The sequence below is a fragment of the Marmota monax genome, unplaced genomic scaffold (assembly GCF_021218885.2).
Source record: "Marmota monax isolate L192 unplaced genomic scaffold, Marmota_monax_Labrador192_F-V1.1 WCK01_AAM20220418_F8-fsc00003, whole genome shotgun sequence".
In the NCBI taxonomy this organism is placed as follows: domain Eukaryota; kingdom Metazoa; phylum Chordata; class Mammalia; order Rodentia; family Sciuridae; genus Marmota; species Marmota monax.
The window spans coordinates 25,538,545-25,660,440 of NW_026694084.1; the positions used below are offsets into that span (position 1 = coordinate 25,538,545).

The window sequence follows — 121,896 nt, forward strand, 5'->3', positions numbered from 1 at the left end:
TGTCTTTTTATTTTAGAGTTGTAGGAGTTCTTTATATGTTCTAGATACAATTCCTTTTGCAAAAAAAAAAAAAAATCTTTCTGATTTTGTAGTTGTTTTTTTCATTTTCCTGATGTCCTTTGAGGTGCAGTTTTTAATTTTGTTCAAGTCTAATGTATCTACTTTTTTTTTTAACCTCATGATTTTATCATATAAGTGTCAAATGAAGGTCACAAAGATTTAGATTTGTTTTAAGAGTTTTATTACTGTAACTCTTACATTAAGTCTTTGATCCAATTTGAATTAACTTTTTGCATGTGGTTGGAGACAGGGATCCAACTTCATTACTTTGCATATGGTTACTGTGGCTCCCCAGTTGTTCTAGCACCTTTTATTAAAAGACTGTGTTCTTTTCTCATTGAATTATCTTGCCACCTTTGTTGAAAATCAATTTCCTGTGAATGTAAGGGTTTGTTTCTGGATTCTTGATTTTTATGCTTATGCTTGTACCCTATTGCCCTGATTGCTATACTTTGTAGTATACTTTGAAATTGAAAAGTGAGGATCCTCCAATTTTGTTCTTATTTTTCAAGATTATCTTTGTAGACTTTGGTCCCTTCCATTTTATATGAGTTTTGGGGTCAGCTTGTTAATTTCTACAAAGAAATCAGCTGGAATTTTGAAAAGGATTATATTATTATCTGTATGTAGATCAAGTTGGAGGATATTGCCATCTCAACAACATTAATCTTTCAACATTATTTTGTAAGTTTTCAGCATGTGCATTTTATACTTTTGTTTAAAATATTTAGAAATATTTTGCTTGTTTTTACGTTATAAATGGAATTTCTTAGTGTCATCTTCAAATTATTCACTGCAAGCATATACAAAAATCTTTTTAAGTCTTTTATGTGATCTTATATACTTCAATACTGTTTATTAATTAGAATATTATTTAATGAATTACTTTGAGTTTCCTATATATAAGATTATGTATTCTGCAAATAGAAGTAGTTTTTTGGTTTTTTTTTTTTTTTTTTTCAATCTAGATATCTTTTATTTCATTTTCCTGCCTATTGATTCTGGCTGGCAGTAGTATCATAATGTTGAACAAGAGTGGACAGAGTACAAACCTTTTTCTTTTTCCTGGATATTGGAAGATTTAGTCTTTAACCATTAAATATGATATTAGCTATTGGGGTTTTTTTGTTAATTGTTTATTTTTTTAGCTATTTTTTAACTTTGTATTTTATCAGTTCTAATCAGTTATATATGACAGCAGAAGCTTTTCGATTGATTGTACACAAATGGAGCATAACTTTTCATTTCTCTGGTTGTACATGATGTAGAGTCATACCACATGTGTAGTCATACATGTACCTAGGGTATTGAGGTTTGTCTCATTCCACCACCTTTCCTACCCACCTGGTCCCTTCCCCTTGGCCCAAAGTTCCTCCATTCCCCACCCCACCCCCCATTATGGATCAGCATCCATTTATCAGAGAGAACATTCGGCCTTTGATTTTTGGGAATTGGCTTACTTTGCTTAGCATGGTATTCTCCAACTCCATCCATTTACCTGCAAATGCCATAATTTTATTCTCTCTTAATGCTGAGTAATATTCCATTGTGTGTGTGTATGTGTGTGTGTGTATGTATGTATGTGTATATATATCACATTTTCTTTATCCATTCATCTATTAAAGGGCATCTAGGTTGGTTCCACAATTTAGCTATTGTGAATTGTGCAGTTATGAACATTGATGTGGCTGTGGCTCTGTAGTATGCTGTTTTTAAGTCCTCTGGGTATAGACCAAGGAGTGGGATAGCTGGGTCAAATGGTGGTTCCATTCCAAGTTTTCCAAGGAATCTCCATACTGCTTTGCAGATTAGTTGCACCGATTTGTAGTCCCACCAGCAATGTATGAGTGTACCTTTTCCCCCACATCCTCGACAACACTTATTGCTGTGTGTATTCTTGATAGCTGCCATTCTGACTGGAGTGAGATGAAATCTTAGAGTAGTTTGGATTTCTCTAAATCTTAGAATAGTTTGCATTTCTCTAATTGCTAGAGATATTGAACATTTTTCATATGTTTTAGGATTAAAAATTAGCTACTCTCAGAATGGAAAATAAAAATCAAAACCTAGAAGCACATTGTTAAGTATTAACATGGAGTGGTGATTATGGGGGAAGCCTTAACATTTCAATATAAACACATCCCATATACCAGGTGCCAAAACTAATGCCAGAGAGCTTTATTTAAGAAACTTCACTTCATCTTTCAAGTACCACAAGGAGGGTGATTTAGAGCTGAGTCTGAAGTCAGCCTTGTGGGATCAGAAATCCAATTCTGTCACTAACTAGCTGATTAAATTGAAATATTTAACATCTCTGGGCTTCAGTTTCTACATCTGGAGATTGGAGATAATAATGGTACTTATTAATGTAGGAGTTAAGAATGGGCTCACCTGCAAGTAAAGGAACACCAGACAAAAGTAGGTTAAGCAAGTAAGGGTATTTTTACATAATCAAACTTCTAGCAGTGAGTGCACTTCAACAATGTCAGGGATGGTATCTGTGATTCATTTGGCCTTTTCTTCAGGAGCACAAGATGGCTGCTGCAAACCACACATCATGTCAACAAGGCAAGCAGCAAGAGGGGCCAATTGGAACTAGCTACGGGGTCCCCACTTGGGCAGCAAAGCCAAGGCAAAACCCCACAGATTTTTGTTTATGTCTTCATGGCCACACTATATTATATACATCCATTTGAGATAGATATATGTAGGAGACATTCTTCACCCACTCAAAATCTATAAGCAAGTGAGAAGAATTACTGTTAGATAAGCACCTAAATAGTGTCTGCCATGTTATTCTATGAGGCTAGGGGAACTGAGGGAATTCATGCTCTTAACACAGTCCAGGTCCTCATCTACTGCAGTAGAGGTTACCTGGGTTATTTTAATGTTTGTTTTTTGGCAGACAAAGAGTTTGAACAATTTGTCTCAAACACACGGTTTCTATACAAAAGAGCAAGATTCAAGAGCAGCCCTGTGGCCTCCAAAACCTAAGCATTAATAATGTAAAAAGTCATTAGAATACCCAGATAGGAGCTTTTTAAAACATTCCTTTGTTCCTGCATTCCTCTGTATACTCTAAGACTCACACACTTTTTTTTCTTTCATAGATATATTAAAGTATACCTCTGCTGGAGCCCCTGCAGGATTAATGGAACAAGAAGTGAAGAACAAATCTAGTGTTTAGTCTTCTGAATCACCAAGCAACCACCTATAATGCAGCAAAAAGACATGTGCATTTAACAGAAAACTTTGTATTTAACCAAAAAAATTGCCATGAAGCTCAATTGTTCGATTAAGTATAGAAACCAAATACTAACCTTTTAGGATAATAATTGGCTTCTCTCAGAATGGAAAATGACTATGAGAATCAAAACCTGCTGTGTGAACTATCCCCTCAAAGCAAGATATTCAAAAGATGTTAGAAGCTTTTGCCAAGAAAACAGACATCTTTATTTTTCACTTGAAATTTACCATCACTAATTAAAACCACAACATTTAAAGACTGATGTCTCCTTGCCCCACACCCCAGCCACTGCATGAAAGGAATTAGGTTCATATTTGTAAGGTGTAAGGAACATGTAAGGCCTGGTGACTTCATACAGAACAACTCGATGAATATAATTACTGTGTACAGAGGTGTCTGGACAGCAGATTTTCATCAATGCCAGGACAAGCCTGTATTACATTATTAAAAATGGAGAACACATGGTTCCAAATCTGTTTTTCAACCATAAAACGAGCAGAGTATTTGTAGCTTTATTTCCTTGCAGAGGATAAAGAGAAGCTCCATGAAGACACAAGCTTCAACTCTAAAGCATTGATCGCAGTGGTTACCAGACCTGGGAAATTCAAAACTGTCAACTTTTACCTTGCCAAATAAAACCAATTGTAACAACCAACAACCAACCAGCAAACTAACCACCTTCTTCCACCTCCTCCTGCTCCTCCTCCTTCTTCATCATCATCATTTCATAGAAGGACTTTTTAATACCAAGCAAGAACAATGGACATGCTTATTCTCAAAGTAACAGGCAATATTTAAGCGCAATGAGTTTCATCAAAGTCTATTTTTTTAAAATTATTGGATACGAACAGATTAGCATTCGGGAATCACAGGGTCAGTCTCTGCATTGTTCTCTCTGTCCTAGATCCATTTTCCAGGGACTGGATTTTAAGGATAAGAGAGCTCTCTAGTATAAGATTATAAGCAGGACCCAGAATTTCCAAGATGAATGCAATGAAAAATTGTCATTAGAAGATTTTAGAGTATATTTTTTAATTGGAGCAAAGAACTTGACAAGACTTCTCATACTCCCCACACGGTATATGCCCTAAAGTATCTTATTAGTTTTAAGACTGAGCTTATTCATACTAAAGATTCAAGTTCCTGTTATTGGTATTTTTTGCAAACACCTTCACCATACAACATAGCCTCCCTGAAGGCAGAGGCCTTCTATTCTTCACAGGATCTCCCACCCAGCAGGAATCTAATGGTGCTTACCTACTCCAAGTGACTCAGCATGATCGTGAAGCCTGTAAAAGATCTAAAAGGCAATCAGCAGCTGGTGAACATCACTGTGAGCTAGTTTTTTTGGGGAAAAAAATAAATCTGTCCAGAGTTAAAACAGTTTACAGAAAATTAAAAACTTTCATGCTCATTCACATATTTTAACTATAGTATTTTGTCCATATGTACAAAGTATATGCAGATGGTGTGAGGCTGAAATATTAGTCTTCAATAAAGATTTTCTCTATGCATTTTACTATATAGTAGGAACAGAATAATCACAGATGCCTTGTGACAATCTTATAATTTTCATTCTTCAGGGACACTAGCCTCAGTAAGATTGGGTGACTTTTTTTTATTGGTGCATTATAATTATACAAAGTAATGAATCCACATAATAGTGAGATTCATTATGGTATATTTATGCACATAACATAATCTGATTGATTTCATTCCCTGGGTCCTTCCCTTTCCCTCCCTTCCACCCTGCCTCACTTGCTCTATACTACTGATCTCCCTTCTATTATTACCGCTATTTTAATTAGTGTTGTAAGTATATAGATGCATGTAATTATACACTCATATGCACGTGTGTGTGTGTATGGTTTGTTGTGGTATATTCATACATGGACACAGCATAATTTGGTAGATTTCATTCTTTGGGTGACTTTTTTCAGGTCACAACACAAAGCTCTCAGAGTTGTGACACAGAACCCAATTCTGTTTTCCAGAGCCATGATCTCTCAACATTGATCTCTCTGCTTTCTGATTGATATTTGACAAAACCAGAGTTCATGTTAAGTGCAAAAAGTGACTTGCAGTGGTACTCAATGATTAAGAGAGGATAAGCATCTTAAACAGGATAAGGACATGACTTGTGCACTCAGTGACTCAAAGTCAAATGGAAAGGATCCTCAGATACCCAAGTAACATCTTTTAGGGTAATTTAGCATCATAAAAATTTTCAATTTTTAATTCATCTAATTTGCTGAGCCTTTCCACTTTCTCTACCACATTCATAATATCTAACATGTATATTATACAGAATACCTTCTATAGTCAATTAGGTATCCCTATTGGAGAGTGAAATAAAAGCCCTCTCTAGAAGCTGCATCTCAATGCTTGTGAGTAGGAAAATGAAATAATATATTTTATATTAAATATATTTATATTTCGTGCTCCTTTGCACAAAACCCTGCACATTTAACCTACACACTGACATGCAATTGTCACATTAAGAATTCCATTTAATGTACATCAGTGTTCATCTAATCAATGTTCCAAACAACTATCATTGTAACTCAAGAACACAATTCCTAACAACTATAATGAAAAAGAAGTGAGTGAAAGATTAGTTCTGATTGGCATTATCCTTGAGGATAGGGGCTATCTGTCTTCCTGACTGTTCTAGAACAAAGAAAATAGTGGGTATTCAAAATACTGCATGTGTGAGTGTAAGGAACAAAGGAAGGAAGAGGAGGGAAGAAGAGAGAATAAAAGGAGGAAGAAAAGAAACAATGGTTGTGTAGTTGGAACCTGAAAATCTCATGTCAGAGGAGGCCTGAGTGGGGTCTCTGAGCAAGGCAAGATGTTGAGAAGGGGAAAGTAGTGGGCAAGTCATCCAAGCCATGCAGGCTGTGCACTGTCATACTCCCGAGGGCTGTTTACATAAGACCCTGATACTCTGGTTTCTCTTCAGATCATATAAATCTTTTGCCTTTTACATAAGACCCTGGCACCCCTAAGGAAATGAAATCTATCCATAATGGTGGATATTCCCTAAATGTATTTATAGTTCATCAATCGTGATTGATTTGGCTTTTTCTTCCAGAATATAATTTAGGTGAAGGTAGTGGTAGAAACTGAGATGAAGTGCTGTTCTAGAAATGATATCTAGGTTAAAAACTTGACCCTTCTTCTCATTTAACTGTGCAACAAGCTTCTTGAGAACAAAAGTGGCATCTGTCTTGTTCATGAATTTACCCCAATGCCTAGCACACAGACTATAGCTAACAAATGCTGGATGATAAATTTTAATCACAAATCACATAGTTGTTATGTCATCTATAAAGCAAGGACATTGACACTTATTTTACATGGTACACTGAATATGAAACACAACAATGCACATGAAGCAGGTACCAGGCACAGCGCAGACGGTTAATTATTGGAAACAATATGAATTTGTTTATTTTAAATAATGAAACCAAGCAATTTTCTGTTTTGTAAGCTGACAGACACTAATGAGAATCTGGAGAGAATTCTGTTAGCCAAAGAGTTTCAAACGTGAGCAATACTTTCACGTTTAATATAAAGACAGGTAAGGAGTTCATGATTGTTCCAGTGACTGGGCATGCTCTTGGCATGCAGTGGACAAGAACCAGAGATGCTAAATGTCCAATAAAGCATAGAGCAATGCTACATAAAACACCCAACACATACAATCATGCTGTCATGAAAAGCATCACATTCTTTGAGATAATGATGTCTACTGGTTTCCTACCATCTTTTACTTTAAAATACTATATCCACAACAGGAAGTATGTCTTAAAAGTACTTGCAAATCAAATTTCCACATTGTTCTCATACATAGAAAAATAAATAGCAGGTCCCATCATATTATAAAATAAATTCAATTAAAATGTCACAATTGCCAGGAGTGGTGGCACACACCTGTAATCCCAGAGGCTTTGGAGGCTGAGGCAGGAGGATTGAAAGTTCAAATCCAGCCTCGTCAGCTTAATTTTGTGAGGCTCTAAGCAACTTAGTGAGACCCTGTTTCAAAATAAAAAACTACAAAGGGCTAGGGATGTGGTTCAGTGGTTAAATGCCCCTGGGTTCAATCCCCAGTATCAAATCAAATAAAAAGGGCTGGGGTGTATATCAGTTATAGAGCACTTACCTGGTATGTGCAAGGCCTTGGGTTCAATCCTTAACACTATCCAAAAAAAAAAAAAAAAAGTCATAATATTCTTATGAAGGCATAAAAAGTTCTAATAATAACAAATAAAGACAAAATATGGCCCTATAAGCAGAAAATATGTCTGTAAAAATCATTAAGAAGAATTTCATCTCATCACAGAAGCAACCAAGAATTTTTTTCTGAAGAAAATCAAATAAAAGCAATTTTAAAGTATTCCTATATTTATCCTTTTATTTATTGTATCTTTCTGGCCCTATATCTCATATAGTAAATATTTGTGTCCCCTTAAGATTTGATTCTTTCAAGGGATGGGCTAGCTGATGAATGCCAACTAACAGAGACTTCTGTTTCCTTCTAGGTGGTGGCCCAGCTGCAAAGCAGCGCTGGCCTTTTCCTGAGTGGGGTTCCGACCACCCCTCTTCCTGGACCCTCCCCCGCTGATTGCCAATAGCAGTTGGGGCCAACTTTCTTGTAGATGGACACAATACCTTTATTTATCTATTTTTATGTGGTGCTAAGGATCAAACCCAGTGCCTCACGCATGCTAGGCAAGCCCTCTACCACTGAGCCACAAGCCCAGCCCCTTTGACTTTCTTGGTGTGAACTGTATTACAAGTTTATACCTGGATTTGAGGAACTGTGAACAATAGCAACAAGTTTTTGTTTCTTATATGGTTGAAGAGAACAATGTTTGACTATGAAGTGATTATAGTAAATAGGGCTCAGTGGCATCTCTTAAAGTCAGGCTGATATTGAGATCAGCAGAGGTCATCATTGACATAAAATATCATTATATCGATATTTACCCAACCCAGGGGTTTTAAGAGAAAGAAGTTCACAAAGTAGTCTACTAAAGAATTGGAGAACCATACCAATAGATAGATGGGTAGCCATATAAACAATATGAAATGAGCAAGGGAACAAACCATCCCAAAGAGCCCAACAACTGATTTCCTTGACACCACAACAACTGATTTCCTTGACACCACAGTGGAGTAAATGTCTGAGAAGGAATTAGAAAGTTCATAGTTAAAATGTTCAATGAACTAAAAGAAGATAGAAAGTGAAATCACAGAGAAAATGCAGGAAGTGAAAGATTACTTCAAAATAAAGAGAAAAAGATTCTAAAAAAGAACCAAATGGAAATCACAGAAATAAAAGAATCAATAAACCAAATTAGGGGATGTAGCTAAGTGGTAGAATGCTTGCCTTGCACATATGAGGCCCTGGGTTTGATCTCCAGCACCACAAAAATAAATAAACAAACAAACAAACAAATTAAAAATTTAAAAAAATAAATCAAACTAAAAATTCAGTGGAAAGAATTACTAATAGATTAGAACACTTCGAAGATAGATTTTCAAGCCTTGAAGACAAAGTATATAATCTTGAGTATAAAGTCTACCATAAAGAAAATAGTGTTAAAAGGACATGAACAGAATAGTCAAGAAATCTAGTATAACATTAAAAGGCCAAATTTAAGAATAATTTGGATAAAAACTATGAAATACAAGCTAAAGAGATGCACTTTCTTTTCAACAAAATAATATCAGAAACACAGAAACCACTATAACACATGGAGATTAAAGAATACATTTTTGAATGATGAAGAGATAGCAGATGAAATCAGGGGAGAGATAAAAAAAATTCTTAGAAGTAAATGAGAATAGTGATGCAACATATCAAAATCTCTGGAAAAGAATGAAGGCAGTTCTAAGAGGAAAGATCATAGATTGAGCTCATACATCAAAAGAAGAGAAAGATACCAAATAAATAAACTAACATTACTTCTTGGATCCTAGAAAAAGAAGAATAAACCAACACCCAAATCAGTAAAAGACAGGAAATAATTAAAATCAGTGCCAAAATCAATGAAGCTGAGATTAAAAAAAATATAAAAGATAAATGAAAAACAAAGAACTGGTTTTGTGAGGATGAACAAAATTGATAAACCTTTAGCTAAACTAACCAAAAGAGGAAAAACTCAAATTAACAAAATCTGAGATGAAAAAGGAAATATTACCACAGACACTACTGAAATCCAGAGGATCATCAGAAACTATTTTGAAAATTTATACTCTAATAAGCTAGAAAATCTTGAAGATACTGACAAATTCCTAGAGACACATGGCCTACCCATGAGGACATAGAAAACTTAAATAGATCAATATCAAGTAATGAAATTGAAGCAGCTATTAGAAGCCTTCCAACAAAGAAAAGCCCAGGACCAAGTGGATTCTCAGCAGAGATCTACCATACCTTTAATGAAGAACTAATTCCAATCCTCCTCAAATTATTCCAAGAAATACAAAAGGAGAGAACAATGCCAAACTCATTCTACAAAGCCAATATCATACTGATACCAAAACCAGAACAGAGATACACCAAGGAAAGAAAACTTCAGACCAATCAATGTACTTGATGAACATGATGCAAAAATTCTTAATAAAATACTGGCAAATCACATACAAACACACATTAAAAAGATAGTGCACCATGATCAAATGGGTTTCATCCCAGGGATGCAAGGTTGGTTCAATATACAGAAATCAATAAATGTAATTTACCATATAAATAGACTTAAAGGCAAGAATCCCATGATTATCTCAATACATGCAGAGAAAGCATTTGACAAAATATAGCACCCATTCATGTTTAAAACACTAGAAAAACTAAGGATAGAAGAAAATTACCTCAACATTGTAAAGGCTACATATAAAAAACCCATGGCTAACATTATTCTGAATGGAGAAAAACTGAAAACATTTCCTCTAAAAACAGGAACAAGACAAGGATGCCCACTTTCACCACTTCGATTAGTCAAAGTCCTTGAAACTCTAGCCAGAGCAATCAGGTAAGAGAAAGAAATTAAAGGGATACGAATAGGAAAAGAAGAGTTCAAATTATCTATGTTTGCTGACAACATGATTCTATATTAAGAAAACCCAAAACACTCCACCAAAAAAGACAACTAGAGCTCATAAATGCCATCAAAGTAGCAGGATACAGGATCAACATTTAAACCAATTACATCCCTATATTCCAACGATGAGTCCACTGAAAAAGAAATTAGGAAAACTCTCCCATTCATAATAGCCTAAAAAAAAAAAAAATCTTGGGAGTCCATCTAATAAAAGAGGTGAAGAACCTCTACAATGACAACTATAAAACACTAAAGTAAGAAACTGAAGTCCCTAGAAGATGGAAAAAACTCCCATGTTCTCGGGTAAGCAGAATTAATATTGTCAAAATGGCTATATTACCAAAAGTACTATATAGATTCAATGTAATCCCAATCAAAATGCCAATGATGTTCTTCACAGAACTAGAAAAAGATGTTATAAAATTCATGTGGAAAAAGAAAAGATGCAGAATACCAAAAGCAATCTTTAGTAAGAAAAGTGAAGCAGGAGACATCACAATCCCGGATCTCAAATTATATTACATTACTGACACCAAAACAGCAATGAAGAAGACCAATGGAATAGAAGACATAAGAGACAAACCTACAAAAATGCAGTTATCTCATACTAGATAAAGATGCCAAAAACATACATTGGAGAAAAGATAGCCTTTTTAGCAAATGGTGCTGAGAAAACTAGAAATCCATATGTGGTAGAATGAAATGTAACCCCTATTTCTCATCCTGCACAAAACTCAACTCAAAGTGGATCAAAGATATAAGAATTAGACCAGAAACCTTGCAATTGCTAGAAAAAAATGTAGGTCCAACACTTCAACATGTTGGCTCAGGAAGTGACTTCTTTAAGACTTCGAAGGAAAAAAAAAAAAAAAAGACTTCGAAGGAAGAAAAATAAAAAATCAACTAGTGGGATGGCATCAAATTAAAAAGCACTTCACAGAAAAGAAAACAATGGAGCATGAAGAAAGAGCCTACAGTATGGAAGAAAATCTTTGCCACCTTTTTCTCAAATAGGGCATTAATATCCGGGACACATAAAGAACTGAAAAAACCAAAAAAAAAAAAAAAAATTTGATTAATGGGAAAAGGAACTAAACAGACACTTCTAAAAAAGAAAAAAGAAAAAGAAAGAAAGACAGACAAATGGTTAACAAATATATGAAAAAATGTTCAACAGCTCTAGCAATGAAGAGAAATGCAAATTAAAACTACACTGAGATTTCATATCACTCCAGTCAAAATTATCAAGAACAAAATAATAATAAATGCTGATGAGGGTATAGGGAAAAAGGTACACTCATACCTTGCTGGTGGAACTGCAAATTAGTACAACCATTCTGGAAAGCAGTATGTAAATTCCTCAAAAAACTAAAAATGGAATCACCATATGACTCAGCTATCCCACTCTTTGGTATACATCTAAAAGTTTTAAAATGAGCATATAATAGTGACAAAGCCACATCAATTTTAAAGCAGCACAATTTACAACAGCCATGCTATGGAAGCAGCCTAGGTGCCCTTCAACTGATGAATGGATTTTGAAAAATATAATATATATATAGTCACATACATACACACACATACAAGGGAGTATTACTCAGCCATAAAGAATAATGACTTTATGGCATCTGCTAGTAAATGGATGGAACTGGAAATTATAATACTAACAAGCCAGTCCCCAAAAAGTCAAAGTTTGATGTTTTCTCTAATATGTGGAAGCTAATCCAAAATAAGGGGTCTAGGGGTGAAACAAAGAGAATAGAAGAAAGATCAGTGGAGAAGACAAGGGGAATGAAGGGAATGAGACAGGATGGGATAGGGAAAGACAGTGGAATGAATCTGACCTAATTTTCTATGCACGTATATGAATGTGCTAGAGTGAATCTCACCATCATGTATATCCACAAGACACTAATTAAAAAAAAAAACTAAGTAAATAGCAAAACATCAGTAGAGTAGAGGGAAAGGAACAAGCAGAGGAAGAAGAAGAGGGTTAAGGCAACTACTGGGGACTGAATTAAAACAAATTATATTCCATGGTTTTATAATTATGTTAAGATGAATCCTATTGTTATATATAACTAAGAAAAATAAAAAAGAAAATTAGTTTGTAAGTAGTGTTTAGTACTCATGGACATAAAATAGAAAATGTTCTATTTTAACTTGGCTTATAGTCACTTAGTTCTGGTAATAGTTTACTTTATTCATTTTGAAATTCTGCATAGGCAGAACTTTATGTTCAAGTATAGACAGCAGAATGACATTCAGATAGAGCTAAATAATTTCACTGAGGAAAAATAAATGATGTAGGTTCTTATCAAGAACTTGTTTTAACATAATCAAGACCAGGAGAATAGAGGAAGGGTATCAGGGGAAGGGAGGACAAGCAGAGGTATCAGGAATTAAATTGATCAAATGATGTTATGTACATGAACACATATGCCACAACGAAACTCACTCTTCTGTATAATTATTATGCACCAATTAAACAAACAAACAACAACAAAAAGTCTTATTTCAGCCAGCCACAGTGTACCTGTGATTCCAGCTACTCAGGAGAATGGGGCAAGGGGGTCATAGGTTTGAGGTCAGCCTGGCAGTTTAGACCCTGTCTCAAATAAGGAGGATGGAAGTGTAGCTTAGTGGTAAAGTACATGGGTGAAGCCCTAGGTTTAATCCTCAGTACTGAAAAGAAAAAAATACTTCCATTCTGAGAATTATCTAGGGTAGCTATTACCCATTTACCAAATCATCCATTAAAACAACCTCAGCATGGCATTTGTGGAACCATCTGATTTTGAAGTACTGTATACTAATCAGTCTGTTAGAATAAGTTATCTGGTCATGAATAAAAGAACAGAGTAAGTTCCAGTTCTGTGCCAGTAATCAGCTGTATGGCCTTAGTCAAATCTTTAACTCCTTTATGCCTTAGTTTCTTTAAATCTATAAAAAGAAGTGATCTCTGCTATCCTATTTAAAACAAAGTCCATTATTGTGAAAAATTTTTGCTTGTGTCTATAAAATTTAATGGTTTTGGGCTGGGGATGTGGCTCAAGCGGTAGCGCGCTCGCCTGGCGTGCGTGCGGCCCGGGTTCAATCCTCAGCACCACATACAAACAAAGATGTTGTGTCTGCCAAAAACTAAAAAATAAATATTAAAATTCTCTCTTTCTTCTCTCTCTCACTCTCTCTCTCTCTCTTTAAAAAAAAAATTAATGGTTTTACTTAAAAAATTTTTTTTTAGTTGTGGATGGACACAATACTTTTTAAAATTTTTATGTGGTGCTGAGGGTTGAACCCAGTGTCTCATGCATGCTAGGCAAGCGCTCTACCACTGAGCTACAACTCCTGCCCTGGTTTTACTTAGTATAGTTGATTCTGAATTACCTACCCTTTTTCTGAGAAATATTTTAGGGAAGTTTTAGGCTAATGGTTTGGAAGACTCTGTTGTTCATGCTAAGGCCCACATTGATTATTTTTACAAAGAATTGAATGAACAGTTCAGAACTCTTCAGATAGCCATCAATCAGAAAATTAAAAAAAAAAATCTTTCTATTTCCAATTCAAATTAAAAACAAGCAAGTACTGGGAACCATGGCATGCCTGTCATCCCAGCAGCTTGGGAGGTTGAGGCAGTAAGACTGTGAGTTCAAAGTCAGCCTCAACAATTTTGTAAGTCCCCAAACAACTCAGTGAGACCCTGTCTCTAAATAAAATATAAAAAGAGCTTGGCATGTGGCTCAGTGGTTAAGTGCCCCAGGGTTCAATCCCTGGTACCAAAAATAAAAATAAAAAGCAATTAGGTATTACCTGTGTGTCTCAGTCCTCTGCTGCTCAGTTACTGTCATTCAATCAATGGACTAAAAGGCATTTTGCAGGGCCAAGTACCATGGACTTCACCTGATCATTACTTTTATATCTGGAGCTTCAACTATATCCTCCTTTCTGTTTTAAAACATGATGATCAACAGTTTTGAAATCAGTTTACAATTTCCCCTTTATCATATGAATTGCTCAGAGGCAGTTATCTAAGTAGCAAACTAGGAGAAATTCTCATGATAGAACCAAAGGACATATTCTTGCTTCTCCTTACTATAATTCATGAAAATTGCCTTTTGTCAATGAAAACCCAAAACCTTGCAGTCCGAGGCCCTAATAGTCAGTGTTGACTAGGTTAGCATATTCACACAGGGAGGAAGCATTGTGACGTGGCAAATAGCCAAATAACACCCCCAGTCTGGTGGGCAGGATTGTACAAGGGTCCCCTGACTATTGAAAAGTCCATCTATTGCTTGTTATTATTGTTGTTATTTTTTTTTTTCCTGTACTGGGGCTTGAACCCAGCAGCCTTTGCATATGCAAGGCCCTGGGTTTAATCCCTAACACTAACCTCCCCTAACCCCTACTCCCACCCACCCCCAAAAATATATAGATAGAATAGATAGATAGATTACCTCTCAAAAAGATGTACTGCCTTTTTTTTCAGTGCTGATGTTGGGCGCTTGGGACCAAAAGCCAGCCTCCTGCATGTTAGACTGGAGCTCTACCACCCAGTTACAATTCCACCCAGATGCACCAATTTTTCATTCTATCAGGGAAAAGTACCTATTGTCCCTTACCTTTTCCACTTTTTGTGATTTTTGTTTTTATTAGTGAATGGTGATCTTTGTCAAATGGGATAAAAGTGGTATCTTTTAAAATGTTTATTTCTTATATCACTAATGAGATTTAACATTTTTATGTATATTTGCTATTAATACTTCCCATTTATAATTTCCCTGTTTTCTATAAAAAAAAAAAAAATTCTAGTTTTCCTGCTGAGCATTAGTCCTGCTGGTTGGTCCCTTGCCCTAAGACCCACCTATTCCTTTGCAAAAATGGAGATGGAGGAAAAACAATGATGAAACATTAAGGCACTGGAAAAGCAGGAAATAGGTTAAGGATATAAGTTCAAAAGTGCAGAACAGTGGCCTCCAAAGCAAAGTGCTTATATGCTTGGCTTATATTTACTTATATAATTGATAATCTGTTTATCATGCCAGAATATCATATTGTGTCTTTTAAAGTTTCTGAGCCCTGAGTATTCCACTGGTTTATACAAGCTGTGTGACCTCTGGTTTAACCTTCTTATGCCTAATCATTTGCCTATCTTATGTGGTTATGGTTCAAGTTAAATTAGTAATACTTAAAAAGTACTTAAAATGTCGCATGGTATACGTAAGTTTTTATGATCTCCTAATCAGATTCTGAGAGAAAGGAAAAATAGAAGTAAATTATTAAAATAATTTGAAATATTAACAAATTCTTGTTTTTAATAAACCAGAACTGAGTTTGTATTGGCTTCAATGTGTTATGTTATTAGTATGAAGTAATTAAAAGCATCAGAGTAACAAATAATTCAGTTATTTACAATAATTCAGTTCATCTTTATTTTAGCCTTTTTATATTTTATAATAAACATAATATTAATAAAATTTTAAAAAACATATACATTGGTCATGCACACTAAATTTTTTAAAAAAGTAAATGGAATAAACAATCAAAAATGTTTGGAAAACACTGATAAATCAAGAGAAGTTTGTTTCAGCAAGAAAACAGTGCTGGGTAGATAGGTATTCAGTTACTGCTTTAAAGTCAAGTAGATACTTACTGAGTTAAAAATGTTTGCACAAGGAATCCTGATTACTCAGAAACTTTAAAAAGCCATCATATTCAGAAACTTTAAAAAGCCACAATGTAAATTACCCAAGAACAGAGGAGGCTCTCAGTAATTATGTCCCTTTATTAAACACTAAGATATTTTTGAGTAAGTCCTGAGAACTGGCAAAATTTCTAAAACGAAGGACTTTTCTCAATAACTGATTGAGAAAAATCATACTTTGGCCTTGAAAACAGTCCAAATAGCATAAATTATCAGGATAATAATGAAAACTTATGTCAAATAGACATTAAGTCAAAAAACTGTAAAATGAGACAAAGAAAGGACATTATATAATGATAAAGCAGTCAATTCATCAAGAGGATATAACACATGTTGGAGCATCCAATAGATAGAACAAATACAAAGGATCTGAAAGGGAAGAAACTGCAGTACAAAAATAGCAAGGGACTTCAGTACCACACCTTCAACAATAAATGAATCATCCATCAGAAAATTAATATAAAAACATTGCATTTGAACAACATTTTAGGCAAAATGGACCTGATAAGACATATACAGAATGTTCCATGCAATAACAACAAAACATGTATTCTTCAAACATACACTGAATGTTCTCTACGTTATGTTAGGGCATAAAATGAGCCTAAGCAAGTTTAAGAAGATTGAAATCTTTTATCTTTTCCAGACCTAATGGTATGAAACTAGAAATTAAATATCAGAGATTTCAGAAAATTCACAAATACATGCAAACTAACTTGACCAACCTGAACAGCCAATGGGTCAATGAAGAAATTAGAAGGAAAACTTAAAATTATCTTGAGACAAACAAAAATGGAAACACAACACATCAAAACTTATGGGATACAACAAAATCAATTCTAAGAGGGAAGTTTATAGCAATAAGTTCATACATTTAAAAGGAAGATCTCAAATAAACAACTTCATATTACTCTTCAAGGAACAAGAAAAAAATCAAAACCAAAATTAGCAAATAGAATTATAAGGATTAGAGAGAAAATAAATAAAATAGAAAAACAACAAAACTAAGAGTTTTTTTCAAAAAAGATAAGGCAAGATCAACAAGCCTTTTAGTTAGACAAAGAAAACAGAAGACTCAAAATCAGAAATGAAAAGAGGAGACAATACAATTGATGGCACACAAGAACAAAGGATCATAAGAGATCATGATGAACAATTATATGGCAACAAACTGAATATCTTAGAGGAAGTGGATAAGTTCCTAGATACATACATATATCATGCCAAGACTGACCTGTGAAAGAACAGAAACTTTGAACAGACTAATAAGGAGACTGAATTAGTAATAAATAAAGACTCCATTCAAAGAGAAGCTCAGGATCTGATGTCTTCACTGCTGAATGCTACCAAATATTTATTTATTGCACTTTTTTTTTTATTGGTGCATCATAGTTAAACCAAATGCTTAAAGAAAAACTAATACCAATCTTTTTCAAACTCTTCTAAAAAACTGAAGACAAGGGAATACTACTAACCTCTTTTTACAAGGCCATCATTACCCTAATACCAAAACAAGGCAGGAACTTTACAAGAGAAGTACAGGGCAATATCCTTTATGTACATAAATTCAAAATTCCTCAAAAAATTACTAGCAAACTAAAGTTGACAATATACTTAAAGGATCACCCAACATATTAAAGTGGGATTTATCCCTATTTGTGATACACCACATTAACAGAGGAAGGATTAAAAACTTTCATTATGATCATCTCAACAGATGTAGGAAAATTAATTTATAAAATATTCAAAATCCTTTCATGATAAAAACTCATAGTAAGCAAATTAGATATAGAAGAAATATACCTCAGCATGATAAAGGCCATCCATGAGAAGCTCACAGCTAACATATCACTCTAATGGTAAAAAACTGAATTTCTTCTAAGATCTAGAACAAGACAAGGATACCCACTTTTCTTTTTCTTTTTTCTTCATCAAAGTATTGGAAGTTGTTGCTGGAGCAATTCGACAAGAGAAATAGAAGGTGTCCAATTAGGAGGAAAGAAGAATTGTCAGTCTTTGCTGTCGACATGATCCTATTATAAATAAAATCATAAAAATTTCACCCCTCCCCCCAAAAAATTATTTATAAGTGAATATAGTAAAGTTGAAGGATAAAAAAAATCAACACATACACACACACACAGAGACACACACAAAATCATTGTTTCTATACACTAACAAGCGACTATTTGAAAAAGAAATCAAAGAAGTCTCATTTATGAGTTACCAAAAAATAAAAATAAAAAAACCTTAGGAATAAATTTAACCAAGGAGATAAAGGACCTGTATGTTGCAACTATGAAATGTTGATAAAAGAGACTATAGACACAGATAAATAAGAACCACATTCATGGACTGAAGAATCAATATTGTTGAAATGTTTACGCTATTCAAATTGATCTACAGATTTAATGTAGTCTTTTTATCAAAATTCCAATCTAATTTTTCATAGAAATAGAAAAAAATAATCCTAAATTTCATATGGAATCACAAAAGAAACTGAATAGCCAAGGCAATCATGAGGAAAAAGAACAAAGCTGGAGGCAACATACTACCTAATTTTAATCTGTAGTGCAATGCTAGAATAATTAAAACATCATGGTACTGGAAAACAAAAAGAAACACCGACCAATGGGACAGAAGAGAGCGCCCAAAAATAAACTCATGAATGTATGGTCAAATAATTTTCAACAAAGGTGCTAAGAATATACAATGAGAAAAGAATGTCTTTTTAATAAATCATGTTGGAAAAAAATGTATATTTACATGCAGAGGAATGAAATAAGACCATTATTCACATCACATATAAAAAAACAAATCAATTCAAAATGGATTAAAGCCCTAAACTACTTGGGGGAAAAAAAAAAACAGTGGAATAACATATGACATTGGTCTGTGCAATCATCTTTTGAAATTGACCCATAGAGCATATGGAACAAAAGCAAAACTAGACAACATAAAACCAAAAAGAAAACAACAGTGTGAAGAGACAAACTATGGATTCAGAGAAAATATTGGCAAACCATACATCAAATAATGGGATGATATCCAAAATGTACAGAAATTCGAACAACTCAGCAACATGAAAACAAAACACCCAATTAAAAAATGGGCAAGGGACCTAAACAGATATTTCTCATGAGAAGACATACAAGAAGTCAACAGATATATGACAAAATACTCAACAACACTAGCTGTTTTAGTTACCTTTTTCACTGATGTGACCAAAGACCTGACAAGAACAATTTTAGAGGAGGTAAAGTTCATTTTGGAGCTCATGGTTTTAGAGGTCCCAGTCCATACGTAGCCAGCTCCTTTCCTCAGGACTCGATGTGAGGCAAAAATGATGGCAAAATAGTATGGTGGAGAAAAGCAACTTAGGACATGACAATCAGGAAGCACAGAGTGAGCTCACCTCACCATGCCAAAAATATAAACCCAAAAAGGCACGACTCTAATAACTCACTTCCTCCAGCCACATCCTACCTGTTTTCAGTTACCACTCAGTTAATTGCCTATCAGGGGATGAACACACTGATTGGGTTAAGGCTCACATAACCCAATCATTTCCCTTCTAAATCTTATTGCATATCTAAACCATAACACTAGTCATTAGGAAATACAAATGAGAACTACAATGACATAATATCTTACATATTTTATGATGGCATAATCAAAAGGATAAAAGTTAGTGCTGGCAAGGATACCAAGAAAAGGTTACCCTTATACATTGTTGGTAGAAATGTAAATTAGTACAGTCATTATGCAATGTTATATTGAGGTTCCTCAAAAACCTAAAACTAGAATTACCATATGATCCAGAAATCCTATTCCTGAGTATGTACCCAAAAGATCTGAAATCAGTTTGTCAAAGAAATATCTGCATTTCCATATTCGTTTCAGCACTATTTATAATGCCCAATTCACGGAATCAACTTGGTATCCATTAATAATTTAACAGATAAAGAAAATGGTACATATACACAATGAAATAATATTAAATTTTAAAAAGGAAGGAAATTTTGTCACTTGTGACAACCGGATAGAATTAGAGAACATTAAACTACATGAAATAAATAAGGCAGTGAAAGACAACACATGAATCTAAATCAATTGAACTCACAGAAGCAAAAAGAATAGTGGTTATAGAGGTGGGGGTAATGGGAGGTATGGTCAAAGTTCAGTAAGATAGAAGGAATAAGGATTTTTTTTAATTCCATTGCACAATTATGATGAACAGTGAGTGAGTGTACTATATATTACAAAATTGGTAAAACCAAATTTTAAATGTTCTCACCAAAAAAATAAATATTTGAAGGAATATATTAATCATCCCACATCATATTCTTAAATCATTGCATCACTGTGTACCCCATAAATCTGTACAATTATAAATTGTTAACTTATAATAACAAAAAGACTTACTTATTCCTCAGCCTTTTCATTTCTTCCTTGGAAGAAATCCTTTCACAATTCTCTCTTGATTACAAATTTTGGACCACTATCATTGGTACCTTTGACCTTTCTCCAAATGTACTTCTAATAAGTGTACAAAATTTTATTCTAAATCCTGAATTGAGGAAATGAATTTTTATATCTCTAAGAAGTAAATAATTTGGGTCATAGAGACAAGCAAAATACACTCATATTTTAGGATTGCAATTCTATTAGCAACTCTTCCTTAGTATTCCCACATACTCTTCACCCAGTTTTCCCTATTGTTAATATCTTATATTACCACAGTACATTTGTCAAATCTAAAAAACGACTGTCCTACTACATGTAAGTGGTTGGACTGGGCATACTTTTAAGTAGCTTATAAAAAAGAAAAATTGATCTCAGTTCTGGACTCTGGGAAGTCCGAGATCAAGTAGGATGTCAGCAGATTCAATGCTTAGTAAGGGCTTGCTTCTAGGTTAATGGGTGATGTCTTCTTCAGTGTTCCCCTCTGTCTGAAGAAGCAAGCTAGTTCTCATGGCTTTCTTTCATAATGGAAACCCTCATGACCTAAAAAGTTCCCACCTTCTAATACCATCACATTGGGGGTTCAATTTCTAACATCAATTTGGGGGCGAGGGGCAAAAACACTCAAACCATAACAGCAACATCAGTACATTAATGAAATTCCAAAATGCACTAGAATTTCATTTGTTCTTCCACTAAAGTTATTTTTTTTCTTGCAGGATCCAATCCTGGATATCACAATGCATTGTTGTTATAGTCTCCTTAGCCTCGTCTGGTCTGTGAATTTCCCAGCACTGTCTTGTTCTAAATGATGTGAAAGCTTTGAGATTAATGGACAACTATTTTCTAGTGTCCCTCAGTTTAAGTTTGTCTGTTACATCTCTTATGATAAGTATGATTAGATTGGGTAATCAAGATTGTAGGTTTATTTTCTTAGTTGTTTAATATTTTTTAGTTGTTTTGTAATATTTGTTTTTATGTGGTGCTGAAGACTGAACCCCATGCCTCACATGTGCCAGGCAAGCACTCTACTACTAAGCTACAACCCCACCTCTGATTGTAGGTTTTTATACCTACAGGTAAGTGGCCTTCTCATCATATCACACTAAGAATTCTATAAGATATTAACACAACTTGTCACTATGATTACTTGATTAAGATAACTTCTGTCACTTTCTTAACAGTGAAGTTCCTATTTTTCCCTTTATGTACTCAATTCTTAGAAGCAAGTCTAGCACACACTTTCACAAAGGGGAAGGTGCTAGGAGTTTAACTTTGAAATAAAGTTCTGCTTAGACCGGTAAACATTTGATCTGAGGGAATTTCATTTATTTATTAAAAAAATAGAAAGGATGAGAAAACTAGTAGCTTTCCAGTCATTTCACAGATAAGGATTTCAAAGTAAGGATGATATTTTGATCAAAATTGTCTTCTTATGGAGTTGCATGACTTTGGTGGTAGATAAGTAGCTTCTCCAATCTCTATGAAAGCAACCAAAAGAAACACAAAGAAGCCAGGCATGATGGCGCATTCCTGTAATCCCAGCAGCTTGGCTTGGGGCCAAGACAGGAGGATTGAAAGTTCAAAGCCAGCTTCAGCAAAAGCAAGGTGCTAAGCAACTCAGTGAGACCCTGTCTCTAAATAAAAATACAAAATCGGGCTGGGGATGTGGCTCAGTGATCGAGGGCCCCTAAATTCAATCCCCAGTACCAAAAAAAGACCCCACAAAGAACAAGAAGCAAAACCATACCAAGGAACTAAAAGAAATGTGAATCTCAACCCATGACACACGAGGAAGGGCTGCCAAAGTACACAGGGTGGAGGAAGACCATGAGAGAGGATGTTCATCCTCGCAACTCTCAGGCAAACTTAGCAAGAGAAAAGATGTCATACAAAAGGCAAAATTAGAAAACTAGTACATGAAGACTTGAAAAGAGGTAATAATACTTCCATCATTTACAGATGTAATTATTTTCAAGGACAATTGAAGAAATGCTTTAAAATTTTGCAAATAATGAGAATTCAGGCAGATAGTTAAGCACAAGTTTAGCATAAAAGAATAAATAATCTTATAGTGAAAAAAGACAATTTATAGGATATCAAATGATAACATAATGATTTTAAAAGAACTATTATATTAATAGTAATATTGACATCTCTAATATGAATCAATAGCAGGATATCAACTCTAAGTTACTTCCTGATTTAACCACAAACTACAAAAATAATTTTGAGGAGAAACTAGAAAAACTGATTTCATATAAATACTGAAAATAAACCCACAAAAAGGAAAAAAATAACAGGGTGGAAAACTGATAAGTATACGACAAGGAGTAGATTTTACAACATATAAATTAGAAGATAAATCAAAGGAAAAAAGAAAATAGTCCACAAGAAGAGACAAAAAATTCTGAAAATGAAAAGTAATAAAACATTAGTTATATCACAGTTCTATAATAATCTAAACAGTATGGTAGTGATAAGAAGACAGATCCATGAAATCAGCTATAAAATAATTTAGTAAAGAATATATTGAAATCTAGAAATTAAAGACAAGAGTTTTAAACACACGGTGTTGGGTAGCATTCGAGAAGGAAAAAAAAAGTGGATCCCTATCAATATTTTATCAAAACAATTCAAGATGGAATCTAGTTAGACAAAGGGTATAAACTTGAAAAAACATTTTAAAAACTCTAAAAGAAAAAAAAGAGGGAAATTCTTTTATAATCATGGAATAAGAAAAATAACTAAAGGCAAAAAAAAAAAAAAAAAAAAAGAATAAAATGGAAGAAAAAAAACCCTCACTTTTTTGGTACTCTGTTCCAAAGATTTGAAGGCAGCAGCAAACTATCTTACATGAGACTATGTATCTTTGTTTTTCTATGTATCTCATTTAGACATTTGGCTTCAAAAGTCTAGTAGATTTAGGGGCTGGAGTTGTGGCTCAGCAGTAGAGAGCTCGCCTACCATGTGCTAGAGGCTGGGTTCAATCCTCAGTGCCACATAAAAATAAATAAATAAAATAAAGGTATTGTGTCCAACTACAACTAAATACATATATATATATATATATATATATATATATATATATATATATATATATATATATATATCAGATTTAAAGCAAATCCACAGGACACCAGAGAACGGAAACAAAATAATTATATCTGAACAGCATTTCTGTTCCTCTCTTTTGTTGCCATTGTTGTTACAATGGCTTTGCATTAAAAATATTAAAAGCAAAAAGAAAAAACCACCACCAACAAAAACTGTATAAATATATATACCTGTAAATGTATATGGACTAGCTATAGAAAGGCACTAAACACTGCCAGCAATGACTGCTTCTGTGGAAGGAGGGAAGCAGACTGAGATGTTTACACTAGAAGTCTATATTGTTTGTGTATAATTACCTATTTTCAAAAACCTGAATAAAGTAATTTTCACATTGTTTGCTCTGAACTATCAGCCTAAATAATCGAGAGTGAACTATAAAAAAAGTTCTTCACAAGAATAATACAAATATCCAATTTTGCAATAGCACATATAATACATCCTAGTTTAAAAGCACAAAAGGTGCTTTTAAATTATAATAGAAAGCTATTATTTGCCATTCTTCCTACAACACAAATAACTGAAAACTTGTCTGTAGAATTTTCAAAGCTTCGAGTTCTATGTACAGTACCACTGTGGACTCTATCATAAAAGATCCCGTTTTCCAAAAATAATTTCAGTTGGTCAACATTCAATTAATTAGAATCTTTAAATACCTATCATTTAAGCACTTCAACATCTGAATATATTCCTTTGCATTCACATTCCAAGCCATCTGTGCTTTCTAATTCCCAAATATGTCCTTACTTTGCTCATGCCTTTGAAGATACTGTTTCTTCTGCTGAGACACTTTTGCCTCACCTTTACCCACTAAATGATCCTTGCTATTGAGGCCAACTCAAATTCACCTATTTGCAAAGTGCTCTGCAAACCATGTGGATAAGTTTATTATATATACACAATAAAAAAGGAAACAAACAACATAGAAAGATACAAAGGCAGAATGGTCAATTTAAAAAGTTATTTATTAAACAAGTTAAATACAACTAAAAGTATACTTAAAAGTTTAACAATATTGGATCCCTTTTGAAATATCTGTTCAGGGAACAAGTATCTTGTCAAACTTTTTAATGACATGGGAAATGATAAAAATTGAAGATATAAAAAGCATTCTTAAACAAACAATAAAACACGTGGTAAATCTAGAAGAAAAAATAAAAACACAAAACCACACAGATTACTAAACCATGAAACCAAAACGTTTCACATGTTTGCAAATGTTTGTTACACTCACATGAGTACTGAACTGTCTTCATCCAAATTAATAAACAAATAAACTCACCTTAAGGTCATACGTTGTGGTATATGATTTTAAAAAGAATACATGTTGGGTGTGTAATTTGTCCACATCTAACAAAACATTTTACATATGAACCTATTCACTTATACTTAATGGAAGACAAAACAAAACTTATAATTTAAGCATCTTGATTTGAGAACAACTGTGGATTTGGTATCTCTGTTAAATTCCAACATCATAATCACCAAATGTGCTATCAAAGATAGTTATTCCAATTTTTGCTAAAAAGAACTTCTTCCAAAAATTGTAGTATTTCAGGATAAAAGGAAACACAACATATTCTTTGTTCATAAATTACATTGCTTAGTTTCTACTGTTAACACAAAAAATAGTGCAAGAGGGAAGACTCCTATAGAAAAGCCTCTGTCTTTTCAGTAGTTTCAAATGGCGTTATACAATATTTCACTGGAAATAGTGGTTACACCACAAATTTGGCAGTTGCTTCTGTTTAAACCGTAACTCTGCCCCATAACATCCATCAAAGGCTTTCAAACATAATTGGTTTTGGCAGTACACATGGAGATCATGATGTGAATGGGGACTGCCCAATGGACACCAGGGCTTTTGTAAAAGAAGTTTTCTTTGTGTGTCTGTGTGTTTTAAGTAGGAAACAGGCGAGTGTTTTAAGTAGGAAACAGGCGATGAAATAGTTTATCCAGAACCATAAAACACATCTTCCTAATTAAATCTCAATTGTATAAATAATATAAATCAAATGTCTAGGACTTAAATGGATTCTGAATTTATGTAAGAAAAGCAAATCCTTTCCTGCCTTTTATCATTCTCTACAGAGGATAAAGCTTTAGTTATATACATTCTTCTGGACACAGAGGGAAAGGGCTCTTTGTCCCTTTTTCAGTCTGAAAGAGAGGAGAACGAGCAGACCTGCCACTGGCAGGGCTGGAGTAAGTGAAAGGATCCTTGTCCTTTTCTTTGCTGTCGTGCTTATGCTTGTGTTTATGTTTATGTTTGTGCTTCTTCTTCTTTTTCTTATGCTCATGGTGATGGTGGTCACTGTGTTTGGAGGATGTAGATTCCTTAGTAAATACTGAGAGTGGAGCTGTTGCCACTGGATGCATACTCATCTCCAAAGGCGATTGTTCTTTACCTTTAAGATTAAAAATAACCAAATGAATTCCTGTTGATACCAAGGAAGACAAAACTAAAGTAAGAGGAAGCTGATGACAGTATTATGGAAAGGGAGATTCCTAAGTACTTATCACTTCCATCAGGAATAAGGAATACTCAATAAGATATCCAACCAGTTATACAAAGTTTTTAGTATTTTTGGCCATGAAGTTGAATGTTTTAGTTTCTTATGATACATACCAATGCATATATTAAAAGATGACCAAATTACCTTTCAATATTTTTAAGTATTACATGGTTTGTTACAGATTAAGATCTACATTAGTCAATGAAAATATAACTACTTCCAATACAGTTCTGCCTTATGTATTATATGTAGAAATGGCAGTATTTGATTAGTGCCATTTAAAGAACTATTCACTCACAAACGTGTTAGTTACTGACAATGATATTTTAGTGAAAACTGAACATTCTTATGGTCCCTTAATACAATTTCTGGGAATAGATGGGAAAAAGTAAACTCTCTGAGAGGATTCATATACACAAGTTTTAGAAACCCAGAAAAGGCATAGTGTCATTGAAAAAGAAAGGGTCAAGAATTGGGAGATTCTTGCTCTAAACTAGGTTGTCCTGCTAGTCTTTAGTGTACTTTATCTCTTAGAGCACTAAGTCCCTCATCTAAAAATCTAAATAGAATATTCTCTCCAGTTCTAACAATCTACCAACCTAGGACTCTATAATAGTAGTTCCGAGACTTGAGTAAAAGAATTTTCCTCTTGTCCTTTGACCATGCTTTAAAAAACAATTACCTCTTATGTTACTTCAGGTTAACGGCATTGCTTTAGATGAAGCCAACTAAGGAAAAAGTCTGAGATTCATCTCAGATCTCATCTCCTCCAGATCTAACTGGTCACCAAATCTTGTTAATTTTCTCACAGCCTCTCTTAAATCAGTCCCCACCCTAATCCTGTCTGCAACTGTATTAATTCATACCTCTTCATCTCATCTGGATTACACCAATAGTTTCATATTAACTGATTCCTCTGCCTGAAGTATACCCTAACTATACTTTATACAGTTGCACAGTAGGTTATTTGGCAATATCTGGAGACATTTTTTTTTGTTTTTTTCAACTGGTAGGGGATAGGAAATGTAACTTGGCATTGTATGGGCAGAGAACAGGGATACTGCCAAACGTACAATCTACAACCCCTTACCTCACAACAAAGAATTATTATGCCTAAAGTATCAATGATGTCCAGGCTGGCAAACCCTATTCTATAATAATCTTCCTAAAAACAAAGCTGACCATGATATATACTTAAAAGGTCAGTTGGTTCTACTGATAATATATAAGCTTGGGACTTCAGTGTAGAAGTCTCCCCCACCACCACCCAAATTAACAAAGAAAAAAAACATTCAAGCTAAAATAAGCTTCAAGGTAACTGTTTATATATTTTTTTTCTGTTTATATTTTAAAAAGTAATTTCTCAGCACAAATTCTGATCCAAACCAGCTCCAAAACTGTAATTTTCAACAGAGTAGAACGTTTTCTAAAAACTATACCATAGCACTAATTTTACTGACAATTCACAATGTGTCCTGAAGTTACCTTTCCAGTCTTATCTTCCACTCTTCCTCTAGGCAAAAGAGAATATTTGTAAATATTATTTCCTTGTGCTTGGAATAACCTCCCCTTTTTATTATCTGGCTCACATACTCATTTAACAAATATCAGAAACTATAGGGGAACTAGAAAAAACAATGATAAATTGGATGGATCTTAGCTCTTCTGCAGCTTACAAATCAGAAAAGAAAAAAGAAAGTAAGTACACAGGACTTAAAGATACAGGAGCCCAGTAGGGGACTTAAAGTATTTTGGAGGCAGAACTAGAAAGACAAAGTTCCCCAAAAAGTAATAGTAAAGATGTAACCTAAAGGAGGGTTTAGAGGACCACTTTAGTCTCTTTAATCGTTTAAAAATAAATTCAAATGTTTCTTTGGGATGTTTCCCCAATGTCAATAAGGAATTAGTTGTTTCAGTTCCCACAGTATAATACAGACAAGGAAAATAAGGCAGTGAGATTAAGTAATTTGCCCAAGGTGGTACTGACAGATCTGAGCTACAAACCCAAAAAGCCTGATTCTAAAGTCTCCTCTTAACCCTTTACGCTATGGGCGCACCCTGCACGCAGACAGACTAGAATGTTTCTTTTTACCTATTAGTCTCTTCTATTAGCCTGAAAATTTCTTGAGGACAAGGAGTAGGTCTTTTTCCTCTGTGTCCCAGTGTACACACAGTATCTGACATCCCCTACCTGACCCCACTCTTGATAAAGCTTGCTAAACAAATTAATGAATTAATAACAAAATTATATAGGGTTTCTTTTCAAATAGGATGTCAGCTGAACTTAGTCCTTACATAATTTGAGGTTCAATAGTTTTGATGGGAGAGGGATAAAGTACAAAAACTATTATAGATTATAATTTCTTTTTGGAAAGCTAACACCATTACTTCTGGAAAAGCTAAATAATTCTTTCTATGGAGAAGCAAGTTTGTAATATCTGAATCTTCTGTAATAACTAGTACCTAGATATTCTCTAGAAAAAAAAAATAATTGAGATCATCTGAATCAAATGTACTAAAATGTGATCTTAATTTCAGTTTCAAATGAATTAGATGGGTATCCTCCCAAAGCTATTAATACAGGAAAACAGCTCCATGCCTAACAGAATGCAAAAGTAGGCAACAAGAAGTAATAACAGACTTGAAAGCCTCAAACGATTTAGCTCCCAGCTCATCATTTAGTTATTCTACATAACAGACTTCTGCAACTTTCTAATTTGCTGTCTGCACTCCTGGGAGACTGAGGTCCTTTTCTGGCTTGAAAAAAAGTTTCTTCATCTAATCCTAAGTACCTGCCAAGCTACTTGGATTGCAGAAAAGCCAATAATTATACTGGAACCTGTAGTTCCCAGCAGAGGCAAGTACCAAATGAACAACTGAGTGTTTGTGGTGTACTCTTTTCTAAGGAATATTTAGAACCACTTTGAAAGTGATTCCAATCTTTTGTCTGCAGGTCCTAAAGTTTACACTAAGGTTACACTGATCACAAATCTTGCACTTCATTTGATTTACATGGGGTCTATTTAAAAAATGGATTAGAGCTGGGGCTGTGGCTCAGTGGCAGAGCACTTGCCTACTATGTGGGAGGCACTGGGTTCGATTCTCAGCACCACATAAAAATAAATAAAAGTCCATTGATAACTAAAAATATTAATTTAAAGAATGGATTAGAATACAAGTTAAGAATACAGGTATTAGGAACCAAGGTCCTAGGAGAAATCTGATTACAGGTCCGAGGAAGAATATTTATTTACAAGATAACCTGAAATATCATGTAAGAAGGAAGTTAAAAGTCTTGCCAAACAGATTCAGGAGTCAGCTTAAGAGGGCATTAATGTCCAAAGACAATTTGAATACTGATAAAGATAATGATTATAACAGACTCAAGTGTCTCACTGAAGGATGCTAGTCAACCAACTCATTATTTTTAAATGTAATAAGTTTGTTATTTTAAAAATTATTGAATAAATAGAATCAAATATTTATTTTGACTTTTCTAAATGATTTATATCATTCTGTACAAATGAGGAAGAATTTAGCTTTATAGAAGTAGCAGATGAGTAGATAAAGAAAATGTGGTATGTATATACCATGTGACATATATATGTATTACTCGTAATTTCATTCTTCTTTATGGCATTTGTTGATAAATGGATGGAACTGGAGAATATCATGCTAAGTAAAATCAACCAATCCCCCAAAAACCAAAGGCTGAATGTTTTCTCTGACATGTGGATGCTAATTCACAATAGGGACATGGTGGTAGGGAAGAATAGAAGGACTTTGGATTAGACAAAGGGGAATGAAGGCAAGGGAGGGAGAATGGGAACAGGAAAAATAGTAGAATGAATCAGACATTACTATTCTATATGCATATATGTTTACACAACCAATGAAATTCTACATCGTGTACAACCAGAAGAATGAGAAGTTATACTCCATGTATGTATAACATATCATTTTTTTTTTTTTAAAAGATGCTCTTGGGGAGGGAAAGGGGAAATACTGGGGACTGAATTAGAGCAAATTACATTCTATCCTTTTATAAATTATCTCAAAATGAAATGTAATGTTATGTATAACTAAAATGAATCAATAAAAAAATGGGCTTGTTTTTTTAAAAGTAGCAGATGAACAAGAATTTTACTTTATAGAAACAATCCAGCTTATAAATAAAAATAGAAGATGAATTAGAATATCACCATCTTGCAACCCTCAGGAACCTAATGAATCTACAACCTTGAATATTTACTGTGGTTAACCTCACAAAAAGGAATTGACCTGACACTGTATGCTTCCAGGTGAAGAACACACCATCACCTGTAAACATGAATCCAATTACGCTCCAGTACAACTACTAGTACTATAGAGACTTCTAATATTTATACAAATAGCAAAATACAGACTTAAAAAAATACAGATCAAAAGCCTGGTTTCTTTAACAAAAACACTATAAGCTGCGGTGGGGGGCAGGGGACTGGAGAGAGGGATGGGAAATTTTAGAATAAAAAGGATATATTAGCAAATTGAAATGTGGACCTTACATGGACACTGATATAAACAAATGAATTGTTAAAACAAAGCCAAAATAATGGGCTGGGGATATAGCTCAGTTGGTAGAATGCTTGCGTTGCAGGCAGGCACAAGGCCCATGGTTCAGTCCCCAGCAACAAAAAAGCACCAAAAACAAACCAAAAACAAATAAGTGTATCTATGAATCAATTAAAATTGAAGCAAATTAGATATTTAATAGTATAAAAATACTAATTTTTAGGTATAATAATTTTACTGTGCTTATAAACTTTAAAATTTTTATCTTTTAGATACATATTAAATTGTGGATGGAATGACAAGATTTACTTCAAACTAATTCAGAAGGGTAGAAATGAGTAAGAGTACAGATTAAATGAGACTGACCATGAACTGATCATTGTCAAAACTAAGTTAAAAGATAAATGAAAATGAAGTTCATTGTACTAGTCTACTTTGTTGTTTTCCATAATAAATTGTTTCTTAAGAAGTAATTAGGGTAATTTAGCAATATATATGAAAATGTTAAGTGGCCATATCTTTGATATAGTAAAGTTCATTTCTAGAAACTTATACCACTAATATGTTCATGAATATGTGCAAACACATGAACACAGAGAAATTGTTTTTAATAGCAAAACATCTGCCCACATTATACTATCACCACAAAAAAATGTTAGCTCTTAGCTCTTACGTTTTTCCATTTGTTATAAACAATGCATATTTCTTATTTGCTTTTTCTCTATCCTTCCTGAAAAACTTTACCAGGTCTAATCCAAAGTGATAAGAAATACAATTTCCTTCTCATGTAGATCACATTAATATTCAGATTAAGTACACATGAATTTACTTTCACAATAATATAATGAGGTTACTCAAGGACTTTCATGAATATGCATGTATTAATCATTTCCTGGACACAAACTGACACACAATTTTAGAGGTTTATAAAATGCTTAAAAACTTGAGGCCCACCCACATTTAAGCGTCACTCCTTTTTAAGCTAATGAAAACCATTTTAGTGACCTAAAATATGTATTTCTATTTAAGATACCAGATAAATCAGAAGAAAATAATACACATAATTCAAAATACTACAATTTTCCTATTTCATAGTATAAATAGAAAACAAAAGACATATTCAGAGTTTTGTTTTTCCCGAAGACCAAATAAAATACACCATGAATAAAGGTTATTGCAGCAAATTTAACAAATGCAAAACAAACAGAAAGAGGCACTTCCTATAAGTTTAATATAGGTTTTTAGTTCACTTGATAAAACTGCTGCTGAGAAACAGTGAATAATCTGCTAATTAATCTATTAAATTTGTTCATATTAAGTGTTTGGATTTAATCAAAAACCTGTAGGTTCTATTAGGAAAGGTATGAAGTAGTTTTTTTTTTTTTCCTCAATGCTTTAAAGCAATATAAAAATAAAGTGTTGAATTATACCATGATGATTTAAGGATAAAAAGATCAAAGTCTATGGCTGGGGCTGTAGCTCAGTGGTAGAGCACAGCTTCTCATGCATGAGGAACTGGGTTCGATCCTCAGCACCATATAAAAATAAATAAATCAAGATACTGTGTCCATCTACAACTAAAAAAATTAAAAAAAAAAAAAGATCAAAGTCTGTTTCTCATATTTAGTACCAAAGAAAGACCTATAAGGAAAGTTTCCAAACTTAAAAAAAAAAAAAAAAGCTTTAACTTAAAAAAATCAAGCACTAGAAATATGTTCTTTTGATTTGCACAAGAAGAATTGCATAACATAGTGGCCAAAGTTAAGCAGCTGCAGGAACTTGCCTTCTCTTCCCCACAGAAACTACTAGGAATTCCCAATGCACCTTGTTCCCCTCACCTTCCTCTCCTGTTAATCACTGTAACACTGTAGCAACCTGGAGATAGCTCTGTCACCTTAAGCCTTTACAGTGGTGGAGAGAAAGCTGCAGTAGTTGGAAGGGAGGGGCTTCAGTATGTTCAGCCTATCACCAAGAGGACCATTTAGCCCTTTCTGCACATTCCCTCCCTTACCTCAGCAAAGGGAAAGGAACACTCAGGTAACGAAGGAAAACAAACTTGCCACTTTTCCTTTCTTACCCTAATGGCTCAACCTACTACCCACATATGACTGATTACACCCTAAAAGTGCCCTTTTATCATATACAAGGAAAGGGAAAATTGTGTATATGTGAGACATATAGGGTGAGGTTTAGAAAGTAAAACCATTACTGTCCTCTACTAAACAGCTTCCATTTCCTCTTTTACCTAAATCCTCATTCCTTTTCTCTGTCTTCTAGATGAACTCTGCAACACATTTTAGTTCTTAATTCCAATTTGGTTCCCTGGTCCTAAGCTTAAGAAATCTGAGACTTATCTCAGCACCGGAACAAAGGAGGCAGGGACCCAAACAAAAAAGCTTTAAACCCAAGGAAAAGTATAAATAAGCACACTATAGGGTACAGCACAAGAAAAGTTTGAACTGGAACGTACATACCCTCCTTATGAAGTCCTCTCAGTTAAATCTTCAAGAAAAATCTAGATTATGTGTGATCTCTTCATTTTTAGTCAACCCATTAAAAAATTTTTGTAAGAATTACCCAGACTGAATAAAAGACATTTCACCTGGATGAGCAGAACGTGCCTCCCCAAACCCATGTGTCCTTCATCTAGATTCCAAAGACTGAAGAGAGATCACCTTACTGCTGCTCTACCTTTCTCTCAGGAGCCTCTCACATGACTTTCAATCTCAGAAGATCCCCAGCTGTTACTGAGAGACAGGAAGAGAATACATTCCTTTTTTACAAAGAATTTCACATGACTTTATTTAGGTTAGGCTGAAGTTGTGCTTCTGACCTCCCAAAGATGAAGCTGAGTGGCCTGCTCTCACAGAAACTTTGTTATACATAATGGCTAGATTTGATACTTCTATTCTCCATCTGTGGTATGTGTTCAAAGGGCTCTTGGTAGGCTAGTTTGGGAAAATTACAATATCCAATATTATCAACAAAGTATTTATGGAAAAACTGCATTCAAAATTCTAAAATCAATACACATAAAAACAAACTTTTGGGGCTGGGGTTGTGGTTCAGTGGAAGAGTGCTTGCCTCACGTGTGTGAGGCACTGGGTTTGATTCTCAGCACCATATATAAATAAAAAATAAATAAAGGTCCATCGAAAACTAAAAAAAAATTTTTAAAAACAAACTTTTGGAACACTACCCTTTGTAAAATGCATGTTTTCTAAAATCTAAATATTGCTGTTGAGTTTTAAGAGATGCTTAATGGTTTTAGGGTACTGAATAGTCCAAATATAATTAAAGGAAATTATAAAGGCATATCAAAGAGTATATTTAAAATTAAAGTTTAATAGATCAGTCTACATAACTGCCATATATTTTGCCTTATGATATAAAATAGTTCTACATGGATACCAATCAAAGCTAAAATTTTAACACTTTATTATTTTCCACCACTAGCCTGTATCTGTCTCTCCCCAGGCTTCTCATGTGACGCAATGAGAACACAACAAAGATTGGGGGTAGGGGGATTTTTAAAAGCAATATGGAACAATGATACAAAGCACACTAGTGGACATAAAAATGTATTAAAGTTTGCTTCTACACAAGTTTGTGGGCCACATCATTAAGAAAATCCAAACAATGTACTGAACTTCTTTTTGGACTAGAAACTGATTTGACTCTTAGAAATTCAGACAGAACTTATTTTTTCATAGGCAAAGAAGGCAGGCAGAAGCACCATAAACTATATCAATAAGTTTTAATCCCATATGCTTTGTAATTTTTTTTTAAAAAAGTAGAAAATTATTCATGTCCAGTAAAAGTTTAAAAAATACACTGATGATAAGGCAAAACTATACCAAAACTAAAACCAAGATAATACAAAGCCCTGAGTGGTTGAGTGCTTTGCTTGTCTAGAATGTGTCAGGATCCAGGTTCCCCCTCTAGTACCAAAAGAAAAAACAAACAAAACCCCACAAAACAATAACAACAAAAAGAAAAAACAAAACAAAACAAAAAACAAACCCAGAACACAAAATCAGCAGAGGCCAAGAAATGAGAAATGTGAAAATTCATTCATCAGAATAAGCACCAAAGTGCAATAGTCTGGGGTCTCAACACCAAAATATTTTGATGTGTCACTTTTATTTGAACTCGCCTTTTAGTCACAGTGACCCCTAAGCTCTTCAAATGAATAAACAGTACTCTATTGCTTATACTGGGAAATAATTTTGGTTACATATCTTGTTTTTCACTCCCTGTTTCTTGAAAACTTGAAGACTGATGAATCTTTATTTCATGGTAGCTCATCAGCATCTAAAGTTTATTACTCTTTATTTGGATTTTAATCTCTTAGTAAGTAACATAAGAACAGAATAAACAGAAAAATATGTAAAACTATGGAAAAGGTAACAAGCACATCTGTATTGAATTACCTTTCATAAACTTAAACCTAATTAGTATACAATAACTTAAAAGATATAACATTTGAATTTTCTAGGTAAATCATCAAGTCTTCATAAATGAATCACCAATCATGAACACTGGGTTTATGGAGGGAATAAGCAGATGATTTTCATATTTTATAAAGTTATAATGATACAGATTTGATGGTTTCTACTTAAGTTAGTATTTGTCATAATAATTAGAAAATGTACTATAAGAGTAAAATATTAATTCAAAGGGTATATGTAATGGTATCAGGTGGAATGATTTTTATTTTCATTTATTTTTCTGTTATTTTCAAGTTTCCTGTAACAAAAGTCCATTTCTTTTGAAACAGAAAAAAGTCTAATTTAAAAGTCTTTAAAGTTAAATAAAGTCAAATGTACTGTAAGGAAAGCAACTCCTAAGATCTACATTTTTAAAGTATTTTTCCAAGTTATTAAAGTAACTCTATGTAGTTTTACAGATTTGTTCTTGAGGGGAAAAAAAAAAAGGAAATTAGTCGATTGATTTTTACCTGTTCCCTTACGTGTAAGTTCCATACTCCATGGGGGTTTTGTGGTAGTTGTGCTATCACAACCTGATGAATGCTGAGGTATTAAAGCAGATCGAGAGCTAGCTGGTCGATATTTGGAAAGTCCTAAAATGCCAAACAAGAGGAAAAGGATGGATTTACTTCCTTGTTTCCTAAAAGCTGAAAAAAGCCTGATGGGTTTTTATAAGTTACCCTTAAAACTAGAGGCAGTGGAACCACAGTAAAATTCTGATAATAAAAAGAATATCCTTTAAAAACTACTAACAATCCCATTTAATTTAATCCTTTGTCACAGGTCCTGTAAGTTTAAATCTGAAAATAATACACATTGAAGAGAGACAATATGGTGGAATGACTTGGTAAACATATAAATTAGATTCTATATTCTATCACAGAAACCATTTCATAAATTTTTTTACATGGAACTTTGCACATAATAAAATGTGCCCACTCTCCAAAAAATCCACTAATAAATTACAGTATAAAATTTATTTTAAAATAGATCAAAATGATTTAGGAATTACAGAAGACATTTAAGAAGGGAAGTGAATGAGGCATGGCTGCTCACATCTGTAATCCCAATCCCAGTAGCTGGGGAAGCTGAAGCAGGAGGATTCCAGGTTTGAAGCCAGCCTCAGCCACTTAGTAAGGCCATAAGCAACTTGGTGAGACCCTATCTCAAAAAAATAAAAAATAAAAAGGGATGGGGATGTAGCTCAGTGGTAAAGCACTTCTGGGTTCAATCTCCAGTGCCAAAACAAAAACAAACAAAAAGCAGATAGTGGTTTAATGGTGTAACACAATCAGTATCTGATACCAAATTTATCAACAAGTATCTATTTGTGTGTTAATTCCTTCACCTATAATATGGAAAAGTTCTAAGATTTGGATGTAGTTGGCCATTACATGTGTGTGTCAGTTCAGGCAAATCATTTAAATATCTCTGCTCAAGTTTACCACTTAAGTGAGCAAAACAGGTCACTATTATTATTAAGATCTCTTACAATTATAAAACCAAAAGAATTCAGGACCTATTAGTTTCCAGTTATATCCTAGGCTCATATTCTATCTGAAACCAGTTCTCAAATTCTTTAGTTCATCTTAGATTACCAGATCATATAAAATAATATAGGTCCCATAAATAAAAAGACAGACAAGCAAATCAAGGTGAATAGTGGGGACTTTAGAACTTAAAAAAAGTAAAATTAAAAAAACCTCACTCAAGCTGGGTGTGGTGGTGCATGCCTGTAATCCCAGCAGCTCAAGAAGCTAAGGCAGGAGGATCTCAAGGTCAAAGCCAGCCTCAGCTAAGGCTAGGCACTAAGCAACTCAGTGAGACTCTGTCTCTAAATAATATACAAAATAGGGCTGGGAATGTGGCTCAGTGGTCCAGTGCCCCTGTGTTTAATACCCGGTACCAAAAAAAACCAAAAAAACAAAAAAAAAAAAACCTCATTCAAATGTAAAAATTATAAACTACAACTACATGGGGTATTAGGATTTTCAAATAAGAAGAACATAAAAAAGAAGCAACTCAGGAAGGACATAAAAAGAAGAAAAAGAATAGTCATATTCATAATAGAAAAATGCATTAAAAGCAAACCTGAATAATAACAGTTATTATTATTGGTACTGGCAACTGAACCCAGGGGTGCTTAACCACTAAGCCATATCCCCAACCCTTCTCATTTTTTGAGACAAGGTCTTAATAAATTGCTGGGATTAGAGATGTGCACCACCACACCCAGCATTAAACCTTATTTAATCATTTTAGAGTTCCTAAATAAGAATTTTAACTTATTACACTGAGTATGATAAAACAGTGCTATGACAGACATGATAATGATACATATAGATTAATAGATTATACCTTATGTATCCATATTAATTTTAGAAACAACGTTGAGTGAAAAAAGCAAGCCATATTATCATACCATTTTCATAAAAATTCAAACAATAAGAGTAAGTAAACATAGAATAACACATCTGTGCTGTATACTATCAAGAAAAGCAAAAAAACTAAATTTAGAAAAAGAAAATTCAAGATAGTAGTTAACTATGGTGCAAAGACAACAGAATAGAACTAGGACAGAAGTCTACAGGAACATCCACACGTGCACTATGTTGTACAAGTTAAGTGATGATCAATTTCACAGATACTTGTTCTATTACTGTATTTCATGACTTATGCGCGAGTCATATCAAAAGCCTTAATTATTCCTTAAAAATTAAAAAAATGTTTATGACATATACTGATATAATCTCTTCAAAAAGTACCATGGGAATGCACAAAGCAATAGGTCCAATTTCCAGCACTGAAAAAAAGGGGGTGGGGTGGGGGGGAAGCACCATGACAACAAATAACAAGAGATAAAAAAGCTAGCCTGTAGTGTTAGCTACTTGGGAGGCTGAGCTCAGCCTCAAGGGATCCCTTGAGCTCAGCAGTTAAAAATCAGCCTGGGCTACATAGTGAAGTGAAATCACCCCTCACAAAAAAAAGCTGTATGAAAATCTTAAGATGAATATCTCACAATATAGCTAATATTCTTTTCAATAATATTTCAGGAATATATACTAAGAACATAATTTAAAAGTAAAAGTATCAAAAGCTTTCTTGTAAAGATATTGAGTTCAGAATTGTCTATAATCAATAAAGACTAGAAACAACCTCAATATCTGCCAACAGGGAAATAATAAGGCAAATTATAAGCATTATCAATTCAATAGTGTCTTGGGTAGTATTTCCAAAAGAAAACTTGCTTTGAGAGATACATGCAAAAGTTTAGAATATATTACACGGAATAGGCAGGCACAAAGAGAAAGTAGTGTTATGGGCAGCACTAGATTTAGTTTTAAAAAATTAACGTAAATATAGTTACATTATTAAAAACTCAACGAGACCTAATTTTTCATTTCAAAGCTGAGTCTACCACACATGTGCACATTTACTTAAAGAAATTAAAGCTATTGGGCTGGGGTTGTGGCTCAGTGGTAGAGTGCTCGCCTAACATGTGTGAGACACCAAGTTTGATCCTCAGCACCACATAAAAATAAATAAAATAAAGCGCCTACAACTAAAGAAAGATATTTTTAAAAAAGAAAAGAAATTAAAGCTATTGTAAGGAATCTGATAAACAGGTTTTACAAAAAACAAGTTCAAAAGCACACAATATTTTAAAAAAATTAAATCAAGAGAAACACTTAAAATTTTTTAATTTTGCTTATGTGTTTTAAAATCTGGTATCATCTAATATTTTGTACTGGCTGCCTTTTCAATTTTATAGGTTTCATTTGAAAATAAAGCAACAAACGTTCAAATGGAGATATCATGTGAACTTCTCCTTCTAAGTGAGAGTACAATACTAATCTTACCTGGAGTTGACGGTCTTTCAAGCATGTTCAGATGATGGGAGATGAAGGCCTGACTATCATGAACAGTATCCATGTCAATCTCCTCCTCATCTTGAGAATTTGAGAACTAAACATAGGCACACAAAACAAACAAAATAAAAAGAAGCCATTACATCACTTTATATTTAGATCTTATCTTTTAGAAAAAGTGGCAGAGGCAATAAGAATATAACCCCTTATAATCTTAAAAGGAAAAGCAGTCTCTTTTCCTTAAAAAGTATTAAGAGAAAGGAAGGATTAGGTGGTCCAGCCTCCAAAAGAAGCTGATTTAGAAATTACTGGAAATGTAATAGCAACTAAAATCTACTCCTATATTGTGGGAAGAAGTAGTGAGTTGTGGTGAAACGTGCACACATAGTTCCTTCCCCAAACAGAGAAGAAATATGTGATAATAGAAGTTAAATAATTGGATGAAATGACTTGGAAGGACATTTGGGTTGTTTTATGATTCAGTCTGTCCCACATGTTCCTGTTAAGGAAAAACCATTCCAAGTATTCAAAAAGATTTATGAGAATGTGAATACCCTACACTGTTAATACAGGTTGAACCTGTATTTCTTACTCTGATTTTGAGTTTGACTTTACTGCTATCCTCATTCTTCTCCAGTATTTGACCAGGTTCTAGTGGGGACCCCAGTGGTGTATCAGCCTTCCTCTTCACTCCCTGCTGATGAGCTGATACATTACATGATGCTTCCTTGGCAAGGTGATCATCTTCCTGTGGCAATATTTAAGATCAAAATTAGACTTGTAAAGACAAGTAGCTCATATTATAGCTGAAAACTAATAGCTATAACAACCATGCAGATTAGAGCATGCCCAAAGGCTAAAAAATGGGCTTAAAAATATAACCTTTTTCTGTGTGTTTTACTTTTGGGGTGAGAATATAAGTATTTAAGTGAACTTCCAGAGCTTTTCCAAAAGAATGTATCTTTTAGTGTCACTTTCTTCACTTATCCTAAAGTGTGAATGTGCACAATTAACATATGGGCAAGAACTATAAACTATTTATTTCCACAGGTTTATAAATATCTAAATCTAAAAGAGCTCCTTTTTTAGACTTGTTTTTCCTATGTAATAATTGGCCTTACTTCTTTAAAATCAAACTCTAAGACACTTGTAAAATTTACAACAAATAAGTGTGGTTACATTTCAAAAAATTTAGGTAAATAAGTTTAAAAATTACTTAGTATCATAGAGAAAATCTGAGTATCAAAATGTTAAAACACCAGTAGGGCTTTGCCATGCAAGTAATCTGGTCTAAATATTGGTGAAAAATGAAGCTTGAAATACTTCAGACATTGTCATCAGTAAGAAAAGTGTTTCTGGAAAACTTTGTTTATAGTCAAATAATTAATATGTATCCTATAAGTCCTTTTACAAAAAGGCTGACAATTGTATGATATACAGTTAGAAAAGCTTTTCTAAAGGCAAACACACACAAATATATAAAAATTTTTAAGACAGTCTTCTCCCAAATCGGCAGCTTATTTATTTACCTGATCATTCATTCATTTATTTATTTTCATTCAACAAGCATTTGCCAGGCACTTACCATGTTAAGAATTGTGCTAGGTACTACATAGAGCAAAAATTTAAAAAGACAGGGCCTTTGGGTTCAAACAGATTAATATGTAATAGATTAACTGTTCATTTTTATTTTCTACTACTCAGAGGAGAAATTCTATGCTCAAATATTTTTTTAAAATGATTATGTCATCACAAAAGAGAGTAAATGGACTGATAAAATGCTAAACAAACGTTAGCTACAGGTTTTAAAATGGCACTGTGAACTGTTTTAGTTGCTATAAAATTTACCAGTTCACAAGAAGCAATTCTTTTCTCTAGATGGCTCTATATAATAAAACTATATCTTCTGTATGTAATACTTGTGATTCTTACAGGATTCTGAAATCCAACTAGCTGTGCATGACTGCTTGGATTATTCGCAGCTTCTTGGTTGCCTGCTACAGCCTCTGGAATTATAGTAGGATTCAAGACAGCTTTTTTCTCCTTCAGATTAAGAACCAACCCAAGCTCTGGTAAGGGTAAACAGGAAGGTCTACTGAGGCCAAAAAGTGTGAAATACAAGTCCACAGCACCACACCGCAATCTCCAGTCATGTGAAGTACCTGAGATATAAATAATAAAGAAATTTTATTATCACACCTTTATTCTTACAAAATGAGTACTATAGATCAACTAAAAAATCTAATATTCTAAAAACAATTTTTTCCCTCTGGCTTTCAATATTCTTTTACTTCTTCCTCACCAGTAATTAGTTATACCACATTCATTCATTCTCTGTCCAACTTGTCTGATTCTCTTCATCAACAGACTGTCAAGCAAACATCACTCCATAATCCTTCATGTACCCTATCACAGAAACAAAGTTTTAAAGTATTTAAAGTATTAAAACAAATACCTACTGCTCTCCTACCTTTTATATATAACAACTATTTATATCTAATAAAACACATTTCAACCTATCCTTTGATTGAGTCTTTATACTAAAACCAGTGTTAGTTTCAACCTATCAGAGACATCAGGCAAATTTGGTAAAATGTATGTAATACTTACAAACCCATAGAAGAAGAACAATAACCTGAATAAATAAAAATGACTTAAAAAAGACACAGGTTTGGGGTGTGTTCTGTGGTAGAGCATTTGCATAGCATTCACAAGGCCCTGGGTTCAATCCCCAGCACAGGAAAAAAAGGAATTACAAATATCTAAAATATAAGCAGCATAATGATAATATCATCATTACACTTGTCTAACAACATTTTTAAGTATTCAATATAAGCCAGATACTGTGCTTAACTCATTTTAATTCTCAGTTTACAGGAGTTGATATAATTATCATGTGCATTTTATAAATGAAAAAAGTTTAGAAGCTACACAGTGAGAAAATAACTAAGACTCAACTATCTGCAAACTGGTTTCAAAGATAGTGCTCCTAAGCAGTGTTATCCTACTTCTTGACCTCACTCAAATAAATTAAGTTAAAACTATAATATACCATGAACTCCAGGGTGCAAACCAAAAACAATATGCAGTTTTAAAAAATGGAGACTGATTCTATATGCACTGACTGCCCCTGCAAGGATAAGAAATTGGTTACTTATGGGAAAGGCCACTAAGTGGCTATGGAAAAGAGGTGGAAAGTTTAAGTTTTCAGTATTATGTAACACTTTGTAGGGTTATATTAATAGCCCTTTAATCATCTGAAACACTTTCAAATAAATTAATCTTTTATTTCCTTAACCTCAGTGGGGAGCAAAGTGAGCATATTCTTAACCAATATTATAATACCCATCACTGTAAAAGTGTGATATTCTACTTGAAAAAAAAAGGCAAAAACTAAAATCTTCTGTTCTTAAGTGCTATTGAATTGCAAGTCTGCTATAAAATGAAAATACTCTAATAATAAAAATTTCTTTAAAAATCACTGCTCTCTTACCAGAATTCATAAGTTTCCAAAGTTGATCTACCAGGGCTTCATTGCATAATGGAGACTCCATGTTCTTTGTAAATGGTGGATTCTTAGTCAACATATTTAGAATCTTATGCCTGAAAGAGTAAAAAACAAATTAATTAATTTTTGCTGACCATCTGTTGACTGATACTGAGTCAGAGACACCACAAAACAGCTGAAAATTATGTGTACTTCTTCCTTATTAATTTGCCACTTTCCATTAGGCCTAGTTTTGTGACTAGATTAGTTTGATTTCAGAAGACTTTGAGTTATATCCTAAATACTTCCTACTTGTTTCAATTAAAAAAAATCTGGTTGTTTTGCTTCTAAATCAACTAACTGTGCAATAAAAAGCTTGACTACACAATCTTAACCAATCTTTACCATAACATTTTGTGTGTGTGTGTGTGTGTTAGTAGGCCTCTGCATATTTTAAGCAAGTACTCTATGACTTGGTTATATCCCCAGCCACTTTCATAATTTTGAAACACAGTTTCAAATGGCACAGGCTGAACTGACTTTTTCCTCCTGCCTCAGACACTCTAGTAGCTGGAATTATATGCTTGGGCCACTGTGCCCAGCTACACCCATCCCATGTTTTAAAATAAACAATCTACTCTCCATAGAAACATGTACAAAAAAGAAAACACACATAGACACATAGACTGGTCAGTTAAGTATATCTTAAAACGGAGGAAAAACCCCCCAAAACCCACAAAATACATAATAGACCTAGAAGTCTACACTTTAGATAATAAAATGAATATAGACATCATTATTCTATCTTTGTAGAGAATGTGAGGGAGCATTTTAAATGCGGTACCTACAAAAAGATTCTTCAAATTAAGCTGAGGTAAAAAAGAGTCAATTAAGAAAAGTATTCTCATAGGGGTAACTGCTAAACTCTACTAAGTCATTTAGTCAAAATACAGAGTATACAAAGAACTCAAAAAATTAAACAATAAGATAACAAATAACCCAATCAACAAATGGGCCAAGGACCTGAACAGACACTTCTCAGAGGAGGACATACAATCAATCAACAAGTACATGAAAAAATGCTCACCATCTCTAGCAGTCAGAGAAATGCAAATCAAAACCACCCTAAGATACCATCTCACTCCAGTAAGATTGGCAGCCATTAGGAAGTCAAACAACAACAAGTGCTGGCGAGGATGTGGGGAAAAGGGTACACTTGTACATTGCTGGTGGGACTGCAAACTGGTGCGACCAATCTGGAAAGCAGTATGGAGATTCCTGGGAAAGCTGGGAATGGAACCACCATTTGACCCAGCTATTGCCCTTCTTGGACTATTCCCTGAAGACCTTAAAAGAGCGTACTACAGGGATACTGCTACATCGATGTTCATAGCAGCACAATTCACAATAGCTAGACTGTGGAACCAACCCAGATGCCCTTCAATAAATGAATGGATAAAAAAAAGTGGCATTTATACACAATGGAGTATTACGCAGCACTAAAAAATGACAAAATCATGGAATTTGCAGGGAAATGGATGGTACTAGGGCAGATTATGCTAAGTGAAGCTAGCCAATCCCTAAAAAACAAATGCCAAATGTCTTCTTTGATATAATGAGAGCAACTAAGAACAGAGCAGGGAGGAAGAGCAAGAGGAAAAGATTAACATTAAACAGAGACATGAGGTGGGAGGGAAAGGTAGAGAAAAGGGAAATTGCATGGAAATGGAAGGAGACCCTCATTGTTATACAAAATTACATATAAGAGGTTATGAGGGGAATGGGGAAAAAAAAACAAGGAGAGAAATGAATTACAGTAGATGGGGTAGAGAGAGAAGATGGGAGGGGAGGGGAGGGGGGATAGTAGAGGATAGGAAAGGTAGTAGAATACAACAGTTACTAATAGGGCATTATGTAAAATGTGGATGTGTAACCGATGTGATTCTGCAATCTGTATTTCGGGTAAAAATGGGAGTTCATAACCCACTTGAATCTAATGTATGAAATATGATATGTCAAGAGTTTTGTAATGTTTTGAACAACCAATAAAAAAAAAAGAAAAAAAAAAAGAGGCTTACAGGACCCCAAACAGACCTAGTCAAATGAAAAGCTCACCAAGACATATCATAATCAAAATGCCTAAATAAAAAATAAGGAAAGGACACAAGAGAGAAACATAAGGTTACATGTAGAGGCAAACCAATAAGGTTCACTTCTGATTTCTCAGCTCAGATCCTAAAATCAAGGAGGGCCCCCAAAGAAAACAACTTTCAGCCAAGCTCAATTTCAAATTCAAGGGAGGAAACAGAAACATTCCATGACAAGAATAAACTAAAAGAATTTATGAGCACCAAACCAGCACTACAAGGAGTACTCAAAGAAAAACTTCACACATAGGAATAGAAAAAGAATTCCCAAAGCCCATAAACAGAGGAAGTTAACAGAAGAATAATCCACTAAATGAGCTCAAAACAGGATAAAATATAGCCAAAAGAAAGAAAGGAAGAAAGAAAGAAAAAAAGAACGAATGAACGAACGAGCAGAAAAACACAAACACATATCCAGACCAATGCTGATTGTTAATAGTCTCAGAGTCCCAACTAAAAGACACATATTAGCAGACTGGATCAAAAAACAAGATACAACAAATTACAAGAGACTCATCTTAAGGGAAAGACAACCACAGGCTGAAGGTAAAAGGATGGAAAAAATATTCCATGCATGGTCCAAGAAAACAAGAAGGAGTAGGTATTATCTTATCCAACAAAGCAGAATTCAAGCAAAAATTACTGAAACAAAGGCCACTATATTCTAGAAAGAGTACAATCCAACAAGATCATATAATGAGGGTAAATATTTAAGCCCCAAATGTTGACACACCCTATTACATGGGAAAAAAATTATTCCTTGACATTAAATTCCATGACACAGACCCTAACACAATAATACTGGGTAATTTCAAAACACCCTCATCACCAACTGGTCACCAAAACATAATATCAAATAAAGATATCTCCAACTTAATCAACATTATAAATAAAATGGAACTAAGGGACATCTACAAAATCTTCCACTCCAAAATAGCTAAATTTACCTTCTTCTTAGCTGCACTTGGAACTTTTTCCAAAATAGATCATATTCTAGACCAAAAAGTAAATCTTAGCCAATACAAAAAAATGTGATATAGTCCCACGCATCCTATCAGATCATAATGGAATGAGGCTAGAATCCAACAGCAAGAAAAATATTAGAAACCACATAAACCATGTAGACTGAACAAAGAAAAAATAAACCAAAGAATAAATCAAGAAATTCTTATAAATGAACAAGAATAAAGATACAACATATTAAAATCCCTGAGAGAATATGAAAGCGGTTCTACGAGGAATATTTAAAGCACTGAATTCATAGTTAAAAATTAGAACCAAGTAAATAAGCTTATGCTCTACTTCAAGGCCTTAGAAAAAGAACAAATTAACCCCCAAACCAGTAGAAGAACAGGAAATAATTAAGATCAGAGACAAAAATGAATGCAACTGAGCACGAGAAAACAATACCCAAAGATCAATGCAAGGAAGAGTTGGTTCTTTCAAAAGATAAGATTGAAAAACCCTTAGCCAAACACAAAACAAGGGAGGGGGGGTGGGGAATAATAGGAATCCATTGGATTAGACAAAGGGAAATGAAAGGAAGAGAAGGGGGAGAGGAAATAGGAAAGACAGTAGAATTAATTGAACACAACTCTTCTGGCCATGCATTTGAATACACAACCAGAGTAATTCGGCATCATGTACAACCACAAGAGTGGGATTCAAAACAGAATAAGTTATTCTCTATGTATATATAATTTGTCAAAACACATTCTACTGTCATATATAACTAAGAACAACAGTAACAACAACAACAAAACCTTTAGGCCAACTAACCAAAAGAGTAAGAAGATACAAATCAATGAGATCAGATATTAAAAAAAGACAAAAATTAAGTAATGAAATTGAAACGGCAATTAAAAGCTTTCCAAAAAAGAAAAACCCAGACCTGCTGGATTCTCAGCTGAGTTCTACCAAACCATTACAGAAAAACAACAATCTTTCTCAAATTATTCCAGGAAACTGAAAGAAAACATTCCTAAACATATTTTATAAAGCTAGTATAACCCTGATACCAAAACCAGATAAAAACACATGAAGGGAAGAAAACTACTGACCAATATCTCTAATGAACACAGATGTAAAAATCCTTAATAAAATATTAGCAAACTACATTCAAAAATATCAAAAAGATAATATAACATGAACATTCCAGGAATGCAAGGTTGGTTCAACATATGCAATCAATAAATGTAATTCATCACTTAAACAGAATTAAGGACAAAAAGCACAAATAGACACAGATAAGGCCTTTGATAAAATCCCACTGCCAATCACCATAAAAAATGAAGCTAAATCAAAACAAACAAAAAAAAAATTAAACACTCTTTCAGGAGAAAAAGCAGTCAATGCAAGTTTGTCCCCTTAAAGAATTGATGCATTCTATTCATAAGTATGCTTAATTACAAAATGGGAGGATAATTCCATGACACTATTAATACAAAGCCCACATAACTATTCTTTCTACTAATGTACAAAAGGAAATATAAGCATAGAAATAACTGAAGAGCAATAAATCAGAATAGTAAGAATTATTGTTTTCCAGCTATAACAATTATAAGCTACTATACAGCTTTCTTCTTAATATATTGATTCTGCATTTTTTCAAAATTTGTATATTTTAGAAAGTCACTCTCATTGATACTCTGTAATTCCAAAATTTTAAGTTTTAATTTAAAACAAAATAGGTTTACATATTTAGTTAAAAGCTAAGTATCTAAATTTATTCTTTTAATTTTAACAGACATATTAAATCAAAAGCAAATTTCATGGGAAAAAGAAGTGCTAATAGTTTGTCGGGTGATTATAAAAACTAACCAAAATGCATTTATTTAGTTTAATTGGAAAAATATAATAAAAAGCAGGTATAGAATCTGAAAATTCTCTACTAAGAGTAGATTATACAAGAAAAATGGTTATCCCTGTCCCTACATTTGTGACATCAATCACACAGAAGACCAGATACTTTCCTAAACATTCTTTTCCTGGTTGTTGGTTCTAAGATTAAACTCAGGAGGAGCTTAACCAGTGAGCCACATCTCCAGCCAATTTTTGGTTGTTGTTTTTGTTTTTTTCTGAAACAAGGTCTAAGTTGTTCAGGCTTACTTTGAACTTGTGATCCTTCTGCCTGAGCCTCCCAAGTTGCTGCTGGGATTACAGGTGTGTGCCATGATGTCTATCCTTAGCCATTTTTATATGATTATATATCTTAAAATTTTTTCCAACTAGTTGTCACAACAGAAATAAAATAAATTAAGTTTAAAACATATATACACACACATACATGTATGTTTATGTAATATATATGTGATTAGAGAAAAAAGGAAAAAAAATATCCGTTTTTTAACATGTATTTGACCAATTATGTACAAAACAATGTGTTATGTGTCAGATATACAATGGCAGAAGGAGATAAGGCCCCTGCCTTTCAAGAGTTATATTCCAGCTGTACTCCAAAAATAATCAATAATCAAACTATAAAATCAATACTTAATAACTAGTCCAGAGAGTCAAGGAAGTTCCCCTGCATCAATGATATTCTAAAGTGACAAACGTAATTATGAAGGGGAAATAAAAGAAAAAGAAAAAAATTCATTTTCTTTGCTTCTGACTTTAAGGTTTTACCTCAAATTCCTTTAGATAATTTTGATCACAAATCAAGAACTATGAAATTTATCTAACTGTAACCAAAGGAGTAATTCTGACATATAATAATAAAAGCAGGAATAGAAAATCTACATACTTTAAAATTTTTAATAAAGTACTTTTTTTTTGGTGGTGGTGGTATTTGGGATTGAACCCAGGGCCTCATCCATGCTAAGCATGAGCTCTACCACTGAGGCACATCTACAGCCCTAGTAAAGGCAATTTTTACCATGAGTTTAATAATCCACCAAAGACCATAAAAATAAAATGCTTATGTTTGGGCCAGGAGAGGAAAATGCTACCGATTTTAAGAGAAAAACTTATCTGTCTTAATATTAAGAATTCTGTCCAATTAATACAAACAAATATAGACATTCTATATGGCAATTATATAATGAGGTTTTAAAAAATATCAGGATGAAGAGAAAAAGAAAAAGTTCATATTCAAAGTATACAAAATGGGGCTGGGATTGTGGCTCAGTGGTGGAGTGCTCGCCTACCGCAGGCGGGACCTGGGTTCGATCCTCAGCATCACATAAAAATAAAAAATAAAGGCATTGTGTTGTGTCCATCTACATCTAAAAAAAAAAAAAAAAGTATACAAAATGGAGAAACACAAAAGTCCCAAACACTTAAAAATATGTTGAATTTTTATAACTATGTGTATAAACTACATGCTAGATGATATTAATGTCCCTAAATTTCCCTGATAGTGATAAAAATGAACCACATCACTTGAGACCAAGACAAGAGGAACCCAAGCTCAAAACCAGCCTGAGAAACTTGGTAAAGACCTATCTCAAAATAAAAAAATAAACAGATAAAAGGCTGCAGATGTAGCTCAGTGGTTTAGCACTTGCCTAGCATGTGCCAGGCCCTGAGTTTAAGACCCCAGTGCCTGAAAAAAAAGCTAAAACAATAAAAAATATATATTTAAAAAGACTTTCTATTCAAACTATAAATCACAGGATTCTTAAAATATGAATGCTTCTTAACAGTTTCAAACAATATTCCAAAAACAATTGTTTAGATTATATGGTAAAAAGTTTATACAGTAATTTTAAATATTACAAAATTATGATAATCTGCTACAAAGTCTTTGAAAGAAATGCCTTTAAAACAGATCCCAGAAATATGTGTGTTAATCTAAGTTATGTTAATGAAAACTGAAGACAAATGAATGAATACCCGATCCTACTGGCTATCAGCAGGATCTTTATGATAAACTGCCAAATGCACATACTCTGTTGGATAAAACAGGAGGCTGGTTTCCCAAACCTGTATTTTAAAACAGGTAATTATGAGGGTTTTCTTTTGTCATGTCAATCTTATATTAGCATATTGATCTCAAGGAAAACATACTTAAAATACAAGTTAGATCGCAAATCAAGAACTATGAAATCTTAAAAATTCTTTTTAGTTATAAGCAAACTTTTGCACAAAGAATTTAACAATCATCATCACTTAAAGTACTGGACTATAAGGTCACTTAACCAAGAGCTCATTATTACAAACAATGTGAAAAATTTTTTTTAAATATTTATTTTTTTTAGTTATAGGTAGACACAGTATCTTTATTTTATTTTTATGTGGTGCTGAGGATCGAAACCAGTACCTCAGGCATGCCAGGCGAGCAACTCTCTCTGAGCCACAATCCCAGCCCCAACAATGTGAAAATTTGTTAGTCAAAGACCAATCTCTGTGTTCACTTCTCATGCTCACATGCATTCTGGTGAGGTGGTTAGAAGGTAAGGTTTTACTTTCTGTCATTTTAGGAGATTGTAAGACAATTAAGGTCTCAGAGTCTTATGTCCTCATTTCTAATTGGAAAGCTATAATTTATTTCTCAGCTTTAAATTCTGTTCTACACAGTCATAATATTAAACCAAACAAAAATCTGTTAACTATTTTCAAAGAAAAAAAGACACAGAAATGGTTAAATGGACTCATCTCAATATCCTATGAACATACTACTACCTTGTAAAAGAAAGCAGCAGAAATGAAGAAAATGACTAGAAGAGGATTTAAAAATAAAAGTAATTACTATGTCAGGATTGGAATTTTATTTTTTCCTCATGTTCTAAAATTTTAATAATATTATCTTTTTTTTTTTTTTTTTTAAATGCTTTAGGTGAGCAATTTTTTTTTAAATTTTAATATTTATTTTTTAGTTATCGGCGGATACAACATCTTCGTTTTGTATGTGGTGCTGAGGATCGAACCCGGGCCGCATGCATGCCAGGCGAGCGCGCTACCGCTTGAGCCACATCCCCAGCCCAATAATATTATCTTTAAAAATATTCCAAAATTGAGATTGTGAGACAAATAGGAAAAAAGGGACCCCCAAAACACTGCTCTTAATTACTCTCAAAATTGTAAAAATCAATGAGTACAGAGGTCTTATAACTTGGGATTTGTAAGGAATAAAATCCATATTCACTACAAACTATTACATAAGCTTCTCTTTAAGTTACCATAGAAAACACACTGAAAATTACAGGGAATAAACTTTGTTAGCAATCTATTTTAAAAAACGTTTTCCTAAAGGCAAATCAAATTTTAGAAAATGAAATTTTAAAAAAGATACAAATATATGCTTAACAAGTTCCCATATTTTCAAAAACTCATCTCTTCTGTATATAATCTGAAATTATTCAATTTACTCCAGGACTTACAAAAATAAAATATTATAGTACATAAACTAACCTCACATAGGGTACAGGGTCATTCTGAATCATATTAAGAAGCCACTGCAATTCTTCGTAACTCCTGTCCACTGAAAATAAAATTGAGGAAATATAGTTGTAGTTAATTAAAACAAATTAAAGTACAAGTGATAAGCAGGGAGTTTATATTTCATTCGTAGGATTCTGCTTTAGCTGGATTTCCATTCAAAGTTGAAGGCTACAATCAAGCTCTTATACTTTCTTAGATTTTTTTTTTATGCAATTTTATATTGCATAAAATTGTATAACATTCTTAAGAAAGAAATGTTTCACAAATGTAAACTAAATTTTATTTTAGAAGCATTGTTAGACATCACTAGTTCACTTCACACATTCATCAAGTTTGAGTTATAATCTGATTTATAGCCAGGTCAGTGGAAAATTATCTTTGGGAGTTTTCTTCTTAAGAATGTTATACATTTTTACGTTTATAATTTTGTAAGTATTGTGACATACATAACCAAGACACAAAATAGTATCAACTACATATTCTTTACCAAAGTTCAAATCAATGGCAAACACACCATAAAGCCAATTATAATTTATTGAGTCCTAAATTAAAGATGATTAACTAGATAAAATCTTTGTAAACAGAATTATTTCTTAAATGCTTACAGAGAGGCTTGATACCCATTGGTATCTCAACTGTATTATAGAGAACGATCAACTTTTTGTCCACACAGTTTCTTTCACTTTGAGACCAAAGAGTAGTCTTAATTTTTCAGTACAATATAAAACACAATAAAAAAGTGCTATTAATATAACTGACATAAAATTATTCACTATTACTATTCATCTTTTCAACATGTTTCACTTTTATGATTTGAAAAGCTTTTAAATTTTATTCCCAATAGTTGTCATTTCTTTTAATTTGACAACCAACGTTTAAACTTAAAATTTAAAAAACAGTGAAGTCTGGGGATTCATGGTTTACATTTAAGCAAATTACATTATATTTTAATCATTAGTTTAACATTCTTTTGGAAACCATAATATTAATATCTACTTCATTTCAGGTTTATAAAGACATTATACCATTCATACATCTTGGGAAACAAGTTGGGCATACCAGCAAATTTGTTGGACCTTAAGACTTCCTTTTCATAGTTGGATGAGAAGTTTAGCATACTTAAATTTCTTTACTCTTCCCATATTTTAAATAATCTTGACTTCTAGATGTAGACTACATTTATATGTTTCTTCGACTTGCATATTCTTTTAAAAGAAATGTTTTACAAATGTAAACTAAATTTTATTTTAGAGGCATTGTTAGACATCAATAGTTCACATATTCACCAAGTTTGAGTTATAATCTGATTCACAGCCAGGTCAGTGGAAAATTATCTTTGGGAGTTTTCTTCTTAAAATGTTATATAGGAGATGTACTTCTAATTCTATAAGGCTACCTTAACACATTGTCACTATTTAGATAGCAGTTTTCCCCTAGAACTTACATAGCAATTTTTCACTTGTCTTTGAATCTTCATATTCTGAAGAATTTACAAGCCACACTATTCTTTTACCTTGTACAAAAATATGGTTCTGATATTCCTAAGAACTTTTTTCTTTAACCTGAAAAATTGAAATTTCATCAAAATATAGCTTAACCCAGTTTAATTTACACCCTTTCAGAGATTTCTATTATTATTGCTTTTCTTCCAATCCATTTCATTTTTCATGACTTCTTCTTTACGTTTTCACTACTTTTCCTCATCTGAATTTTCAAAAATGTTTTAACATATATTATTCTTTTATTCATTTTTTGGCCTTCTTTTACATCTTTTTGACTTTGTGAAATTGCCTAATTTCCCTACTGAAATTCCTGTTTATGTCTTCTGCTATTTTCGGATATAATTTTTTTCAAGGGTATGTTGCCTCCACTTCTTAGAAATTTCCAAAAAAATCTCCATTAAAAAAAAAAAAACACATATAATTAAATCTATAGAAAACACTGACTTCTCAAAAAAGCCATAGATACCTATAATTTTATTCTTTTCTCTCATTTATCAATTTTTATGTGAATTCTACATTTTATCAAAAATTCTTTCAAATTCAATGTCACAAATTTAAAATTAAAATATCTATATTGTAGACTTGCTTTAAAAAGTATTTCTAAAATGACATAGCGTCTATCTTTAAAACATTACCTTTAGTATAATCAACAACTGCTTCCAAAGCTGCTATCCTGATGTCTACAAAGTGACCGTATTCAGCGTAAGACTTAAAAAGAGCTGGATCACTTGGCACATGTCCATTCTTCTGAAGTACCCGTATGGCTCTCAAGCAACTATGAAAGAAATTTTCAGTTAACTACTTTCATTGAGGTATTTTGAAACAAATTTGTTTTCTAGATAGCAGAGATTCCTTTATCATAGTAAATTTAAAAAGAGATGATTTGAATCCACATTCGATTTTGTAATATTCAATTTTTTCTATGATACATTTTTTAAATAACCAGATCCTACTTAAATAAATTTCAAAATTTATGGAAATTTAAGTTTGATGTATCATTACAACAGAAGAACTGTTCAGAAAGTATTTAGCATAAAATATAATTTATATTAAGTATTTTCTCCAAAAGCTTTAATAATATAGTTTAGTCATTTTATAATGGAAAGTTATATTATAACGTTATTATATAAAAGGTTACATGTAAACTGAATATAAAAATATATAAGATAATCATGAGTAATTACAAAGTTCTGTAATTATAAAAGGGAAACATTTAGGTTATTTTTCAAATATTAAAAATTTATACGTAGATAAAAGAATCACAGAATTAAAATTTTTCCCTTTTATTTCCCAATTTATCTGATGAAAATAAATTTATTTTATACTTATAAAAATAAATATGGGACTGGGACTGGGGCTCAGTTGTAGAGTGCTTGCATCACATGTGTGAGGCACTGGGTTCGATCCTCAGAGTCACATGAAAATAAATGAATAAATAAAGATATTGTGTCCATCTACAACTAAAAAAAATATTTTAAAAACAAATAAATATGTTCAAAGAAAAAGCAAAGAAAATTTAATGCTACCTGACAGTGATAGTATGTCTATAACTTGGAAGGAGTTTTTCCATATTCAAAAACCTGGTGATTTCTTCAAGAATTAGTCGCACATCAGGATTTAAGTTATCCAGGGTTCTAACTTCATTATTCACACTAACTGCAGGTGTAACAGAGTTGGCCAGAGCATCAATCATTTCTGCACGATAATAGTTATCTGAAAACTAAGTCAAAGAATAATTAACAGAAGAAAATTCTTCTAATGAAAACTTAATATGAATTACTTAAAAACACAATTTATCTGAAGATCTAATCCAGTTCTCTAGTAAATATTCAACTCTGGCCTTTGCATAGATAGAGTCATACTTCGGAAAAAGAGTAAAAGAAATTTATTAATCAGTGACTCGTTACTTTACCAAATAAATATTTACTCTGCAAAACACTCTCATAGCAATCTAGCTAGATCCTCTAAAAGGAAACCATGGTCCACGGGTGCTTCTGTAACACAAAGCTTCTAATCAGCTATTTAATGTTCTACTTTAATATATAAAAATACAACCAAGGATCACCACATATTTGAGGAAGGCTTCAACATGAAAAAGAAGCACTATGATAGGCAGGAAGCTGTGGTTCAGAAAGGAAAAAAAAAAAAAAAAAATGCTGGGCAACTTTAGCAACTTAGTAAGGCTGTAAGCAACCTATTGAGGCCCTGTCTCAAAATTTAAAAAAGGGATAAGGATTGGCTCAGTGGTTAAGCACCTTTGAGTTCAATCCCTGGTACCAAAAAAGAAAATTTTAAAAAGACATAAGAAAAGAACTCAGAACAAAAAAGCAACTTGTAAGATATAGAGCATGGAAGGACCAGAAAAAAATCTTCAGTAAGGGACAAAAGAAAAATTCATGAATTATCATTAATATTATTTGAGTAATTATCAATGATATGTATTCCAACAGCATAACATTCCTTTTTTTTCAGCTTCCAAGTTGTTATTTTATCAGATTGTTTAAAGGTTAAATTTATTCTCATTTGCAATCCAAAATAGTTACTTGAAGTCTGCTGGTGTGTGTGTGTGTGTGTGTGTCTGTTTACTTTTATCAGTTATTTGTCTTCTAAACTCTTTGGCACAATTTTCTGGGGGCTTTAAGACTGCCACAATTCAAGTCAGGAGAGCTTTTCTTTTGTGCTGCTAATTTCAAGCATTTAAATTTGGGTTGTGGCTTTTTTGTCTTTGAAGTCTGCATTCTTTTTATTTATTTATTTACATGAGCTCTATTATTATTATTGTTGTTGTTGTTTGCATTACAATTCTTAATACACCTTTATACCACAATTTATCATATCTCTGTATATAAGATATGTTGACACCAAATTCACATCTTCATACATGTATTTTGTGTAATGATGAGGGTCTCCTTCCACCATCCATGCAATTCTCCTTCTCCCTCCCTTTCCCTCCCACCTCTCTTCCCTATCTAGAGGTAATCTTCCTCCCATGCTCTTCCTCCCTATCCCATTTTGAGTCACCCCCTTATAGCAGAGAAATGGATGGCATTAGAGCAGATTATGCTAAGTGTAGTTAGCCAATCCCAAAAAAACAAATGCTGAATGTCTTCTCTAAAGTCTGCATTCTTTATCTGTAGCAATAGTACTTTTATTTTTTTTATATCCTCTAACTCCAGAGTTTTATTTTTCTCCCCCTTCATTCCTACTTCTATATTCACAGTTGAACCATATTATTAGGAAAGGCACCCTGATGAAATGATCAAGATTAGGAGCTCTGACCATTTGTCAGTGTTTTCCCTAAAATAATTAAAAAAACAAAAAACAAAAAAACCTAAAGAGCATCTTTCCTTTTTTCCCCCTCTTTTTTACATGTCTTGTGCAGCATCAGTAGACAGAACTTCGGTTCATTTTATGAAATGCAACATCTAACCCCTTGTTTTCTGGGAAAAAGAAACTGCAATAAATTTAAGTTGATAATATAAACACCACCTCACTTCACACATATTCATTCTCAGACTGTAATAATCCTTCACTCTCCTTCTAGCCTGCACGTGTACAATACCATCTGGCAAAGGTACAGCCACAGGTGGGCTTGAGAACCAGGCTTATTCCAATAACATTACTTTTAAAGAAAGAAATATGCATAGAAAAGCACCAAACATGAAATTGTGCCCAAATTCAGAAATCCTGCCAGTATGAAGATAACTACGGGCTGGGGTTGTGATTCAGTGATAGAGCACTTAGCACGTGTGAGGAGGCACTGGGTTCGATTCTTAGCACCACATATAAATAAATGAATAAAATAAAGGTCCATCAACAACAACAACAAAAATATATATATATAAAAATTTTTTAAAAAGGAGTGTTATATGTACATACACATTCATATACATACTTTCTGACTTACACACATATACACCTTCTTAAACACACTTATCTTCTGAGTCAGTAGGCATCCACAAATAATTTTAATGTATAGTCAGAATAGCCACTAGCAATAGAAAATAAACTTGACTTTCTTTCCAGTTTCATTAACTCTGATAATTCTATGCTTCAGCTTTGCTAAGGAACTGTGTATGAAGTAAAATAATAGGAGAAGTAGTGCTATGTTGGGCAAGTACTCTACCACTGACTATACTCTCAGTTCTTCTGTTTTTTTTTTTAAAGAAATGTAACCATGCTTGTTTTTTATTATTTTTTTTAAATTAAATCTAAGCTTGATTTTTCAAAAATGATGCTGATGTACAGTGTTCATTTATCAACTACTTAGTAAATTCTTGGTACCATAATAAGTGCTTTTCTTACTGTCTTATTTTTTATAACATTATTTCATGGCTATTTTAATATAACATTCATAAAGGAAAAAAACTTCAATGAAACCTAACAAGAAAAAAAAATGGGCTTAACTAAATATAAAAAACAATTTGGAAGTCAAATCCACAAAGATTAAAACAGTAATTTAAAAAAATCATGGTAATTATGTTTCTATGGGCATATTGAGTGCTTTCCCAAGTAGGCCACACAGTTTAGACTGGTAGGTAGAAAAACTTTCTTCAAATTAAGAACTTTGAAAGGAAATAATGAGAAATATAGCCAGTTAAATTCCATTACATTAAATTTCCCTGGGAACTAGTTACCCAGCTATGTACTGACTGAAATAAAACATCAGATGAAATTAAAGATTTCACCCAGTGTTTTATTCCAATTTAGTGTTAAGTTAGATGAAAATCTTAGACACTTAAATGAAACAATAATGCAAGAAAAATAAGCAAATGCTTGTTACAATGGGTCTGACAACACAAGCTACTCATTTAAAAAAGCCAGACCCATGAGAAAGGTAACTAAAAGTTATCCTTAGAATTCTATGACCCTAATGTCCCTTTTCTGGGTGACACTGATGATCACCTCATCCCAGCGATAAAGTCAAAAAGTATTCAAAAATAGCAAGAAAAATGAAACCTATTGAAATGTATTCTTTTAAAACACTTAAGTTTTAAGGAGACTTTTAAAATTTGTTCTTTATAGATATACACAATAATAGAGTATATTTTGACATATTATACATACATAGAATAAGTATAACTTTTTCCAATTAGGATCTCATTATTGATCGGTTGTGTATTTATATATAAGAATAAGAAAATTATGACTAATTCATTCTATTGTCTTAAGAACACTTTTAAAATATTATTTAAAAAGGCAAAATTTGTCTTCTTAATTTTCATAAAAAGTCATCTTCTTTTAACTAGAAATCATTATGTTAAGTGAAATAGCCAAACTCAGAAGATCAAGAGTATATGTTCTCTCTCATATATGGAAGCTAGAAAGGAAAAAGGAAAAGAAAAAGGGAGGGTGGATCTTATGAAAATTAAAGGACATAAGTAGAGGAAAGGGACCAGTGGGTGGGAGGTAGGGAGATAGCAAAGAAGGAATGGGGAGTGATACTAGCCAAATTATATTGTTACATTGTACGCATGTATGAATATGTAACAATAAATCCCATCATTATGTATAACCATAATGCACCAATAAAAATGTGGAAAAAAATAATCTTTTAATAGTGCTGACTTCATTTTTTTACTGTTACAGCATTTTATTAAACTTGATAATTTTGTTCTACCAGTCACATGTGTCTTTGTATGTGATGTTCCTTCAATCCGAAATGACCTTCCTAAATTAGCCCTATTCATAAACAGGGAAAGTCCTATTCATCTTTATGATTCAGTTTGAAGCTCACTACTTCTCTACAAAACTTCCCTACGTATTTGGAAGCTGGCACTACTTCCTGAGATGCCCCAAGAAATTATGTATACTTCCATCATGGTAGTTATCCTGAATGACTTGTGTTTACTTATCTGATTACCTACTAGATTTAGTCCTTGAGGGCCCCAAATCAGACCATGATTATATAAGAGTTGTTCAATAAATGTTTAATGAATAAATGAAGTTCCAGAAGATGTCAACTGTGTCTTCTATTTAAAATTGTACATTGCCTATTATAACATATATTCACAAAAATGCTTGATTATTAGACTGATAACCAGTAAGATGAAAAAACCTTTGAAGGATAATATCTAATAACAATTGCTAAGTAAATGAATACAAACATAAAATGATTTAAAAAAACACGACAACATCACATTAACCAATGAACAAGTTAATCCCAAGCTTCCAAGCGGTAACTGCTTATAAAAGGTATCATTTTATTTATTTTTATTAAAAGAGTATAAATAATTTTGTGCTGCCAGACTTCATCAAACCAAATTTTAGCTGGCTCTCCCAAATATAATGCACTGCTATCTCCCTACAAGAAATTTGAGGAACACTTAAAAATTCACTGGTTATTCTAATAAGTAATGTTTCTAAGACTTTAACTCTAGAAATTTCAAGTATCATGGACTCAACAATGATTATACAGACAAATATCTCTTTCCTTTCTTCCTTTTTTTTTTTTGGTGGTGTTAGGGATTGAACCAAGGCCTTGCACATGCTAGGCAAGAACTGCACCACTGAGCAACACCCCTAGTCCACTAAAAATTTCTTTAAGAACAAAGTATCAATGGTTAGATTTATAATATCTATTAAGAAAAGTTTCTTACCTTATTTTTCCTGTTGTCATTGTACTTGATTAAGTCTAAAATAAATGTTAAGACTTCTTTGGGACAAAGGTTATGAACATCCCTTAATAAAGCCATTGCAACTGGCATAGTCTAAAAATTAAAAAAAAAATTTAAGCATATAACCCAAATTTTTCATTATGACAATTTTTTGAACTATATGTAGAAAAAAAAATTACTCTAGAGTTGACATACATATGTGGATAGAGCCTAACCCCTTGGCTCCCACTTATTCCCATTGAGAACATCTCTCTAAGCATTCTAAGAACTTGGTAGGAAACCAAAAGAGAACTGTATGACTGGATGTACTATGTAGGACATGAACCTGTGAGTTCATTTGCTATAGGAAAATATATTTCATGTAAATTATATAAACTCAGTTCTGAATGATACAGAGGAAAGGAACAGATTTTAGCATTGGTCATTATTCAATTCCTAACTCCACTCTTACTACCCTGTAGTGTTTTTTTAGCTAGTTGCTTACTAAATAGGAACCTTGTTTACCTGTAAGCATTTTTAGGGTTAAATAAATAGTGGTTGGAGTTAGATTGCATACAATAGTGCTCAATCTCTATTATTCTCCAGTACTACCTAACCCTGAGACTAAGGAAAAATGGTATGTTATCTGAAACCTAACCTACCTTTTCCCCTTTTCAAAATTTTCAAGTGCAATTTTTCTATGTAAACAGAAACATTACTCAAATAGTGGTACACCCTAGGCAAACTGCAGATATCCTTAGTACATGGCAAGATTTGCACTATCCCATCTAAACTGGGAGGGCAGAAAGAAGAATGGCTCATTTTTCTTGCTCGAAGGAGCAAAGGCAATGGAAGTAACAACAGTGTTCAGATTCTGTAAAATAAACTGAGGGAAAGTTTCTTTTCCATAGAAATATCTATACTACACAGTTCTGTTCTCTCTCTATCCCACCCACTACAAGTATTATAAGAAAAGTCAATTAGTCTAAAAAGGATTAGCTTTCCAAGTTTTTTGACTGCAATAAGAAATATATTTTATAACACAATCTAACACATGCGCACACATTTAGAAGCAATGTATATAAACTAAAAAATAAAAGGCTTATAATGAACCTCATCACACATGATACATTCTGACACTGGTTATTCTGTTTTATTTAAAAAAATAAAAAGCAAATAACAAACAAAAACTTCTAAATTAATTTCAAGGTCCCTCACAAACTGTCCACAACTCTAATTTGAAAGATATTCAGAAGTACAATAGTGTAATCCAGAGCATTCAGAAGTACAATAGTGTAATCTTGGCTGTTTCACAGACTTGTGAAAGTTAATTTCTGTGTTAACTTTCACAAGTCTGTGAAACAGCCAAGAACTGGGCAATATGTTTGAGTACTTATTATCCAATGTTCAGTTCTTAAAATAAAACAAGATGCCACACACTTCTTTGATCACACCTATTTGCCTTTCCCTACAGCTGGGTCATCCTCAACCTACTCTACTAATGAAATTTATATAATTATACCATGATGGCCCCTCTCAACAGGCACCCCAATGTTACCAGAAATCCTTTACTATTCATTATATTGTACATAAATCAACTTGTCTAACATACTCCTCAATATACCTTTTTACTTGTTTTTAATGTGCTTTTCACCTTCTTTAGAAAAAGGAATGTTCCTATCTTTTTTACAATTCTTCTCCTAGTTGTGTTCTCTCCCCTACTAACACCTTCAAAATTTATTCCATCACCTCTCTTTTACATTTACTTTCTCTCACTTAAAAAAATTTTTTTTTCTTTCTTTTGGGTACTGGGGATTGAACTCAGTGACCCTTGACCACTGACCAAATCCCCAGCCCTATTTTGTATTTTATTTAGAGACAGGGTCTCACCAAATTGCTTAGCACTTCACTTTTGCTGAGGCTGACTTTGAACTCCAGAGTCTCCTGCCTTAGCTTCCCAAGCTGTGGGGATTATGGGTGTGTGCCACCTCACCAAGCTCACTTAAATATTTCATATCTTTCTCTCCACCAATTCTTTTTCTTTGCCCCAAACATGTCTTGGTTTACTTTTTCCTCTTTACAAATTAAACATAAAATGTCCTCTCTTCAACTTGGCTTAATCCTCAACACAGTTTTCTTTCTCATATTCTTCAACTAAAATCATGAAAGAATACGCTTCATTATTTTTCTCCACTTCAACTTCACTCCTTTCTATTTCAATCTAGTAATCTGATCTCTGACTTCATTTTTACATCACTCAAAAAACTACAAATGATTTCCTCATCACCCAAAGGCTGACCACACTCTCATTCCTCTATCCTTTCCTAAAACAGTAATTCTAACCACACTATATCACCACTTTCTAAATTATCATTTACAGAAAACTTACTAATGTAATCAGTGCAGTAAAAAGCACTTTACATAGTTATCTTATTTAATTCTAAAACAGATAAATTTTAAATTGAGCAAATAGGCTTTCTAAGTTAAAAACTTTTAGATTAAGAAACTTGTCCATGTGTAAACTGGTGGTGAATTATAGAACTGGGACAAAAACTGGAGGCCTATGCTGTATTGTTCCTGACATGGATATGCCTGTCACATTCTAGAAGGACTACAATCAGAAAGCCTTACCAATTCCTCCATTCACCAGAGAACCAACCAAAGACAAGTCATCCATTTCTACTCACTTGAGTACAATATAGATAGTGAGTTACTTGTATAAAATTCATTTTTAAAACTCAAGAAAAAAATCAAAATTAAAGTTTTGGAAGAAATATTACAAGATCAAAAGCAGACTTGTAATTAAAAAAAAGTAAACACATTATTTGAACAGTTTCCAAGTTAAACTACAATATACAGATTATGGCATTAAAGTCCTAAAGGCAAGCATAAATAAAATTAAATGTAAAAAAAAATCATTAGAATAGAACATAAACTGTACCTTTTGTAGAAAATAACTTTGAAAGCTCATGAAGTTGTTTGTTTTCACAATATTTGGACAAGTTTTACAACAAAACATTCTAGTAAAGAGTGACTTCATGGCTGGTGGTCCTGTCCACGTGCTTACCATTGAATTTGCAATCTGCAAATAATCAGAAAATGAAGTATTTTTCCATCACCACTACAAACATTTTTAAATCAATAAAATATCTTTATGAAAGCCAATACTATACTTCTTTTAAATTAATAAAATTTGAGCCAGGCACAATGGCACACACCTAAAATCCCAGCAGCTTGGGAGGCCAAGGCAGGAGGATCACAAGGTCAAAAGCAGCCTCAACAACTTAGCAAGATCCTGCCTTTACAAAAAAAAAAAAGGCTGGGGATGTGGCTCAGTGGATCAATGTCCCTGGGTTCAATCCCTCGCATGAAAAATAAATAAATAAATAAATAATCACACACACACACACACAAAATTTGTCCTTTTATTATCATCTCCAAGAATATATACAAACCCACCCTCCAAAAATAATTCTTATGTACACTTATAGTTATTTTCCACAACTAAATTTTTAAACTGCAATAATCAAGAAATATGTTTGCAAAAGGCTTCTTCTTTGAGTAAGTTTGTCTCCATCCACTTAAAATGGACTTATAATTGTAATATTTTAAATTTATCAGGCAGAAACATCACCATAAATTTTAAATAAGGTTTTTCAGTATACCCAAGTCAAAACCAAGTTAAATACCATACTATTTAAGTCTTTTAGAATGCTTTACAAAAAAAAAAAAAAAAAAACCCAAAAACGTATCTGGCTTCTGGTATGTTCAGGGTATAGAAAAAAACCTGTCTGAAAAAATAAAGTTATGATTAACTTTAAGTTACATATTCCACATTTAAGTGTCACAAAGATCTTTACAGAAGCAATAAAATTTTATCTCTAAGAGATAATCATGTTTTTCCTCAAATATGTGAGAACACGGGAATTGAACTACTCATTTGCTATCATTAAACAAAACAAAGCTAAACCATTACCATCTGCTGAAATGTAAGATAAATGAATTTAGCAGTCAGAAAGGGAAGAGGGTCACTAAATCAGAATGAACTTATTATAAAGATGCTTTTTAAATACCTGTTAACCAATACTTCTGTCTAAATATTTGTCTGCATTCTTCTGGTTTTCATTTTTTCTGCTTTCAGATTTTTTTTTTTTAATTCTAAAGACAGATATTTAGTGTTTTTAAACAAAATAACTTTTCCAGAATGTTAAATTGTAGAGCCAATCAGTATTAAATTACATGTCACAAATATTGGTTCCTAAGCCAAATCAATGTGAAATAACTGCTACAGAGGGATAATTGATTTCTATAATTTAAAAAGGAAAACTCACATCAGAGAATTTTTTATCAAATATATTCTTTGCTTTAAAAATATAATTGGCGTGAGCACGGTGACATATGCCTATAATCCCAGTGATGTGGGAGGCTGAAGCAGGAGCACTGAAAGTTCAAAGCCAGCTTCAGCAACTTAATGAAGCCCCAAGCAACTTATGTGAGACCCTGTCTCAAAATAAAAAGGGCTGGGGATTTGGCTCAGTGGTTAAGCACCCCTACGTACCAAAATTTCCAGTACCAAAAAATGAATAAAGTTGACTGGTCATTTAATACAACAGAGAAAATTCTTTTTGGTTTTAAAATCTGGTGTTTCAGTTTGACAACCATCACATTTTTGTGCACATGTGCTTTTAGGTTAAAACATGTTTCCTCCAAATCAGTCCTGTTAAGTATTTGGCAGAAGCTTTCAAAGAACAGTTACCAAGTAAATTTAGACTATGGTGAATTGTAATTCATTTTCAGAAATTAAAAAAAAAAACCAAAACCATACAATAGTCATCTTGTTTTCCTTCTGCTTATATAATCTCACCTTTGCAAGACAGAAGCAAGCTGACATCCTTACTCGGTAGAAACACTGCTCTTGTTCTAATATGTCAGTGAGAGCAAGCCGAGATGCTGGAGTAGGAAATTTTTCCAAAGCCAAGATGGATTCCTGCTGTGCAACAACATCCCTCTCATAGCGGAGTTGATATTGCCACATAAAATCAGCTTGCTCAAATTCTACCTTTCTCAATACTGACATATCTGGGTCTATCCTTATCCACAGCAAAGGGGAATCAGCACTGAAATAAAACACAATTTTCTATTTTATTTATTTTAACTTAAAAAACTTAATCCTTATTCTTAGAAAATAAAAACTAAGAAATTATTAATCATATTCTCCTTTAGATATAGTATTTAAACCATTGAGTGAGTTTCTGTATTTTTTAAACTGTACCAACAAATTTCTTATTATTTTTAATATATGTCAACTTTCTTACAATGTTTAATTTACATAAATCTTAATAAAAAGATCTTTTAAGGACAAGTCAACTGCTGTCACATAGGATACTGAATCCTTCATTTGCCATCTGAAAATATTATTTTTGGCATTTTTATTTGTGATTATGTGATGTGAAAAAGGAAAATGATATGAAATCTCTCTATTTAACCTTCTATTTGATAATGGCCTCCTAATTGATAATGGCTATGAACACTACTTTTTATTGGAAATCAGTTTGTGACTAAAAAAATGAAAACATCCATTTAACTAAATTTATTCCTTTAGTTGACTTAATATTTTTTAAATGCTAGATTAATAATTACATTTCTCAAACGGCAAGTTCTGAAACTATAATTCTAAAGAAAGAGTTTATCCTCATGTATTTTTCAAGTCATAAGCACAGCTCTAAAACTGAATCTATGTCAACAATTCACCAAAAGAATACCATCTGTAATATTAATTCAATTCAACAAATACTACAGGGTGTTTACTATAGGCAAGGTACTTGCTACGGAAAATTTAGATTAACACTGATATTCTACATGTAAATAGTGATAACAATCTGGTGCCCAAGTCAGTAAATAACTACAGATGTTTATAAAAACATACAGGCACAGGGTAAATGAGCAAAATAACAAAGTTTGAGTTATATTATCTTTAAAAATGAAGCACTGTCAATCAATAAATATTATACCACATAAAATAAAAAATGTTGGTTTTTTAAATTTTTTTCTAATTTGGTTGTATACGACAGCAGAATGCATTTCAATTCATATTACACATATATAGCACAATTTTTAATATCTCTGGTTGTACACCACATAGACTCACACCATTCTTGTCTTCATACATGTACTTAAGAGTAATAATGTCCATCTCATTCCACTGCCTTTCCGAGAACGTTGTTTTTAAATTATGTTTTCGCAAATACAGGGAATCTCAAAATGTTCTGGAGCATTATCCCCAATATAATATCATGTGACAGTCATCACTATACAAAATACTAGGTCCCACAAATGAAGTACTGAGTCAGAAACTACATTTTAAGATCCCCAAATGATTCACAGGCACATCAAAGTTTAAGCAGCACTGCCTGAGAAGCCACCTAAAAGGAGCAAATAGACTGCTCACTGAGGCTCTCTCAACTCCCTCACAATCATGCTGCGTTTCCTCTTAATTTCACACAACCAGTCCAGATATATAATCTGATCTCTTTTTTGAGTCATGATTTTACAAAAATTGTTTCAAGCACAGAATTTATATTAACCTTAAATTTTTTTAAATTACTCATTTCAAGGATAATTACATACTTGTAAGTAACTTACTCCATTGCAGAAAGATCCATGTCAACTTCTTCTCCATTCATTAATGGGATTTTTTTCTTCTTATTCCTATATTTAAGGAAAAGTAAGTTTGAAAACTAGATTTTCAAAGATAAAGAACAGCTAGAGATCTAAAAAAGAACCTCACATAATATTAAAGATGTTCTAATGAAGAATGGATAACAAATGTAAAGGAATTTAAAAACAACAAAATCTATTCTGAAGCTAGAGAAAATACTAAAATCTTTACCAAATCAAAGTTTAACAAAAAGCAGAAATATATAATTAAATGTCAACTGCAATCATGTATATTCTCAAGAACAATTTTAAATAGAAAAAAAATAAGAGGATTTACCAATAAAGAAATCCTTTACAACAAATAAAAAAAAATAACTAGGCCTGAAATAAGATGTAAATCATTTCAAATTGAATTATGTGCTTCATCTGCAAGGCTGTGTCCTATATAAAATGAAGTGATTAACTATTAAAACATCTTAAGAGTATTAATTAACACTATAGTTGGATCTGAAATATCTCCCAAGGACTCATGTGTTAAAAGCTTGGATCTCAACTGATAGCACTATTAGGAGGTAGTGGAAACTTAAGGGGGTAGGGCCTATTTGGAGGAAGTTCATTGAGGGTGTTATGTTGAAGGGCATTTCGGTACATAGACCCATTCCCACCGTTGACCCATTCCTACTGTCTCTCTACTTCTTGGCCACCAAGAAGTGAGCAGCTTTACTCTATCATGCACTGCTTACCATAATATTCTGCTTTACCACAGGTCCAGAATCAATGGTGCAAAGTGACCATGGACTGAAAACTTTGAAACCACAAGCCAAATGAATTTTTTCTCAGGTATTCTGGCACAGCAATAAGGAGACTGACATAGAAAATGGTGCCGAGCAAGGAGGTCCCTGCTGTGACTATTTCTGACCATGTGGTTTAGAAGTTTTTGGAACTAGTCTGCAGAAATTTGGAAGGGTCTGGAGATGTAGGTTAGAAAAGCCCTAGAATTATTGTAAGCAGTGTTTAATGGACGAGTCTAGTGAGGGGTGGAAGACCAGAATGCTGATAGGACTATATACTATAAAGAGCATGTTCATGAGGCTTCAGATGTAAATGAGGACTCTACTGAGAACTGGACTACAGGCCATACTTGGTATATTGTAGCAAAAAAATCCTGTCTAAATTTTCTCTATGCCCTGCGACTTTTTGTGACACTGAGTTTAAAGAGGGGTTTCTATGGTAACTGAAAGGTAGTTGGCAAAGTGGTTACTTGCTGCCAGGCTCCTGGCAATTCCACTTCTATGTGTTTTGCAGGAGGAAGCACCTTGCCTGCAGGACATCAACGCAACCTTAACGAAAAAGAATTTATTTCCTCTTTCACCATGGCATATTAGTTATCCAGAAATACCACTGTGGGAAACAGTCTTCAGGAAAGCCTCATACAGTCTCAATAGGTCATCCACCTGAACTTACCCTTCAAGTTCAACTTCAGTTTGATAAAGTTATATAAATTAAAGAATTAGGAACAGTCAGTTTTGGGAGAATGCTCTATGTAAAGATTCAGCAATAATGTGTGGACTTTTGTATTGAATGATGTTGAATTCAGAGAGGTGAACTAAAGTGGATAAAGCAAAAATTATAGCCTGTGATGGTAAAAATATTGGCTCCAATACTTCAGAATGACTAGAAAAAACATTTTTAGTACATTTACTGTTATTCATCACTTTTTGAAAAGAAGCAAAGAAGAAAAAAATTATTCTAGCACTGCATGAATGATTACACTGTGCTTTAGTATCAGAGAATTCCAGCAAATACCTTATAGCTCTATATTCTCTTACATTATACAGTATGAAGAAATATAACTTTTTTTAAAAGGACAAATCAAAAGTTACTGCCGTAAGAACATTCTTTAATAAACTAACTTTAAAACTTGAAGAAAAGAAGAAAAGATGATGAACCAAATCTAACAGAGGAATTTTCAGGGCAGCACAGCATTCAGGCAAGGGCATCAGTATTGCTGGTAGCTTTTGGCCAGATATACTGTGAGAATAACAACAATGAGCAAAGAAAGATTTGAAAAACTTGCAGTTTGGCCAGAAAAGAGGCACTGGTGAAGTCAGGGCAAAGGAAAGTGTGAGTGCTTAAGAGATTAGCACCTTTAAAAAGAAATCAAGTACTTTGCCCTGGGATAATAGGGAAGATGCCTAAGGGCATCTCAGGAATTGGCCCGTTCCATCCACTGCAGCCACAAGAATGTTAAGTGTAAACCTTTCATTTGAAAAGAAGAGTAGGGGGCTCCCAGGTCCCCAGGGAAGCCTCAGAAGTTGTTTCCCCAGGAATCATTTCACTGTGTTCAGTCATCTGTGCACAGAGGTCTCTACAGCCATGGTCCAAGCATGCCTGGCTACAGCTCATTGATGGGAAACCTTGCTGTCATCCATGTGATGCTACATGCCTGGGGCTTGCAGAAATGCAGAATGCAAGAGCTATAAGGTCACAGAGGTTTCCACCAAAGACCTGGAAGGCCAGGCAGTATGTGGTAGGGTCAGAATCCCTGCAGGAGCCTGTTATGGTTAGGATAAGAGGTGTTCCCCAAAAGCTCATGTGTAAAACAATGTAAGAAGGTTTATAGGAGAAATGATTCCAGTTATGAGTCTTAAGCCAAACAATGAATTAATCCCCTGATGGGATAAACTGAGTGGTAACAGAAAGTGGATAGGGTGTGGCTGCAGAAGGTGGGAATTAGCAGCATGCCTTTGGGGCATATATTTTTTATCTTGCAAGTGGAGTCTCTAGGCTTTCTGATCATCTTGTGGGCTGCTTTCTTCCACCACCCCCTTCTGCCAGGGTGTTCTGCCTCAGTTTGAGCTGCAAGGAATGAAGCCAGCCTTCTATGGATTGAGACCTCAGAATCGGTGAGCCCTCAAAATAAACTTTTCCTCCTCTATAATTGTCTTTTAGTCACAGCAGCAAAAAAGCTGAGTAAAAGAGACCCTGAGAGGGCCATGCAGAAACCAGTGAAAGTGAAGCCAAAATTGCAAAGGAGATTCCAGGAAGTTAAGAGATTCCAGGAACGAATGTCTGCCAGGGAATGCAGCAGCAGCAAGCCAACGCAGCCCAAAAGAATGGTCATGTGGGATGCAGTAAGCAAAGCCACAGGAAAGGGGCTGCACAAGTCCTTTGGGGCCCTTAGATGCCAGACATGGGATTATAGGATTTAATGGTGGCCTCCTGGATTTCAGTCTTGCTTTGGTCCAATTCCTCCTTAGAATTCCTTCCTTTTGGAATGAGAATGTTTATCCTATACCTTTGTATATTAGAAGTATGTAACTTTCTTTTTGCTTGTATAGAGGCTTACAGCTGAGAGTTTACTTTGAGCTTCAAAGAAAACTATGAACTTTTAAGTAATGCTAGAACTGTTAAAACCATTCGGACTCGTGATGATTAAACTAAATACATTTTGCACTGGGAGATGAGCATAGGCCTTTGGGGAGCAGGGGGTAGAGTTTTATACTTTAGATCTGAAATATCTCCCAAAGTTTGGTCCCCAGATGGTGGTACCATAAAAAATAATAAAATCCTGTCACCTGCAGAAAATGGATAGAATGGGAGAACATCATGTCAAGTGAAACAAGCCAGACACAGAAAGATATGTGTGACATGTTTTTTTCTCATATGGGTAAACTTTAAAAAAAAAAAAAGATGATCTGAAAGAAGAGGGATTAATTATAGGGTCTGGGAAGTGGGAGGAGAGGGGAGAGGAAGAAGAGACGGTAGAAGTAAGAATGGATGGACATGATCAATGCACAATATAAGCATGTAAGAAATAGCACAGTGAACCCTATTAATTTGTACAATTAAAATGTGTCGTAATTTTTTTACAAAGCATAAACCTAAATTGTTTTTCTTGAGTGTTTCTTAGCTTCAAAGACAAAACTTCCACCTTCTTCTCCTACCTGCCCCCTCCCCACAAAATAAGTACCTCAAACCTAAATTTAAAAAATTAACGCCATTCCAATGCAACGGCACAGCAACTTGAAAGCCTATGGCAGGAGGATGGCAAATTTAAAACCAGGCTCAGCAACTTAGCTGAAAATAAAAAAGTATTGGACATATAACTCAGTGGTAAAGCAACCCTGGGTACATTCCCCAGTACCTCCCCAACACACACACACACACACACACACACACACAGAGTATTAATTCTAAAGATAAAAAGTCATTAAAAACAGAAAACAAATGAAGACTATTTGGTAATGCTAACTTGAGGTAAAATAAAAAGAAAGATAACACGTTCTTTACTTTAAAAATTAGGAATACAAAAGGATTTTTGTTTTGGCATTTTTATCTGTGAGATTCATAGTTTAACCTTCTGTTTTTAGCTATGATTCAATGCCTACCTTCTGCTTTTGGAATGGCAAGGTATATCGTGTTTAAGGCTGTTTTCTTCAATTTGCAATGTATGATTGAAGGATCCATCTAATTCCTGTACTGTCACTTTAAGTGGTCCCTTAAAAAAATACAAACATACTGTTTGAAAATTGTGCTAGAAAAAACATCAATATGTATACTTACGTGTATAGACACACACATGTATAAAGATATAAAATAATACTATTGAAGATGTGTATCTACAAACACACAAGAGCATCTGGTGACAAAGAAGAGAGGAAATGGGAGAATCTGAAACGTGCTCTGTAGCCCTTCTTCCCTTCATGGACTCATAGTATTTTTCAATTCATTCTCTGCAAACAAAATCCTATTATGAAACTTCTAACCAGTAACCTTATACGTAAACCCTTCCTATACTGAAAATGGAGAGCAATACAAAAGGCCCCTTTGGAAAAACAACACTTACCACATACTTCTGAGTTCCAGGAGATGTATAATCTTGTTTTATTTCCAACTCTAAGACATTTCGTTTTCTATTAAATGCAAAACTTCCATAAAATTTTACCACTCCACTTTGGTCTCTGAAGAATTGTAAAGGAAATTTTACATGCTGAAATGAATATATACTAAACAAAATAAGTTATTCACTGTAGTTTAAAAATTTTCAAATGTATTATCAGGAGTTCAAAGCTTGAAAGCAGATTTTATTATAAACCAGGTGGAAAAGTATTCAAAAACCTTGTGAAAAATGCTTCCCCAGATTTAAACAAAATTTTTGAAACATTGAGAAATTTGTGTTTTGAAAAAAAAAAATTTACCAGATTATTAAAATGTTCTTAAAATGAAAAATGCAAAAACTGCAAAATTACAAGATACCATTCAAGTTGTGCCAATTTCTAACCACATCTAAAAGTCACCAGACCATTTCATCTTACAAGTATGCTACAGGCTGTCTGGTAGATTATTTACCTCATCCACTAGCAAACCTATTTTTTTTTTTTTACTTGCATATTAAAAAGTACTTAAAATACGACAAATTTTATAAAAATAAGCATGTTTGTGTATATATATATGTGTGTGTGTGTGTGTGTGTATCTCAATGATTAGCAGCAGTTTTAGAGGAAACAATTCACAACTCACAGCCATTTCCACTATTTTTTTTACAAATATTAACAGTTCATACATACTCCCCCTATACCCCAAATCCCTCTTCTTTTATCTTCCCCTTAAACATACCTTACTCCCCACCCCACTCTGTAGAAATGCTATTGAAAAGGATACACCCACTGCTTTATTAAGGGCTGGATATCTTTGCCAGAGACATTTGAAATGGATTTCAAAAACCCAGATGTGGAAACCAACATCTGACTCCACATATGTGACTGGAACTTCTGAGATGAAGCAGTACTAGCCAGGCTTAGCAATTTATTGAAAACCTTTAACAATAAAAGTATCATTTAGTAAGTTCATATAACACTGATTTCTGTTGTATACTGTACCCACTTGGCATTATAACCTCATTATAGCCAACTGTAAAAGACAATAATTTCACAACTTCTTATACAGATTGTTCTAGTTAAAGACTACAAGCAACAGAAACATGCAAAGATTTAAACAGCCAGAATATAAAAGCATTCTAAATGTGAACATTATTGAATATTAATAATACAGTGAACAAAAAATATTGTGTTTACTAAGAATTAGATCAACATCTAATACCTACAATTTATTCTGTTGAGTTTTATAGAGAAACTAAAAATTAAGGACTTAAGAATATTCATTAGCAGTCTAATACACTCAAGTCTTAAGCATGAGTCTTAAATTTTGTGCCTTTTCTATTTACAAAAGGTGGGGAGACAGCTGGGGGTGTTCATCAGTGTTAAGAGTTCCTCCCAAGCATGTGTGAATCCCTAGGTTTGAGCCTCTGAACTACAAAAATTAAATAAAAAGTAAATACACAACCAGAGAAATGAAAAATTGTACACCACTTGCGTACTATGAATCAAAGTACATTCTGCTGTCATGTATAACTAATTAGAATAAATACATAAATAAATTATTTAAAAAAAAGTAGGTCTAGGGATATAGCTCAGTTTGAGAGCTTGTTTGGAGGTTCTAGCAGGGGAGCGCAGCTACTCGTATACCCTTGACCGAAGAACGGTCCTCCTCTATCGGGGAAGGTCGTCCTCTTCGACCGAGCGCGCAGCTTCGGGAGGGACGCACATGGAGCGGTGAGGGAGGAAGGGGACACCCGCCTAGCCAGCCAGATCAGCCGAATCAACCCTGGCGATCAATGGGGTGACAGATGTCGCAGCCAGATCGCCCTCACATCCGGGATATAGCTCAGTTTGTAGAGTGCTTGACTTGCATACACAAGGCTCTGGGTAAAATCACCAGTACCAAAAAGAAAAAAAAAGTAAATACAAATAGTCACTAGGATTTATACTACTGTAAAAAGTTGAATGGCTCTTTATAGACCATTTTCTCATTTAATATTTCCATTTTCCAACCTAAAGGCAAAATGAAGGATAAAAGAATTAAACTTAACTTTAAGGTAAACTTAAAATGCTTTCTCTTTCTGTTTTGGGAGACTAAGGAAGAAGTATTGCAAGTTCAAGACAAGCCCCAGCAACTTTATGGCCCTAAGTAACTTAGTGAAACTATGTCTCAAAATAAAAAATAAAAAGGGATGAATATGTGGCTCAGTGATAAAGTGCCTCTGGGTTCAAGCCCCACTACCAGGAAAAAAAAACAAAACAAAACAAAAACGGCATTAAATGTTGTTTTTTCCACCTGCCTCTCAGAATGCTACTATCATTTATAATGTACCTATATGATCTCTACTATCTCATCTACCATACTGAAAACTACTTACGCCTGAACATGTTTAAAAGTATGGCAGAATGTAACAATAGCAAAAAATAAGCACCTGTTAAATGGGTTTTTTTTCTATTGCCAGTATTTTTAAATGGAATTTCATCCTTATTCTTCTAATCACTGCAGAATACAAAATAATGACTAAATAGGTTTGATCTTCATCTTCACATCCTAATTTTATCTTCATAATAATCATGTGCTAAGTAGCTTAGATACTGACACCATTCTATTCCTGAGAAATGCAAATTAACAAGTTATTTAGTGGCAAATAACAGTATAAACCCAGATTCCTAGAGAATAATATTCATTATAAAAATATAAATTTATCTCTTCTATTGTTAAGTTCTTAATTTTAGTACTTACTTGTAGCATAAATTCCATGCTGATTCTATTTTCAATCAATCTCATCACAAGATGGGCTTTACACTGAAACATAGTGTAGTATTCCCAGGAGAGTGTATGCGGATGCTTTATGGAAAAGTGTAGATGGGATGCTGGACTAAAAAACAACAACAACAACAAAAAGATTTATTTAATAAAACACATTTGACTATTAATTAAGCACTAAATTTCATGGCCACATCAAAAGCCTCATGGGAATACCTAACATATTTCCTTAGTACCAAGAAACATCTAAAAATCAACTTAACTAGAAGAAAATTATGATATTTTCCTAACGCACATAAAGGAAACTTGAAAAAATGGAAATACATGACAAACTCATAGATGGGAAGACATAATACTGTATATATAAATTCTCACCAAATCCAGAAATACAATCAATGCAATTCCAACCAATATCCCAATGCTAAAGCATGCATAAAAATACATTCAAGGTAAATTGCATAAAGTATAAATCTACAAAGAAAAAAAAAGGAATTTTTCTCTTCAAATCCCAGAGTGGGAGAAATTTTCCTAAGAAAAATGTGAAATCTGAAGAACATGAATACCAGATTGACTATGTAAAAATTTAAAATTTTGACAAGATAAAAAAGATCATTAGTGAGAGAAAGGTACAGTCTAGTAGAAAAGTAGAATTTCTACATGATCATATACCTTGAAGAAGAATTGGGTAATCTGGAAATTACCCATTTTTAAAATTTGAATCAATATATTAGCCTTCAAAAATGTACCAAATTATACTCTTCGAATCAATATATAAATAGTGGCCCTCCAAAAATTCATATTAAAACTTAATCCCAATGTAACAGAATTAAGAGGTGTGACCTCTGGGAGACGATTATGTTATGAGGGCTCTCCACCCTCCATGAACAGGATCAGCACCTTAGTAAAAGGGTCTCAAGGGTAAAGGGAACTTATTTGCCGGTCTGTCCCTTAGGTCATGTGATGACACAGTGTTCCTCTCCTCTGTAGGCTGCACAACAAGATGCCTTCTTGGAGGCAGAAAGCAACCCTCCTCAGATATCAATTTTGTCTGTCCCTCAAAGCTTGGACTTTCCAGCTTCAGCTTCCCCAGGGTTAATAACCATGAGAAATAATTTCCACTGTTTATAAATTAGCACCTATGTGATCTCTAATATCTCATCTACTATATTAACTACTTAGTTACAATAGCATAAACTAAGACAAGTATTATGTGTGCTTAAAAGCATGGCATACTGGAGCTGGAGTAGTGGCTCAGTGGTAGAGCACTTGCCTCACATGTATGAGGCACTGGGTTCGATTCTCAGCACCACATATAAATAAATGAATAAAATAAAGGTTCATCAAGAAAAAAAAAATTTAAAAATCGCATGGCATATTGAAATTTAAAGTATTTTTACCAATACAATATTTATAAAATTATTTTTATATTTCACTTATTACTTTCAACCTTTTGAGCACTGTGGGTTTATAAGCTTTAGAAATAAACAGTAACATGGCAAATGCTAAGGCAAAATGGAATAGTATGTAAATCTTAAATGGAATGAAGCAAGTTAATGTAGTTATAGAGATTGTTTACCAAGTATACTTGATTGTAAAAAAAAAAATACAAAGTAGAATTCATGATTGTTTTTTTGTTTGTTTTTGTTTTTTTAATGTCAGTTACAGAAAAATAAAAGCCAAAAAAAGTCTTGAAGATACATCAAAATTATAATCATGGTTATTCAAGGAAATGAACTGGTGGGGTTTTCAACAGTGGTAAAAGAGGATTAAAAAAGAATCTCTTTACTTTATTCCAATACTTCTAAATTTTCTTGAACTCTTGAAAGAATATTTTTCACGTACAAATTTTTAAAATTAAACATATAACAAAAACTAATAAATGAGTGGGACTAATATAAAAACCATTGAGTGTAAATACTAAGGAACAATGGGAATGCCCTGATTATACTAGGAAACTGCTAAGCATTAGGCACTCGGGAGAAGAAATTAAAATTTACTGAGTGCTTATTATATATATAGCTTTACCTCAAGTGATCCTTCACAACCAACCACTTTAAGGTGAATCATTAGTGGTAATGTATAAATACATTAAAACACACACATGCAAATACACATAAAGGTTATGTAATTTTCTTTAACTGCAAATTTAACAATAAAAGTCTAGTTTGCCTAACTCTATAAATTCCCTATACTTTGGAATATTATTCATCCATAAGAATGAATGACCTTATAATTTTTGCTGGTAAATGGATAGATCTAGAGACTACCATGATAAGTGAAATAAGCCAATATCAAAAAACCAATGGCAGAATGTTCACACAATGGGGGCAGGGGAGAAGAATAGAAGTTAGGTGGATTAGACAAAGGGTAATAAGGAGAAGGAAATAGGGATGGAAACAGAAAAGACAGTAGAATGAATTAGACATAACTTTTCTGTGTTCATATATGAATACACCACCAGTGAAATGCCACATCATGTACAACCACAAGAATGAGAGCCTAACCACAATAAGTTATACTTCATGTATGTATAATATGTCAACATAAACTCTACTGTCCTATGTATCTAAAAAGAACCAAAAAACAATAAAATAAAATAATTAATTCCTATTCTTCCCCACTGACTTAATTGTATCTCAGTGACCATCTGCAACAACACCAACAAAAAGGGCTATCACTTGCAAAACTTTAATTATCTTAATCTTTGCTGTTCTTTGAGCACTTCAGGCACTATGATTAACCTTATGAGTCGTACGTAAAAATTTGCTTTTAAATAACTAAAATACATAGGGTTATAAAGGAAACTAATTATAATGATACAGTTAATCAAAATATTAAAAATTATGATACTCCACTGAATATACAAGTTTACTTATTAAAAAACAACAAGATCTAGCTAGAGTCTGCTGTGGTAATTTTGAGGTAGTGATGAATACAAGGATATATAAACATTTCTGCTACCAGTGATAATGTGACAGAAAAACACCTATGATTTCTACTGCTGACAAAGTAACACATATTGTTAATACTACCATATATATTGCCAACATCCCTAATGAAGGAAATGAAAAATTTTAGTTTATGGTTAGGGAAATTAGGAAATTTTCACTTCACTTCAATCCATAGTCCTTTAGAGAATCTATGAACCTTAGATGAAAATCCCTGCCAGCACCACTGTGTTGTTATAAGTGACTATCTTGAGAATCACAGCCTCAGGAAAAGAGTCTCCTGTGTATCTCCTTTGCTAGCAAAGAAAAAAACTTTCTTCCTTTTTCTGAAACCGTGTCCTCATTATTGGACTGGCATCAAGGACAAGGACCAAGTTTTCAGTAACAAACTGGCAACCTAGATGGGACTTGAGAACACTTCCCTCTCCAGTTTTCTTGGGCAGGTCTAGTATTCCCAGCAATCCCTCTTCCATACTGAGGATTCAAGGTGGCTGGTCAGCTTGTTGAGAGACAATGGCTAGAAAATTAGGAGACACGTGAGTCGGCCTCAGGCTGAAGAGGAGGAGATGTTCCCATGAGTAAAGGGAAGGACTGAGGGACCATCTAAGCAGCTATCAAGCTCTTTTGGCTTTAGAAAATTCTTGCCTTCTCTCTCTGAACTGTAGGTTGCTCCATCAATTGTTCAACTGTGAGAAAAAGGAAAATGAATGCTGTAAAGTCGGGACACCCTTGGCCATCTGCATGATTTCTGCCCTATGTATTCCTTGTTCAGTCACCCACCAACTGCTACCACAGATATCTGGACTGCCATGATGCTAAATATTCTTAACTGTCATTGTCCCACCTGATAAAGGAAGAAGGACTTTGTGTCACTTCTCTCCAACTTTGCTCTCTAGAAGGAAGCAACTTGGAGATGTAGTTACCCATTTTTCCATAAAAATGGAATGTAGAAATTGACAGGGGGGAAATGTAACAGTACTCCACTTCATGCATTGAATATAAACTTTTGCTGCCCTGCTGCTGTGACTTATTTTTAAAACAGACATGTTTCTTTCTTTTCTTCTCCCCTTCTTCCTCCCTAATCCTTTCTTTCCAATCTGGGGAGGGAGAGGGTAGGATTACCCTTCTTCCTCATCCTAGGCTTTCCTGTGCTTAAGCACACACAAGAATGAAGTAATCAGGTGATGCCAGAAGATCTAAGAAATCTCCCAAACTAACAAGCAAATTAAGACCCCGCCCCCCATCTAGGGTACACCTAGAATGTAGCCTTTGAATCCCCCGATAGGCAGATTCCTTTAGGACCGGAGTCCCATTTGTTTCTCCTTTCCTAACAGAGTAATAAAACTTTTTTTTTTCCTTTTTCCAAAACAAAAACAACAAAAAGTGGCTGTCTCTTTGTGACCTGATAAAACAGAGAAGACAGGGAGAAGAGTGAGGGAAAGAAAAGAAGGAAAAAGGAACAAATGAATGTCTACTTATGTAGCTACTCAGGTAAATAGGTAGGGGTAGGATGTCTTGATGCTGAAATTATCTACTTAGACTTAAAAAAACAGTGGTATAAAAGCAAAATACTCGTTTCCATTATTTTTAAACTTTAATAAGAACAGTATGACACAATAGCATTAAGAAGTAATCACAGAAAATAGCCTAATTTTTTTAAAGTCTTTTTTTTTTAGTTTGAATCCATTTGTAGCCATCTCATGAGATAAACATAGAAAACAAATGAAAGGAATATTCATAGCATTAATAATTTTGCATACTATCAGTACTTCTTTGACCTTGCAGGGGCCTCAATAAAAACACAAGTGATCTAAGAGTGACCCCATGAAATAAGGCTCATATCTTGGAACAGAAAACTTACTTATCCTTCTCTTTTCCTCCACCAAATATGGGATGTAGTAAAACTCCCCCAGTTTTTAGTTCATATGCCACTATTTTATCTAGCTCCTAAAAAAGACATAAAAATGGGAGTTAAAAACTTTCACACACCAAATTTTAGAAATAAACCATAAATTCTCTTTCCTGGCACCAGAATATAAATTTTATAAGATAAATGAAATGCATCTGCAGAATAGTTAATGTTCTTATAAATAAAGCAAACTATACAGCTGGCTTAATGCTAAAAGCCAAACAGCATTCTTTACTTTGTGACTTCAGGGCTGGCCAGCAGCCTGGCAACTTTTCCTTATGGCTCTTCTCAACCTCTCTGACCTGTCTTCCAACTTTATTTTTTCCTTCTCAGTATTTTGCTTCTGAAGACTTAGACAAGTAAAAAGAAAAGGGGATAAATTATGTTAGAAATCTATAATTTTAAAACATCTCTAGTCTTCTCTAATATGACATAAATCAAACTCATGAATAACTTAAACAATATAACAATGCCTGACACAAGTAAGATGTAATTTTTTTCTCCTTCTGAAATGAAGAACTGGCTCTAACAGTTCTGAATGTGTAAATTCTTTCAACAGTTCTAGATGCGTGAAGTCTTTTTAACAATTAACTTTTGGGCTTGGGTTTATGCCTGAATGATAAAAATATATAAAATAATAAAATGGGGAAAATGAAGGAGGCTATTTAATTAGAACATTGCAACTTGGATTTTTATTTACCTGAGAAGAAGAATATATAAGCATGACATAATTAAAACATATATGACTAGAATGGAATATGCAAAATAGATAGTTTTCATTTTTTTCTAAATGTTTAAATAACAGGAAAAAGGTATAACAATAGAGAACATATAAGCATTAAAGGGATAACTAGCCTGTAATAAGCATTCATCATGTGCAAAATATGCATGATATAGTGTGCCACAACCCTTGACAACAGGGTAAACACTATTTCACTCCTTACACAGATGAAGCTTAGAAAGATTAACCATTCACAAAGCCAGACTAATTTGCAAAGCACAGGTACTTGATGATTAGAGAGTTTAAATATTCTTCTCCTTAGGGAAAAGTTGTTACGGGCCGACATTGACGATAAAACAGATAACTAATTTTTTTTCTCAGTGAATTGACACTCATTTTATGAGGGAAAATTAGAGATTTTTCAAGTTATGTTTTACAGTCATTAAAAATAAAGCACATGATGGGAGCTGTGGTTGGTAGAGTGTTTACCTAGCATGTTGGGAAGATCTGGGTTCAATCCCCAAACCAAAAAAAAAAGCAAAACAAAATGAGCACATATAACTTGGAAACCAGGAAAATACTATTGTATCTTACTGACTTATGAGTGTGTAAGGGATCTAGCTATTATTACCTCTTTAATCCAATGGTGGTACTCATTAACACCAAAAGTTTTCTTCATCCAAAGTCCATAAATATAGCCTGAAATTCCCTTCAGCACCCATTCATCAGACCTAAGCAAAAAGTCAACATTTAAACTTATTTTTAATCATAAAACTCTTCAGATGAAGTAAAAAAGAATAATGCAACTAGTATGAACCTCCTCCAGCCTTCTTAAAGAAAAGGAAAGTGATTAACAAATCATTGGGCTCCTAACTTCCTTTGTCTGATGTGCCCATTCATTATGCCTTTTTTTTACATCTGGCTTAATCTTTAATTATAAGACTACTTTCCAATCTTATTTCAAGTATAATTTATCAATAGATGTGCTCTATTTCAACAGTGTTGCTTCTCTCCTTACCAACTCTGCTCTGACCATCTGCCTCTTTAGAAATACCTGTGAATAACAAGGATTGCACTGCTCAGTTCAACATTCCGCTTTCTTTACTACTAATCCAATGCATAATTTTCTTTTTCTCTCTTTTGTTGGGGGCAGGGGGAATTGAACTCAGAGGGGCTTTAACACTGAGCCACATTCCCACCCTTTTCATTTTTTTGTTTTGTTTTGAGACAGGGTATCACTAAGTTGTTTAGGCTAGCCTCAAACCTGTGATTCTCCTACCTCAGCCTCATGATTCTCTGGGATTACAGGCGTGTACCAAGATGCCCAGTTCTATACATAATTTTCAATGGTATCCAAAACATGAAGTTGAACTATTAATTACTGTTATGTTTCTCCAGAGAAAAGATAACTGGCATCATTCACTCATTTATTCATTCATAAATATATCCATCTGTCCAGGCATCTGCCTATCATGTTCAGGCACCATTCTTTAATTAAACTATATAAAATGTTAGGAAAATTATAAATCAGAAATGTTCCCCTTTCCCATTTAGCAAGAAAGAATAACAAGCCAGGATTTATACAATATGTAGAGTACAAAATGTTCGCAATTAGAAATTGTAATCTTCAAGAAATTTTTTTGTATTCTTTCAAACTCATCTCAAGCTAAACAAAAAGAAAATAGAAGGGTTTGGGGCTTTTTTTTTTTGGCAGTGCTGAGGATTAGACCCAGGGCCTGGTACATGCTAGGCAAATACTATATCACTGAGACATACTTCTAGTCCAAAAAAATATTCTCATCTCTCCTTTCTTTCAAGCAATGTGGTACACAGTTGAATACTAGCAAGGAACTCTCTACAACATAATTATTTTATGTAGAGAATTATTTTGCTTTAAACATTACCTTGAACATTTCCAACTGCTATGAGCACTAGCATCAGAATTCTCACTGTAGTTTTGTGCACATTTAAGTCTATTCTTTAAGAAATTGTGTTTAAAAATCTGACTTTATTACAGAAGCAATTATACTGATTTTTACAGCTAAAAAGTTAGGATGAAATTTAAATTCATTACTTTTCTAAGATATACACAGAGAATAGTATCTTTTAAGTTAGTTATCTACAATTAGAGCAAAGGTCAGCTTACACTGCAAGAAAAGAGAAATAAACCTTTCTAATTCAATTTCTTATTTGAATTGAACCCAGAGGTAATGTAAACATTAAAATGACTTACCAAGACATTCTGGATATGAAACATCCAAAAAACTGCTGGGCCAAGGACTGGGCTAAACACCTTCTAGTCAAAGGTGTCTCATCTATAATCATGGCACTGTGTAGAAGATTTGTGCTGAAATTTAAATGAAGAGGAAGTTAATTAAAATCAAGAAATCATTATTCAGTCAAAATAAAATAATTAATAATTAAATAATCATACTTTTAAAATAATCGAATTAAAGTTAAACACAAAAGATAAAAACCAGAAAAGTTTCCCAGAATACTTTCTAATCTTTTCAGAACTTGGCTGAAATTTATAGTCTTAACTGCTGCTTAACACAGGGAACAATGCTGGACAGAGTGGCACATGCCTGAAATTCCAGCGACTGGGGAGGGTGAAGCAGAGGACTCTCAAGGGCCACCCTGAGCAACTAAGCAAGAATCTTTCTCAAAATAAAAAATAAAAAGGACTGGGGATGTAGCTCAGTGGTAAAGCTTCCTGACTTCATCCCCAGTAACAAAAAACAATAAAACAAAAAAACAAAACCTTTCCTAATAATTACTAACTTTGTTTTATTATTTATCTTTAAACACATTATCTCATTGGACTTTCCAAACAACACCCTGAGGAATGCCCATTTTACACATGAGAAAATTTAGAAATAAGGAAGGTAAAATAACTGACTTTGAAACATAAAACAGACATTTGGAATTTTCCAAAGAAGGAATAAAAGAAGAGAGGCAGGTAAGGAAGTTTAAGAAAGAAAGAAAAGGAGAGAATGAAAAACAAATCCTCTCTACTTTTTTCCATGAACAAGTTTCTGATGGTATCAGCATATTTTTAAGTATTACTAGAAAAACTAAACTATGGGTATGATTTTTAAAAATTTATAAACAAAAAAAGAGACTAAAACATGCAAAATATTAACATCTATTAATTCTGGATGAAGATAACGAGTCTTTAAAGTTACTTTAAAATTTTCTTCATGTTTTTCTACAATTTTAAATTTTAAAAACACAATATTTTCTTCAACTCAATTACATTTAAATTAAGGGGAGAAAGTTCATACCTCACAGTAACGCTGCCTATAAAATCAGAAAGCTTTCCTCATATCACTATTCTACATTAGGCATTTCAAATGTGAAGAGATACCAACCTAAAAATGCTCATGGAAGCATAAGCAGCCACTTCAACATAAGCCTCATCAATGAATACAGTCTTAAAACACGAGTATGGATATCGACATGTAAGAATTTCTTCATAAAATTCAAAAACTTCATGAAGGTATGACGTGGTATGTTTAAGCAATGGAAGAAGTTGGGGTAAACAAAAATGAGTAACCTGAAAAAAAAAAGCCAGGGAGGTCATCTAAATGTTAAGGGTTAACTTTTATATTTTAAATTTCCTAAATTTCAATTCTTTCTCTCTCTCTCTCTATATATTTTTTTATAAATTTCATAATCCTGACAGTAAATGCTATGATAAAATTATTAATTACTTTTTAAATCACCTTTAAAAAATATTCATTGTATTGAAAATACTAAATTCATGATGGATTATAAATCTGTGAAATGCTTAGACCTATTAAAAATAAAACTATGGTTCCAAAATAAACTAAAATTTCTTATTAAATAAGATTTCTTATTAAATATCTAACCTATTGAACACTATGCATTTTATAGCACTCTCTTAATAATTTTTCTTTTGCAGGTGCTGGGGATCCAACCTAGAGCCTTGCACATGCTAGTCAAGTGCTCTATCACTATGCTATATCCCCAGCCTCCCATCCTAGTACTTTAGTTAATGCTAACCAACTGTATATAAAGAACAATTACTATATTTGGCCTCTAAAATCTCAAATACATAATGAAAGCTACAGAAGCTTACTGGTAGTTAGGAGATAAGAAATGCTCACAATACAAGTAGCAATTTTGGTTTTCTTATTAGGTAATAGTTCACTGGTCACAGAAGTATCACTGACTCATATGATAATTCTATTTCAAATTAATGACTTCAACAACGGCACAGAAGAGAATACCCAGGAAGGTTTCATATAAGAAAAAGAATCTGAGGTAATCATTTTAAGTTAGATAAAAGTTTGGTACATCACAACAGGAAAAGTGAATATCCGAGATGGAGAAAGAACTGTGTTATGAAAAATAGACCATTTCAAATATATTAAAATTTTAGATTTTTTACAACATGGTGCTTAGTATTCTAAAAGATTCAAGTATAATCTGATTAGAGTATAGACTGATGTCTACTAATTCTGTTCACTATTAATGTCTTCTTTTTCCTTAACATGTGTTTATGAGTGTTCAAGTCCCATCTCTGGAATCTGAAAAATCACATATTCAAAATTAAAAAGCAAGCCAGGCACAGCGGCACACGCTGGCAATCCCAGCAATCTGGGAGGCTGAGCAAGGAGGATTGCAAATTCAAGGCCAGCCTCAGCAACTTAATGAGACCTTGTCTCAAACTAAAAATAAAAAAGGGTTGGGGATGTACCTCAGTGGCAAAGTGCCCTTGGATTAGAGCCCCAGTACCAATAAATAAATAAACAGAATTTTAAGCGCAAGACTTATTCTCACTTCATTGTATTCAGAAAAGAGAAAAAAAGACTGAGGCAGGGTTCAAATTCTAGTCAGCAAACTCATGAAGATTTCTTTCCTTTTGAGAGGAATTCACTCAAGAATTCATGTCATTAAAATGTAATTAACATAGTTTCTAAAAATAAAAAATAATATATATTTTCTCTCTAGTGATATTCTTGATAGCTGGAAGATGAGTTAAGAAAGACATTATTTCATTAATACTCTTCATTTAACAAGAAGTGAAAGGCTAGAAGAGAGCAAGAGGGGAGAAGCTATGACTTACCTCATGCATATACGGATCTACAAGTATTTCAAAAGGTCCAATGGCCAAGGAGATGTTTGATGCTGCTGTAGGAATGGTAAGCATATAATGGAAGGTCTTCTTCCTCATATCATGGGTATACACTGTCTCTACCAAATCTCCATTGGATATAGCCACCATAGCAGCATCTACTGTAAATTCTAATTTCCATGTACATAATTCAGAGTATGAATCAACACACGGGAACCAAAATCTAGAACAAAGATTGACAGTATAGAAAATATATTGAAAGTGTATCCTACATTGTTGTCTCCACATGTAAGTTATTTTACCATTTCTAAAAATGTATAAAAAGATATTTTATTTCACTGATGAAGTTTTTACTCTGTGTTTTCAAAGAATCTGATTTAAAAAAAAAAACTTCCAAAAATCATTTGGCAATATTTAAAAAATATATTGTGTGGCAACTCCAGTTCAAATGATAAACAGTTAAGCAATTCCTACTTTCCAATTTTTAAGTTAAAAATAATTTTAACTTGTATAATCAGTTATTTTTTATGTAGCATTCATTTGCAGAAATTAAAAAGTTTATAATTAAGTTTTATGAAACATAATTAATATTCAGAATCTAGTCTGTAGGTATGGAAGTTGCTTTTTGATATTATGTGATATACTGCATAATTTCACACTGAGTACTAATAAAACAAGATACAAAATTTATCTGACTGTCAATTTAGGTCAGGTCTTATTATGGTGTCAGGGTTGGTACTTGGTAATGAAACATAAATGGGCTTAGAGAAGTTAATAATCTAAGGAGAGTAAACTTACTATAAAACATTCCAGTAACGTGTAGCAAATTACAGAGAATATGAATGTATGAACTACAATTACACACAAAGATGTAGGTAAATTTCACTATCAATTTTGAACAAAAACAGCCAAATATAAAGAGCATAATACATATGACTCCATTTATATCAAATTCAAAAACAACTAAATTGGCATTTTAGAAAATAATATAGTTGGAAAACAGAATGCTCTGTGGAAACAATGAATGGAGGCAAGCACAAGGGGTGTCTGGGATGCTGGTAATGTTTTTCATCTTAATTTGAGATATGGATTTAATGGGTTCATTCACTTGTGAAAATTTATTGAGCTTTACACTTAAAATTTCTGTAATTTTCTGCATTTTTTTAAACTTCCATATAAAGTTAAGGAATCAAGTAAGATAATTATTTTAGAACAACAGACTTGCAAAAGAAAGAGGAAAACGAAAGACACATGACTGAGGAGGAATAACTAGGAAGAGGTATATGTTTGGGGAAATCAAATTCATACTTCCCATTTTACATTAAATGAATATATTACATGCACATTCATGATAAAATAAATTGAAAAATAAAATTAACTGAAATATATAAGAATTTATAATCTACCTTGTGGAATTTTGATACCCACAAGAGAAGACATGAGCACCTCTCTCTGCCATACTCCCCTCTACACTGGGTACCACAAAATGAAGACCTCCTTTTGGCTGATCCAAAGAAAAATTAATGTGTATCTTCAGAACCTTTAACTCTGCAACAAATAAATACACACATCTGTTGATATATAAATAACAGTGATCTATATAAAGAGTTATACTGAATATAAAATGGGAGTCAAAGCCTGAATTTTATATTAAAAACCATACTCTGTACCTTAGTTAGGCCTATTATTCTCTCTCCACTTATATTAACCCAAGAGCCTACCTCTACCAGTGCTCCTACTCCAATCAGTTTAATTGATGCTTACTGCTTTTCACAAAATACTGCTGCTCTGGTTATATCACATCCTCCTCTCAACATTTCTAACAACATATAATGCCCAAAGAAAAAAGTTCAAAATTCCCACAATGCACATGCAGGCCTTTCCAATCCAATCCCGAATTTTCTTTTCAAATTTTTTCTTCTTTTAAATTTCCCTAAAAATTGTTCACTGTAGTTGATTTTGGAGAGTACAGAAGAAAGACTTATACGAACAGGACTACCCGAGAATTTGCATTTTCTTTTAAGCTTTTCATTATGTTTGATAAACATGTATTGCTTTCATTAATATTTTTTAAAAATTTTACTTCAATTTATCTCCAAATATTACAATAATTTCAACAATGATAAACTTTAATGGCTGGTCCCTATATTGTATAACCTCCCTGAATTCTCCCACCCCCAGTCATATAGAAAGCAAAAACAAAAAGTCTTTTTTATCTCAGTTAATTTTTTTAAGGCTAAATGAAGGCAGGCAAAAGCTTTTTATAATAATTATAATGGCTGAAAATGTAAGATTTAGAAAGAATATGCTCTAAAGTATATAGAGTAAGTACCAGGAATCCTATGTTCCAGTTTTGACTTCACCAGTAATTAGCTAAATGAAATTCAGTAGGCCACTTACTCTCAGTAGACTTCAGATTATTATTCTATAAAATGAAGAAGCTGAATCAGATTATTTTTCATATATCCTACTATAAGATGCTATAATTCTAAAATGATTTAATATGGCATAGGCTCTCAAATCTTGACAATTTGTCCTGTCCATCTTTTTTTAAAGTAAAAATTTTAAATTTAAAAAACAACAGTGATAGTGGCATGCCTATAACTCCTGATACTAAAATAGCAGAAAGACGACAAAGTTCAAGGCTAGCCCGGACAACTACTCGGCAAGACCCGGTCTCAAAATAAAAAAAATTTATAAAAGGGCTACAGATGAAGTTTAGTAGTTGAGTGCCCCTGGGTTAAATCCCCAGTATCACAAAAAAGACAGACAAAGTTTTCAACTCCTCTTCCTCCTCCTATATATTTAAACTGATTTATTTACAATTTAGATATCATTAATTTTCAAATCTCTGAATTTTACATGAATTTAATGTAGTAAATATATTCTTGGTACTTTACCATCAACGTGCTTCCATAGCTCTGATGGAACCTTAATGCAAAGTTCTCCATTTCCTGCATCAGGATCCACGGCACTAACTGCAGCTGCATATGCATTGGAAAAATAATTGAGATTCCTCCTGGAGAAAGAGGGGAGAAAAAATGATTTGTAATAACATTAAGTTACATATTTCACCAAGATTCTTCTTAGATCTCATTTGACACCAATTGTTTTTAAGCATAATGTAATTCATAAGAATTAAGATTCTTACATAGCTCCTAAGAATACTTTTTATCCAAGTTAACTATTGCTCTACTCACCATGTTAGAAACTATTAAACTACAAGATAATGGCATATATATATTTCGCTCACTGTTACATGACTATTCTCATGAAACTGACACACTGACTGATGTGCCGAGAAGGCTCTTGAATGACTATTATTATGATCATCACATTCTTCATTAATTTTGGAATGTCAAAGTCACTATACTTTTCTACATTCTGAAAGTAAACAGACTACTCAATATATTAAAAATATTTTTCTATTATGATAACCATGTAAAATAAAAGCTGTAAAACTTCAGAGGCAACCTAAAGACAGGAACTGTGGTTTTTCTTTGTTTTTTCTGGTGCTGGGGATTGAACTCAGGGCCTTGAACATGGTAAGCACATTTTCTACCACTGAACTACATTCCTTGCCAATAACTGTGTTTTAACATATCATCTATTTCTTTCATTATTATCATACAATAAAAATGACCTTTTTCTTTCCTTTTGGTATACAGTTCTATAAATTTTAACACATGTAGATATAAGTAACCACCACCATAATCATGATAAAAAACATTGCCATCACCCTAAAAGAGTGCTACCCCTTGTGTCAAATAAATGGAATCATACAGAATGTGACCTTTTGAAACTGGCTTGTGCTATTCAGTATGTCTTCGAAATCGAGCCAAGTTGTTAGACATATCAATATTGTGTTCCTTTTAACCAATAATAGCATTACAATGCCTGACTCTACCACAGTTAATTTATCCTTTCACCAGCTCAAGTATACTTAGGCAATTTTCAGCTTTTGGCTGTCACAAATAGAGCTGCTATGAACATTTGTATTTAGGTTTTTGTATCAATATAAGTTTCATTTCTATAGTGTAAATAAAATACTTGTGAGTGACACTGCTGAGGCATATGGTAAACATGTTTAACTTTCTAAGAATCTGCCAAACTGTGTTCCAGAAAAGTTGTACTATTGATATCCTTACCAGCAATATATGAAAGTACTAGTCCAAATCCTCACTAACATTTAGCATACCATCTCATTTTAAAACTATTTTATCTACATATTACGATGACTTTTCAATAAAATTTTAAAAACATGAAATTTGAGAGATATAGCGACAGAACTTTTATCCCATTATCCCCAGTTATCTGAGAAATTCAAAAATAAAAATATGAAGGGCCAAGGGTGTAGCTGAGTATTAGAGTGAGCTTAGCATGCATTAGACCTTGGGTTAAAAAAAATAAAAGAAAATAACCTTTAGTCAAAAAGTAATCCAGATTTAAACATTACACATTAGAGTGCTTAATTGTTCTTTATTAATGGGTAATTATTTTTACTTAATCTCATTTCCTGAGAAAATGTAAACTGGTCCAAATAAAATGGGTAAGTTATCATAAATGTACTCTATTGGGAAGCCAGTCATGAGGAACAATCTTCTGATAGTTTGGTTTTAGTATAGAAATGAAATGTCTTCTTTCATAACTCATGAACTCAGAAATTACTAGAGCAAGATTATAGGCTTTTGACTTTTCAGAAAAATTCTGTGATTTTTGCCCTATGACTACCACCAACTCCAACTCCCAGCTCTCCTCATGGAAACACAGCTTAAAAAGGAACAATGCTATAAAGGAATACTAAAAAACTAGTAAATTAAAGGAATCAAAAGAATTCTAAGAACCTATTACAGGTTAAGGATTCCTAATTCAAAAATCTAAGATCCAAAATGTGAAATATTTTGACCATCAGGGATGGTCAACCAGTAAAGTCTATCTATGTAAATACCCCCAAAACTGAAAAACTCCAAAATCTGAAACATTTCTGATCCTAAGTATTTCAGGTAAGGGATAACCAATTCTTATTTATTAAACCATATTAAATTAAAATGATAATCCTTTGTCGAATAAAGAACATTTGTTTTTTAAAACTATAGGTGCAGATTTTTGCAACAGATATCAGCCATACTGGCTACCCATCCACAAAAACAACAACAAAAAAAAAACAACCAAAGACCCACAGCTCCTTTGGAAGCGAACTATATCTATATCTATTTTATAACATATAAGATTCAAATTTTAAAAATGTATTTGGAAAAATTTCCAAGTGCTAAAATTATTTTACTGGAAAAAAATTAACCAAAAAAAAGGGGGGGGGGTAGAAATGTTACATAACCAATATGGTTTTTAATTCTAAAAGGCAATTTAACAAGTCAATTAGCATACAGTTGAATAAGCAGACATGTCTTTTCATCTCTTATCTGAAATTTTCCTTCCTGCATATCCTTCTACAGTTCAAAGATGCTAAATCTGAGAGCACATTCTATCAAAACTGGGAGGAGCTGCTGCCTCAACTTTAGAACAAATAAGAAAAAAATGTGATAAAATAGTACATTACTTGTTTTGAGTATTAAGACATTTAGGGCTGGGGTTGTGGCTCAATGGGAGAGCACTTGCCTAGCATGTGTGAGGCACTGGGTTCAATTCTCAGCACCACATACAAATATATGAATAAAATAAAGATCCATCAATGTCTAAAAAAATTTTTAAAAAAGGACATTTAAATGTATTAAGATCAAATTTTACCATGGAATTTTAAGTTTTATTTTTTAATTTCAAAACCACTACAAGTTAATTCTCATTTTAGTTTTAATGGAAATTTTATAGGTACATTAAAGAAAAGTTATTTTAGAAACAAGAAAGATAACCGTAGTGTCTGGGAACATGCTAAAATGTTAACTAGCTGTATATCCCAAAGTTTCCTTTAAAAATATAATGTGATCCATGAGAGATATTTTTTATATTCAGTTGCCAAGAAAAGTAATATTTCTTCTGAATAATCGGTGTGTTTCTGTCTTGTGTCTTCTTAGTCTCATAAATAATATGTTTCCCTCTTTGTTATGACAACTAGAAATGAGAACCAAACCTGCAGTTTTCTTCTAAGAATCTTGTGGTAACTTAACAATGTGTATCTACCAACATCCGTTTGTTTATCTTTTATGCCAATTTCATCATCTACCTTTTACAACTTTTATCTAATAAAACTCTAAAACCAATTCCAAATTCTTTTTAAAACAAGTAATGGGATAATAAAATCAGAAAAAAAAATCATCTCTCTTTAAAGAGTAGTAAAGATTTTGAAGTTAGGCAAAAAAGCAGGGGATGCTAGTTAAACATTTACTAATGACCATGGCCAATAAAATTCTGCTTCTAGCTGGAAGGAAAATTTAAACTATATCTTTCCTAATTTCCTAACATAATCTTTGAAAAGCTTCTCCTTTATCATTTCCTTTATTTTTAATACTAAAAGTGATAAGGTGCCAGGTGCAGTGGCACATGCCTGTAATCCCTGCAACAGGAGGATCACAAGTTGGAGGCCAGCCTCAGCAACTTAGCAAGCCTGTTTCAAGATAAAAAATAAAGAGTAGGGAATGTAGCTCAGTGATTTAAGCAGCCCTGGGTTCAATTCCCAACACCAAAACAAAACAAAACAAAACAAAGGGATAAGCCATCATCAATATCACTAGAGAAAAATTTTAGGAGGTATCATCAAAGTAAGTAGCAAAGTTTGCTTCCTTAATGTAACAGGATATCCACTGTTCCTGTCATTGCACTATAACAGATTATTTGCTATGAGTCCTGAGCATCAGAAACAAATCATTGGTAAAGCATATGTGCAAATCATATGTTTTGTATCTGGCTTCCTACCCTATCATCAAATGCAGGGTTCTAGGCTAAATATGATAGATATGTTTTTCCTCTAGCAAAACAATTAGTCCCCTATAAGCTCATTTTGAAGATGTCCTTTCCATTCATTAGAGGTAAACACTTAGTACTCTAAAGGCAGATTTCTTTTCTCCTGAAGAAAAGGGGATAGAGAAAATCTTGTAATGAGCCTTTTCATGTAAGTTTTAAGGGCAACTGTTAAAAACAATGTAATTTTAAGAACTCACCTATGTGAGATGGGAAGTTATAGGAGTAACTCAAGAGTCCCTGGACTTTTCAACACCATTTTCACGTCTCCTCTCTGAGTTTGAAAGATTCTGAAGCAATGATTACTGAGATCTTAAATATGTCACAAGTTAAGTTTCCCTTCTCAACAGTCCCCAAACCCTTATGGCAGTGTTTCTCAAGCAACAGCCTACAGCAGAATCACCTAGAAAGCCTATTAGAACACAAATTGTAAGATGCTGACCACAGTCTCTAGTAGGTCTGGGTTAATGCTTGGGAGTTCACAGTTCTAACAAGTTCCTAGGTGATGCTCATGTTGCTCAATTGGGAACACAATTTAAGAATTGATTGATGCCTTAAGGCAAAAATTATATATCCTAGCCATTCAGGAGGTTGAGGCAGGAGAATTACCAGTCTAAGATCAGCCAATTCTAAATAAAAAATAAAAGAGAGCCAAGGATATAGCTCAGTGGTAGAGCAGCCTGGGTTCAAACACTAGTACCAGAAAGAAAAAAATAAAAATAAAAAGATTACACACACTACACTGGTTAATTTTTTAAAATATCATATTGATTAAGAGTATATAATGACTTTTGGTATCTACCCCCCAAATACCAAGAATCACAGAAATGATATGACACAATGCTACTGAAGCTTTGAAAAAACAAGTACTCTCAAATGTATTTATAATAGTAATGGACATGTTTTCAGGGGAGCAATACTGGGTTTGAACCCAGGTATTCTCTACTACTGAGCTACGTCCACAGCCCTTTTTCTTTTTTGAGAACAGATCCCTCCAGAGCAGCTAAAATTACAGGTATACACCACTGTCTCCAGCCTAAACGTAATATTTTCATGATATTTTAAAATAGACAAAATATTCTATAAACTATTTTAAGTTAGTCTTTGACCTAAGAATTATGGTGACCACCCAACACACTGAAAATCACTTTTATTTTTTATTAAGTAAATAGTTAAAAATAATTTAAAACAGGAAAATGGCTAATAAGATTTAATTAAGTTCTTTGGTAAGAAGAAAGGAAACTTGGCACCATACAATACTGAGAACAAAACCACCTGAAATACATGTGCAAAGTAGGAAAAAAAAATCCAGAATCTAATAATAATCTGAAAAAAATAAGTAATCCAATCATTAAAAACAACAGCAAAAAAATTGACAGAAATGTTGACTTTTAAAGTGTACAACTTACTGTTTTGATTCATTGTGACAAACTTCTAAGGTTGGATCATTATAAATAAAAGCAGCCTCTAAATCATTGATCCTTACTCGATAGATTCTACACTGTTTGCTGTTCAACTTTATTCTATTCAAGTTTGCAACTGTAGGAAATATAGTCAGTTCCACAAAGCCCTAAAAGATAAAGAATAACAGCTTTATTATAAAGATTGGTATGTTTTAGAACATATTCCTTTGACTTCTACTACTTAGAAACATACTACCCTCCAGAAATAACATCCTAAATAGCTACATACACACAAATTCTCTACAAATATCTTAATTTTAACATGATTGTCCTAGTGAATGAATGGGGTCTGAGTTATATATACTATACCATCTTATCATTCATATGAACTATCAGTGAAAATTAAGTTAATACAAGTATTCAATACACTCAAATACAACAATTTTTAGATAGATTGCAACCCAAACAGAGAATAAGAAGAAGAAAATAAAAGAGCAGAAAGAATCAAACAGGTTGGTAAGTGAAAGAGGCAAAAAAAAGGCGGGGAATAAAACCCTGTCTTACTGAAGCCAACAAGTGTGAGTCCCGGCTTATAGGAGGTAAATCAGGACATGTGAAATAGCAAGTGCTAAAAGAAAATCTCAGGCATGTAGGTACTTCAAAATGCAGAAGAGTTTCCTACCAAGTAGTCCATAGTTCTACCATGTTAGCTGTGTGGTATGCAATCTATCTGAAGCATATACCTAAGAGATGACAGACAGATAAATAAATTGACCACTCACCATTTGTTTATTTGTTCAATCAAATGGGAAAGACAGACAGATGAAACATGGAGTACATCACCAGTGATTTTAGTATCACTATTTGAAAACTAATATACTCAAACATGAAATATGAGAGGGCATAATATAGTAACATTTTAAGGGCTGAAAAGTGAGCAGGAAAACTTAAGAGGATATAATGGGGATATCTACAATGAAACTCAAGCAGTCACCAAGGAGAACTAGATTACAATGGCTTCTACTCTATGACAGATATTATACTGTATACTTTCATTATGTATTCTCTATTCCTAATACCAACTCTGAGAGATAAGTGCTACTTTATGCTTTTTACAGAGAGGCTCTAAGAGCTAAGTGCTATTGAAAAGTGCAAAAAACAAATTAACTTTTTACAAATAAATGAATAAAATTTTAAAAAATTTATCAAGTGGAGAACTCACAGATACATTTAAATGATCCCAATAGATTCCCACTATTCCATAATGCCTCTGGGCACAAAGGCTTTAAATATTTTATTTATTTGTTTGTTTGTAGTTATAGATGGACCTCACACATGCTAGGCAAGCACTCTGCCACTGAGCCACAACCCCAGTCCCTTAAATATGTTTTGAAACAACCTTAAGCCCAATTGTTCAAAAGCCTGGAATTATACAGACCCTCTGCCCCCTATTCCCAAAGAGAATCACACACTCTTAAATTAGACCATCTATACAGATCCATGTAGAAGCAACATAGAAAATAGGTCAAAGGCAAAAATATTGTTAATGAAGGTTTTATGTTTAAAAGTGTAAGCCATGAGCAATTGTAGCTGGAAGACCAATATTTTCTTAAATCAGTAATTCAGTCATCCATTGACCACTCCAAATAAATGAGCTTCAATTATTTGAAAACCAGCAAGTAGTAACAACACAACAATGTCAAAAGTGAATTGGAAGTGTCATCAATATGTACTTGAGCAAGGGTGGGTAAGAACATGATTTGGCTTCCTACAGTAAGGTAAGTAATAACAAAAAAGTGGACAGAGAATATTTCAGGAAGACAGGGAAAGCATGCCCTGATACCACCTAACCTCTACAAGCCTCCTGTCATCATTGGCCACTGGTATAAATGCAAGTTCCCCAAGTATTCTAACCTCATACTTTTATTTCATTCTTGCTGCTTAACCTCTTCTGACCATTTCACACCTTAACCATACTGTGTTTTCTATCTTTTCAAAAATCTTCTTTTCACTTTCTATCCTTAAATGAAATATCTCCTGACTCCCCATTGACAATAAACTACTTATTCTCTCACTCACTATAAATTAAGATTGGGGAAAAATACAAATTCTCACTGTTACTTCTAGGCCATTTATAGGATTTTATACAATACACACTACAAGAGCCAGGAGAATGGTGTTATAGTTAAATGAATGTGTTATGGGGGTAAACTCCTATATTCAAGTATTAGCTCCACCATTTAGTAATTTTATGCTCTTGGAATACTCTATTTTTCTGTGCCTCATTTTCCTCATCCGTGAAACAAAAATAATATTAACTACCTTGTACTGATATTATGACAACTGAACAATTTACTACATGAAACCTACTTAAAATAGCTAATGGACATTGGTATGGCTCAGGGGCAGAGTGTTTGCCTAGCATATGTGAGGCCCTGGGTTCTATCCCTAGCATCAGGAAAAAAAAAAAAAAATTGTGGTTGGCATTTAGTATTTGCTTAACACCTAAATGTTTATATTCTTTTTTTTTCCTACTCTTGTTTTTTGTGATCATACTAATACAGGCATACCATCCTCCACAATTGATTAAATCCCCCTACATTCACTGAACACTCCTTCCTAACATATCTTTGCTATTTTTTAAGTGACTTCAATATAGGTTTATCTGATCCTTCCAATAACACCACTTTAAAGTTCCTTAACCCCAGATCCTACAATTTTCATTTCCATTCCTGGACAAAAATCAAAATCACAATCTGAGTCCAGCACAGTGTAATCCCAGTGCATGGCCTGGGAGACCAAGGCAGAAGGATCACAAATTCAAAGCCAGCCTTAGCAACTCAGTGAGACCCTAAGCAACTCAGTGAGACCCTGCCTCTAAATAAAATAGCAAAAAAGGGCTGGGGATGTGACTCTGTGGTTAAGTATCTGAGTTCAATCCCCGGGGTAAGGGGAAAAAAAAAAAAAAAAAAGGAATCACAATCTGAAAGGTACCTCATCACAGCTCCATCCTGACATCATATTCTTGACTATCCAGGACAAGACACCTATTCCTGATGATTACTTCTCTCCCAGTCCTTCTGTTCGATCACCTACATGTTTAAGAGTTTCTCACCCCAATCCATCCTAGTACTTCTGGGGTTTTCTTCACTGCTCCCCCTGAATCCTTAACTTCAATCATTTTTCTGCCAACTACCAATTCTACTCTGCTGCTGTGTTCCTCCTCCTTTTCTCCCTAAAATGATCCTTCTACTAGTCCTCTGGAGTTCATCTCCACATTATTACCTGAAATATTACTCTGCTTATTATCTTTGCCTCAAAGTACAATCTTTCCTCTCTGTAGAAATTCTCCCTGTGCCCATGAACACTTGAAAACTCACAAACAAAGACGGGCATGGTGGTACATGCCTGTAATCCCAGCAATTTAGAAAGGTGAGGCAGGAGGATCCCAAGTTAAAAGCCAGCCTCAGCAACTTAGGGAGGCCCTAGGCAACTTAGTGAGACCCTATCTCAAATAAAAAAACAAAAAGGAATGGGATGTGGCTCAACTGTAAAGTGCCTCTGGGTTCAAACCCTGGCATCAAAAACAAACACAAAAAAACACCTCACAGAAAAGTAGGCACATAATATACCATAGAAACAGACAGGGTAAAGAGGGAGGTTTTTGTTGTCATTTTGGTTTGGTTTTTTTGAGACAGTCTTGCCATGTTGCCCAGGCTCGTTTCAACCTCCCAGGTTCAAATAATCCTCCTTCCTCAGACTCAGTACTAGGATTACAGGTATATGCCACTGCACCCAGCTTAAAAAGAGTTTTTGATTCACAGGGAATCTAAGGCCAATGATTACTGGGTCTAGAAGAATGAAAACTAAACGTAGTTTATGATGTTTCTCAATAATATAAAAAGTATAGGTCTAATAGGCAAAAACTTGACTCAAGGTGCAAAAGGAGGAATTTATGACCTCTTATTCAGTTCCTAGACCTCAGCCAGTTCACAGTTCCAGAAGAGAGTCCTTTGAGTGAGTTTGATGAGAGGTCACACAGCCTCTAGAGTTTATCTTCTAAGACTACCCCAGAATGGCCTGTAGCCGAATTGCCAGGTACTGATTCGTTCTGGAGAAAAGAAAATTTCCAAATCTTCCTTGAGTTATTATATCTTGGTTCTGATCTGACGTGAATACTAAAGTCCTGAAACATTACGATAGTCAGACTAAGTTTTTAGAGGTCAAATAATAAGTGGTGTTACAGACAAAGTCAATCACACAGAAACTATAACATATAGTATATATTTTATTTAGTAGTTGGCAAATATCCTTATTGGATACCTATAAAATGGAGTAAGGGCTATTATGGTAAGGGTAAGTAGAGACCACTGGACAGACTATTTCTTTACTACAATATAGTAAACCAAAGCAACTAGACAACACTGGGGAATTGCAGATTAGTGCCAAAAAAGATTGGAAAAATGCTGATACCAAAAGTTCCTCTCTGCCAGGATGCAGGTAAGCAGAAGCTTCATTGATATATTAATATTTTATTCTTCTACTTTCCTTTAGGAAAGTTATCTAACCTCTATTCTTTCAGCTACCTCACTTATAGTTACGATTAAAATATTATCTACTTCATGAGATTCTGGTGAAGATTCAATTAGTTAATACACATACAATTTAGAAAAAATTTCTACCATACATGTTCACTGTAATTCAATCAACCATGTCAACTCCTTCTATTCCATTCTCATAAATGCTATCATTCTTGAGGGTGTCACCATTTCCCCACCAGACTACTATAGTAACCTGTTATACAGGCTCCAAATTTTCATACCTTTCCTACACAATTCATACAAGATTATACACCTAAAGTATTCTACCACAAGATACAAAGTAAATAATAATGTGTGAGGAACACTGCAAAAGAAACACCACAAATGGCCAGGAGTGGTGGTGCAGGCCTGTAACCCCAGAGGCTGGAGAGGCTGAGGAAGGAGGATAACTGTTCAAAGAGTTCAAAGCCCACTTCAGCAACCACAAGGCATTAAGCAACTCCATGAGATCTTCTCTCTAAATAACAAAAAATAGGGCTGTGGATGTGGCTTAGTGGTCAACTGCCCTGAGTTCAACCCCCAGTACCCATCCTCCCCCCAAAAAAATAAATACCACAAAAGAATAGATGAACTTAATGAAATGTTTAGAATCTTTACAAATCTTGATCATATCTCAAATATTATATTTGAAACTTCACTAAAAAGCAATACCACCTAAACTAGGTCAGCCAAGGATCAGAAAACAAAAGAAGTGGCATATTAGAAGCTAACTAAAGTGAGTCCACTCATCTTAATTTTTTCACAGAAGAGATCTCACAATGGGCTTACTGTTATTTCATGCACAACTCTAAAAAGCTTGGTTATACAAGCTTTCATATTCCACAATAAAGAAATAAATTGTAATCAGGAAAAAGAAAAGAGGAGAAGGATTGAGAAATGTACAGAAGGACCTCAGAATCAAACAGATCTGAATTCTAATTCTTAGCTAGTCTTAAAACATCATCATCTGAAAGAATATACAGTGTTCAAGTACTGTGAAAGGTACACTTATTATTCATTATAATTTTTAGAAAAAACTTACCACAACAGACTTCCTCTGGAAATTTATGTTGTTGATGCAGACAACTTGATGGGTTGTATATTAAAAAATACAAAAGGATAAAATAATTTCTATTATTACATGAAAGCAAACTCTATCCAAGTATTAATATATGTTCTAAGCATGCGTGTGCCTTTGTGTGTGTATGAAAATCATATAATCCACATAAATTCAAAAATTACACGTTAATCTTTCATTTAAAAACCCTACAAACTGGAATGATTTGCTTGTTTTAAATCTAGCAACAGCCACAAAAACCAAATTTCTTTAGACAGAAATAATTTAGTACTTTAAGAAAAAGATTCATTAAATCTGCATGGTGAACTATATCTGCTAATTGACACTGCCATTCATAATGATCACCCTACAAAGACCACTTCCATCACAGCGAGAGGACTCCTTTTCCACCGTTTCCAAGGCCCACCAAGTCGGTTTCAAACAATTACAAACGAAATAATGAGAAAAAAAGGGGGAGAAATGAAAAGATACTTATAATTTATATGGCCTTGGGCTTTCAAAGCCCTTGTCTCCTTTCTTCCTGTTCATTCTGAAGGGCTCCGCACCGGTCGATGGCATGCAGCGGCCCGCGGGGCTGGGCTTCCCGGCTTCCCCGGGGGCTACGGGGCATTACCGGTCTCGGGAGCCTAGCCCCAGCCTCGACAGTCACGCCCCGCGTCCGGGACACCCTGGGCACCCAGACCGGGCTCCGCCAATAGACTAGGCTCCTTTCAGCCTCCTGCGCCCAGCTTCTGTCACACGGACGCTCCGCTCGGCAACCGCTCAAAGGGAGCGCCAGCCGACATGCTGCCGGTTGCCTTTAACCTCTGGCGTCAGCGGAAGTGGGACGCCTCCGGGGGCGGACCCGGAAGTCTCCCATCAGTGGGCGGTGCTTGCGCGACAACGCGGGAATTTTCTCATTTCCTTGCGATTGTTAAAACTTAGAAGAATGGAGAAAATCATGGATGAGAGGAGAAGCGCAGTTAGGGAAGAGACATTAAAGTTCTTTTATTTTTTTTTTTGTACTGAGGATTGAACCCAGAGGTGCGCAACCACTGAGCCACATCCCCGACCTTTTTTATATTTCTTTCTCTTTTTTTTGGTACCGGGGATATAACTCAAGGGCACTCGACCAGTGACCCACATCCCCAGCCCTATTTTGCATTTTATTTAAAGATAGGGTCTTGCTGAGTTGCTAAGTGCCTCCCTGAGTTGCTGAGGGCGAGTTTGAACTCGCAGTCCTCCTGCCTCAGCCTCCCCACCGGCTGGGGTTACAGGCATGCGCCACCCCTCCGGGCACGCAGGTTGTGAAGTGCGGGGGGAACAAGGTTTGCAAAGAGCCTAGTATAAACAGGGTAGGGGCCAATAATGGGGGCGCTTCTCAAAACCAGGAGGAGGGATGTGCTTCTGGCTTGCTGTATGGAGACACCACAAACTCAACTCATTTGTACCCACTGATTTAAACTGTAGGTAATGTCCCTATACTACAGGTAGCCTGACAAACCCGGAGTCCTTAGTAGGCACTGCTGACTCAATATATATATGCTGCGTGTGCCTTTGTGGGTGTATAAAAATCATATAATCCACATAAATGCAGAAAAATGTATTGAAAAAGATTTTTCATATTCTTATTGGTGAATTATAGCTGTGCAAAATGGTGGGGTTTTTTTTTACATGCTCTTACATAAACACAAATATAAATTAACCAATACCATTCCCCAGTATTTCCTCATTCCCTCCTCTTCCCCTCCCCCAGTCTCTTTATTCTACTGAACGCCCTTTGATCTGCATATTTCCCCAATCTTGCTTTTCCTTTTTCCTCTCTAGCTTTCACATAGGAAACATACAAGCCTTGACCTTGTGAGTTTGACTTATTTCTGTTACCATAATGGTCTCTAGTTCCACCCACTTTCCTGCAAATGACTTCATTTTTCTTTATGGATGAACAAAACTCCATTGTGTGCATATGTCACATTTTCTCTATTCATTCATCCATAATTTGGCTATTGTGAATTATGCTGCTATAAACATGAGTACACATGTATCATGGAGTATGAGGACTCTAATTCTTTAGGATAAATACTAAAGAGTGATAGAGCTGGATCATATGGTGATTCCATTCCTAACCCTTTGAGAAACTTCCAGACTGATTTCCATAGTGCATGTACTGATTTACATCCCAACAATAGTGCAAAAAGTGTTCACGTTCTCCACATCCTCTCCAGCCAGCTTTTATTATTTGTATTCTTGATGACTGCCATTCTGAGTGGTGTGAGGTGAAATATCAGTATAGCTTTAATTTGCATTTCCCTAATTGCTAGTGATGTTGGACATTAAGACCATTTGCTCATTTATTAGTTTATTTGGCGTTTTTGTTGTTGTTGTTTTGAGTTCTTTATATATTCTGGACCTTAAATCTGTCAGAAGAGTAGCTAGAGAAGATATCCCCATTCTGTAGATTCTCTTTACATTCTTAATTGGTTTTGTTGCTATGTAGCTTTTTTTTTTTTTTTTGGTGGGGGGTGGGGATTTGCTGGAGAGCTAACCAGTGGCACTTAACCGTTAAGCCACTTCCCCAACCTAAGTCACTGGGATTACAGGTGAGGTGTATGCCATTGCACCCAGCGTGCAGAAGCTTTTTGATTTGATATTGTCTCATTAACTCTTGTCATTCTTTCCTGAGCTTTAGGGTCCTATTAGTGATTGCCTGTGTCTATATATTGGAGTGTTGACCCTATGTTTTCTTCTAGGAATTGCATAATGTCTAGCCTAATTCCTAGGTCTTTGATCCATTTTAAGTTAATTTTTGTGCAGGGTGAGAGATAAGAGTCTAGCCTCTTCTAATATGGAAAACCAGTTGTCCTGGTACTATTTGTTTAAAAGGCTGTCTTTCTCCAGTTTATGTTTCTGGCACCTTTGTCAAAGATCAGATGACTGTATGTGGGTTTGTCTTTGTGTCTTCTATTCTGTACCACTGGTCTATGTGTCTTTCTTTATGTCAGTACAATGCAGTTTTTGTTACTATATTTCTGTAGCATACTTTGAAGTCAGGTATTATGATGCCTCCAGCATTGCTTTATTGGTTTAGAACTGCTTTGGCTATTCTGGGTCAAAAGACAAGCCTTGACCTTGTGAGTCTGACTTATTTCTGTTACCATAATGGTCTCTAGTTCCACCTACTTCCATTCTTCCAAATGAAATTTAGGACAGTTTTTTTTTCTAATTCTGTGAAGAATATCATTGGTATTTTGATGGGAATTGCATTGACTCTGTACATTGAGTTTTGGTAGTATAGCAAATTTAACAGTATTAATTCTGCCTATCCAAGAACATCAGAGGTTTTCCTTCTTCTTATGAAAAAAACATATTTTGAAGCCATCATGTTGCATTTCACATGCATGAGAAAAAAACTGGTAAACTTCAGTAACAGTTAAATCTTGTAATTATGTATTAACACTTTTCGAACCTTGGACCAGATTTAACTTGGCCTATCCTTTCCTTCTGTCCTACTGGAAAGCTTATTAACTAAAATAAAATTTGGTCTAAACAAAAACAAATTTTATCAAGCATTCCAACTCCAACTAGAAATTACCAGTAGTTTTCTAATGAGTTTTATTTGTGCCAGGATTATAAACCGATCTATAAGATTGAGGATTAAACCCATTTTGTTTAAAGTGTATGTATATACCAGCTAAGTGAACAGGGAAGCAATTACCAAACCAATTTCACAAATCTTAACAATATACTTGATAGCACCTAGTGACATCCTGTTTCTGTGAAAGGTTGAAAGTAAAGAATTCAATTGAGAAATAGCATGTAAGTGACTAGATCTCTTCTAGACACTTATTTTCTTATCTAGAAAACTTTTTAAAAATGAGAACATCAAATCCTAATTAAAGGTGTGAAATTTATATACAAAAGCAATATCCTTTCTATAAATAGAACCATGTAGACATCAGAGACTACAGAACTACTTTTCTATTAAATATAGGAAATAATACTTTCTTGTGCCCTTGTTTACACTGAGTACATACAACAAATGTAATCTGAAGAATATTGAAATATCCTGTTACACTTAAAAAGTAAGTAGTAATAGTTTCAAAACATTAAGATGAGAACAAAAAATGCATTCAAGGAGTAGGTTTTTAAAAGCCAAAATAAAAATACATAAAAGAATCTTTTTCTTATATCTAGCAACTTTATAAAGCAATTCAGTTCCAAAGAAAAAAACTCTTGTTCAAATTTTAAGTAATGGGTCTTCTTGAATTATAAACTTTAATTCCATTTTGCATCGAAGAACGTGAGTATTTAGTGAGTAATGCACCTATGGTTTGCTTCTCTCCACACAAATCTCTGTGGGAAGGAAAAAATAAACGAATAACATGAAAATCTTAGCAAGCATAATATGAAGTACTAATTATTTTATCTTTCTTCCCCTTAATCCATCTTTCAAGTAGGCATAAGGGTATGTTTTGCGGGGAGAAACAGGGTGGGGATTGGTTAAGTCTTAACTGAATGGGTACATTACATTATTATTTTATTGAATCTTCACAATAGAAGCAAGAGTGATATATTATTTAACCCTACATTAGATAAGAGGAAGAGGCTCAAAGATGATAAACAACAGTCAAATTTTGCCACCAGGTCTTTATGACTTCAGAGTCCATGTTTTCTGTAATATCATACAATTTCTAAGGATAGAATTCCAAGCAATGTGATACCCTGGAGTCTGGAATGAGAAAACCTAGATACTAGGCCACCTGTGTGAGCCTGTCTATGTTACCTGCCCTTTTTGAACTTGAGCTTCCTTTTCTGTACCTCAAAGAAGAAAAGATTATGTCCAGAACATAATGCAGGGAGGGAAGACATGATGAAAGGGAAAAGGCCTAGATCATAAATAACCATGAGGACATGAAAGGGAGCTGTGCCTTAATTCTAAATAAATAAGAAGCCCCTAAGACAGTTTTAAATAATAGAAAAAAAGCATAACGTGATCTAAGTTTTAAATAATAGAAGCAACAAGTCAATGACTAAGAAAGATGGGTGGGGGTATGTGGAGGGTTCACTATATTATATTGCTGCTTTTGAATGCTTAAAGCTTTTCAAAATAAGTAGCATAAAGAAAGGAGAGGGAAAGTAAGAAAAGTAGAAGGAGAGAGCCCAGTTCAAAGATGACCATCAGGATTTACTCATACTTTGCCCCAGAAAGTGAAGGAAGGCAAGGACAAGAATGGTTTCTAGACTTTTTGCTTGAGTAATGGATGAGTGGAGGTGCTACTCACTGAGATGAAGAAGATGAAGAGTAGAGGCAGGAAGAATCAGTGTTCTATTATGAAATTCCTATTAGATATCCAAATAGACATGTTAAGTAGGCAGCTAAATATAACAATCACAGAAAAGGTAAAGTATGAAGATAAAATGAAGACGTCACTAAATTTAAATCCAAGATGAGGGCTCCAATGGAAAAGCATGCACAGAGAGACAATAACCAAGAATAGAGTCCTAGAGCACTTCAAAATTTAAAGATGGGGAAGAAAGGGAGAAGTCAGCAAAAAGACATAAAAGGAGCTGCCCTGGGGAAGAGAGGAGAAACTCAAGATGTTTCAAGAAGGGGAAAGTGGCCTACTGTGTCAAACAGTGCTAAGAGGTCAAGTAAATAAGGACAATTGGCCACTGTATGTAGGAAGATGGAAGTCATTGGAATCAGGAGATGTCACTGGGTAAAGGAAAAAAAACCAGAAGATGAAAAAGCAGAGAGTAAATATACACATTTTTAAAAGGTGTCTTCTTGTAAGAGAACGTATGTAGCCAGTGTTTTCTTTCAAGACGGACAATACAGACAATATTATCGATATTGTGCTGATGGGATGATCCATCCAATCCCAATGATAGGGAGACACTGATAATAAGAGTGGGAAAAGGGGGTAATTAAAGGAGCCATGTCTTAAAGAAGACAGAGGAAATGAATCTATTGCAGAGGAAAGACTACCCTTAACAGCAGGAACAGTTCATGCACTGCATAGGAGGGACTGCAAAAGAAGAGGCACAGACATGAGGAAGTTGCAGAGTTGACAATGGGATAAGGTGGTGTTATGGTTTGGATGTGACGAGTCCCACTAAAGCTCATGTGTGAGACAATGCAAGAAGGTTTGGAGGAGAAATTATTGGGCTGTGGCCTTAACCTAATCAGTGAATTGATTCCCTGATAGGGATTAACTGAGTGCTAACTGAAGTGGAATGATGTGGCTGGAAGAGGAGGGAATTGGGGCATGGCTTTGGGGCATATATTTGTATGTGATGAGTGGAGTCTGTCTCTGCTTTCTGATCACCATATGAGCTACTTCCCTCTGACACACTCTTCTGCCATGATATTCAGGCTCACTTCAACCTCCAAGGAATGGAGCTGGCTGCCTACAGACAGAGACCTCTGAAACCATGAGCCCTTAAAAAAACTTTTTCTCCTTTACAATTTCTCCTTTACCTCAGGAAAAAAAAAAAAAAAGCTGACTAAAACAGGTGGTTCTGTCTAATTGCTCTGATGTCTTCAAGAAATAATGTCATAAGCTAGGCACAATGGCATACATCTATGATCCCAGCAACTTGAGAGGCTGAGACAGGAGAACAGCAAGTTTGAGGCCAGTCTCAACAACTTGCAGAGAGCCTGTCTCAAAAAATAAAAATAGGTTGGGGACGTAGTTCAGTGGTAGAGTACCACTGGATTCCGTCCCCAATACCATGAAAAAATAAAAATTGTAAAATAAAGAAGGTCCTAAGCTGAGGGCAAAGAAGAAACAGGAGATATTGCTGGTGTGTAGAGATAGAAAAAGATGTAATTGAAGTTCCAACAGTAGAACAATTTCAATGAAGAAATGGTGCCTAGCCAGGGGCTTTAGTAAGTTCCTCTTACATTTTTGGGGGTAGATGGAGGGGGACCAGGGATGAAACCCAGGGGCAATTTTACCACTGAGCCACATTCCCACCCCTTATTTATTATATTGAGACAGGGTCTTGTTAAGTTTCTTAGGACCTCACTGAGTTGCTGAAGCTGCCCTTGAACTTGAAATCCTCCTGGCTCAGCCTCCCAAATTGCTGGGATTACAGGCATGTGCCACTGTATCCGGTTTCACTTACATTCCTTTTTTTTTTTTTTAGTTGTCGATGAACCTTTATTTTATTTATTTGTTTACATGCAGTGCTGAGGATCCAATCCAGGGCGACACACATGCCAGGCAAGCGCTCTACCACACTGAGCTACAATCCCAGCTACTCTACTCACATTCTTAACTGAAAGTGATAGCCCCATTATGTTCTGAGAAATTTTAGCTGCCCAGGTATAGGCATGGAATAAGCAGAAAGTTGTATTAAATCTTTGTAGATTTTTACCAGAGCAGTATGAGGAAGAGAGAGCACAGTAAGAGAGTATAAATAGCAGGCGTTAGAGACACTAGCCACAGAATCTAAGCTAGGTAAACAGAAGAGAGATGATCTGTTAGGTGTGACACGCAGGGATGAAGCCATAGTGTTAGTGGATCTTAAATGTCGGTGCACTTGAGATCCTCTAAACAGTGACTCAGGGTTAACACATTCTGCTGCAGTTTGGCTTCTACCAAAATGTTAAAAAGTAAGGCAATAAATAGGTGGCAAAGAGAGGTGATTAGAGTTTTAGTGAGGTATATATTCTGTCCCTCAAAGAACTGTAATTGTGTAGGAAGGAGAGCAGAAGTGTTCTAGGAGTTGTAAGGAACAAAGCTAACACATGTGCCACCTCCAGGACCAGTAATCATGGAGACTACCTGAGCAAGTGTGGAGGGAAGCAGTGTTCTCAGGGAATGCAAAATAACAGTCCTAGTAATAAATCTAAAATGCTATGCCACTCTTTGTAAAAAGAACAACCCTCAAAATCCACTTTTCATAAATTACTTACCGGATATATGGAGCAATGTCTTCTTCTGTCCACTTCTCCCTTAGAGAAAATAGACTATTAAAACGTTCCTGATTTCCCTCAGGTAAATCATCTACTTTCAGCAAAAATATGATTTCTGGTCTTGAGTGTCTATCCACCAGTGCTAAACCCTATAAGAAACGACAACAACAACAACAAAAAATGGCAGTTAAAGTAATGATCTAATATTCAAACATGACTCATTCTTTTACCACTAGATTTAGCTTAGCCCATAGTATTAAAAAAGTCAGCTACATGAAACTTACATGAACCATCCAGGGATTTATAATAGTCTTTTTCATGAAAAGAGTTCCTTTAAGCAGTCACCTCTTCTTGTATTCCAGCTTCTACTACCACCAATTTATTAAAGTAACTTTAGTTATTTTTTCTTTTTAATAGTGCTGAGGATCAAACCCAGGGCCTTGCTCATGCTAGCCAAGTACCATACCATTGAGCTACATCCCTAGCCCAAGACAGCTTTAGTTATTAAGGTCACCAGTGACCTGTCCTTGCCTAATCCAGTGGGCTCTTTTCCTGAATTCATCTTACTGACCCACTGCTAATTAATTGTTAATGTTGATGACTCCTTTATCTACTCTTGTAGATAAAGGAGTCATCACTGAGTAGATAAAAGAGTCATCACTGACATCACTCTCTTATTTCCTGCATTACTTGATATGGTAGTTCCCTGGGCCTCTATCCTGACCCCATTACCTCTTTCACTGTCACTCTTCTGGGTAACCTCATATTAACCTGTGGCCTGGCATTACCTGCTAATGATTAACATTCGTATCTCCCACTCCAATGTCTTTCCGAGACCCAGACTTCTATATCCAAATTTACAGATGAGCTCATGTTGTTTATCACCCCACCCTGCTATAGTCCCAGTATGCTAGGAAAACAGGAAACCTAGGTATCCTTGTAGATTTTACTGTTCAAACCCCAAACCTAAGTGGTTAACAAATCCTGTAGATTTAGGGCCTCAAGATTTCTCTATCCATTCCCTATTGCCTATTTCTTTGGCCAACACTCTTTTAAACAGGAGTATTTAAGTGCAGAAAGCCTGGAATGTTCTTTTTCATAATCTATCCAAACTTCCATCCATCTAACTTCTTTATTGTTATAGTACAGGCTGAACATCTCTAATCAAAAATGCTCAAAAAGTTCCAAATTTTGGATTTGGGAGCATTGGGATTTTGGATTAGAGATGCTCAACCTGAAGAATTTATGCAAATATTCCAAAATCTGAAAAATCCTGAAATCTGAAACAGTCCTGGTCCCAAGCTTTTCAGGTAAGGACACTCAACTTATATTCTTTCCAAAAGGCAAATCTGATAAGCACTTGATGAGGCAACTCTTCTAACCAATGTCACTGAACGGCCCCAGATCTTTTAGAATTGAAGGGTTTTTTGCACAAACCATAGTGTCCCTAACTATCTCGCCAGCACCCTTCACTTAGCCATTATCCATACTAACGGTACCCCAATTTTTTTTTTAAAGAGAGAGAGACAGAGAAAATTTTTTAATATTTATCTTTAGTTTTTCGGTGGACACAACATCTTTATTTTATTTTTATGTGGTGCTGAGGATCGAACCCAGCGCCCTGCGCATGCCAGGCAAGCGCGCTACCGCTTGAGCCACATCCCCAGCCTGGTACCCCAATTTTTATACTTCTATACCTTTGAAAATACTCTCTTGGTACCTGTCTCTGCCCTTCCTACCTAGAAAGAAAAAGTTCATCCTTCCATACCCAGCAAGTAAAGCATCTATTACTTCTAACAATCATCTGATTGACCAGTCTGATTAATAAACTCCTTTTCTTTGCTCTCATACATTCTGTGCATGCGTTTTTGGTGGCAACAATCACTGTTTGTAAGAACAGATTTACTCATGAAATGTGCACCCCACCATTGCCAATTCCCAGGCCAGCTCTCAGCACCTGTATGGTGGTTAGCATCTAGTTTGGTACCAAGACATAAGAGGAACTTTGTAAATATGGAATAAATTCTTTCATTTATTTCCCAAATACTTATTAAATATACTACATCCCAGGCAGAATGCCCCATATGGGCAAGCAACAATAAACAAAATGCTATCAAAGCAGACAGTGAGAAACTATGCAATTAAACACTTTTCCAAAGCTAAGGGGTAAGTGTCATGAAGGAAAAACTACACGGCACTACAGAAGGAGGAAATGCGAGGCATTTTTTTTTTTTTTTAAGAGAGAGTGAGAGAGATAGAGGTAGAGAGAGAGAGAATTTTTTAATATTTATTTTTTAGTATTTGGCGGACACAACATCTTTGTTTGTATGTGGTGCTGAGGATCGAACCCGGGCCGCACGCATGCCAGGCGAGCGCGCTACCGCTTGAGCCACATCCCAGCCCATGGGAGGCATTTTTTTTAGAAAGAAATAAGTAAGAGTTGGTCAGGTGGAATTAGAGTGAATATCATTCTAGAACAAAAGCCTTATATGTAGGTCCTAATGTAAGATAAGAGTTTAATGATCTTTAAACCTTCAAGAAGGATGTTATGTGGTAAGCCAGAGAGAAAGCAAACACATAAAGCTTTGGGCAGATCAAAAAGGGCCTAGGGGCTGTGGTTGTGGCTCAGTGGTAGAGCGCTTGCCTGGCACGCATGAGGCACCCCATAAAAATAAATAAAATAAAGACATTGTGTCCGTCTACAACTAAAAAAAGTATTTTTTTTAAAAAAAGGGGGCCTATAGGCCGAGATACAAAGTCAGTATTTTACATCTTAAGTGCAATGGGCAATCATTAAAATGATTTAAGCAGGGCATTCATCTAATCTGACTAGCACTTTTAAAAGATCATTCTAGGGCCTGGGGATGTGGTTCAATGGCAGAGCACTAGATTAGCATGCTCAATGGCCTGGGTTGGAATTCCAGCACCATACATACACAAAATTCATTCTAGTAGTACCACAGGAAGGTGCTGAAGGTGGGGAAAATGAGAAGAGCAGGAGCCTGCTGAGGGATGCTACTACAGATGCAGGAGACCCTGGTAGTTTGGACTAGGACAGTTGTGATGGAAATGGAGAGAAATGAATAAAATGAGACACACTGGGTAGGAAAAGAGATTATCTATGAATGCACCCAAGGGATATTAAGGAGGTGATGGAAGTGTTCTAATACTGGATTGTGGTGATAACTATATAACTAGTCAAGTCACTAAAAATCATTTTAGTTGATTCATTTATTTTTGGTGAGGATCAAACTCAAGGCTTTGTGAGTGCTAACACAAGCTCTTCCATTGAGCTAGCTCCCCAACCCTTAAAGTCATTTTTAAAAGGTAATGTTATGAAATGAAAATTATGCCTCCATTAAGTATTGGGAATTCTAAAAGGACTCTGAGATGAATTCAATGGGCATTATAATCCCCTTGGTGTCTAGGAAAATAAATCAATTCCAAATTCAGATCCAAGACAAATACTATCTCCCCTAGTAAGTAATCACCTATTGAATCACGTAGCAACTTTGACTGATATTACCTTGAGCTGATCAAGCCTAGTTACCATTCCTTCAGGAACACTCTGTTGCCACACTTCTTGAAACTCAGCCAGATTGAATTTCACTGCATTCTGAAGTAACATTTGTGCTGTTGCTCTGCATATTTTATCAGCACTCAAATCAAAATAAACTTCACCTAAGGAAAAGATAGTTTCAAATTATCCACTTACAATTAAATGTAGCACTAATGTTTTATTTTCATCTATACTACTTCTAGGAAAGAATTATACACCTCCACTCACCTCCCATAGTCCCACTATTATTTTTAACATCAGCATGCTTTAGAAAGGTATACAAATTTTAACATACAAAAGTTAAAATAACCATTAAAATACTTTAAAAACTTACCTTCTTCTGTATATTTCTTCCCATAACATTTAAGACAGTGTTCTATCATTTCCCTGAAAAATTTAAAACAACCTTTGACAAATTACCAACATTTTTATACACTGTATTTTAAACCCCATTGCTAATTAGAAACTAAGATAAAAATTTGAGGTTTGAGATACTAAATTATTTGGATGCCAAATAAGTCTTTATTTAAATTGGGAACTAAATAAAATATACTGGGAAGCTGCTACATGCCAAGCCCCAGGCTAATACATTTTTACATGAATTATGTGAGCACAATTTTATGACTGTAAAATAGCTCAAACATAACAACTCTTTCTATTTTTATGATAAAAACAAAATAGAAAGGAGAAAACATGAAGTAAATTTATTCAGCCATTTACCAAATTTCCTAAATCCTTTTTAGTTCTATATTTAAATTATTTTTATATTGAAATACAAATACTCTGTCCCCTGGATTTAGTTTTGCTCTGGAAAAGAATTTCCTTCCCCTTAAAGAAATCTGGAGGGACAAGTAATTAAAATACTTACCCTGGTTCCAATGGTCCAAGTTCCTGAAGGCATATGTTCAAAGGAACTTTACTAAAAGACCAAGATTCAGAATCCACCAGCTGAGTTATATGATTCAGAAGTTTCATCTCATAGTCAAAGTCAAGAATCCTCCAATAACCTAAAAATTCCAAAAGTTATATTTACCAAAGAACATTTAAACGAATTGAACATTAAATGAATTAATTAGCTAACAGATTGTTAATACAGCAGCATTCTCTTGCCTATTGCAAAAAAAAAAAAAACTCAAAAAAAAAAATAAATAAAAAAGGCACTAAAAGTCTTATTTTCTTTAAACAATGTTTTTTTTTGTTGTTGTTGTTGTTTTGTTTTTTTTTAATGCTTTTCTCCCAGGTTTTGTGGTGGTGGGGATTAAACTCAGGACTCCATACATGCTAAGAACTCTACCATTGTGCTATACCACCAGTCCTCTCAATCATTTAAAATTCTGTCCTGGGGAAGATCAACCTATTTTTAAATAGTATTTTTTATATGACCAACACTGGGTTTCTTCAAGATGTTTAATATTCTTTTTTTTAATATTTATTTTTTAGTTTTAGATGGACACAATATCTTTATTTTACATTTATGTGGTGCTGAGGATCGAACCCAGTGCCGCGTGCATGCTAGGTGAGCACTCTACCACTGAGCCACAACCCCAGCCCCCAAGATAGTTAATATTCTATTATCTCACAATAATTTTCTTGTTCTGTGAAAGTAAGGAAATCTGCAGCTGGTATAGCCATTTCATTAGCGAACATTTTCAAATAAATGAAGCAAGGGTCATAGATTCCAGGGTAATCTACAGGGTAATCTCTGCTGTGCAGCATTGCCAGGTTATAATTCCCCGGTCACGGCTATTTTGCAGTGATATTCTCACATTCATAAAAATGTTTAGCTCAATTGAGATATGGCAGACTCTGATACAGTATGGGCAAAGGAAAATAAACATTGGACCCTGAGATACATTATCCCTGTAACTGTGCAAGAATATAAAATGCCATATTATAATTGATAACACAACCACCAGCCCTGGAAAAAGAAACTGAGCACACGTCCACCATTTCCAAGAGAAAAGGTTTCTATTTCTATACTGAAAAAATAAAAGCAACATTAAAAAATGGATTGTGTGATGTAAAACTAGAGGAGAGAGCTAGGAGTAATCTATGTATCCCTCTCTCAAAATTTTATCCATTCCCATGCAATCAGTGAATAATGTAGAAGATACATGGTTTATAGCTGGGTGCGGTACCACACCCCTGTAATCCCAGAGATTTTGGAAGCTGAAATAGGAGGATCACAAGTTCAAAGACAGCCTCAGCAACTTAGCAATGCCCTAAGCAACTTACTGAAACCCATTCCAAAATAAAAAATGAAAAGGGCTGGGGATGTGACTCATTGGTAAATCTTCTTTGGGTTCAATTCCTAGTACCAAAAAAAAAAAAAAAAAAAAAAAAAAGAATAAATGGTTTGGTTAGCCACCACCCCCCACCTTTTAAAACTAACATTCAAGGCATCCATACACCATACTAATTAGCAGCAGGTATACTTAATTAAAAACTGTTTTAGACACTCTAGACAGAATGAGTCTCAAAAACCACAACAAAGGGCTAAGTGGTACCAGTTAATTCTAAGTTGTGTGAAGTTGCTTTACTCAACAAAATTTGTCACACTGAGGGGTACAGTCTCACAAAAGTTAATCTTGTTTGGAAGATTATAAGCAAATTGAATCGTGTATCTACCAATACATGCTGATTTCCTCATCCATAACACATGGGGACAGAATTAAGCTGCTTCTCTAGGCAATAATAAAAATAATTTAAAAATTAAAAAAAGAGAATGCATGCAAACATCTACTGAGGATCACCACAGATCCATGTGCTGAAAAGAAGCTCCGATAAGGTATTGCACGGTTTCTCCATCAAGCCCTCCTGTATCTTTTATACAGGCTTAAATGATAAATACATGCTTAGAAATACATTAAAGAAGAAACACAGCCCCATCTCCAAGCAATTGGTAAATACAATGAGATTATTAAATTAATTTTGAACTAGGAATTCAAATACATGATTCTTTGCCATATCCTATCACTCAACATGTAGCCCTGGACAAGGTCGTTTTTCAAACTTTGTCCTAGGCCTTAGTTTCCTTACCTATTAAAAAAAAATAATAGACTGCCTGATATATCAAACCCTTTCTCAATCAAACATGGTTCTTCTATTACCACTTAACCCAAAGAAAAAGGCTACAAGGAATGGTTAAAGTCACTGGTAACCTTCTGTATGATGATCACACACAGACTCTCCCATACCCCAAAAGACAAATACCATCCTATTTTCTTCCTCTTCTTCTTTATTTTTTAGTTTTTGGTGGTACTAGGGTTGCAAACACAGCGCCTCATACATGCTAGCCAAACATTCTACCACACAGCAATATCCCCAGTCACTAATATTATCATATTTGAACGCAAAAGATTAAATAAGCCAGGAGAAATGGTGCACACATTTAACCCCAGCTACTTGGGAGGCTGAGGAAGGAGAATATCAAGTTCAAGGCCAGTCTTAGCAACTTAGTGAGACTTTGTCTCAAAAAAATAAATAAATAGCCAGGCTCAATAGCTCACACTTGTAATCTCAGCAATTCAAGAGGCTGAGGCAGGAGGATCACATGTTTAAAGCCAGCCTCAGTAACTTAGTGAAGCCCTAAGCAACTTAGCAAGACCCTGTCTCAAAATAAAACATAAAAAGGGCTGGGGATGTGGTTCAGTTGTTAAGCTCTCCTGGGTTCAATCCCTGGTACCAGAATAAATAAATAAATAAATAAGCAAGCATGCAACAGGGTGAAGCTGTCCAAAAACTTCTCGATTCATACCCAAATCTATCTTTAAAAATGATAATAATAAAAAATGCTACCTCCAATCTCACAGGCATTTAAAACTTCTAACTGGGTCATTATTTCTTCTTCACTTGCCTGAATTCGATCAAGCAAATCTTCAGTGGTGTACTGAAACAAGCAAAAACATTTTAATGCTTTGAAGAATAATATTTTAGATTCCTCGTTGAATTTTGGGAAATAAATACATAGAACAGATTAAGGCAATATTTATGGACTAGTCCAGTTTCTTTTATTAATAAATAATGCTTATAATACAAAATCAATAGACAGCAGAAAACAGAGGTAAATGTTCATGTCACTGAAATTGGTAATAGTTTCTTTCTTTTTTTTTTGTCATGCTGGAGATTGAACCCAGAGCCTCATGCATGCCAGGCAAGCACTCTACCACTGAGCTACATACCCAGACTTCACCGAAATGATGAATTTTTCTATCAAAGCACTATCAAGGGGCTGGGTTGTGGCTCATCAGTAGAGCGCTTGCCTCTCATGTGTGAGGCACTGGGTTTGATCCTCAGCACCACATAAAAATAAATAAACAAAATAAAGTTATTGTGACTATCTACAACTAAAAAATATTTTTTAGAAAACACTAACAGTGCAAAAGAACAAATATTATATGATTCCACATCCATATGATATATTAAGAGTACTTAAATTCAGAGACAGACAGTAGAATGTGGCTGCTATTGCTCAGGGAGAGGGAGGAATCCATTGGGGAATCCATTGTTTAATGAATACAAAGTTTCATCTTCCCAACATCCTCCATTAGGAAGATGATAAAGTTCTAGAGAAAGATGGTGCTTAATTTGCACACCAACATGAATGTACTTAGTGCTACTGAATTTATATTTTAAAGTCATTAAAATGGTAAGTGTTATGTCGTATCTATTTTACCACAATAAAAATAAATCAAGAAATTAAAAGAACAACCTGCCAAATGGGAAAAAATATTTGCATATGATATATATATATATATATATATATATATATATATATATATATATATTAAGGGTTCATAAATAAAAGACAAATAATTAAAACACAGGCAAAAAAAGTAAGTAGATATATTTCTCCAATGATATACAAATTAAATAAAATCATGAAAATGTGCTGAATATCATTAGTCATCAGGGAAATGTACTTCAAAACCACACGAGATACCATTTATTTATTTACATATATATGTACATTTTAAGCCTATAACACCCAGTATTCCCATGTGTTCATTCAAGAGCTGACCAGGCCCAACCCTACTTAGCTTCCAAGATCATAAAAGTTCAGGTATGGTCAGGGTGGCATGGCCCTTGAAAAGTTACCATTTTAAGCCCATCAGAATGAGTTTAAAATTTTCACAACCTTTAAAAAGTAAGAATTTCACCATGAAGTGCACCTTATAAAAGTTTTCTAAATTTCAAATCAAGAACTGAAAACAGGAGTCTTACTTTTGAGCGATTTGAATCCTCTTCTTTTTGACTGTCAGGTCCTTCATAGGTATTTTCCATTAGAAGTTTCTTTAGCTTCTTTAATTTAGGTCTGCATCTTCTCAATTCCCAATAGTTATTAGAAAAACCAAAGATCTAGAAATCATATCATAACCTCTTAGGGTCCATTCTAAAAGAGAGTTCATAAGAAATTCCAACTAATCCATCTTTCCTGACCGAAACCAAAGAAAAAGGAACCAAAGTATTCTACTTTTATCAGGAAGATACCCATCCAGTTGCATCAAGTAGATGGATAGATATCTTTAACAAACATCTTTTCTCAATGTCCAATTCAGAAAATGCTGCCAACAAAGTGAGAATCAATAACTGAGCATCACATCTCAAGAATAGTCTTAGAGGGGCTGGGGTTGTGGCTCAGTGGTAGAGCGCTTACCTAGCATGTGCAAGGCCCTGGGTTCGATCCTCAGCACCACATAAAGATAGATAAATAAATGTATTGTATCCATCTACAACTAAAAAATATTTTAAGAAAGAATAGTCTTAGAAACTAAAGTCTGCCCAGAATAGAATGAGCAGAATGGTCACAATTCTGCAAATCTGGTAGAAGCAAACTGAAAATAAACATGGTTATGAAAAACATAGTTATGAAAACATATAGTCTGAAAAATACAAAATAGAAACATTATCATAGTCATCAAATAATGAAGGAATATTAAAAGGAAAATGAGGTACCCTCCTATCTTGCTCAGTCTGGGGAGGCTTTTTTTCAGTGCAAGAATTTCTACTATTTTGAATTACAGCTAATTTGATTGCTGGACTTGTTGAGAGCCACAGCAGAGTCGGAATTGTGCCTGGCATATTACCAGAAGGAGTGGTTGAGAGGTGACCCCAGGGAGCCATTAAGATGATGATAATTAAGTTAAGCTGTGTATAATTGCTGTGACAGGATGATGCTGGATTGAAACAGGCTGTGTATTCAGTTGTATATGGACCCCTGCTGTCTGGCAATAGGGCGGATCCTGCTGCCTCCGGTGCCTGTTGAGTTCCCATTGAGTTCCCCTTGAGTTCTAGCGGAGCCCGCGCCAGCCCCCCCCCCCTGGAGGGCAGAGGAAGTTCTGGGGGAGGTAGGTTGGTGTGGTGTTCCTGGAAGGGCCGAGTGGGTGGTGTTCGTGGGAGTTTGGGAAATAAAGGAGTTCCTGTTTGAACCTACAAGTGCCTGTGGCGGCTGGGTTATTTTGTGCCCAGCCAAACTGCGGTGTGGACTTGTGACAGAGGTCTATCACTTGAAGAAATCCAGGTCACAGAGGCTAGATGATGGATGAATATGTTATTTCCCTCTACATTTTCAGGATAGCCCAGTGCCGAGCACTGGATGCCCAATAAGTGTTTACATGAAAGGAGAAAAAGCTAAACTGGATTATCTCCAGGATGCCTTGCAACTCTGAGATGGAAGGACAGGGGATGCTTCTATTCTCAAAATAGGAAAAGGCTTGACTGACAAGATGAGGCTACAGCCTGAAGGAGATGCTGCTGAATCTAAGGACTTCAAAAGAAGAGGTTGGTGCCAAACAAAAAAGATGGAGTCTATCCATAGTTCAAAGTGGCAGCCATCTGACTATCTCCAAGGCACAGATGTTAGCATATGGTTTCGTGTGGTACAGGAGAGGAATCAGGTTTGGCCTTATGTTTAAATTAGTTGCCAATAAAAAAAAATTAGAAGATTTTATCCCCAAAACCTAAATTTCAAGCATAACTGGAAAAAAAAAAATCACAATGCTGGGCCTGCTTACCTACAAGTCAACTGAATAATGGCCATCCACCTACTTAGGGCTTATGGTGTCCAATTTGCCACAGACCCAAACACTACTTGCTACTCCTGGGTATCCACTACCATTTGTCAACCCCAGCCTTGCTGATGTGCATTCTCATCTAGTCCTTTTAGGCATTTCTCTGCTGGGAAGAGCTACCATGGATTATGGATTATAAGAGCTCAAAGATACTTGTAGATATTCTTATGTTCTCACAAAGACACCAACCAACCAAGTTAGTGATGAAAAATATAACATTTTTTACAAAAGAATGAACTCTTAATATATCTAGTTAGTTACAGTGAAAGATTTGTAACCTGACAGAAACCAAAATAAAAATTTTACTGGAAATTCCTCTATTCCAGTAACATCACATGAATCACCAAAGCTTCCCAGCATTTTCCCTTTTTTCCTCTCCAGTTCTATTTTTAAGAAAATAGTTGGCCTAAAGTCATCCTGAAAGAATTAAGAGCTATGCTTTGATTGTTACATGTGTAATGACCTAGACAGGATGGAGACTTTTGTTTGGTAACTACCATTAGTATTCTCCAAAATAATTAAAAATTTGTTATACTTGGCTGCAGATATTAATGAACTAAACCACACTTAAAGCACACTTCATTCAAAAACTCATTTTCCTCCCTTTTCTCCCTTGTAACTACTTCCACATACACTAGTTATGACTTGAGGGAGTTTCTTTTCAAAACACATCCACAACAAAATTCACTGAAATTAGGTAAAACTTTTTGAATGACTCACCTAATAGCAAAGTCATCACATCAGCAAAAAGATCAATTTGAGACTTAAAAATCAAATTAGTGGCTGGGGAATGTGGCTCAGTGGAGAGCACTTGCCAGGCATGCATGAGGCCCTGAGTTCAAACCCCAGTACCACAAAAGAAAAAAAAAAAAAAGAGAAAGAAAGAAAGAAATAATTAAGTTGAGAAACTAAAGACAAGTTCACAATACTTCAAACAAAATAATAATAATAATAATAATGCTGAAAAACTTTCAAATTTCATTACAGAGGGCCAAGCAAGATGTTGCACACCTGTAATCCCAGCGACTTGGCCTTGGCAGGAGCATGGCAAGCTTGAGGCCAACTTCAGCAATTTAGTGAGACTCAGTCTCAAAATAAGGGCTGGGTATATATAGCTCATTGGTAAAATGCCCTTGGGTTAAATCCCCTGTACCAAAATAAATGAAAAAGTAGAAACAAATTTCATAACACAACTTCTGCAATTCCCCACGATTATACATTTTATGCCAAAAGTTTTAATAAAAGGCAAGATTGGCACCTGTCTTATCAACCTCAGGCTTACATAAATGAGGGGAGAGAAAACAGTACCTCAGTGTGAATAATGTTACACTGTGTTTCCTCCATCTTCAGCTGGTCTGGAGTTTTACAGCCAGGAATAAAAAGCAACATATTTGAAGTATCTGCTATTTTCAAGTCATATGTTTTGTCTTTACTGCATAGCACAGCTTGTTCATCTTTATCTCCCCGAATCACAAGACTGCAGGAAAACAGAGGGAAAATACATGGTTTAGGGCTGGGGTTGTGGCTCAGTGGTAGAGCATTTGCCTAGCATGGGTGAGGCACTGGGTCCTATTCTCAGCACTGCATATAAATAAAAAAACAAAAAAAGGTCTATTTTATTTATATATATATATATATATATATATATATATATATATATATATATATATATATATGGTTTATTGAGACTCCAGTGGACATCTTCATTTTAAACTCACTTCCCGAATGTTCTGGCTTGCAGAATTTAAAATTAAGCCTTGATGCTGTGTCCAGCCTTGTGGTACAATCATGGATTCCAAAGAGCAAATACTGGACCAAGTGAGAGCCAGACAGGCGCCTGGTGCCTCACTAAGGAAAACAATAACTAAATATGGGCAAGAAAGACCTAAAGAGGCCACGAGGCCAAATGTCACCCAAAGGCATCTTTGTGCAAGCTACTGGGAAGACCACAAGTATCTAGAGGCTTTAGTCAATGTCTCACAACTTTCTAAAACAGGCTACAGTTGTGCTTATGAAACATGTGCATAGGAATCTGGTTATAAAGCAAATTGGGATATAGTAGGTATGGGATGGGACCTAAGACTCTATTTCTATAAAGCTACCTAGGATAAGCACACTACTGCTTTGATGCCCACTCAAATGTTTTCGGTGTTTTGTTCTGAGCAATCAAAGGAGCACATCCTAGCCTAACCATTAGCTATGTGGCAAAGAAACCTCGGCCTTATGAAAAGAAGATTGTATGCTGAATGAAAAATAGGACAAGGATATGTATACAAATGAAAGACTCTGAGAAAGGGAATTTATCACAGGTGAAGAAAAGCAAAAAGATAAGGATGAAGGTGAGGAGGAGGAAGAGGAAAGACCAGATGATGGAGATGACAGAGTTGATTCTCCAAGTTTTCCTTGTGTATGGAACATTAAACTCTCCTGTGCACAACTCACTTCTTTTAAACAAATAATTACAAATCTAAAACAGAAGACTGCAATTGTCTTTGTAACTAAGCCATCAGTTAAGTGAAAAGAATGTTTCTTAGATTCCTGTTGCTAATAGTTAATAGGCCCAAATGTCTACCCTTTAATGTTTGTTTCTACATTGCACTATCCCCAATAAAATGCACAAGTTTGTCAGCTTAACCGGATAACGAGAAGGTTCTTATACCTGAAGTCTTTTTGATCTCCATTAACTCAGATGGAATGGAAACTAATAAGGGAAGCTTTTCAGTTCTCTTAAGGGTACTCTGATTAATACCAAAGACTGGTCAATTGACTAGAACACTGTTTGAAAGAGTCAAGTTATGAAGATTGAAACACAGCCCAAAGGGCCCAACTAAAAGGAACCTACAAATATGTATGTTGGAGAAAGAGAGGCACAAAAGAAAATCAATTTGCAGGAGTTGGGACTGCACCAAGTTGACAAGCAACTGATTGAAGGGTTCTCTAGATTTCTCAAGGCTGCCTTCACAACTTCCAACTTCTGTTTTTGTTGTTGTTGTTGTTGTTTGTACTGGGAGCAAACCCAAGGCCTCTGCATGCTAGTCAAGCACTGTACCACAGAGCAACACTCTCAATACCTGACTATGTTTTTTAATCCAAGAGGTTGGCAGCAAATTTGCAGCTGACCTAGAATTAGAAATAGCTTTAAGTCCCCATTAAATGACCCCAAACAAGTCTGCTTGGGGCCCTTGCTCAATTACCAAGTCATAATGAAGGCTTTAAAAAAAAATTATAATACCTTTATTTTATTTATTTATTTTTTATGTGGTGCTGAGGATGGAACCCAGGGCCTCGCGCTCTACCGCTGAGCCACAACCCCAGCCCCCCCATAATTAAGGCTTTTAACTTATTCCCTAAAAGTCCTATCCATCGTTTGAGTAAAAGTAATATAAGTGGGAAACAAGACATCTGTAAAGATCAGATATTATCATTGTACTTTAAAGTAGAACGGCAACAGAATGTATCAAACATGACTTTCCTATGTTCATATATGAATTCAAGAGCAGTGTAATTCCACATCATGTACAACCACAAAAATGGTAAGTTTTACTCCATCTATGTATGATGTGTCAAAATGCATTCTACTATCATTTGTACCTAACAAGAACAACAACAAAGTAGAATGACAAAGCATCCTGTGGAGTCCCTGGCATCACTGTTAATGTCTTCAAATTTTTAGTGGGGTTCTAGTTGCCGACAATTCCGCTGACACAGGCCTCCAGGTTCGGCTGAACCAATCCTATTTATCACCTCAGTCCAGCTAACGGCAGGGCCATGCAGGGGCTGGGGATTCTTCTCGGGAGTTGGCAGCACGCCAGATATCAGGCCACCAGCTGGCTGTGAGCCTCTGGCATTTCTCTGGCCCTGATTGCTCCGCCTGAATTTCCGGGTGAAAAACAATCAGAAGGCGGCTGGCAGCAGGCGGGCTCCGCGGGGCGTCTTGGGCCCCTGGCCCCCGGCTCACCTGTGTCCGGCCTCCAGCTGCTGGCACAGCGCGGGCTCCAGTTCCAGCAAGCAGAAGTCGCCGGCAGGCGCGCCGCTGGCCCCCAGGCCGAAGCCCAGGCAGTGCACGGTGGGCAGCAGCTCGGCGGCGTTCAGCTTGGCGACCTGCAGCGTCGCGTCCACCTCCTCGCGTGTCCTCATCGCGGCGCGGCGAGGGGGATGCGGAGCACCAGGGTCGCGGGGGCGGGGGCGGGGGCGGGTGCGACGGGCAAGAACCAGACACTCAAGCAGCAGAAGCCGGCCAAACGGACACGAAATATACACTATTTCAAAAGCGCGCCAAGGCGCTGGAGACGTGTATCCGGGGCGGAGCACGCCGCAGTACGCGGGAAGATCCCAAAGCATCAGGGCGCGCCACCCCTAGGAGGCCGGGTCATTGTACAGAATCCTGACAGCTAGAAAGCAAATCCGCTGCCCGCGGGCGGGCTGCGTGGAAGTTCGCGGAGCAGAGCTGAGACCCGGCGGGGCCTGACAGAACCCTACCCAGTCCTTCCCCGCCCTACCCCGCCCCACTCCGCCCCACTCCATTATTCCCCGCCAGTGCTCCCTGTCCTTGCACGTACAGTTTCATTAACCCTTTAGGACGACCCTGCGAGGTGGGGCATGGTCATCTTGTTTTCTGCAAACGAGGAAACAGGACCTTTGCCCGTGGTGGCAAAGACAGGAGATGGCAAAGTCTGATTCCAGCTTAGTGTATCATGGCTCTAAAAGCATCTTGCGGGGTTTTGTGCAAAGGATGCACCACAGAGAAACAGCTGATTAGAATATGACTGGGCATCTCACGTGTTTGTGCCCGGCGACCATCCTACCTGGGAGACAGTGGCTTGGACTAGTCTACCCATTCGTTTGTTTCAGCTCTTCAGATAATATGAAAATACTAAAATAGGGAGTCTCAGGTCTGTGAGATGCTTCAGTTGGTGGTGGAAATTTTAGTTTATGACTTCTTCATTAACCTTCTCATTCTGCTCACCCTGCCTCCAACACTGGGGATTGAACCCAGTGGTGCTCTACCACTGGGCTGCATCCCCAGCACTTTTTATTACGTGTTTTATTTAAGCATTATAACTATACATAATAATGGGATTCATTACGCCATATCCATACAGTTGTTTGGGGGCAAGGGCCTGCTGCAAAACTGAGGCCGCACAGAGGTCCCCTCACCAGCTCTTGAATCA

At 34.6% G+C, this 121,896-nt stretch overlaps 2 protein-coding genes and 1 pseudogene across 4 annotated transcripts; 1 reads left to right on the plus strand and 2 right to left on the minus strand.

Annotated features, from left to right (window-relative positions):
- Positions 1 to 24,642: 24,642 nt before the first annotated feature.
- Taf2 (TATA-box binding protein associated factor 2) lies at positions 24,643 to 98,998 on the minus strand. Of its 3 annotated transcripts, none has more exons than XM_058585702.1 (27): positions 98,668 to 98,998; positions 98,158 to 98,211; positions 92,542 to 92,702; positions 87,121 to 87,239; positions 85,627 to 85,768; positions 84,212 to 84,443; positions 82,491 to 82,675; positions 81,353 to 81,466; positions 79,751 to 79,850; positions 78,351 to 78,436; positions 73,518 to 73,653; positions 71,559 to 71,713; positions 70,744 to 70,858; positions 70,286 to 70,395; positions 65,880 to 65,945; positions 64,102 to 64,354; positions 62,179 to 62,319; positions 59,241 to 59,351; positions 54,168 to 54,361; positions 53,277 to 53,416; positions 51,110 to 51,179; positions 42,615 to 42,724; positions 41,054 to 41,283; positions 39,714 to 39,869; positions 39,113 to 39,218; positions 35,723 to 35,845; positions 24,643 to 26,103 (listed from the first exon to the last, which is right to left on the minus strand). In XM_058585702.1, exons 1-27 carry the CDS (start codon positions 98,749 to 98,751, stop codon positions 25,802 to 25,804), a joined length of 3,795 nt encoding a protein of 1,264 aa, XP_058441685.1. In that variant the 5' UTR covers positions 98,752 to 98,998; the 3' UTR covers positions 24,643 to 25,801. The 3 variants fall into 3 exon arrangements, with proteins under 3 accessions (XP_058441685.1, XP_046320687.1, XP_058441686.1); XM_046464731.2 differs by adding an exon at positions 91,333 to 91,422 and having other exon boundaries at positions 98,158 to 98,998; XM_058585703.1 differs by lacking the exon at positions 39,714 to 39,869.
- On the plus strand, positions 67,268 to 67,568 carry LOC124106878 (transcription initiation factor IIA subunit 2-like; annotated as a pseudogene).
- A 2,769-nt stretch (positions 98,999 to 101,767) lies between the features above and the next one.
- On the minus strand, positions 101,768 to 120,913 carry Dscc1 (DNA replication and sister chromatid cohesion 1). Its single transcript, XM_046464809.2, has 9 exons — positions 120,684 to 120,913; positions 118,034 to 118,202; positions 114,879 to 115,013; positions 113,454 to 113,544; positions 110,524 to 110,662; positions 109,990 to 110,042; positions 109,623 to 109,777; positions 106,097 to 106,245; positions 101,768 to 102,525 (listed from the first exon to the last, which is right to left on the minus strand). Exons 1-9 carry the CDS (start codon positions 120,860 to 120,862, stop codon positions 102,417 to 102,419), a joined length of 1,179 nt encoding a protein of 392 aa, XP_046320765.1. The 5' UTR covers positions 120,863 to 120,913; the 3' UTR covers positions 101,768 to 102,416.
- Positions 120,914 to 121,896: the final 983 nt, after the last annotated feature.

Coding starts and splice junctions, on each gene's coding strand:
- Taf2 (XM_058585702.1), bottom strand. CDS start 98,751: ATGCCATCGACCGGTGCGGAGCCCTTCAGAATGAACAGGAAGAAAGGA. Junction 98,212..98,667: donor GCCCAAGGCCATATAAATTA/TAAGTATCTTTT, acceptor TTTTAATATACA/ACCCATCAAGTTGTCTGCAT. Junction 87,240..92,541: donor TGTCACAATGAATCAAAACA/GTAAGTTGTACA, acceptor CTCTTTCTCCAG/GAGGAATCTCAATTATTTTT.
- Dscc1 (XM_046464809.2), bottom strand. CDS start 120,862: ATGAGGACACGCGAGGAGGTGGACGCGACGCTGCAGGTCGCCAAGCTG. Junction 118,203..120,683: donor CAGCTGGAGGCCGGACACAG/GTGAGCCGGGGG, acceptor GTTTTCCTGCAG/TCTTGTGATTCGGGGAGATA. Junction 110,043..110,523: donor CTTGGACCATTGGAACCAGG/GTAAGTATTTTA, acceptor TAAATTTTTCAG/GGAAATGATAGAACACTGTC.